This window comes from Python bivittatus, unplaced genomic scaffold (assembly GCF_059951505.1).
Source record: "Python bivittatus isolate LINGU-HERP-01145 unplaced genomic scaffold, Pbiv_v1 ctg000330_np1212, whole genome shotgun sequence".
Lineage (NCBI taxonomy): Eukaryota > Metazoa > Chordata > Lepidosauria > Squamata > Pythonidae > Python > Python bivittatus.
The window spans coordinates 49,554,692-49,661,095 of NW_028277058.1; the positions used below are offsets into that span (position 1 = coordinate 49,554,692).

The 106,404-nt window shown below is 40.8% G+C and overlaps 2 protein-coding genes across 4 annotated transcripts; one reads left to right on the forward strand and one right to left on the reverse strand.

The window, feature by feature from the left end:
* The first annotated feature begins 2,077 nt into the window (after positions 1–2,077).
* WNT5B (Wnt family member 5B) lies at positions 2,078–105,069 on the forward strand. Of its 3 annotated transcripts, XM_088141242.1 has the most exons (6): positions 2,078–2,489; positions 62,496–62,599; positions 85,089–85,228; positions 86,270–86,517; positions 96,063–96,355; positions 102,897–105,069. In XM_088141242.1, exons 3-6 carry the CDS (start codon positions 85,149–85,151, stop codon positions 103,353–103,355), a joined length of 1,080 nt encoding a protein of 359 aa, XP_087997368.1. In that variant the 5' UTR covers positions 2,078–2,489; positions 62,496–62,599; positions 85,089–85,148; the 3' UTR covers positions 103,356–105,069. The 3 variants fall into 3 exon arrangements, with proteins under 3 accessions (XP_087997368.1, XP_087997367.1, XP_087997369.1); XM_088141241.1 differs by lacking the exon at positions 62,496–62,599 and having other exon boundaries at positions 102,897–105,068; XM_088141243.1 differs by lacking the exons at positions 2,078–2,489; positions 62,496–62,599 and adding an exon at positions 84,713–84,727.
* On the reverse strand, positions 49,738–53,660 carry FBXL14 (F-box and leucine rich repeat protein 14). The gene has a single exon (XM_007435025.3). The coding sequence runs from the start codon at positions 53,452–53,454 to the stop codon at positions 52,252–52,254; it is 1,203 nt and encodes a 400-aa protein (XP_007435087.3). The 5' UTR covers positions 53,455–53,660; the 3' UTR covers positions 49,738–52,251.
* Positions 105,070–106,404: the final 1,335 nt, after the last annotated feature.

Genomic DNA, 106,404 nt, shown 5'->3' on the forward strand with positions numbered 1-106,404 from the left:
TGAGATACAACCATACATATTCTGTTGTTGCTTATGCTTCCATAAAATTACATAAAATACTATCTATTATTTTTCCTCCCCAAACTAGTATAAAAAGTAAAACATACCCCATGTATGAAATTCAACTGGAAAAAAAATATCTGAAATTTCAACTGAACCCCCCCCCCGAAAGCTGATGTCATAAGTTGCTATGTGCAAATAGTTACTAGCACAGCACATTAGTTCTACACTGTAAAAATACCAGTTGATAGTCATGTTGTCATGGTGGAGAATATACCTCCATTCCATTCAGAACAGGATAATTTTTGCTTTATACATTTGAATGTTTATCTGGCGATGAGCACATTTCAAAATAACAAATCACATTATTACACCCAGCTCTCTTTCACACATATACATCCCTCCACGCTGTCCTGAGCAGATCGCAGGAGAAATGTAGGCCCAAGGGGACTCTCCCTTCTCAATGAGCTGTTTGGAAACCACCAGCATCCTGCAAAATCAGTAATGCTTACTTTTGCAACAAGTAAACTGAATTGTCTCATCTGTTACCAAGCTAAGGTGAAGTACCTGGGTGTAAAAGCAATGTTCTCAACCTTGGCAACTTGAAGAAGCGTGGACTTCAACTCCCAGAATTCTCCAGCCAGCCTGAGGAATTCTGGGAGTTGAAGTCCACACTTCTTCAAGTGGCCAAGGTTGAGAAACAGTGGGGTAAAGTGATACAGTGCTACCAAAGTTGATGGACTTTGCAGCTCATGTTCCTGCAGCAATATAATAGGGAACACATGGGCATGAACGGAAGAAGACATTTGCTTTACATACATGTGGCAAGAAGATGTGCTCTGTTTATACTTTGTATGCTTATCTTACAACAGTAATGGATTCTGGATTTTAAAAGTTACGTAACGTTGGCAAGTGAAATCAGAACAGACTTAGATCTTCACTGTCAAGCATGCTAACCTGCCTATGAAAAAGTATCTCCAATTAAAGTTAGAGATGCTTATTTTGGGTAACTCCAATGTTGAACGTGGTATAGTATTGCCAGGATAGTCTCAAGTCTGTATTTTAGGACCCTGGGAGTTATATCTGGCCTTGTCACTTGTTCTAACTGCACACAGTAGCAGTACAATTCTAGTTTCCAAATAAACTCTTTATTCCCCAGAGACCGCTATTTTACAAATCATCAGCTTTTATTTCTACTGTTACTGGCAGGAGAATGGCTGCTGACCCATCACCGTGCTCTGTCCCACTCCTTTTAAAGTGCCACATGATCCTTTGCCCTCACTGTCACCACCCAACATTTAAGCATGTTGTCTTCCCCAATGCAGATCACAGGTTTCTACGACCAGGGAAGTAGCCAAATTTGGAGGAGGAGGAAGAGGAAGAAGATGATCACCTTCTTTTGTTAAGCTACAGTATGCGCAGCTCTCATCATTAAGCTGAGATTGGGAAAAAATGTGGTCCCAAGCAGCTGAGCAGCTGTGCAGAGAGCGGGAGGTGTCAGAGGCAAAGCATGGAGGGGAGACCCTGGGTGCTGTCTCTGCATTCCTGGATCCACTCAGGACAGGGATCAGCTGAGACCCAGGGTGGCCTCTGAAAGTCAAAGGAGCTGGAAATGGGCTAATAAAGTAAACTGGGGGAATTAGCTGGGTGTGTGTGTGCATGAAAATGATATCGAACACGGGAATTAGGCAGGAAGAGCAGAGGTGGTCCAGCAAGTTTTCCTCCGGGTGGTGCAGAGGAGAGGAAAGCCAGGGATTGGGGGAGAGCGGGGAGACTAACGCGGGCAGCTTTCCAAGAGTTGGAGAGAAATCGTGTCCAGTGCTAGAGGTGAAGGAGTGCCAAGGAGGAGGGGGTCCTGGGGGCGTTGTAGGTTGCTCCCCGGCAACAGGATCCCTATGGGAACTGGCAGAGGCGGGGTTGCGCTTGCAGGACCGCTGGATCGGGAGCGAGAGCGGCAGGGCGACGGTGCCGGTGGAAGGACTGCCCGGGCGGTGCCCATCGCCGGCGCTGCTGAGGGGCGGGCAGCCTCTGGGTGGGGGCGCGGGGGGTGCCTGAAGCAGGGAAGGGAGGAGAGGCGGGCGGGCGCGGGGCGTGGGGGAGGCGGGGCAGAGCACCGCTTTCTGAGCCCCCGACCTCGCCGCGCCTGCCTGCCTGCGACGCGAGCCACAACTCAGCGCGCTCCGTCGCGGCTGCAGCAGCAGCAGCAGCAGCAGCAGCAGCGGAAGACCAAACTTCAGCCGCCCGCCTGAGCCGCCGGGTGGAGGGATCCCTGCGGCAGCCCGGGAGAAGCCAGCCAGGCGCCGAGGCGCGCTCCGCCAGCGGCGACCCCGCGGCCTCCCGCCTTGACCTTGCCTCGCCTGGCCGGACGCCCGCCTTGCCGCCCAGGAGCGACTCACCTGCCGCCCGCGCGGCACCGCCGGGACTAATCGAGAGGGCGGCGGAAGCGGGCAGCTGCCGTCGCCTCGCCGGCTGGCGTCGCGGAGATGCAGGTAGGGCGCCCCTTCCGAACAGCCGCAGCACCCAGCGGCCGCCTGGCTGCCGCGGCCGGGGTCCTGGAGCGCGCCTCGGGCGGCGGCGGCTGGGCTTTCCGCCGCCGTTTCTGGAGGCGAACTTGGCCGAGACGAGGCTCCTTCCCCCTCCCCGTGTTCACGCGTGGCGCTCTCTCCCGGGAAGGCAACACGTGTTGGCGTCCCCTTGGGCGCCGCGCAGCAGGCCGGGCAGCGTGGGTGTGGGCGGCCAGCTTGGAAGACGCCTCTCGCCGACTAGCGCTGGGGTGTCCTCCCTGGGCCGGGGTTTCCTCCGGGGTATCGCCCGGCTTTCTTTGGCGTGCGCCTTTGTAGGAATGCGCGAGGAGGGAGCTCTGGAAGGCGCGCCGAGTGGAGCGCCTTCCCGTTGCGGACGAGTTGCCGCCAGTAACTGTTGCGTCGGTGGAAGTCGCTCCCCAAGCAGAAAACTTCGGGCGTTTGAAAATCCCGCAGTAGTTCTCCCGTTCGCCGGCAAGGCTGCAATCGCTGCACCTTTGTTTGAACGTCGTAAGCCCTCCTGAATTAAACGGGAGGAAATAAGCATGCTGTGCTTGGAACCAACCCCCTTGCAAGTCCCGACTTTAGTACGGTCCTGGAGGTGGTTTTAGGAGCTGAGGCTGGGGCGGGGAGTTCAGCCCGTAGAAAGTGGCTGGGAAGTTGGACGTTCAGGATGCAAGAGGCAGGCTGGATGGAGGTTAGGGGATGGGGCAACGGGACTCCCCTGATAACCACTGGACCACCGCGGAAAAACAGCCTCAGCCAGCACCGAAAGCCATTTTCATGTATCGGCTTTAAGTTCTTACAGGTTTGTCTTTGAAGGGGATCCGGACGAGGACCCCTGGGAGAACAGGTGCAGGATTGGTCCGAAACAGAGGCAGAGTAGCAAATACAGCGCTGTCATTTACCGCCCCTACCCCGCCTCCCAAGACACCTAGTCTGCAGCCAAGCCAGGTTTTTTTTAGACTTAAAGTAACTGGTTCCTTATTCACACAACATATGGAAATAGGACAGTATTCTGGGTATAGAGGAGTAGAATATCAGGTCTTCAGGGCTTAATTTTAGGTGCAGGATTTTAATAAGCTTGAGGTCCTTGTTTGGCTTCCTGACTGAGCTCTGTTTCAAACTTCAGGGACTGGGAAGGAGTAGGCTGCTGGGTCATAATGTTCAAATGAGGTGCCGGAGACAGCTGGGAAGGCCGGGCTGCTGCTTGGGGCTTCCCTTCTGTCTGGGAGATGGAAGCAGTCTCCAGCGTGGCCTCTTTTCATTTTGGGTGGTCCCTTCCTATCCCATTTTGGGTGCCGTCCAGAACTTTTAACAGGGTGGCAACTTGACAGATGAATAAAAGCAGTACACAACCTTCGATACAATGCAGCTGCTTTCGAACAATGTTGGAAAGATGCTTCTGGCTCTGGTCATATCAAGGTATAGCAAAGGAGATGGCTGTTTGGTCTCTGGGGCTATTCCCCCAACTCCAGCCTCCAGGCTTCCAGTAGAATCACAGAGGCCCCTGCAACAAGTTTATGGGTTTCTAGACATCCCATCTGGCCTCTGGCGAAGGAAGGAAGCTAGCCTAGAATGAACCATTGCTTGGACTGAGCACAGCAAGTTATTAAGCCCTTAGGGGACTAGTCCTTTCTCCTTTTGCCAGTGAGAACCAGGTTAGCAGGGTGGAGACCTCTGGGTTAGTTTAATTATTGGAAGAGCCCTGTGTTAAAAACAATGGAAGGGAGGAATCTCTGTTATACAAATAAGATCTCAGGGTCAGGACTAGGGAACACTCTGCCTGTAGGCCTGGGGAGAACACTATTCAGATAGCATAAATCAAGCCATATCTGGTGCCGTCCTGGACTTTAATCACATAATTCCCTAGCCAGCATGACAAAAATAGAGTCATGTAGCCTGGTTTTTTTGGCCACTTGGATTCCAACTTTCTGTAGTTGTAAATAGTTGACTGTTTTCCTTGTGCCATTTTCTTAATCAGTGTCCAGAGGTAAAAAGCCTTTATTTCTCTGCTAGTAGCAGATCGTGTGTAAGCCTTGAAATGGTATTTGGGGGAAAGGGTTAAGTACCCCTTAAACTTGAGAATTATTCCCAAAACCCCAACTAGGCTGGCATATGAGAGCTCAGATCGGATTGTCCTTGATAATGGGTTGAGCTGAAGACCTAAGTCAACAGGCCAGTCCCCAGTGCTGTTGTTCCCCAACCTGCCTCTTGTGGTTGCTTTAAAATATATATGTTTAGAGATTCAGCCATAGTTCTTGTATGCATATACTTAAATTTTTGTCGGATTTATATCCTACTTTTCTTAAATCATATACGCCGGCAAACTCAAGTGTTCAAAAGGGTTGCCCTTCCATTTCTATAATTTCCACATAATGTGGATAGCAGTTACGTGAGCTGTACTTCTAGAGAGCATCAGTGGCGGATGGCCATTGTGCTGAAAAAATCAAAAGTAGTTGTGTGTAGTGCTGCTGGTCAAGCATAAAATAGGCCCCAGTACCCAACCATATTTGGTTAAATGAATTTGGGGTGGATTTTAAATATACAGCAGAGCTGGGCTTGATCTATGCCATATTATTGTCCTGTATGTACAGCAGTGTGTATACACATTATGACAGGCATTTGGCTACTAGACTTAAATACAACTTCTGCTTTTCCCCCTTATCTGTACTTGTACAGATAGTACTTCTTCTCATATATATGCAATAAGCAGCTGTATTTGCGTTCTTGGCTTGGTTGACCCAGTTGTAAACAATATGATTGATGCTGCTTGCGATAGTGCCTCAACAGATGGCACTTGTGGTGTGTTGCAGGCATAACCAACTTTCCCCTTGCATTGAAATGGAATATACTCCTTGTTTCAGATGAAGTTTTTGGAGAATGGTAGTCTAGATTGCAGTCGTCTTTGAAGCTGCGTATGGCCTCTTACTGGTATCACAATGAGTTAGGGCAGTAAAACTGTTACTGTTTGGGTTATCATCTGTTGGTCTGGGAGGCTTCTCTGTACAAGAAACATTCCCTGCACAGGAAAATCCAGAATGTAAGAAGAAGGTTTAGGGTTGATCTCTTTCTCTTGAGCTCTTGTTTTCTTTATGAAGGGATGTTTTTACGTGGAGGAGCATTTTGTTATATCAGCCCAGACCTGCAATCTGAACAGCTCAAGTTTTTGGAGAGAACCAAATCATCTTCTTCTTTTTTTTTTTTTTACAGAGCTGCAGGATTATTTGGGCTGATTTATAGAAGTCTTTGTTTCCACTCAGTGTTGTGTCTTCAGTGTTCTTGGCAAGCAACTTTTTAAAACGGCCACACTATAACTGATTTGAGTGTCTGGTTTTGAGAGAATGTTCAACGCCTCTTGAGTTAAATGAGGCTAAATGTTCAGAAAGAACGAAAGAGGAGTAGGTTGGAAAGCAAAGCATGGTAAGCATTGGAAATCAAACCCAGAATATGACTTCTTTGAGGGAAAATCTGGGATGATTGGGTCAAGAGAAGAGAGATACCGCTTGAGGGGATCTTTATTGGGTGGTAATATATTACCAACACCCTCCAAGTCACACCCCAAACACTGTACATTAAGATATTGCAGAGGCTCTGAAACTCTTCTCTGTAGGAATATTTTGAGCAAGGTGACTCTAAGCCATCTACGAGAACAACTGCCACAGTCAATGCAGCAGTAACAATAATGTACAATAAAGGAATTACAGTTGTGAAGATGACAGAACTTGCTAAATTGACTTGTTTGATTAGAGAAAAAATAATACGTACCTTTATTGGTGACTGGAAACCCCTTATGGACATTTGGTAGAAAGAAAGAAAATAAATGTGTGATTTATGGTTTTGATGATTAGTCAGGATAGATTATAAAAAGAAGAGAGTCATGATGTAACTTTAGAGAGAGAGGTTAAAATATAATTGTACTTATAACTGCTGTGAAGAAGAGTGAAAGCCACTTCTTTATATCTTTATTTTTTTCTACTTTTTTGCTTTTCGCACTTTTAGCTTTTTCTTTCATCTCTCTCTTTTTCTTTCTTCTCTTTTGTTCTCTTTTGGTTTGTATTAGTTCTTATTAATTAGTTAAAACTTTCAATAAAATTATATATATAAAATTCCTCTCTCACCCTATGGGTGGTCTGTGTCTTCCTCAATCTCGGGTCCTCTACCAGAGGCCTGGGAGTTTGAGGGTTCTGCACAGTATCTGAGCTGCTCATAGCACTGCACTCTTCTGGACAGAGAGCTCTGAGGTTGCTCCTGGGATCTGTTGGAGCCACTCTCCCAACTTAGGGGTCACAGCTCTGAGTGCTCCTACCACCACTGGGACCACTTTGGCGTCTGCTTTCCACATCCTCTCTAGTTCCTCCTTCAGACCCTGGTACTTCTCCAGCTTCTCATACTCCTTCTTCCTGATGTTGCTGTCACTTGGCACTGATACATCTATCACCACTGCTGTCTTCTGGTCCTTGTGGGTATGTGTGTGTGTGTGTATGTGTAAAAGAATTACAGTTAAAAAAATCACAGTGAATTAATTTGATCAGTTCAGGCTAAAAGTGATCATTCAAAGTATAAAAAGAAGCTCATCCTTAGTAAGGTGAGCCTCCTCATCTACACCCTAGGTTTTGAGAAGCCAATTACATATTTACACAGTGGCTTTTATCCCTGAGGACTATTTCTGATGTGCTGAGAATGTGTTTTTTGGTGAGGTCATATAGCTCCCTTTTCTGTATTGGACAAGACAAACCCTTTCAACAAATACATAGGCTGGACACAATTTGTGCAGAATTGTCATCTTTTTGGTTAACATAGTCTTGATTATCTTCTGTTAGCTTTGGCTTATGTGCGGTAGAAAAACCTCAACTCTTCTAAATATTTTTTTCACCACTGATAATATATATCTACACTTGCCAAAACTGACCTAAGACAACTTGAGCTTTGTTATGGAATAAAATGTAAATTGCTGTCCTATCATTTTTATGGACATGTGTTCGAGGATACTCAGAAGAACTCTGAAAATAAAAATGTGATAATCGGATTTCTTCCATTGCCCTGGCTCTGGAGAGGTTGAAGAACTTTACTGTTTTCCACTTTCTTTTGCAAAGATGTCATTGATTAGATACTATTCCTGGCTGCATGTCTAATTGTGCACTACATAGTTCTTCAAAAATCAGACAGGAAAGGGAAGTTAGATTACTTCTATCCAAATAATTAAATAAACCAGTATTAGATAAATATTCTGGAGCTACAGTAATACACCTGAGAACCTCACAGTGCCTGGCAATCTTTTAAAATAAAGAAAGAGACTCACAAAATATTGAGAACAGACTAGCATAAATTGTATCACGGCATGGCGTGCAAGTAAATATGATGTTTGCACAGTTGCATTGCATGTAATAATGTCAGTTGGAATTGGTAGTGAAGAAGAAGGTTTAGTGCAATCACTGAGGAAAAATATTTTGATTATATTCCACCAGTTAGTTGTGTTAAATCAGGTTGTTTGAAATATATTGAAGTTCGTTTCCATTTTTGTTTTGGATACAAGGGTCTGATCTAGCCATTGCTTCTTTGTGGAGTGGCAAAGCTAAAAGGGGGGGGGGAAAGAAGCTGAGATAATAATAATCAGCCATTCAGTGGCCACAGGGGAACCCATTCTAGTCCCTATGCTCTAGTCTAAACAGCTAATTTTTTTCATCACCTTCATGGATAGTAAAGGGGAATAAACTTAGGAGCGGGAGATCCATGTGAAGAATAGGATCCTTGAGTGACTTAGAGCCCTGTTGGTTCAGAATGATAAGTTTTGACCCACTTTAGAAATTTACTCTTGTTAATAGCTCACAGAGGGAGGGAAGAAAATGTTTTGGATGATCTGAACTTTCTAATGTACCATGTTCTTCCTCGTGCACTGATAATGAGGACACTTGAAGAAGCTACTCTGTTATAATTTTGGGGGACTAGCTCAAACTTCAGCATGAGCCAAATCAAGTTCACAGGGTGTCAATTGCTATTGCCCTTTTGAATATCACGCAAACTTCTTATCCAGATTTCATATTCACTTTTTTCCTGTTTGTTTATATTACTCGTAGCCTCTGTAGTGCAGTAACTGCTAAGTAACTCTAGTATATGTGGCTCTCCTGGTTAGGTGCAGAATTCTTACCTAACCCAGCCATATGGAAGCACCCGATGGATATATCTAATAGTTGATGTGAGATGTTATAGAGGTACTTATGGAAGTAAAGCTGTGCATGCAGAAATCTAAGCTTTTGGTACCGAAAAAATCAATGCATGCATGCAATCCATATTTCACACATGAAACATGGCTATAAATGGGCCAGTAATTAATCAAAGCAGGTTTCCATTTCTTCTGTAGCAAAAATGAAAAAATACTATCTGAAGAGATTCAAGTGCCAGTTCAGAAGAGGAAGCATAATTGGACAGGCAAACTGGCCTTATTCCAGCCCTAGATTTCCTGAGTTTCCAGGTATCTCATGTTTCTGTGCCCAAGGGGGTCAAAAAGAAATCTTCCTTCTGTTAGAAAGGAGTACCTTCCAGTTCATCTAATTCATGTAATACTATATAGCACATTCCTTTGGTTGTCTTTATACTTGCTCAATTCATATATTTTATTTTTATATTAACTCTTAACTGCAGTGTATGCAGTTGTAAACGTTTTGTGTAATGCTTCTCATTCCCATTTTTTATATTCTTTGCATTTTAATCCCTTTCCTTTGAATATACAGTACAGTCTAGAAGTACTTCTCATCTTGCATTAGGCCAAACCAAGTCCTTTCTTCGTGGACATTTTTCTGTTGCATTTGCATGCACTTCTGTTTCACATTTAGCACGTGTCTTGCCAGCATGCTCTTTCAATGCATTGTTTTGATGGCAGGGCTGTTGCACATTTCCTACAATCATGCAAAAAGATTCAGAGGTCAGGTCTCGACTGCTAATTTCCATCCATACATTGAGAATCCTATGGAAGATGCATACCCTACCCCATCCAAATTGCAGCTCCAAGATTTCCTAAGTTGACAGTTCCAACTGAGACCATGCTGGTCATAAGTAAAGATGTGATTTTTTGCTTTACTGGGTGGCTGCTATTTACTGAACACAAAACTGGGCAAATTCCAGCTGTGTCAATCTGGTTCTTCTAAATCTGTTCTGAAGATATGGTTAGGAAAATAAAGCAGCGGCTTCTAGGGATGGCATCAGATTGGTTGGTTTTGTATTTTCAGTATAATTTTGTATCCTATCTTGCATTTTTTAAGTCAGCTTGAATGGCATTTGTAGGTGAAAAGCTGGGATTTAAATATAAATAAACAATTTTTAATTTTAAAAATTGTGTGATGTGAGATTAAGATGTCCTGTCTCCAGGCTTTGGATGCTGCTTGCTGTAGATGGGGAAACCCAGAATGAATAGTTGTCACGTCCACATTTCTATGTGTCTGCACTTTGAGAAGAAAGTTAGGTCCTTGATCTTAATGTTCTTTCCCTTTGAACCCTGAGGTGGGAGGCTGGATGTGTTTTTCCTGTAAATAGCCTAATTGTTTCTGCTTAACAGCTTACCTGAGTAAACTTGAATAAGTGCCAATTCTTCCTCCTTGCATGTTTACCTACCTAAATTTAAACTATCCAGGCAGTTTTCTGCATCCCTGGTTGACATATGATGAGGTTTGAATTGTGGTTCTGGCTGCTACTGAAGCGTTTTCTGGTCTGTTTTTGGCTGACCATGTTTGGCTGTTGCTCCAATTTTTCTCTAGGAGATCTTAGGTTTTGGTTCCATTGTGGGCTTTGGGATGCCAGTTCTCCCACTTTTCATTGAGTTTGATTTTCCTTTAAAGAAAAACAGGCTAGGCAAAAGGCTAGTTAAATCACCCCTCTGCCTCCAATTTGCTAACTCCTGCTGAATAAATTTATCACAGTGGGACCTGGAATCCTCCCACATACCATATGAGGTCTATAGCAACTTGGGATTCAAGTCTAATGGTTCCACAATAGGAGCAATATCCTCTCTCATGATCCACAACCAGGACTTAACTGATGAGATTTGCAACTGCCAGATTTCATGCCTATTAATTTATAACTCGATATTTACTTTCTATGTGGCAATTGTAGCTTTGGAGTTTCATGGAGAAATATTTACCATGCCAGCAAGGAAAATATCCTGGTTTAGATTTGTCATTCTGCATGGTTAATACTGTGGTGTGCCATATGGGATAAATCGTTTGATGCTTGTTGTGCTCCATGATTCTGTTTTGACATCGTGGTGAATGCTGTCAATTCAGTGCAATGAAACCAGTGTTCAGTTTTGAAAAGTACTTGTATTTATGCTAAATTTCCGAAGGTGACTATTCATCATTTAAAAAAGAAAATTAAATGAAGAAGAAAATCCTTTTGAGGACATTTTGGCAATTCCTAATTAAGAACAGGATAATCTTTCTGGATCAAGCCAAAAGCCTGTTGCAGCTTTTCCATACCACTATCCTACAAAAACGTAAGATCTCAACTCCCACTGAGGTCTAGGCAACTGGTGTTTGGGAGGGTTGGCCTGTATCATCCACATTCTATGTCTCATATTGAACTGACATATCAATAGTCTGGCAATAGGCTGATTTAACTGTTCTTTTGTAGCCAGAACTTTGCTTAAAATTGCAAGCACGTTATTTGAAAATAAGCTCCATGAAGACAAGAGGGTTTAGAATCAGTTTATAAATGGGACTCCTTTTCCAAAATGTTTCAACCAAATAGGCTATTAAAAGAACAGCTAAATTAATCTAGACAACCAAGAGAACCAGAGCAATCTCCCTGGAATAGCAAAGCTAATAATTACGTGGCTGTAGCCTGTGGATGCATTAATCCGGAATTAGAAATAAAACTGCTAATAATTAGTGTCTTTATTGAAATCTGTAGGATAACTGCTTGTAGTTTTGGAGGCCAGCTTGCAAAGGGGACCTTATGCAGGCTTTGTCTGTATGTATAACCTTATGTACGGTATATGAGTATCACAATGTCCTAGAACAGTGTTTCTCAAGTTTGACAACTTTAAGATGTGTGGACTTCAACTTCCAGAATTCCCCACCCAGCATGCAAACTTTGCTTCCAAACTTTTGTGTAAAATCCTCTCCAGAAACCTTCTGTCTTCTCTTTAAGTGCATTTAAAAACCCCTGCTTTTAAAATTTAGGAAACGTGATTGCTTTGGGGACTCCTGAATTGTTTCTATAGGTATTTTAAATATTTGATTACTGTACACAAATAGATTTAATCAACTTTTTCTTCAAGGAGATGAAGATGGTATATGTGGTTCTTCTCCTCCAGAAGTATTTCTTAAAGAATTTCTGTCAATGTTGACTCTCCTTTCAGAAGGCATTAGACATTTGGCTGAGAGCATTTCTTAAGCAGCCTAGCTTTTGAAGTCTTCTGAATATCACAGTTTTTTTGGTTTTTGGTGGTGCTGCTGCTGCTAAAATGTGGTAGCTATATATCAGCAGTGACAAGAATCTCTATTAATGCAGAGCAAATTTTTCAAGGCTCATCTGCAAAAAAGTTTGACAGTAATTTGAGTTGCTCTAAACTGATTCAGGAAACAGAAAAGTGTGGCTCCTGTGTGTTCAACAAGAGCAAAGCAAACTGGGCAAATACTTGCAAAATGAGGCTTGCATGATGATGTATGGATCAGGAATTATTTGACTAAAACAGAAAGAATGGATGTATGATAGAACATGAAACAGAATAGAAAATTATATAGTTAAATGGAGAATGTTGCAGATGAGCGATCACCACCTCGAAGAAGTCCACTGGAGTTGGGCAGCCAATGAATTTGAACAAATAAATAAATTCTAAATAATAATAAATATTTACAGTAGAGGTTTTACTTGCCTCTATAATGAATGGGGGCGTTATGTGTGATTAAGGCACTTGATTTTGTGAGTTTGAAAGTCTCGCTTTGAATCTGGATCGAAAACGTACTTGGTTTGCAAACAACAGCTTAGGATGGTGTGTATTGGTTACATCCCCAAATATGGTATTAGACCCTCTCTAAAAAGGTGCAATTTGGAATCAGCTGCAGTTAGTGATGTTGTTCAAGCAGGTGTCCTTGATGCACCTTCTCCTTTGCCTGGCATATTCAGTTCATTGCAAATTGCCTTGTTCTGTCTATTGGCCAACAGAGATGGCTTTTAGAGGCCCTTTCAAAGTTGTTGCTGAATTATAATGTTTGATTACTCCATTATTTAATAATCACACTATATTAATTTAATTTTGATAAAATGTAATTTTACATGACATGAAATCAGTTGAGTTTTTATATGAGACCCACCAGCTCCTTTGTTCTGATCCTGCCTTCCTTTGGGAGTGAACTGCTCAGCAGAATCTGTCAAGGCCGTGAGTGGGCCTTCAGCTGAAAAAAGTTGAACCATCTTCCTTGACAGCATCATCTCCCATCCTTCTAATGCCCATGGGCTTTCTGCATTGCCATTTGTTGTATTTTGGCATGGCTACACACAGAGTTAATACTACAGTATTATCTAGCTTGCAGAATTGGCCAAACGATCAGCTTTTATTTTCAGCCTGTGCCACTAAGCCTGCTCTTCTAAAATGTCAAATTTAAATCAGTAGGTTTGCCTTTAAGGGGGAACATCCGAGTCCTCTATGTATATTGTCACGGAAAAAATAATTTCCAAATATTTGTTCGTTGCCCAGCGGCTGTCCTAATTAGCAGATGATGGTAGGAAAACAACCAGTATTTCTTTTGCAGTTGCAAATCATAAACATTGGATGAAATGTGGTACCTCACCAGCAAACAGGCTGACTGAAGGATCCCCAGTACAAAAGAACCTAAACTTTTATGCCAGAGAGTGTGCGGATACAATTGTGTCATGATTACTAAGGTGAAATCAGGCTATAACCAGAAGGAATAGATTTTACTACTGACCTTTAGATTTCAAGGCTCCTCCTAACTGTCAAGAACTTACTTTTATCTTATTTAATATTCTTCTATTTAGAGTTAGCCTAACTAACACCATCTTTAAATTCTCTAACAATACACAGACAATATTTACTATTGCTGACTTCAAAAATACAAAGTTTGGACTTCTTTTTCCCTTTTGTCATTAATGTTTGGAAACCAAACACAATATGGCATGGATAAAAGTTGGCTTTGTGTCATTTGCCCAGCTAGGTGATAGCATTTACTCAATGTTAATTAATTTTGCAAAACTAAGCAAAGTAGGATCAGGCTAATATCTGGATGGGAAATCACCAGAAAATCCTGGGCTAGACTAGAAGGTTGAAAAAAAGGCAAACTACTTCAGTTTTATTTCAGACAAAACATGGATGTGTCCATGGAGTTACCAGGAATTTTTATTTTATTCTGTGGTGACATTGATCTATAAAAACAAGGGGCAGGCCTTGTGCTCAGGTAGCAAAAGTTGACTCTCTACCTTGAACAGGTATATTATGCATGGTTCAGAACTCACACTATGCCAAGCTTTGTTTTAAACATAGTTTGCCAGATAAGCCTCAATGGCTTAGAAGAGACATCATGCTAAGCCATTCACTTGATCTTCAGGATCATATGTGGCCTCTGAGAGCCTTGAATGCAACTCCTAAGAGACTTTCAAAAATAGTTACTTGTATTTTTTCAGTGGGACACAAGAGGAAAATTATTCAGTACGTGACTGGAGAGTAATTGTATCAAGTTTTTAATTGCAACTAAAGTTAAAAGTAAATGAACTAAAATAATATTAGGGTTTTTTCCCAGATCATTATCACAGTCTATTGGGATGCAGTCCCTGATTTGCCACTTAAAAGACTCCAGATTAAAAAAAGTTGAGCATCCTGCCATTAAGTTACGTTGGACTAAGAGAAACTGGCTCAGTGTCACCGAATGCGCTTCTGTGGCTGGGAATCATAAATGTTTGTGGCGGGAGGTGGAACAAAAGTGACAAAATATGTGTTGTGACAAAAACCTGACCCCCTATGGATTTGCATTGTGATGTTGTGATGCAAGTATGAAAGGGTGGAGCTTGTGTCATGACATCAGAGCATTTTGTCATTTGGGTGTCATTGTGATGAGGAGTGGATGTCTATACTGAGGATGAACTAAGATCTAGGTCTACTAAATAACTTTTGCTGATTAAATACATCCATCTGTTACCAAAAATCAGGAGTCTATTATCCCCTTTTCAAATTTTATTCAAAGGCGTAAGCTTTTGTGAACTGTAGCTCACTTCCTTAGATGCACGGAGTGGTTATACTGATGTAGGATTTAAATTGGGATGAGGCTGGGGTGGGTGAGAAAGGGCGGTTATACAGATGCAGCTTGTATGAGAGGCAGATGACACTGACCTTATCAATTAGCAATTGTAATGTAATTACAATAAACTCATTTATTTTTTAATTTTGATTTTTTATTAAAGATTTTAAATACCATAGTAAAAGCAAATACAAATTAAACTCAGAAAAAGAAAAAGAGAGAGAGAGAGAACAAATAGAAACTACAAAGTACAAATAGAAACTACAAAGAAAGAAAAAGAAAAAAAAATTTTTTTTCTTAAACTCATTGTGTTTATTACGACCTTCTGACATACAGTACGTGAGTGGTACAGTCTCTCACTCTGGTGTAGCTTCATTGTTCCAAAACAACTACCTGGGGATCTGTAATTGAGTGTCCTGAGAGGTTACAAGGCTCTAATACTTCTTTGTGTGATATTACTTCAAATGCTCTGTCAGCTGAGTCACTCCGTGCATCTGATAAAGTGAGCTGCAGCTCATGAACTTTATGCCTTTTAATAATATTTGTTCATCTGAAAAGGTGCTATTAGACTCCTTCTGGCTTTTGGCTCCTGTAGACTAATATGGCTCTCCTACTATTATCAAAAAGGGTGAGATAACTTGCAACTTATAACCTGCAACTTAGTTATAAGTTAAATGTAAAATGAACCATAGAAGAATATGATTGATTAAAAATAGAAGAACAGTCCTCCCTCCCTCCCTCCCTCCCTCCCTCTTTCCCACCCACCCACCCATTATATAGCACTGGCTCTGGACAGTGTGCAAGGATTGATACCAACAATAAAAATCAACAGTCCAAATAACAAAATGGCTGAGGTCGCAGAAATCATACTGATTGCAATAGAGAAAAGAACAATAAAAACCAGCCAGCAAATCTTGCCCAACCTTGGGGAACAGCCAGATCTTTAAAATTTTACGAAAGGCTAGCAGGGCCAGGGCCATCTGGACCTCCGAGGGGATGTTGTTCCACAGAGCAGGAGCTGCGATAGAGAAGACCCAACTCCTGATGCAGGTCATCATCTATAAAGCCCTGCGGTGGCATATGGCCAGGCTAGTTGTGGGACTGCCTGTCTCCAATTGTCTCTGCTAGCCCCAGCTGAATTAATGGGAGGGGACATGCTCCAGATCCCATCCATGAAGCAATGTTATCTGATGGGACCCCAGAAGTGTACCTTCTCTGTTGCAGTGTGTGCCCTTTGGAACAGCATCTCCCCAGAGATTCGAATGAGCCCTACCCTTCTCTCCTTCAGGCAAGTTTTGAAGACCTGGCTCTTCCCACCAGACTTTGGGCTAAGGTGAACATAAGGCTCTTTTGGGATGCTGTGTCATGGTGGTTAGGAATGGATGCCTATGCCGAGTATGAACTGGCTAACCTCTGTGAACAATTGTTTAATACTTGGCTTTTATTCTTGTTTGTCATCTGGAGTCATCTGGAGCTCAGCAGCCTGATAAATAGGATTTATAAATAAATAAATACATAAATAAAAACTCCTCCTACGTTCCGAAGTTGTACAAGCAAGAGGAACAGAATCTGTTTCCCTTTTCTGAATGGTAGATTGATTGGCTGGTCTGAAATAGTGGATTATTTCAATTTCAATTGATTGCTCACCATCAGTTTCTGAAGGGTAAATTGATTATATATCTCTGCATCGCAGCAGCAGCACTAGCAGGACTGAAGAAGCCTGGACTCTCAGTGACTACTAGTGTTTATGACTGTCCACTGTCTCCTCCATCATAGGCAGTATACCTTGAGTATCAGCTGCTGACGATCAGTAAGGGAGGAGAACTATCACCTTGTGACTTTGTTTGAGCTCCCTGGACACATTGGCAAGTTTGTATGTTTGTGTTAGGAGTCTCAGGTGATTGATTTGATTTGATTTGATTAAGTGCCATCAAGTCAGTGTTGACTCTTAGGGACACGTGGATAGATTCACTCCAGAACAATCTGCCTTCAACTTGGCCTTTTTGATCTTTCAGTAGAGTATTTGTTGCTGTCGTCAGTAATTGAATCTATCCATTTTGTTGCTGGCTGTCCTCTTCCTCTTCTTCCAAGAATTATGGACTTTTCAAGGGAACTGGATCTCTGCATGATATATCCAAAATATGATAGTTGGAGCCTGGTCATTAGTGCTTTGAGATTCAGTGCATTGCACTTATATTTATACATTTTTATCCCATCTTTTTGCTCAGATGTGCATTCAGAGTGGCTATCAATAATTTAATAAACAAAATGTTTAAACAATTAGCCTGGTAAAACAGATGAGTAGTTTCAGATTTTTATAAATGCTGAAAAAATAAGGACTAAATACTACTTTCAAGATAATGCATTGGGTAGCCTGGGAAGCAATGCAAGAGAAGGGCCTTTGTGCCAGTTTTGGCCTTTTAGGGGATTTGCAAACAAGGGGGAATTTCTATCATTTCCACTTGTTCAATTTCCTATGTTCTTTTACGTATTCTTATTTTCATGAAGACAGGTTCACAAAGGACGAATTTGTCTGTGTTCTCTTACCCACAAAATCAGTATATCTCTGAACATTAGTTCCTGGGGGGAATCCATATGGAATAGCAATTCCTTTCAGACTTAGCTTCCAGTGGCAGCGGCTATATTAAGCAGAATTGTAATCTCATCCAGTGAAGCCAATCTTACATCAGATCTTCCTTCACAACCTGTTGTCATTCAGATGTGTTAGACTTTATCTCCCAACATATGTGAAAAATATTAGGCTGGGATAGGCTGTCTTTCATCATGAGTCTTGCCCCACTGCAACCTATTTGCCTGCCAACTATTCCCAATATACCATGTACATGATCCATCTTTCCTCCACATTGTCTCACCAGTTGTGAACTGAATGGGTTGTTTGGCAGATGGGACTGGAAGTATCTACAGGGGAGGTTTCAGGCAGGCCACTAAGACTTACTTTCCACCTTGCTGCAAGCCAGATGTGCAAACCCTAGTGCCATCTGTGGTAAGGTAGCAGTCTAATTTGTCATTCTGACATTTCTCCCCAGGCCGGGCTGAGAAATAGGCAGGGGGTGGGGACGTAGCCAATAGACTTAAATGCCCTGTGATAGCACAGCAGAAGGACACAGCCTTTCCCAGTGGAAGGTAAACCCAGCCTGCTACTCTTACGTGTGGCTCTCACCTGTTGCAGTCTGTAGGCTGGGAGGCAGGGTGCATAGCCATGATCCCGTCTCCCCAGTTAAATACTAAAGGATGGGAAGGACATATGGACGCCTACGTTCCTCCTGAAGCAGAGGGACCGAAACATCTCCTTTGCAAAGAGTAGGAATGAAGCTGTGGAAGCAGGGTATTCCCTGTTTGTGGTAGACCTCAGTTTCCTGTGCTTGTGATGCGCAGCAGCTGGCCCGCTTGCTAACAATGTCTTGTAATTGGTGGGATTTGCGCAGCAGTAGTTGCAGTAATTTCATCATGTGGTATTTTAAAATGTGTAGTTGTAACCAATGAGTTACTCACCAATTAACTTGACAGAGTATCAGAAATAAGTCTCTGTACAGACCATATTTGCCTTTGCTTCTTCAGAACTGCTAGCACAAATATTTATCTTCTTAAAAAATCCTTTTCTCTGTGATTCATGGGTTACTGAAAGATGCCTTCAGCCCTCATATGGATGTCTCTCCCTCTCTCTCTCTGCCTGTGAGTGCAGCTAACTGTAAAGGTTGGGAATCATAGTTGGTACTGATCTTTCTCAAAAGTTCTTTCTCTCCCCCTCCCCAAATTCTAGATGTGTCCTGTTTGAGTCATCTTATTTGTATAGTTACGTCAGAGTGAATAATGTTGCTTAGTCTGTCAAAGACATTTCAAAGGATTGCTCATGCAAAGTTGTAGGAACTGGTTTGGGTGGGTGATTTTTATTCCCTCTCCCCCATATTAATACTGACTCAGCCTCCTTTTTTAGCAGTGTACAGTCCTGTCCTGTTGGAACACCCTCCTCTTTCAAACAGTAAATAAAATGGAAACCTGTGCAATAAAAATTCCAAGGGTGTTTTGTGACCTTGCTAGATTTCAAGATGAATTATAGCTCTTAATGCATTTTAAAGCTTTTAACGAGAGGATTGTTCAGGGGTAGGAATTTTTTTTGCATTGCATTGTGTTGTAGCACAGCTGCTTTTTGACGCTGTAGCAAAGGAGTCATGAATAAAAGTGTTCTCTGTGTTATGAAAGCAGTTTGACCTTGGTTGATTGCAGGCTTCAACATGGAACGTGCTAGCAAGAGATCAAGGTATATTTATGTTTTGGTTTTTAGTATTCTTTAAGTTTCACTTTAGCAATCAGAATGCATGATGTAATTAATCTAGGTCACAGACTAATTTCTTTTTTATTAACTCTCTGGAAAGACTTGGAAAAATGAGTTTATAAGTAATGAAGTTCTTTATTAAAGTAATGAATAATACAGATATTCTCTACTTCGTATATTTCAGGAGGATATTCTACAAAGCAGAGTGCAGCTTACCATTTGTTAGTAAGCTTTTAAAAAAATATTTGTAATTAGTTTACATTCTATCTGGATAATATATCTGTGCTTGGACTATTAATTGCTTACAGTCAGAATTTATCTCAGAACCATGGCCAAGATCACAAATGCTACTTAAAGCATTTTTGTCTCTCTCCCAAACTTTGAACTGTAACTTTAAATGAAGCTGTATATTTAAATATTCTAAAAATTTTAATGGATGGACAATCAGGCAACAAGATGAATCTCCATAGGGGAGATGGGTGGCATACAGATTTAATTCATTAATTAATTAATGATAAATTTTAAACGGTTATTTTTATGTTGTCCATAAAAAAAGTTTGATCTGTCTGAACTGTCCACCATTAACAGCTCTGCAATGCTTACAAAGTGACAATAAACATAAATATACAACATGAAATGAACACACATTAAAAGGCTTGGGCAAATAAATATTTTGAATCCCCTCTTAAACTTTAATGAGGTGTCAATTTCAGGGGCAGTTTGGGCTCTGCCAAGGAAAAGCTGAATTGCAGATTGATGCCAAATGTATCGGTGGTAGGACCTCCATGAGGTTCTTGGGCACTGGAGATGAGTTGACCTCTTCTAGGTAGAAGGCACGGCCGTCTTCCTGTTCTGGGGAAGAAAATCCTTCCCTTTAGTCTTATGCACTGCCTTCCATCAGCTCTACCTTGGGATCCAAGGAGAAAAAGGAGACCAGCACACACCCCTGTACCAAAGCACCTCTCAATAGCCACACACTAACTGACTGATGCACCAGCAGGAGCCATAACTGAGAGGGCCGCATAGCTAGGCTGAGAGCTGCGTAGGACACAGGGGAAAGAACACCAGAAGAAGAGGCTGATTGGGCCTCTGAGGCACCAGAACATGGAGGAGGCAAGATGCAGTGTTTTCAGGCCAGCTTGTGATGTGACTATTCTGAAGGCTCTCAGAACCTTTTCCCCACACTTCAACAGCGTAAGCACCATCTGCAGTGACTGTCTGACAGCCTGAAAGACCCACCCATTCAATTGGAAAGAAAGAGCCCTGAAGGAGAGCTCAATCAGCTAACCAATTGTGTGGCGACTGCTGCCAGAGCAGACCAGCACAATGGCAGGAGGAGATAACAGGGCTGAAGACCTCCAGAAGCTCCCTTCCTTGCAGTGGATGAGGCATTGGACAATGCCCAACAGTGGCAAATCCTCCAGAAGCCAGCTCCAGCATAGAGGTCAGGAGGAGCAGCGTGGCAGAATCCAACCTCTCATGGCCACAAGGAGAGCAAACCTACCAGATCTCTCTTTATTCCTCCAGCAGGATGACAACATGAGAACTGGAAGATGTTGATGTGGTAGGGAGGGGGTACAACCTAAGAAAAAGACAAGGGAGGGGTGAACTAACCTAGTGATGTCCAGAATGGTTGCTGGGGAGCTAGACAAAGGGTTTAAGTTTTGATCAGGCCCTGGTTACCCTTGTAAGGCAAGGAGGAGCTCCAAGCACTTACCCCTTCCCTATTCTGCTTTTTGGAGCAGAATTATACATGCTTGTAAACCATGGTGGGAGGAGACCCTCATATTTTGTTCAGACACTCAGCTACTTCACTTACAGATGCCTATCCACTGAACTCTGTTCTTCTCCATCATCTGCCTACTTGCAGGCAGAGAGAAGAATAAGAAAAATATCCTATTTCTAAGACTGCATATGGCTCTCAAGGCACTTTTGTGCAACTTTCAGGCTCCTGTTATTTTGTCTTTTTTGAAAAAAAGGTAAATGTAGGGAGATACTGGAAAATGTGATTAAGATCAAATGCTCTTTTCCATTTTCACGATTTTGTGCATTAGCAGAAGGCTGCTGTCCTAAACATACCATATATGTTTTTATATACACACACATGTGCACACACAGCAATCATAGCTGAATATTCACCATGCTACTTAGACCCACAATTAGTCCTTCTGGCTAATTATATCATTTGTGAAGCATTCTCCATAGTGATGACATCTTTGCAGAACTATTTGGGATCACATCCCTGGTTTTCGTACATTTCCTAGACATAGACTTGGAAATACTGTAAAAAACTAGGAAATGAAGGTGCAGTAATTTAACTGAAAATAATTTGGTGAAAAAGTAATACTATTTACATCCAAATATCCAAAATGTTGAACAGTGAATTAAGATGCATTCTCAAGTGTTTGGAAATCTCTTAAGAATTGCATATGACTCCTAATTCAGCTTAAAGCCAAACAAAGAACTAGGATTTCATATAAATGTTCTTCCTTAGTTAAGTTAAAAAAAAAACTGAATTAATTGAATTTTAAAAGTTTGAAAATATTGAGACTATGACATGAAGGAAAGGATTTTCAGTATTTCATTCCATTATGAATAGAAGGTACATGGTGATGTAAGCTTCTGAAAGGAACCGTAATTGGAGCAAAAGCTAGAAATCTGTTTTTTCCATACCAAAGTTTCAATCAGATTTATCCTTTGCTCACAAATTATAACTTAGAAAAGAAGAACTTTACCTGCACAGGAGCAAATGTACATAAGAAACCTTACTACTGTGGCTCTGAAATGAAATTTTGTGCTATTACATTTCTGGCATAGTGATAAAAAAATAATTCATAAGCATTTCTGAACTATCCTTGCCAGTTTTGATCTGCTTAACCCTCAAATTCCCATCAAGTTACATCACTGGCCTTCATGTTTCTAATGCTCTTGTGGACAATTGAAAAATGAAATTATATAGAAAAGTAATATCCTATACAGTACATATCCCTTTATTTAATGACCCTTAGCCTAGGGCAGTGTTTTTCAACCTTAGCTGGCTGGGGAATTCTGGGACTTGAAGTCCACGTATCTTAAAGTTGCTAAGGTTGAAAAACACTGGCCTAGGGGACTCCAGAATGTTTTACCAAAATATATTCAGTAGAGGCTATTAAACTTCTCAGATGTCTGAAGTTATAATAATAATTGTAATCTTATTTTTATCAATTTTCTGTAGAAAATTGTCTTAAATTGCATCAATCCTACTCTCCAGTAAGTTGGAAACATACTACCAGCTGAGACCATAATCCAGACTCCAGCTCAAGTAATTTTTCATAGAACTGATTTCTCAAAATGGTCCCAACTCCAGGATGGGGCCACCATTTGGATTTTTCAAGTCACCCCCCAAATACTTTATTATGGTCAAATTGCAGTAAATTTATCCATGCAGATAATGCTGATGCTGATTTGATAACAGATCTCTATTGTATTGATGGTTCCAGGCAAACATAAATTGAAGCTACCTCAACTTGTTACTAAACCATAGCAAATACCAGTGCTCTGGAAAGTAAGTGAAGTATAATTCCCTCCACAATGCAGGGTTAGGAAAAAATTTGCAAGGAAATATAATTATCGCTGCAGGCATTTGGCTTCATTAATGATCACTCCTCTCTACTCTTCCCTGCTATGAAAACTGACTCTCGTTCTTATGACCACAAGTGGCCAAATATCCTCATTTCTCTTATAGAAAAGAAAGACCACTTCCTAGAGTCACACCATGGCACTAATTCAGGTCTGACTCAGAAAGGAAGCCGAGGCACTAGTTAAGTCACCTACATCATCACTTCCTATTGCCCCCCTAAGTTTACCTTGGCCCACAAGCAAGATCTTGACTTGAGACAACCACTTAAATAAAACCTGGTATCCAAGAACAGCATACAACCGTGGTGAAGTTGGTCAACTTTTCTTGTCATTCATTTATTCATTCATTCATTCATTCATTCATTCATTCATTCATTCATTCATTCAGTGATTCGGTCTCAGATTGCTCATCTGTCAGATATAAAATCATCATCATCATCACAAAATTGGCAGTGATGGCACAGTTTAAAAGACCTTGTTGGCCTGAGTTGACTACATGCTTACACAATTATCCCTGGCCTGGAAAAAGATCTAAACCACAATGGCTAAGTATAGAGGCTTCTAAAATATCTTCACATATACAGTGCCTGAATACACAAACATATCCAGTCTCTTTTCTAGCTACAACAGCAATATTTTCCATAGGACTCATGTTGACACAGGTTTTCTCCCTGAAGTCCTGCTTATCTACAGAAATAAACCCTTCGGCCTGGATCTGCTGAATCTCACTTCACCTCTATCTGAAACCCAATATTAGCAGTGGCAATCTTGTCTTAAGATGTAAGAAAGAAAAGTATTTTCCTCCCAGCAGTATAAGAAGTGTTCAGTTAAACATAACATGTATTAACTTCAAAATATCCTGGGAATAAATCAGTAATAATAATGCCCATTCAGATTTCAGGTGAATTAAAAAATTGCAAAGTTACAGATTTAGGCAAAACAACTCAAATTGTGGCAATAGAGCATATCAAGTTAGATGTAAAATTGTACTTGGTCACAAGCTGTACATGATTTCACAATAACTTGGTCCATATACCTTACTAAGACATGGTTTACTTAACACTGATTGTTGAATGTTATAATTTGCTAAATTCTAAGGCTGTGCAAAGCATTCAAAATTGGGTTTTTGCAAAGTATGTTAGCACAAGCAAAGCATCTCTCGAAGTGTTAAAGTGCCAGTGTCCTTTGGAAAACTCAAACTATGGCTAACTATAGTTGTCTATACAAGGGTGTATCCACAGACAATGCTTCTCCTCGAATGGCCAACAGAGTAGCATAATTATATATTAAATGGAGAAAATATTTAATTTATGGAGCCTAGATGCAAGCTAGAATCAACTCTGCCAGTTCCAGTTCTGTATCCTCCACCATGCATGCTTCCATGTGAAGTGGGTGTGATGTTTGATGAAACAGGAGGAGAAAATATTTATGTTTGTGATACAAAATATCTGTAATGAAAATCTGAGAGGAACTATGGAATCAAATACCTAATCAAGTAAATGACACACATAATTTACTCAGATTGTATTAACTGAGTGGTTTGTGTGAAAAAATTAACTAAAGCAAACCAAAATGCAACCTTGTTAATACCTTAAATTTTATAATGAAAACTGAGTTCCGTTAGAAATCTGCTATTTTTGGAATGCTTAATGGTTTTCCAAAAGTATAGGTAGAATTCTATACTACGGTAAGGAGAGAGGCAAGTGATTCAAGGTAATTTGGTTGGATCTTGGCCCACTAAAAGTTTAGATTTCTGGATAACTCTTGGAGACTGGAATTAGCCTGAATCTTTACCTGAAGCCAGTTCCAGACCTCTGTTGCCTTTGCAGATGCCGTGCTGATCATGTATAGCCTGAATGCATCATATATATCTTTTGTGCAATAGTTGCCTAACTTCTTCCAAGACCTGTGCTTTGTGAACACCCTACCAAGTATCATCAAAGGAGCCCTTTGTTTAATGTGTCTGGGAGCTTGAAGGAGGTGTAAGTCTAACACTCCATTCTAGCACTGAGAATAACGTGTTGGCCCATCGGCAGTTCCTGTATTTTGGGAGTGGTACTCTAAATACAAGCCTAGGTTGTGTGCCTCAAGGAGCAACACCTGGGATTGTGCCTGGGCTGTGAGCTTTCCCACATATGGAGGTGGTATTGGATTCTTCTCCTCTCTATGCTATTACGGTGTTTCCCTCAGGAATGTCTGTTATGGCCATGGGTTTTTAAAACTGGCATAAAGTCAGGACAAGAGAAATCCACCCAGGTTAGGATAATGAAGCCTTCTTCTCCCTTCTTGTAGAGCCAAAACCTATATGTGTTTTTGCTGTTAATAGAGATCTGGGAACATTTTGTACTCAGTTCTCAGTAAGGAATAAACCTGTTACCCACAGAGTTGATGACAAAGGCCATGGAACAAACGACAATGAACTGGGTAACTGAAATTAACTTATTTCTACAATAGTATTAATCAGAATGATTAATTAACATGAGCATGTTGAGTATTTGCATTAAGATTTTTGCTGACTTGCATTGCTTTTTTCCCACCTCAACAGCAGCATTGACTACAGGTAAAATCACTTTTAGCAATATTTCTAGTGATCCTTGCTGATAAATCAAAAGGTTTGCGGCAACTCCACCATATATTAATTCCTCCTTCCTTTTCATGTTTTAGTGTTGCCTGAGGATGTCAAAATAAAGAAAAGAAGTTTTCTGCAGACTTTATAGATATGACTGAGTAATGTCTGCTGAAATCTGAAAATCCAGAGAAGTGTCTGAATTAGATTTTGAAGAGGCAAATGTACATTTTGTCACAAAGTCAGTCTTATGACTAGTAAACCCCAAATAATACATGGAAAATCAGGGAGACAGTATGCAAAATTTCATAAATCCTTTATTGAGTGCCTAAAATTCTGTGTTTGTTGGTGGAGACTTTGGATTTCCAGGGAAAAGAAATTTATATTATTTTTAACATGTCTCCAGCTCCTTGTGTTTTTCCAGTCACAGGAATGCTGCCTTAGGGAGCCTGGGACTTGAGCAAGGTTGCATATTACCTGCAATACAACTTCTGTGTCTGTTTACTTAAAACATTTATATCCTGTCTTTCCATCATTATAGGCAAAGGTTAAACACACACATGTACAAAATCCAACCTGATACAATGAGAACACTGCAGCTGCATTCTTGGGCTGGTTGCCCCTGATGCAAATGAAATAGGAATGTATCATATCTACAGTTTTCCTTTAACTGAGAGTGTTCCAGATGGTGTTGGTCTACAACTTGCAGGACCTGCCCTCTGAAACAGCATTCCTCCAGAGATTCATATGCTTCCCACCCTCCCCGCTTTCAAGTGAGCCCTAAAAAATTAGCTCTTTCCCCAAGCCTTGGGTTAGAGGGTTTGGCATGTCCTTTTAGGCTGGGAGTGATATGGGAGAGTATTTTTTTATTGGTTTCCTCAGGGTGACTCTGTTCTTTTCTTATATAATGTAGTTTTGTTGCTTTTTAATCTTGTGAAGCAACCCAAAGTCTTTCTCAAGATGGGCAGCCTAGACATTGGACAAATAAACTTCCAGAATTCCTGGACAGCAGCTGAGAATTTGGGGAGTCGTAGTGCCAGTGGACTTGAAGCACATCAGGTTGGAGAAAGTTTCCTTAAAGACAGGGATCAAGTATGGCTGAAATAGTGTTTGATATGCAGTAAGAACTACAGAACTTCAGTGAGATGATCAGTGGAAAATGTCCAAAGTGGTACAGTTGGGAAGGGGCCCTGCAAAAACTGTTCCAACAATATGAGGTACACTTAACAAGGAAAATATCATTTTGACAGTATTTTGAATCAGTATGCAAATGATTGGATTTTGATTATAGCTCCTGAGTCCCTACCCCCTAGATCCAAAACTTTGGACCAAAAGTAATTTTAACTTCACATTTTTCTTTTTACATATCCAAGCATTTAGCAAGTCTTTCAAAACTATCTAAAAGGGTAACATTTCATTTCTTACTGATTCATCCAGACCTGAGGATTATCTGTTGCTTTGATAAATGTGATCCAAACTACATCTAACACTAGGCCCAATTTGCAATTAGCTTTTCCTTTTCTCTTTTCCTTCCTCTTCCTCTTTGTTTTTAGGAAAAACAGCTGCAGGGAATCAAATCTGAACTAGATTGGACTAGATTAAGGAACTAATCTAGTCCAACCTAGTCAAATGGAACTAAATTGTAAGAGGAGTATTTGTCACCAACTTGTTTTGATGCCCAAGTCACTTCTCCACCCATGTTGCTGCCCCTCCCCTCTCCAGATACGATTTGCTGCAAACATCTCCATATATCACTTTCTGGAGTAGCCCTGTGACTAAAGACGCCAACTTGAGAATTAAAAAGTCCCTGATTCAAATATTATCTCTGCCTTGCATTTTTTAGGCAGCCTTAGGCAAGCCTCACTTGTTCTCTTGTATTTGAAACCCTTCATCTGTAATGTTGGGGATAGTAATATTAATTAATTTATAATATTGTTGTAAGGATTAGAAGTATATCATTCAGGTGCAACATTTTGAGCAACTAAAATTACTATACAAAATTAAATTGTTAACGTCTGTTGTATTTTTTGAGTGTGTCAATGAATATACTTCCTAGTTGGTGGGATACAGACAACAGTACATTGGCTTTCAAAATTGTCTCTAGATTAGAGATCTGTCAGCCATATCAGGTAGCCCAGACTAAGAAGCCGACACTGTGTAGACCTAAGGCTACTTTTATTAGAATAACTATAGTAACAGAATCTTACAAGTCTGAATGTACTTCCCTTCCTCCCTCATTTATCTACATGAGAATTTGGGGAGGAGGCCTGTCTGAGGCACTTTCATGAACCAATTTCTTGGATTGGGCTCAAGCCTTGTTTATCTGAGTGTTGCCTTGTTAATGGATCTTCCCTCTGTCCTTAAAGACCATTTTCTATATTCACTACAAGATCCTAGCTTGTACTCAATAGCATTAGCATTTTGGGGGTAAAATTGGGGTTTGGTTGCACTTGTAGCATACCAGCTCATATGTATCAAAATTGACCAATGCTATCCTTACCAATAGCAAGAAATGCTGCATATGACAGGTGTACAACTAAGGCAATAATCTAGCCTACTTTTTCCTTCTGTTATTAAAAAATGGATGAAAAAAATACATATAAGAAAATGAATGAAGCAAAAAAGGAAGACAAGAGAAACATGATATAATTCTCTAGTGAGAAAAGATAATTGCTACAAATGTAGTTAGAGAGCAAGGAATGCTTAAGATGAAAAAAGGCAGAGAAAATACAGAGATTTTGATGGAAATAAGTGTTTTGCAAGTAAGTGGCTGAAAAAGAACTTGCAGCAAAGTGAATGGAATTAAAACATGAAACTGATGAAAATAATTTAGGACAAAACTGAAGTGAGTGAATACTGGAAAGGGTATTTTAGACATTTATTTTTGAATTATTGTGAGATGTTGAAGAGCAGAATTGAAATGGATGTTATAAATAGCATCCAAGGAAAAGTGATGAAAAGGAAGTCATACTTGCTGGGAGAATGTTGAAAAATGTAAGACTGCAGAGGTAGATGGATGTAGTTTGCTTATGGAGTGCCAATTCTCGTTTAACTTGTGCGTGATGATTGCATCCCTGTGTGATGATTGAAACAATGCTGTTATTGTTCCTTTATACAAAAGGGAAGTTTACAATACCAAATGTAAAAACTGCAATTCATTAATTTATTAAGCATGCCTGCAGAACAGTTTGGTACAATTCTGATTGAATGAAGGTAAATAATTACAGTGGGTAAGATTTAGGTAGTGCTGGGTTCCCAAAAGAAAGATCCGAGAAATTAAAAAACAAGGTATGAATTAGTCTATCAACATAGTGGAAGCAAGGATGGCTTACAAGGGCAGAAAAGTATTGATAGATGTACTGGACGCTGTAAACTAAATTCCCTTAGATGTCCTTTTTTCTTCTGTTTTTAATGTCTTTTTTCCCATTACTTATCAGTCATTTTCTGTATATTGCATAATATTGCTTATCCCAAAAAATAGCTTTATCCCAAAAGATCTCTGTATGTATTTCTATACGTGTATTCTTTACGTCAGTGTACATTTAATTGTTTCTTCCTGTTCAGATTACAAAGGGCTGTTACTTCATTAGACAGACCAGTACAAGGGTAATTGGCTAAGTAAGCAGTATCAGGGTTTGAAAAGGTAGAGACCTTAATACCAATTTGATTAACATTGTTTGCCTCGCACTCTCAGCCTTGAACCACATAAGTTCCGAACCCATTTTCTGTGCCTAATTACTTTATCTCCATGCCCGAAACAGATTTACCTGAGAAGTATTGATATGCTAGAATGCTGCTAAAGCCTAGGAACAGATCACTTACCAATCTGGCAGCTGTCTTTTCAGCTAGTACCCTATTCAAACTGGAGTTTATGATTTCTGTTCTTCGGTGAAAGAGAAGTGAAATAATTACAGTACTAGGACACTTGGTCCTTCAGCTGCAGCCGTGGAAGGTTCTTGCTGAATCGGTCTAAAGCCGCATCGAGCAAAACGCAAAGAGAGACAGAAAATGAGATAAATGCTATGCGCTTCCAATTCTCTTCAACTAATCCCTTAAAATAATTGCAGCCCAAAACTTCTGGTCTCCAGCAAATTTTCCACTTGACTAGAGGCTTTTGTGAGACTGGCAAAAGACACCCACAGAGTTTCACATTGTGGTGTTCCCTGAAATTTCCAACTGGGATTCTTTCCCTTCAAAACAGGATTTTAGTAAAACCATTATAATGGGCTTAGCCACAGAAAAGCATCTCAGTTGTGAGACAGGGTTAGATTAGCATCAGCAACCTTGTTCTTGGCATATATCTATACCCATCACACTATTCTGTTGCAAGTCATCCTTGTTTCCATCATTCGTATACTGTACTACTCACTTAACTTTTATATTCAACCCACATTTATTAAGCATCCATTAATTCTTGACCTTATCTCTTTTTTTTAACTACAGACACTTAAGTCCCCTATTCCCACTGAACTCAACTTACTTTTATGTTTACTTACCTAACTATCCAGATCTCACTTCCTTGTAACAAAGTGTAACAGAAGCTCTTATATACAGCTGGTTTTGTTTCTTTCAACAAACATTAATTTCTCACAACAGACCACATACAGTACTACCCATTACCTTTTTAACCAGCATTTACATATCTTAAAACGTCTCCATCTATTTTTCCATTTTTAGTAAACATTCTATCAAGGAACACACATTCATTTGCTCTAGGTTTTTTCCATTGATGCTTAATTTACAATTGTTCATTTTCCTTTCAGAAACAAATACCATGGTCCCCATTTTTAGTAAACAGTCTATTAAGGTGCACAAATTCATCTACTTGCTTCCGTTTTTGGCACTGTAGATGAGAAGAGTAGTTGCACATATGAATATCCCTGCCTCGGTTGTAGCAATTTTCCTTCATGGCGGACGAGTGGCAAGAACTATTATGATGTATTAACATCCAGATCCTCCCTGGACGTGTTGTTTGGTTTCAAGAGGCGTCTGGCAATTTCTAATACATTACTATTCAGTCATTAAACTGAAGTCCTCACCCTCTGGACACTCTTTTACTGTCCTAAATAAAAATAAAAATAAAAAAAATAGCACTCACATGTATATTTTGCTGGCAGTTTGAGCACTTACCCAAATCATGGAGAGAAAAGTTAATTGATAGTTCAGTTTAAACCATCCACAGTAACACTAGGTTTTCACTGGAAACACCCAATGCCCTTTCTCAAGTTACCTTCACAGCGTGGGAGCCACTCAAATACAGCACCTTCACAGGAAGTTGTCAGAAGCTTCTGAGACTCAAGAGTGTAGTGCACGCTGCAAAGATCACACTTAGAGGAGTTTCTTTGCATTGTGTGGCTTTTTAAATATCATTATTGTCATATGCTTGCATAGGATTCAGATATCCATGTTTATGGCAGTTTTTCCTAACAGCCTTTCCCAACTTAGCACTCTTTAGATGTGTTGAGAATGCAACTTCCAGATTTCCCAGCCAACATAATCCTCTGGAAGTTGGAGATGCAACACATCTGGGTCTGCCAAGTTGGGGAAGACTGCAGTAAGAGTCCTATTTCTTACGTTTCTCTGCGCAGGTAAATAAAAAGAAGACCGTCAGAACGCGCTCTGCAGGAAAAATGAAGCAGGGAGGACTCCATGTGTGAGGACGTTATACGTTTGTTAAGCTTGTTTCACAGCTAATTTGCCCACAATACTAAGATCTTTACCCACAGAAGTCAGAGTTAAACTGTTCTCTGCCTTTATTTATTTATTTATTTTATTTATTTATTTAATAGACTTGTCCCCGCCCATCTCTCCACAACGGGGGACTCTGGGCGGCTTACAACAAACTAAAATCAGAAATACAATTAAAAGTTATAAAAACCAGACATTACAAAGATAAAAAGGCTAAAAAATCCAAGAGGCCAATAGCGGCCACACCAGGCTGCTAAGGGGTTAGCCAACCCCATTTCTGACATCCTCCCTCCCCGCCTCAGGCCAGATGGCAGAGCCAAGTCTTCATATCCCTCCGAAAGGCCTGGAGTGAGGGGGCCTGTCTCACCTCCGGGGGCAAGATGTTCCAAAGGGCGGGGGCTACAGCAGAGAAGGCCCGCCTTCTGGACCCCGCTAATTGGAGTTCTTTTACTGAGGGGGCCCAGAGCATGCCCTCTCTGTGAGATTGGGTGGGACGGGTTGAAATCGTGGGGGCGAGGCGGTCCTTTAATACGTATACCAGACAAGGGACTGGACTGTTGGTTAGAATAGTTAAAACTATTACTGATGCATACTCATCCAGTGACATTTAAGTATCACAGCACGTGGAAATGAGGAATAGCTACGCCCTTTGTTTGCATTTGGAAAATGACTTTTTCTGTTCCTCAAGTAACTTTATAGTGTGTGGCAATTTGTTTTAACTGATTTTATCTACCCATAGCAACAGTTAGTTGCAACCAATGGCTCCCTTCCTAAACTATACGCTATTTATTTATTTTATTTTATTCAATTTCTATAGCCGCCCATCTCAGACAAGTGACTCTGGGCAGAGAACAATCATAAAAACAGTTAAAACCAATACAAACATAATACGGAGAGAGAGAGAGAGAGAGAGAAACCAAGAAAATTATAACCTTAGGTATCAATATAGCCATGGAACAGGGCCCTTAACACACTCAGGGCCCCAGGCCCAGGCCCATAACCAAGTCTTCAAGGCCTTACGAAAGGCCAACAGAGTCAGGAACATCCTAATCTCTGGAGGGAGAATGTTCCAGAGGGCAGGAGCAACAGCAGAGACAGCACATCTCTTAGTCCCCGCCAGCCAGCATTCCTTAGCTGACGGGACCCATAGCGTGCCCAACCTGACGGATCAAATTGGATGGGTAGAAACAATTGGGAGGAGATGGTCCTTCAGGTAACCCGGTCCCAAGCCATGAAGCTCTTCTTGACCTCAGCAGCCTTCAATACCATTGGTCATGGTATCCTTCTGGACTGGCTTTGGGGTGGGCAGCACTATGTTGCACTGGTTCTCTTCCTTCCTCCAGGGTTGGTTCCAGTTGGTGTTGATGGGGGGAGAGGTCTAGCCAGGGGCCACTACTTTGTGGGGTGCCCCAGGGCTCAGTCCTCTCTCTTCTCTTATTTAACATCAATATGAGGCCACTGGATGAGGCCAGAGAACTGGAGGTTCACCAGGAAGTGATCTGACCATGATGGGAGAAACCAATATCTCCCCCAAATCTAGAGCACCCTGCCACTGCTCTGACAGAAAAACCAGGTCAGGTGAATGACCACTATTATGTGTTGGGGCCTGGATGACTTAGGACAGGCCCATGGCTGTCATGGCCATGAACTTCCAAGCTATCTCAGACCCCACACCCAGAGAATGTAAGTTTCCCCCAAGACCATAAGCCTGGGGAACTCCACCACCAACCCAGCCACGGAGTCAAGAAGCTCAGGCAGGGAGGTTGCTGCGCAGCAGGGAGGCTGGTACAATAGCAAAGTCCCAACAGACCCCTCTTAGTGCCCAAGATCCCTGTTTTCATACCCAGAAATCTGCAGGGCAATGCCCCTGAATGCCTCCCAAGTATCTTGGATGTCCACTGCCACCCCACTGCTCCTACCCTGGGGCTTGGCTGGTGCCACACCCAGAACCCAGCTAGCCACATCTCAGAGAGGGGAACCCCTCCCTCCTGTCCCAGCCAGGTCTCGGTAATGCATGCCAGCCTTTTCATCGACAAGTCGTGAATAAGGGTAGCCTTACTGCAGACTGACCTAGCATTCAGCAGCAGCAACCGACAACCCAGGGCTTTGAAGGTCTGCCATCTGGGGCCCAGGAGCGAGATCGAAGGGCTGGAATATGCCACAGGAACAATATACCTGTGGTACGGTCCCCGTGAGCAGCCTGCCCTTTGTCTCCCCGCACCCATCACTACTTGGATGTTACAACCTGCCCCCATCCCTTCAGAGCCTTCCTCCCTCCCCGTCCATAAAGGTCCATGCCCAAGCCCACACACCCCTCCTTACTCACACAAACAAAACCCAACCAACTAGGGGACCTCTAATACCAGAGGCACTTCTACTGCACAATCAGTGCCTCCAGCTAATCAGGGATCTACTTCATCCCCCTATACCAGCCACACAATGCCTTCAACCAGTCCCTTCTCACCAGACTAGTTGGGCATCCAAGCGTTCACAATCCTAATGATCCAGCAGCCCCCCTCCCCCGGCTCTCACCTCTGGGAAGGTCGGCAGAATCCCAAATCACAACCCATAAGCTTTCCTGCATGATGACCAATCCAGTCCCTTAATTTATTTTATTTATTTATTAAATTTCTCCCCCACCCATCTCCCCCCCCCATGGGGGAACTCTGGGTGACTCACACAAACATTAAAACCATAAAATATATATAAATACATAAAACATCAATTTAAAAACATTACTAAAAAGAAAAGAAGAGTCCAAGAGATGAAGAATCTGGGGCTGAAGACAGCAGGCCTCTATGGGGCTACCCATCCCTTAATTCATTAATTAATTTCTCCTTGAGCCGTTTCAACAAGATGGCCAGTAACAAATTTGATAAATAAATAAAAATAAAAAAATCCTCCTAGTTACAGTCCTCTTGGTTCGCAATGACATCCCCTTGAAAGCAGCCCACATGAAGATGGCTGTTACAAGATAGCCAGGGAGGCTATATTGGCATGTGAATGATGAAGTAGGAAAGATGCATTTTTACCAAGGATATTCAAAACAGCTGTAGATGTTCAGAAGAACTCAGAAACTCTCTGGAGGTTTCCTTTCATTCTGATAATTGTGCGGTATAGATCTATTGCTGGGTTTGTCAGTGGAAGAAACTAAATTAGATTTAAAATTCAGCTACTACCAGGAAAACATCATCACTGCAGTTAGTTCCAGCAATTAAGTGTTGTTGAGATTCCACAGGGTTGCTTTAAAAATACAGTTTAAACACATTTAATATTACAGGGACAAAAGATTAATCTGCCAGATGTTCAGCCCCAATATGTGCATTTGGTCATGTAGGCCCATAAACACTTGGGTTCTCCTGAGCATATTAAACACGAAGACTCCGTAGTATTGTTGTTGCAACGAAGACTGGCTTGTTGGAAGTAGATTTAATGCCTGAAATCCTTTTATAACTTTGTTCTTTTAAATTATAAAAAACTTACCAGACGGACTGATAGTGCAGATAGCATTATTTTCCTCTGTTGCATGAAATGAAAAATATTCTGTCGGAATGCCCAAGAACATTCTTGTTTTTGGGAAAAGCAGTTTTCAATGCCTTTATCCCTGATTATAATGACTTCTGGCAGAGTCTGAGTCTGAAAGAGCCAAAGGTTTTCCTCTTTAGCACTTAATCTCTTGCAGGTGTGGTTTACAATATGGAAGGATAACGTGTAATCTTGGGGTTAAGGAAGGTGATTTTAGAGCAGGAAAACACTCCAGTCATGGATTCTGTTACAGGCACTGCTGGAAACCTCCATGGTGATCATAAGTGTGCCCCACTCTATGGGATGTTGCTATCATTCTGCTAGTGCTCTTAAAAAACTAGCAAGAAAGGAGTAGGCGGGTCATTATATTGCGTTACTAAAGGCTGTTTTATTCTGCCTCAAACTAGTCAGTGGAATAAGCCACAGATACCTTAGGAACAATCTGGTTCATAGGTCTATGTAGCACTTTGGATCTGAAGGCATTGTGCACGTAGCCCCAATCTGGGACTCCTTAAACAGTGTTTCTCAACCTTAGCAACTTTAAGATGTGTGGACTTCAACTCCCAGAATTCCCCAGCCAGCAATCTGTCCTGTAAGTGAGGGAATTTAATAGCGTCAAACTCCTCTGAATTTTATTGGAACAAAATTTTTTAAACCTATTTATAAATCTTGAGGTACAGTCAGCTGTTCATGGAGAAAATCTATGTCAGGGTTCTCCAAAGTGGTCAGTATTAACCCGCAAGGGTTGATGGGACTATGTAAGGGGTCAATGTTGTTATTGCTGGTATTATTATTACTACTGCTAGAGTAGTATTTATTAAATTATTTTCATATAATAAATGTTTGAGGGTCAATGAGTAATCTGAAACTTCATGAAGGGGTCGAAGAGCTGAAGAATTTGGGGACCCCTGAGGCAGCACTAGCTTGATGAGAGAGAGCGAGCGAGCAAAAACAGTTAAAAATATAACACAGAGCCATCACAGATCTTTGTTTTTAATAGTTTTACTGCTTTTTAATCAATAACAAAAGCAAAAAGGAAAAACAAAATACAAAAATAATGCACTATCAAGAAGAAAAAATATAACAGAGCCATCACAGATCTTTGTTTTTAATACAGTTTTACTGCTTTTTAATCAATAACAAAAACAAAAAGGAAAAACAAAATACAAAAATAATAATGCACTATCAAGAAGAAGAAAAAACTTTTAAAAAGCACTGTTACAGGAAAGTGACAAAAATAGAATAAAAATGATTTTAAAAACATAAGATACCATTATAACAGTAAATAGTTACAAATCTATATATATATTTATCTAATGCAAGTATCAGAGCCCTTACAGTATCTTAGGAGCCTAAGTAATTTCTACAGTTGTCAGCACTCTAGTAACTTCAGCACGGCTTCAGTTATGTCCTTTCCTGGCTGGGAGTAATCTAGTGATACATCGGTAGGGTCACTCTTAGATGATCTGTGTTTTCCATCGGGCTAACCTTGCCCTTGGTTCAGAAGGGCAGCTGGGGCCATAGGTGAAGCAAGTGCCATAGCTTTTAATCAGGTCAAGACTCTGCTTCCAATACACAAGGCTCTAAAAGCAGTGTTTTTCAAAGTTGGCAACTTTGAAGATGTGTGGACTTCAACTCCCAGAATTCCGCAGCCAGCCATGGGTTGCCAAGTTTGAAAAAACACTGCTCTAAAGAGCTAGGGATCAGGACACACCACAGGCCACTTTTATTGTTAAGACCTCGTCAGTCGCTGAAGCTGTGGGATGGGCCCTGCTAATGCCTAGAATTACAGAGTGCCAGCTTATAGTTGCACTCATTTATCATGACAGTGCCTAAATTTAGCATGTCCTCTTCCCTGAAATTCTGTCAACATCTCTTTACCCAGATCATCTTATGTGATTCCTGAATAATTTCACTTTTGCTTTTGTTTTCTTTTCTTTTCCCTTCCTTTCCACTGTATATAATTGTTATTGCTTTTATATTTTAATAGTGTATTTTATGTTATGCAAAAGCATCTCAAAGGAGCTTACAAAAGATGTAATAATAATTATATTAGAACCCAGACCACCTTATGAAGTTTAATGGAGGGCAATTAGGGCAAGTAATAACATTTAATCATATAGAATTCATAAAAATTTAAGCCCTGATCAGAATAACTTGGTTTCTAAGGAATTCTGGATATCATTTTTGACAATTGCTTCTAAAGACTTTAAAATTAGATGGAAAGGAAGGTGTTTGATATGATTTTGGCTTAATGCCGTATTTGAAGTTCCAGCATTATGATGTGTAAACTAACTCATAGTAGAGGAATTCCCAAACTTTTCAGTGTCTGTCTCTCTGGGTTTTCAGAAACATCATGCTTCCCCACCAAAAAGTCTGTTAAATCTGTCTATCATTTGGGGCACATATAAATGTATACATCTAGCTTTTTCCACCCCCCTCTTCCCAGCCTAGGGTTATCAGATGTCTTGCAAAAGGAGGACTCATGTCCTCTGTCCAGCAGGCATAGCCTTAAAATCAAATACTGTCTGGCTTTTTGAGTGTCTTGGGGTTTTATTTGGTGGGGTGGGGTGGGGTGGGGTGGGGGGGACTGTTTTCACAACAGTAGTCATTCAAACTTTTGTGTATTCTGACCTTGTAAATTGTCTGCTTCTCTCTTTCCCTCATCATCAATGGACTCAACAACCTAGATTTATATTATATAATTTATTTTCAGAATCCAGCCGTTGGCTTCAATCCAGCCCCTTCAAATCTATGATAACTGTGGTCTGTAGATAACATGACTCCTCATATGTTTCTATGGTGAATTTTGGAAAGTGTGTCGTCATCAATTCTATATTATTGCTTGCATATGTTCTTGAAAATAAAGATTTGTTAGAACAATATTGCAATTGAAAAACCAGTCTTTTTGATGCTAGAAAAAGTAATTCCATATACATGTAGGTTTAAGTACTTTTTTTTTTTTTTTTGCAGTTTTTCACTGTATTTGTTGTCATGGTGAGGGCCTGGAGGCTGTGAATGGCATTTTTTACTAAGTGCTGACACGTAGGGACTTCTTAAGGAAAAGGTAAAGGGGTTTTTCTAAGAAAAAGGTAAGTTAGAGTCGCGTGATGACTAAAGGGGGGGATAGACAACACAGGTTGACCTAAGATAGAGCTTTAGCATGATTAGCATACTAAAAAACACACCCAGAGGCGGCAAGCTTAGCTAAGGAAGTGCACCCCCCCATGTAGAAGTAGGTAAAACTGCCTAGCAATGTGATGTAAGGATAACCTAGTTTTTTATAACCAATGAAATAAGACTTTGTTGTGATAAACTGTAAAAAAATATGCCCCGAACTGCATCTCAGCACGCTTGATTTGGACTTTAGTCCTGAGCGTACCTCTTTGCTTTTGGGCAGAAATAAAGTGTTTAAATTCCATTTTCCTCAACTCTGCGTGATTGATTGGCCTTTCGCGCTGGGTGACACGAACCCAGTGTTGGACTGAGCCAACAGTGGAAGCCAAGAAAGTTAAACAGAGTGTCCTCCTTTGCCTGTTCAAATATCTGGTAACCCTAACCCAGCCCCCATCTTTCTGCTCTGCACCCACCAGCTGCTTCCCCGTCTCCCTCCCATCGGCCCACCCGCCCTCCTGATCTCCCCAGTCAGTTACACCATCTCGAAATTACTGCTTTTTACACTGGTAATTTGTGTAAAAAATTCAAATCCACATGGCCCCCCTGAAATTTCTGTTCCCTCCCCCCAAAAGATTAGGAAACCCTGGCTTAGTAAGTTTTGTGACTGCAGCATTGTGGCTTGTTCAACTAAGAATGACTTAGTGCAATGCTCAGTTTATTTTGGTTTGTAAACTGATGATTTAGCATATTGTATGATTCCAGGTATTGTGGCTTATTCAGTTTATCATGCTTAAAATAAGCTATGAGTCAGTGCAGTGTATGAAATCATTGTGATCTGCAAGAAGTGGTTGATAGCTGAGCGTGTTGCGCAAGTCCAGTCAACTGTGGCTTATTCAGCAAACCATAGTTTAGCATATGAATCCCCGTGCATCTGCAGGGGACAAAGGGGAGCAAATGAGCATATATGAGACATAATACAAACAATACAAGCTTGCATGCTTGTTTCAGATGCTCTGATGCAAGTGGTAAATTGCATCCTTTGCTTGATCCCATCTTGGCACAAGGTCATTTTCACATCCCTGTAGTTTGCTACGGAGACCGTATGGAAGCCCAGCCTGTGGTGCCAATGGTGGGAAATGCTGCTCTCCAGCAGGCCTTGCAAATGGTTGCTCCTTATGAGTTGAACTCACAGCCTGGAGAAGGCTGCCTCCCACAAGGCTGGTGCTGATTTCCTGAAAGCTACCATCACCTGGAACGTGATGATGGCTCATTTGCTTTTCAAACCAGGATAGTCTTTTTGCCTAGTTTCTTTAAAAAACATGTGGCAACTATCCAACGGCTGTAGAATATAAATCCTCAAGAACCTGGATTTCTTGGACTTCTGGATTGTTTTTACCAGCAGCGCTCCCTGCGTGCTTTCGGGTGGGCTTCATTCTTCCCAGCGATTGTCGCTGCGACCTCAGAAACGTGACCTTGGAGAGAGAAAACGAAGCAAGCCTGCTTGTGAAATATCTTGGCGCCCGCGAGCCTCCCTCTGAAGAAGAGAATCCGGATCGAAGGGTCTCTTCTGCAAACAGCCCTCGAACATCACCGCGCCACCAGTGCGCCCCCTCCCCTCAAACTGGAAGGCAATGCTGCCGCCTGCCGCCTGAGCCGGGCGCTTGCGCTGGCGAGTTCAGCCCGGAAAGCGCGAGAGAGGCTGATTAAAGGCTCCTCCTCCGGTCGCTTTTCGGTGCCAGCCATGAGGCTCGGACAGAAAGCGAAGCAGTCGCATCTCGCTGCCGGGGGTGCGCGGCGGCTGCCGAGAAACGGCCCTCGCCTGTGCAGGAGGCGGCTTCGGAGCGCCACGGGGACGGCCGCCCCGAAGCCTTCCGCGTCCGCGCGCTTCTCTCTTCTGCGTCCTGCGATCTCTCTTGTGTTTAATTCAAAGTCAGTCCTGTTGTAGCCGCCGCAGGGTGCTCGGTGCGTAGTTGCGGCTGTGAAATGCCGCTTCTCCCTTTGGCCAAGCGGGCAGAGACGTTCAGGGTGTTGCTTTTGCCTTTGCTGGGAGGGAAAGGGCGCGCCTAGAGATCATTGTCCCAGAGCGCAATTAAATGTACGTTCCGCCTTCTCTAAGCGGGAGCGTCCTGGACGCGTTTGGGTCCGCGATCCCAAGATTTCTCGGCCAGCCTGGGAGGCAGGCACCAGGTCTTGGGAAAGGCGTCCCCTTCTTTGCTTGCTCTCGTGAGGGCGCGCAGAAAGAACAGGCGTGTTTCCCTTTTTTTTGCCAGATCAGCTTCGCAAAAAAATTAAACATTTCAGGGAGCGAATAAATCCAAAACCAACGTGGTGCTTTGGTGGCCTCTCATTCCTTGCACTATATGGAGGAATGTATAAGAAGTGGAATGCAAAAAATGTATGTATTGCTGAAAAATCACCTTTCAGATGCAGCTATAATAAAAAGAGTCTATAATAAAATAAAAAGTCATATTAATAAATATTGGCAATCACTGATCGAACTGATTAAATCACAATACTGTAGCTTTTGTTGTTTAATCTACTTACTGAACAAATAAAAGTTCTTGGTTCCTTTTACTATTTGCAACATGGAAAGATGCCTTAGACTTTTCAACTTTAGCATCAGTTTGTGACAGAATAAATCAAGGTCATTAGTTTAGTTTAGTTTAGTTTAGTTTATGATTATGGATTAGCCATTAGGCCATATCAGGATAATCAAGGGCATTTGAAGCTGATGGAGCTTTTGATGATTTACCCCCTTGAGTCTATATCCAGTGTGAGCAGCTAGCTTTGGTACTGCTGTACCCAAAAATGAGAATATTTTTGAAGGCCTATCTGAAACATTACACCACTGGAGAGACATGGCATTGCCACAGGGCATTTTAGAAGTGCAAACTTCTGGCACTTGGAGAAGTGGAAGTTGTGATACTGCAAGCAGTTTAGAAGTAGGATCCTAAAATGGTGTAAGTAGGACAGATATTTGGGGCTGTGGTACTTGGAAATGCTTGGAAAGAATATCTTTGTTATAGAAATGATTTGAAGCTTATGGCATATGGCATCTAAGTCATACATACTATCCAGGGTATACAAGTGGAAGAGAGATACAGAAGGCAGAAGAAAGACATCCTTTTTCTTGTTTTTCAAAAATATTCAGAAGGAGAGATGGGTACTCCTACACTATAGAAATAGATAAAAGTCCTTGACTTTTGATAGTGCCCCATCAATGGCTGCAGGTCCTTAAACACGTTAAAATGGTATTAATGAACTTGAGATTAAAGTTGATTCATCAAAAAACTGTATTTAGAGTGTATTGGACTCCCCAAAGAATGGACTTGAAAGGATGGACATCAGATTAACTCTGTTGGAGATGCAAAAAAATTGAGAGTTCGTTGACCCGTATGATATGGCCTTGTGAACTTTTGGTGCTTTTCTGCAATAGTATTTTAATGTACATAACTAGATTCATGGGGAAATCCCTAAATATTAAAGATGTTAATGTGATGTTGAATTACAAGCCAAAACTCTACAATCTGACTATGAGAAATTATATTGTACCAGACATGAAGGGAGGGGGGTGGCCAAAAGAATTATACGGAGAAATTAGAAAAGTGATATAATTTCAGGCACTAAGGATTGGCTTTTGGAAATGTGTAACTTATCCATTCTGTAGAAGGCAATATTATCAACAAATCAAAGAATGAAGCAATATGTTCTCCTTTGGCATAGATTTTATGATATTTTACATAATACAGTGGTATCGTTAGTTAATTTTTTTTTGTATTTGATTACAATATAGTATTGTATAAAATAAGGTATTTTTTGTAAACCAGTGACTGAGTCTAACATATATGCTAGATCTTTAGTTTCAGCCCTAACTCTTTAGTATTGTAATTTGTTAATTATTATTAGGGTCTTTAAGGATTGGGTTTTTTTTTTTTTAAATCTTGGATTGTTTAGTTTGAATTTTGGTATTGTTGGGTATTCTGGTACTTTGTTTATATTTTGTAATAATTTAAAATAAGGAATAAAAAAATAATAAGGAAGTCCTTGTCTTTTAATTGGAGGGAGGGGATACAGCCACCTGGCATCACTATGTGCCTGTGTGTCCCACCAGAATCTCAAGCAGAAAAGTTGCATATCATTTCCAGCAGAGATTCTGGAACTGCTCACCTACAGCAGAAGGAACAGACACCTTGTGGAGTACTCTCCACAGCCTTAAGTTCTTGAATTTTAGAAGATGGATGAAGGGGAGAGAGGTGCTCTACAGCCATCCTTGGATAATAATAACTCCAAGGGGTGACAAGTGTAGTGGATGTTGCCTCCAAATGCTTCACCTTCTCCCTTTTATCTGATTGGGGTTTGAGTAAAAATGTCAAAGCAATCCTACATAAATGATTGGCAGGTCCTTTCATCCAACAAGGATATCACACAAAATAATTGTCAGGACCTGTTCATCTGAAGGAAGTTATGGGCAGATAACAACTGGCATAGTCAGCTCCATGAACAAAGTAAATCAACTAATAACGTTAATTGCACGTATAAGTATTTACTGTGTAACAAAACCCTCCCTTTTTGTAGTAATACTCTTTTCCACCCCTTCGCTCCCCTAGAGTCATTGTTCTAGAATCTTTGACCCTTTGGAAATGCTCAGTTGGTCAAAAGGTTAATCTCTTTTAGGTCAAAAAGCAGGATGTTTCTGCATTTCTGCCAGAGGAAAACGACTGGGACAAAGGTTCCCATCTGCCTTGCTGGCAGGCTGGCCTCGTGTGCCGCTAATTGTAGAAATAATAGAGAATGAAGAGATGTCAACCCAGAGTCTGGGCTGCAGCGCCTGGAAATACTTTCTTTCCATTTATCATGGGAGGCCAGCTGATACTCGGTGCGCATGTGCAATTATAAGACTAGCACCACAATTAGGCTCCAGCTTTTGAATGGGTGGCTCAGGGACTACAGCCATAAATCACTCAGCCCGTTTCTCAGCTGCGTCCTTCTTGTCAGTATCCATTACTAGTGAGTGCCACCTGCTATCCTTCATGTGCTTTGCCTTCTGTTGTTATCCTGCCTCTGTGCCCTGCCTTCCTAGGCTAGCTAGGCCTTTTAGCTGCTAGAGACAATCTCGGTTTGCTTTAGGGCCCGTAGGCTTGCAGGAGGGCTTCTCTCTCTAACACAGGCGCCTTTAGGTGCCCTTGTATCCTACACCTGTTTTGGTTTTTTCTGTTTTCATATTTGGAATTAATATCCTTGGACAACAACGTGTGTTGTTTTCCTTTCGTGCTGCCACCCAGAGAATGAGATCCAAAATATTAATTGCAGAATGGGGCCTGCGCTTCAGTCAGCAAAGTGTCCTTTCTTCAGATGGCAGCTCCTGGGAATGATTAAAGAGCACGTAGGGTCAGTTACTGAGTTTGGGGTTCTTTTTTTTTTAGTATTCTGGGAGGGACGCTATTGAATCTTGGCCCAGGGAAACCACTCTGTGGTAGGTTAACTCTTGGATCAGGACTACATCAAAATATTTGGCTTAGGACAATGGAAACTAAAGGTGGGAGCTTCTTTAATTAGACTAACTTCCAGAATCCTCAGGCCTATGATATGTAGGCTACATCCCTAATGAGGTTTATTCAGCTTTTAGGACAGACCCAGCAGTCATGCCTAAGATCTTGAAAATGCATTAAATGCTTGTATTGGAAAACGATAACAATACATCTTCAATTCATCTCTTTTAGGAAACTAGGCTTTCCACCAAGTCAGACTAATATTCCTCTAGATCAATATTGTCTGCACTCCGTAAACAGCACTTTAGGGTTTCGGCCAGGAATCCTTTTTTGCCCAGGCACTGAATCTCGAGCCTTTTGTATGTGATAAATGCTGTTTTAAGGCAACCATGATTAAAACATGCTTTTCTTTTCTTACTCTTCTTCGGGGGTGGGGTGGGGTGGTGGGGAGATAGAATTTGCTCTAAATTTGTGTGAAAGCTTAACGCTAGTTTAAGTTCAGTTTGCATCAGGGTCTGTTTTCGCCAGTTAGATTAGATTTCATCGAGGAGGAGGGGAAATGGGGGAGGAAATGCATTAGCTACATTGCAGGAGAAATGGTGGAGGAGTCTTTCTTCTGCCAGAAACGCTGGAACTCCACTTCTGCCTCCTCTTCTCTCTCTCCCCCTCCTGTCCCCCCCTCCATTCTCCATGCAGCTTTAAGACAAGAGATTCTGACAGAAAGACTCTTGTTGGATACCGCAAGAAAGTATTACGCAATCGTGCCAGCAGGCTTGGCACTCTGCCTGGAAGACATCCTTAGGGGTCTTCAAACATAGCATCAGCTCTTCCAGTAGAGTTTATTGATTATCTTTTCCTAGCAGACAGCAGTATGAAAGAGCAGCTGCCTATAGAAGTGGGCTTTGCGGGAGGGAGGGGAAACACAAAGCCTTTGCTTTGCTGGAACTAGGCCGCGCCTGTTCTCTAGCCCAGCAGATTTTGCAGAACGTACTTCTTTGAAACGCTAGCACTGAGGTGCAGAGGTTTCTCTTTTCAATTCGTCGTACACCTCCTCTCCCAACCGCCTTCAAGTTGAGGCAAACACATGCCGCTTTAACTCCTCGCTGCCAGGCTGGTTCGTTCCGAAATGGGGTGAAACTGCATGTTAGGGTTACAGTGCTTGTAGGATCGCAGAGAAATGACGTTTGTATAACCGATGGGCCTCTTAATTTCACTGTACATCCTGATGTCAAAATTTTGCTGTCAACAGTCTGAAAAAAGGGAATAGTAACATCTACCTTAATCATATAGCATTTGAGCATTGCTGAAATTAACTAAATTCTCTTAACGATGTAGCATATAAAGTTGATTGACTTATTCTCAGTGTTGCAGTAGAGAGTACTGTTGGCTGCGAAAAGATTTTAACTGAGGATTTCTCAGCTTAGCGGGTACTTCGCACTGCCTCCTACCAGATTCAGTAACATCACACATTCTGGTTTCCAGGCCATCAAACGCTACATCTACCCCTTGGTTTATTTCACTATTATATCTTGCCTTTTCAAGGTGATATTTCAACGCCAAATTCAGATTCCAAGCAGCAATCTTGCCTGTTCTCCCATTTCCCAGCCCCACTTTGCAACATTTTGTTTTATAACTCTGTGTGTTTTATAATTTGCACATAGGCATGCAGCAAAGAATAGCTGGGGCATTTTTGCATGGCATATGTTATAAAAGAACAATTTATGAGCAATTTTTTATATATACTGTATATTCGTATAGATAATATAGCTTGTAGTGCCAAACACTCGAGGATTCTGTCTTGTTGCACTTGCCTGTTTTCATAGAAGCTGTTGGAGGGTAAATTCGTTTCCTTCTTCAGTTCGGAGAAAATAGTGAAAGAGCTTCATGTCATTCTGGAAGGGCCAAAGCAAAATATAGTATTTATCAAATCAGATATTAATATCATCATCACTCTTTTGATATATTTTAAGAGGATGGGTTCATATAGAGGCATTAGAACTATTGTATAAGGTTTCAAAATATTCTTACAGAAGTATTTGCTATGTGCAAATATCTAAAATTCAAGAGCAACCCTGCCCCCGAAAGAAGTAGTGTATAAGATGTGCACAATGGTTTTGCCTAAAGGTAATAAATTTCAAAATCTGGCAGAATTCTTCAAAACCATTTGTCTACTGGGTTCATCGCAGGAATGACACAATAATGAATTAAAGCTGCAATCATAGTGTGCCCCCTCCCTCATGGCCTTCAGGAAAGAGATCAAATCCTGGCTCTGCCAGAAGGCCTGGGGACCAGAGGGGGGCCCGCACCTGTGGAGATGGCTGGTGGGGTGAGGGGTTGTCCCCCCCCCCAGCATCTTACAGGTTTTTTAGGGCCAAATTATAGGAGGTTTTTAGGCCATTTTTATATATGTTTTTAAACTATTTATAGGTTATGTCCATGTCTGGAGAGTCCTGTGTTTTTTTCTTTTTTATTATTGTGAGCTGCCCAGAGTCACCCATTGGGGGAGATGGGCGGCATACAAATTTGAAAATAAATAAATAAAATAAATAAATAATCTTACCTTGCATATGATAATTAATAATTACTGACTCTGTAAAGTTGTAAGTTGTTTCATTACAAAATATTCCAAAAATTCTAGCAGAGTTTGCATTACTTTTTAGTTTTCTGACAGGTATTGTCTTTAATTTATAGAAACTTAGTGTCATTTATTAGCCTGCATGACAGCACATTATTAAGTTTCCTGTGCCAGTCAACAACCATGTCAAACAATGTTCAATTTTGCATAGACCTTTTAACATTTAAAAAAAAAACTTATTCTCTAACATTGCACTTGATTGATTATGTGCCAAGTCATTGTTGACTCTTAGCAACCACACAGATTTTCTCCATGATGATCTGTCCCTAACCTATTCTATCAGGTCTCCCAACAGTGCATTCACCACCACTATAACTGAGTCTATCCACCTTGCTGCTGGTTGTCCTCTTCATCTCTTCCTTTCACCTTTCCCAGCATTAGAGTCTTTTTCAGAAAGCTGGATCTTCACATAATGTGTCCAAAGTAGGATCATTTGAGCCTGGTCATTTATGCCTCGAGTGAGAACTCTGGGTTGATTTGTTTGAAGATCCATTGCACTTAAGAACATTTAGTAAGATTGATTCCAAAGGTCCTTAGATTTGCTTCTAACAACAGAAACACATGATTTTCCATGTTTATTAGAAACAGCCTGTTCTTCAGGATGCACATTATCACTTCCCCATGCTGTCCTATGGCTTTATTCTTTTTTTTCTTGAGCTTCCAATGCTGAGGAATACAGTATGATTTTATCATATGAATATGATCCTGAGGAGGAAACTTTATTGTAGTTGCTGAGGCAACTTATTATCATCTGTTTCCTGGGTGAATACAGATGACCACATATCATGTGTCAACTTATCATGCATGCATGTAAACACTTATGTCTCTGCAAGATTTATGTGTAGTAATATTTTTCCCTTTTTTGGCTAGATGGTACAGAAATGGTACATAAAGGATAATAACTATGTTTATGGTTGTACTTTAACTCACATTTTAGGACAACTCTACATACTTATCCAGATGTTTGATTTTCACTTTGTCTTTAACACCAAGAACGTTAAACATGTCTATAGGATTGCAGAATTAAAATTCCAGGCAGCAATACTGTATAGATTTAGCTAGAAATAAGTTCTAGCCAACAAAGCTTACTTCTGAATAGACTTCTCTAGAATTACATTCATAGTAAATACATGTCCTAATTATATTGTGTGTTTATTCAAAGTCTGAAAATAGAACTAATTTCCAAGTAAATATGTATAGGACACAATTTAAACACTGTGCTGACCTATTAAATTCATTTTTTGAAAGAAAGGGTAAACCATCTACTTCTAATATTTTATAATAAAAATACAGTAAGCTGTTTAATCTGATTTTCTTTTTCTGTTAGAAGAAAGTTCAGTGAAAGTGGTTCTAGCTCTAATAGTCTTACTTTCAGTTTCTTAAAAAAACAAATTAGAGGAACTTTCCCCAATTAAATGCTCTCTGGGTAAAACTGAATCCAATTCCCACCATTCTTTCAGCAGTGGTCAACTATGAAAAACACAGGTTGTGGAAAGCTGAAACCGAATACGGAGGATGCACAGATAGTATATTGGTTTACTGCTATGAATTTTACTTCTCCCACCTTGCCCCAAAAACCATCTAACTAGCACTCTTGCTTTATCTAACATTTATTTTGCACTTTTAAGTTCATGAGTGGCTGAATCTCTTTGTTAGTCAGCACTGTGCCCTGCCAGCTTTTTATGAAATCAGGAAGAACTGGTAGCTGCTACATGTGAAAACTGGATCATCTAACTCCAAAGTTTTTTTCACTTCAGTTTTTCAGAACGGTTAGCATAGCCTTGTGCCTGTATTATTTATGGCATGTACTTCCCACCTTTTCTGCGAGAGCTCAAAGCCCTCATGTTGAACTACAGTTCCCATTGCTTCTTTACAAACGTCGGTGGGAGTATGTGGTTGAGCAGATAACTTGGTGTCAAGTCACCTAGGGCTTTTTAGGTCAGCACCAGCACTTTGAATTGCACCTAGAAGCCTACTGGGAACCAGTGCAGGATCCACAGCACTGGTTAGTGTGTTCCCATCGGTGAACGCTAAACATATGGGCTGCTGCACCTTCTAAGTGGTCTTTAAAGGCAGCCCCATGTAGAGCCCTCTTTGGGAGGGCAATTGAGCCATGATACCATCTTGGGTGGATTAGAGATTAGTTTTGTGATAGATAGATAGATAGATAGATAGATAGATAGATAGATAGATAGATAGATAGATAGATAGATAGATAGATATTTTCTGTGTTTTATTTTAATCGGATTGTAGATGCTTTGTGTATTTTTAACTTGGTGAACTGTCAAGAGCAGTTTGGGATTGCAGTGGTCTATAAATGTAATTAATAAACTGTGGTTAATTTAATGTTCTGATAAACAAACCATAGTTGGCTGAGTTCACATATGCTAATTCATAAATGATACTTTACATACAATGGCTGGGACACACAAACACACTGAGCTACAAAACAAACAAACAACCACATTATGGCTAAGTGCAATGTCTGGACCAGTCACTTACAAAAATTTGCTACTGAGAAAAACCATTGTTTAAGTTAGAACTGCTGGTGCAAATAGTGACTATTTCACAGAATGAAAGGGGGATTGAAGTGCTTCATGAAAAGCGCTGTATGTATAATTAACTTCCTACAACTTCCTAGCTTACCGAGTCCAAATAACTTTAAGATTCAGCACAATTTATTTTAAAATATAACCAATCTGCCAAGCTAAACATACTTTATACAAAAGCCTGAACTGTTTCTGTTGACTGTTTTAAAGATACTCAGTCCTGCATTGTCTGCCATTGACAGACTGTGGCTAAGGTCAAGCCTTCTTATTTTAACAAGCTTCATATTTTCTTCAGTCACAAATGTATTATAAATTTAAAAACTCCCACCCAGAGGCCAAGGGGGAGGGGGCGGGATAGAAGCAGGCCTTGCACTTCCCTCCAAGTAAAAGAAGATGGATGTAGTGTCAGGCTCAATTAGATCCAATTGTGCTGGCTTTTGCCAATGAGAACAATGCAGCTTTTGTGACCAGCTCCCAACAGAAAGCATGGAAGTTTAAATGAAAGCAGCAGTCTAGGCCAGCCTTCCTCAACCTGGCACCCTGTAAGTGTTGGACTTCAACTCCCATAATCCCTACCCAGCACCACCCCTGGTGTCCTTTTTAAGTTGAAGTACAACTTCCACATTTGGGAAGTACTGGATTGGAGGAAGATTTTGGAAAAGGCTGCCTCAGTTCTCTCCTAAGGCAACAGCAGAAGTCCAAGCAAACCGTATTCTGGACAAATGGTTCCTCCCTCCACCCACCGTCTTGTTTTAAAGCTGAAAAATGGTCTTATTCTTTTTCCAGTATTGAAACACAAGAAGTTATCATTAATTGAGGTATTAAGGAGATGTTGTCTATTGATGGTTGTATTGCAGCTGAAGAAGTGTTGGTTTTTTCCCCCCTACCTGTGACACAGAGAGTTGACTTACCTGGAGTGAGTTAGGGAAGATGCCAATTTTAGAGAACTGCTTCAGTGGAGCACCAAACAGAACAGCCGGTGACAGCCCTGGAAGTGCTTGAAATGCAAATGTGCAGGAACTCCAGGGCCTCCCCCTCCCCCAGAGGAAAAGCCGCTTAAAGACAGCCAGGCCTGGAGAGGAATGTTAAAAAAAGGGAAATAGCCACCCCTCCTCCCTTCCATAGGGACCCTCGCACAGCAAGATTCAGTCTGCATGACTGAACAAGCAAGCAAGCAAGCAAGGACAGCTCCTTTTTAAACTTTACCGAACAATGGATTTGCCTCTTTCCACCATTTCAGATTCTCTCCTCCCCCCCCCCCGGCCATCCCTACTTTATTAATAAGGGGGAGAGAAAAACATATTGCGAGGGGGAAAAAAGTTTGTATTTTGCATTATACTCTGGAAGTACTGCTTAACCTCCCTCCCAATTTTTTTTTTAAACCCTCAGTAGAGAAGTTTAGAAAAAGATCGCTATCAGAGGAAAAGTCAGAGATGAGTACAAAAGCACCTCCCCAATCCAATTTAGGCTATTTTAACATCCAAATTTGGTATTTATTTTTATTTGAAAGCCTGGATTACAAATATTTCAACCTTCCCCCAGTTTCTCCAAATTCACTCAACTTATTGTGCAACAAACTAAAAGGAAAAACTACATATTCTTAGCATCTGAAAAAGTTTGTTTCATTTTTATGCCAGGAGGCATTTGCCCAACAGTGCACTAAAAACCATTAGTTGGCAGGCTCAGGTACAAACTGTACAGGTAAGATAACCTAGAAGTTCTAAAGATCCTTCTAAACGGAACCATTTGCTGTACTGTGAACTTCTAATTTGGAAGTTACTTAACCTTTTATGCTCAAAGGACAAAGCATTCCAGTTTGATTCACTAGACCAAATTGCTCATTAACCAAGGAAGGACTGGACATCAACTCTCCTCACAACTTTAGGATATATCTGCCTTTTAAAAGATGAAGACACACATGCAACTTTTTTTAGAAACATACTTCATATTTCTTCTTTTATTATATAAATATCAGTTTAGCCTTTTACTGTAAGAATATAAAATGTTTTAAGAGGATCTTTAATTTTATACAAATTCACAAACAGTACATTTATTCCATGATGGGGGCTGTGTGTCTGGGCTTGTCCAAATTTCGTGACCTAGAACTGTGGAGGATTGGAAGAATCTACATAACTGGGCCTTCCTCCCCCATAAATTTTGCTTTCTTCAAAATTGTCTTGATCCTCCTTTAAAGACAAGCATCAAGAAGTGGCTTTATTTTAAAGACAGAATAAAAGTTGACTTGAAATTGACTTTTTCCCATTCATGTTGCAACGGCAAGTCAGTCTGTTCTGCTTGCTCCTCTTTGGGCACTTCCTTACAGGAACTTACCTATTTGATCTAAGTAATTTGAGAAGGGAAGGTAGGAATTTGCATATATTTAAAGAAACGAGTTCCTACTTTCACATTTCTTTAATCATTGCCCAATCACTAATTTGGACATCCCGGTGTTTGTGCTAGAAGAGTGAGAACACAAAAGAACTGGTGGGTCTCCAAAACTTCAGTCAAAAAGGAAGAGGCATTAAGATTATAGGTGACAGGCAGGGAGCAAAAATCCCCAGTCACTTTTCCTTCTCCTCTTCCTATTTCCCCCTCCAAATCATAAACCCCAGGGAAAATCTTTCCAGTCTAGGCACAACATATTTCAGTCTCAACTTTCTCATAAAAATTCCAACATTGGAGGAGAAAAAAACAAAACAAAACAAAAAACAAACAAAAAAAACCCAAACCAAACCCGAGGTAGCCAAATGTTATGTTGTGATAATATACTGAGCAAGGAAAAAAGTACTTAAAATCCACAAAATAGCCACTTCAGCTGTCTTCAAACTTATTCCATGTATGAAGAGGATAAGAGAACAAATAAAACAGCTAAGGTATAAAGGGCGAGAGAAGGTAGTAGAAGGCATTTTGTTGCATTTCTAATGTTAATTCCGTCACTCTGCCTCCAATCCTCCAAAAAATGAAATTGTGGCATATATATATATTTATTTATATTTTTAAATCCCCGCTCCCCAAAAGATGAAATAAGTAGGAGGGGAAAAAGCCACAGAAACATAAAAAGTAAAAAGATGATTCAACTTTGTAATGGTTCCAGCAGCAAAGGAAAGATGGTGATGATGTGGGTTGGATACAGCATAAAATGAGTTTGTGGAGAAAATGTGGTGGCCCTCTAACCAACAATGAGCAAAGCGAACACACATTCTAGTTAACACTCCAATTACAGTGGCATTTCAAAAAAGCGTCACTTCTCAGTAAAAGACTTGATGTTTCTAACAAACTGGGAAAAAGCAGAAATGTGGGGGCGGGGGGCAAAAAACCAAGGGTCCTAGGGTTTAGAAGAGGTAGAACAATAGGGCCAGGAAAGACTGTCCTTTTGAGACTGGAGGATTTCTGCCAGTCAGTATGAGCTAGAGAGACGAATGGCCTGACTTGGTGTTAAGGCAGTGTCCAAGTCAATTTGTTATCTACAGGTTGCCCACGTTACAAAAGGGATGGCTCACTACAAAAAGCATTGTGGGAGTTGATGGACGAGCGTAGGAGAAAGGGACTAGGACAGGAAGAGACTTTATTTGCCCAGTAAAGGGCAGGTCTTCATGAAAATAAACAAGGATAGGATTCTTCTTTTATCCCTAGTGCAGAAATAAGTGAAATCAGGTTTGAAGAAAGGGGCTGCATCCGTCCCCAGTGCATAAACGATTGAGAAGCTGCATTCCCAATAAAAGTGATACTGTATCCACCCACAGGGACGGCTGCTGTAGAGTGCAGTTGTCTCCCTCTGATTCAGAGGAAGGAAGGAAGGACTTATGAAAAAAATATGGTCCCCCCTTCTCCCACCTCCATTGCTAGGGCACAGAGGTAGGGCAGGCGGGCAAGTAGCAAAGATACTTTCCCTTCCCTCCCTCCCCCCCTTGGAGGACTACCCTCCCCCTCCACTTTTCTCTACCGCAGCAGTCAGTTGGTGAATCCCTCCAGAGGGATGGGGCGCTCCGGGTGTCCCCTCCTCTCACCTTACTTTTTCACTCTCAGTCATTTGCCAGAGTCCCAGATTGAGCACCTTGAGGCAGGGCAGCTGGGTGATGCGCTCCAGACCTTTTTTAGTGATGCGGGTACAGCCATAGAGGTCAATGCCCGTGAGCTGACTAAGGTGCTCAGCGATAAGCTCCAGGCCTTTGTCAGTGATGCGGACACACTGGCCAATGTTGAGGGTGCGCAGTCCGTGCATCTGGCGCACCATGCGGTTGATGCCCTCGTCGCTGATGTGGCAAGAGCAAAGGGAGAGAGAGCGCAACCCATCAAGGCCCTGTGCAATGTAGGCCAGGCTTTGGTCTCCGACTTTGTCACAGAAGGAGACGTCCAAGCCTGAAAGGCGCAAGCTGCCCATGGCCAGGTGCATGATTCCTGTGTCACTAATGTTGTCGCAGGAGCGTAGGTTCAGCGTGCGCAAGCTGCTCATGTGTGACAGGTGCAGCAGCCCTGCATCTGAGATCCCCCCACAAAAGCTGAGGTTGAGCTGGCGCAGGCGAGTGAGACCCCGGGCCAGATGCTTGAGGGAGAGGTCACTGAGCTTCTGGCAGTCCTGCAGGGTCAGCTGCTCCAGCCCCAGGCAGCCCTCTGCCGCGCTCCGGGTCATGCCCGCCAAGTGCCCAATGCCCACGTCGGAGAGGTGGCGGCAGGATCGCAGGTTGAGGCTCTTGAGGCGCTGCAGGCCCCAGGCGATGAGCAAGAGGCCGGTGTTGGTGATGTTGCTGCAGCCCCCCAGCTCCAGCACCTCCAGCCCCTTGAGGTACTGGGCGATGCGACCCAGGCTGCTGTCGGTGATCTGCTTACAGAGGCTGAGGTTCAGCGCGCGCAGGGAGCTGATCTCCGCCACGAAGGCATGGCCCAGCCCGTTGTCGGTGAGGTTGTAGCAGCCGCTCAGGTTGAGGCTCTCGATCTCCGCCATGCCCTGGATCACGTAGCTCAAGCTGCGCCGCAGCGATAGGATCTGCACCCGGCGGATGCCCCGCGCGGCCAGGCTGGGGAAGAGGGAGGGGTTGGCGCGGCGCAGGTGCAGCTTCGCCTCCACGCCCCGCCACACCGAGCGGTGATACGCGGCGTCCCGCCAGGCCGTGCACACCTGCGCCACCCGGCCCTTGTCGCGCACCTCCAGGTAGCCGAAGATCATGGCCAGCAGCTCGGGGAACAGGCACGAGACGTGCGTCTCCATCGCCCGGGCCCGGATCGCCTCCGCCGCGCGGCTCCTCGGGCCCGGCGTCCCCGCCGCCGCCGCGGGTGGCGCCTCTCCACCCAGCCTCGCCGCGCCGGCCCGCGCTCGCCCTCCGGCCCTCTCCTGGCCCGGCCCTCACATCGCCGCCGCCCGGGCGGGCTGGGCCGAAGAGACGTCCGCCGGGCCCCGGCCGCGCAGCCGCCGCCGCCGCCGCCGCCCTCCCGCCGCCTGCTTCAGCCGCGCCACGCCAGGCAGGCCGCGCAGCCGCCGCGATCCCGGCCTCGGGCGGCCCTGCGCCGCATCGTGCTCAGCCCGCGGCCGAGTCCGTCCTCGGAGCTCCGCTGCCGCCTCTTCCCTCCTTTGTCTCGCAGCCGGGGCGGACGAGAGGAGCGCGACCCGCTGCCGAGTTGCGGCTCCTGCCGCCGCCGCCGCTCTCGAGACCCGCCTCCCCCCTCCTCCGGTCGGCAGGTTCCGACTCGCTCGCTGCCTGCCGGGCCCCGGCGCCGCGGTCGAGCCGGGCGGGGGAGGGGAAGGAGGAGGCGGCGGCTGGGCCGGGCCTGGTCGGGCTGCGCCACACCTCCCCGCGCCGCCTGCGCAATGGTACGATCGCTCCGAGCCGTCGCCTCACAACAGCGCCCCCTCCCCCCGCTCCTCTCCCTTTCGGCTGCCCGGAAGGATTAAGGCGACGCCGCGCGGAGCCTGGAGGGGGCGGGCTCCCGCGCGGGACGCATGGCAGGAAGGCGCCGAGTGCCCTGTCCCCGCGGTTGGTCGGGGGTTGTCCCGCCCGCTCTCGAGACGCGTTTTAACCGTCCCCACACGCTGTGACGTGTCAGGTTAGGATGAGCATCGGCGTTGCTGAGGAGACTTCCAAGGAAGGAAGGAAGATGCCAAAAGCACCCCAGAATGGAGGGGGATCTGAGCCCCCGTTCGTCCCCCCTCGGCAAGAATCCTCAGTGGATTTGCCTGGAGGGGAGAAGTTATTTTTAGTCGGGCTAAAAAGGATCTGTCGACAATTGGTGGTGCTGGTGGTGGAAGGATGCGTCTTGATTAAATAAGTTGAAGGACGTTGGCCAGTTGCATTTTAGGTGAGGGTATTTGTAATAGAGTAAAACAGTGTTTTTCAAACGTGGCAACTTTAAGATGTGTGGACTTCAATTCCCAGAATGCTGGCTGGGGAATTCTGGGAGTTGAAGTCCACACATCTTAAAGTTGCCACGTTTGAAGAACACTGAAGTAAAAGGATGGCCGGTGTTCACTTGAAACAGACAAAACTCTGCAAAAGCAGCTGAATAGAAACAGTGGCGAGCATGGACTGGCCTTCCATTAAATGAACCAAAACGTGGGATATCAAAAATGGAGGTGGTACTGAAAATGGATAGGGACCAGCTTGAATAAAACACTCAGCCTTAATGTAAATAAATATAGGGTGGGTCCAAGCAAATGCAGTGTGCGTAGCTGTTGGGCACAGGGTCATCTTGAAAATTGAGTGGCTTTGGGGACTGTAGCTTTCCCCAAACTAGTATCATGCAGATGTGCTGCCTCTGGCCACACCAACTGGCCCCAGGGAGAATTGGAGTCCAACACATTTACAGGGCACTCTGTTGGCAAGGGCTGCTCTGATTATTGATTTTCTACACTCTAATACAGTGTTTCTGGGGGATTGGCTGGGGAATTCTGGGATTTGAAATCCAGACATCTTGAAGTTGCCAAGGTTGAGAAACACTGCCCTAGAACCAACTCATCTGGATGTTGTAGTCAGCCCGAGAAGGGTTAGGAACACATGAATGGGTCAAATTCAAATTTATGGTCAAATCCATTTGTTTGGGGCGTGCTGGTGAATGAGGATGTTATCGCCCTGGACCCTGTGCATGAGTGTTTCACTGGCTGCTCCCCACTTTCCAACTACTTTGCAAATAGTTACACCCCTTGGCAGCTGAAACTGGATGAAGGTCTGTTTTGAAAATCGTTTCAGAAACATGTTTCCGTTTCCAGTAAGTGATACTGAAAGCAAAGTGTTAATAATGTTAGCTATTCCATACCATTTCAAGAAAAGGGGGGGGCATGGGAATTTGCATTGTTTTTCCTGCTACTTCCTGATAAAGTATTAGAAAATACAGGAGAAACTGGTAACAAAATATGATCATATCTTTTTATCTTCTCAAAGGAACAGTCCTGTTCAAGAGTCCAGCCAGATAGCATGCCATTTCCATCTCCAGAATATCCATTCCATTGTTCTGATCCACAAACTGTTCACATCACTTGTTTCCCATGGTTAACTGAACCATTCTGTATTAAACACCATTGCCTGACATCACACAACATAAACCATACTATCTGGAGTCACACAACCTCAAATAAACCAGCCACATACAGACTGCGGTGCCATTATATTTTGCAGCTATGGAGTACTGTACACACAAACCTCATTAAACTATGGGGTAGTGTTTCTTTTAACACCATTTTTTCCTAAACCATAGTTTACTGAATAAGCACTAAGCTGTAAACAGTTATACATGAACTACATTGGTTTTGTTCATGCAACAAACTTAAACCAAAACAATTCGTATTACGGTTCAGCATGGTGTATGAATCCAAACACCAAGAACAACTTCAGAAGTTCAAGTACTTTAGCATAGTTTCACTAGCTGAATAGTTTCAAAACAACTTGCACAGCAGAACTTCCTGCTGGATTGAGATCAGAGTTTGGCATGCATTATGCTTTTTCTACTTGGTGACTTGTCTTCAGAAATAATACATATACCCACTTACTTCCCTTTTTCTTTTCTTTTTTTAATTTTAAGGTATTTTAACTCTTGTTAAACATGTTTCAGTGATCCTCTATGCTTTTTGTCAACACACACACACACACACACACACACACACACAAATATAAAGTAACTACAATACTTTATAAAACTATGTAATGGATAAGTAATTAGCTTAACATGGAAACTAGCATCATGTAACTAATACTTTGATGTGAGCTTTCTTTCTTTATATTTAACTTTGGATAGAAAGATAAAGAACTTTATGCTTGAAATATTGATGTCCTAAATGGTAATTATTGACAGAATTTTTACTTTTCTTTTTCTATTTTCAATACCTTAAGCTTTTTAAACTAGAATATTAATAACTTTTAATCATTTTATATAAATTTCATTGTATTGAAACAATATGATGTATCAAGACTTATAACAATATAATAAAAGGGAAAATAATGCACATGCATAATCCTTGAGTCTCATGGTATCAATATCTGCATACATGATATATATTTATGTATGACTTGCCAGTGTTCCCATGAATTGTTTAACCTGGTTACTGAATTAACTCATTTCTGGGCGTGCACTGTATATTAATTCATAAACTAATCAAATAGGCTGGGTACATTAAGTAATTTAAGGCACAAAAAACTAGCCAAGATTGACACTAACCAAACTCAGTATGTTGTACTAGTGCGTGTACTATATTTTTAACTGACATGACTAAGAATTTTGTGTGAATATCATCTGTATGTACAGACCAACCTTTCTTTTTGCATTGTAAGAAACTCATGAGAGAAATTATCCCCAATTCCCCCAGTTTGTCCAAAACTGGAGAATAATGTAGGCAGTGATTAGGTTTTACAAGCTGAAATCATATATTGCACTAAGCCATGTTGTTCTTTGTTTGGGTTTGACTTATGGCTTGTGTTGATTCAGCCATTATAGCTTGTAAACTATGGTTTATGTCTCAGTATAATAAGCAGTATAAATAAATCATACATCTTTTTGGAATCACACTTAATGTGGTGTTTTAAATATTAGCTTATGAATGAAAAAGCCCTGTGAAAATTGATTAGTGAAGTTATTGTTTGATCTTTGAAGAAGAGGCCTCAGGAAATAGAAGAAATCCACACAAAATTTTTGCACAATTGGCTTCAGTGAATCTTTCCACTCATTTCCTTGTAATCTTGGGAAGGAATTCAATATTCAACCTCCTTGAATGGTTTAATCCTAAATGCATTAGCAGTCCTTTCTAATACTTTCACTTTAGCAAATCTTTCTGTATGCAAGATCAATATTCCCATTGCCTATATCTGTAGCCAGAGGGGTTGGGCTACCATTATAACTTATAACATTGATTTTCATTGGGGTTAAACTACTGCACTAATAGTGGTTTGTTTGTTTTGAATGAAAGGGATCTTTGTAAACTAAGCCAATTGCATGTTAGTGGTTTTGATATGAAATCAGTAGGATTAAACTGATTTAAACGCTAGCAGACTGTTATAAAGCTGGATTGCCTTGGGCTGCGATTTTACCACTTGGGTTTGGAGTAGCGCTGTTGATGTTAGGAGGGTAGACAATTTGTGTAAAGGGTTTACAGAATGAGGATTTATAGAATAAATGCTTTAGAGAGATCTGATCAATTTGATTGTACACAATCTAGAACAAAATGCTACAGTTTAGTACAAAACGCCACAGTTTAATACAAAAAAGGTAGTGATGGGCTAGCTTTATGCTAGGATTGACGTTGCATTAACATTACTCATAACTGGCAAAAGATCAAGGAAATTAGGCAAGTGAGGCTGAACAAGGGCCAGCCAAAAACCTTTATAGCATGCGCTACTTCCTTACAAATGATGTGTATGCATTTCCTGCTATACTCTGGATTTTTCATGTCCAACTGATAAGCTTGCTTGCTGAAAATAATTGGACTGATATTAAGAATCTTTAAAGTGCCTTAAAATAGCCTTTATTTGTTTTTTTTAAAAAAACGCTCTTGTGGGTATCTTTTCAACATGAAGAGAGCTTATAAGGATATTTTCTCCATAGATCTCCAAAATGCTTAACCTAGCGAAAACTTAGTTGGAGGAAGGGTCTTTCAAGAGACAACCATCTGCCAAGTGATTACTTGGTGCAAATGTAAGCTACTTGGCAAGCTACTTAGCAGCATTATGAGGCCAGGGGACAGGATTTTACCACATTTCCTGGGCTTAGGTTGATCCATGAGTTGTAGACATAACTTTTTGTAATACGAAGGAACTGTTTATGAAAGTTGACCACTGTGTGAATGGCTGTTTTATACAACATGCTTAGCCATGATGTGGCTTATTTGGTTTAGACTTCATGTGTTTTTTTAATGCAGCCATTCTGGTTTGTAAAGCATGGTTTATTGCTTAGCATGTTATGTGAACCCAGTCAATTTCACTTCCCCAAATCAGTAACATTAGCTCCAAGTAAAGGAATTTTGTTTTCTAGGAGCCAAGGGCACTGAGCACATATTGCTTGACCAGCAGACAGATTATATTGTATGTTCTTTGTGGGTTCATGTATTTTTTTCTACCAGTATTTATTTCTTTGATGAAAGCATACAGAATTTTAAAAATGTGAGTTTTGAGCAAAATGTATGCATTTGTGCTTTGTAAGCTGATGTATGTCTTAATGCATTATGTAGATTTCACAAATTATAGTTCCTGAATAAAGCATGTTTAAGAAAGCCAGGAACTAGCACAATGTATGAATTCACCTGCACACTTAAGTCTTTGCTCTTTGAATGTTTTCCTGCTCAAAATGCCTTTTGGGTTGCGGAGTTTTTATCAGAAAATAGCCTTGTAGAAAAAAGCTTAGAAATCACCCCCATTTGCCCCTTCTTCATTAAAATTCGGTGTCCATAAAGACAGCTATTAATTAACAAATACACAAATAAGATGGGGAAAAAGATACATTAATTTATTTATAACAACTTTTATGACTCAGAAATCAAATTCTAGTATATAGATTAATATATTTTTGTCTTCTGCTTACCATATGTTTGATAAGAATAAGAAAAAATTATCTGCAATAGAATTTTGTTTTATCCAAATAGCAGCTGTTTGCAATTTTTCTGAGCTTCCAGAAAGTCATTAAGACAGATGGGGCAATCAAAACATACATTATCAGTGCAATTTATCAGGGAGATGTTCATTTTGACTGCCTTGTTCACCATGACCTTTGCAAATGCCCCCATCTCTTTAGTTCTGACATGATAGGATTTGATAGGCTCACATAGACACCACTATGTTTTAGCTTGCTCTCTGAGGTCTTGGACATCAAACACCCTTGTAGAGATCCATATGTTCCTCTTGGTATCAGCCAATCATTGATTGGGTTCACAAAGCAGCATAAGTCACAAAATCATAGAAAGGGCTATTAAGTCCAGACTGCAAAAAGTAAAGCATCTTTGAGCTATGGCTGGCTAAGCTCTGTGTGAAGGCTTCCAGTACAGAAGCACCCATCTCCTCTGTGGGTAAGTGGTCCCACTATCAAATTGCTGTTACTGTTTTTTCTGACATTTAGTCAGAATCTGCTGTCCTTTGGTTATATCCACTATTCCATGGCCTGGCCTTGTTCCATGTGACATTTTTTCAGGCACTTGAAGAGTGCTGTCATACCCTATCTCAGTCTTCTCTTCTCAAGTCTAAATAGAACTTGTTGTCTAGTCACTTGATCATCCTTGCTGACATTCTCTGAACCAGTTCCAATTTTTTTGAATCTTTCTCAAAGGGTGGTGGCCAGAACTGGAAACAGTTCTCAAGCTGGAGTGTAACCAAAGCAGCATAAAGTGCAATTATTATTTCCCAGGATTTGGAAACAATAGTTCTGTTGATGCAACCTAAAATTGCATTTGCCTTTTTTACACTCAGATCACACTACTAATTCATACTCCATTTGAAGACAATTACTATTCCAAGATTTTTTTTCACAAATACCATTATCAAGCCAGGCATCCCCATTTGGTATCCATGCATTTGATTTTGTTGTTTTCAGTTTACTTTTCTTCAAGGCAGTTTTGAAATTTATTTTTATCTTTTGGATTATTAACTCTTGTTATCTCTAAATTTGATATGCATTCCCTCCAATACGTTATTAAAATCAATAAAATATTAATATAAAAGACCCAGGATTGAACCTCATGGCACCCATTCACTAACACTATCCAACATGATGAGAAACTACTGAGGATCATTCTTTGATTACTGTTTTCAAGCCAGGCCATCCAGCTACCCTTAACTAGCTTGCTAATGAGAATAACTCTTTCCAGAGTAATTTTGACAAACCCACACTGACCCAGTAATTACCAAATTGTTTTAAAGGTGATAAAAATGTATTCTTTTATGACTTGCTCTAAAATCTTCCCACTTATCGGTGTCAGAATGACTGGTCTGTGGTTCTCGAGATCTTCCTTTTTCCTTTTTTGAAAGATAGGGGCAATATTTTCCTTCCTCCATTTACCCAGCACATTACTAGAATTCTCAAATTTCAGCTGGACCATCAGTTAGTTCCTTCAGTAGCCTAGAGTGCAATACATATGACTCTGGAAATTAAAACTCATTCAGAATACATAATAACTCTTGAGCATGTTTCTCTCTACCTCAAGCTTCAGTCCATTTTCCTGGTGGAACACATACTTCCTTGTTGGAGAAGACTGAACCTTTTCTTTGTTACCTGTTAGTATTTTGCTGATATACTCATTCTTTTCTTTTTCTTTAACTTTGAGCATGTGGCAGAAGCCATTTTTGTTGATATTCTTCCTTTGTGACTTTTCTCTCTTGTCACCTTCAATACATCCTTTTTTATTTTTGGATTTTCACAAAGCTTTTTGAGCAGTCATGTTGCTTTCTTGGGCTGACTTCCATTTTTTATTTCTTTGGAACCGTTTGCAATTGTGCCTTTGTTGTTTCATGTTTTAGGAATTCCCAGCAATATTGGTCTTGTTTTCCCATTAACTTCTCCTGTGGAATTCTATTTACCATTGATGTACATTTGTTAAAATCTAGGTTTTTTTAAATCCAAGTTATGCACTGGACTACACTCAGATTTATTTTTACTTGATACCAAGAATTCCAGTCTTATAAGGTCACTTTCTGTGTCCCTTCTACTTCTACTTCCCAGGTAAGGCCCTATTGGTTAATATCAGGTCAAGAGAGGCTTATTATCTTGAGTCTTTCTCTGTCCTCCAAACAGAACATTTTCAGCAAGATAGCAAACAAATTTCTGGAAAAACCATGTTTGGCAGAGCTGGTCTTCCAATAGATGTTGGGGTAATTAAAGTCCCCATCACTATTCATGGCTGCTCTTTGGTTTTGAAAAGCAGTGTATAGGTCTTCCCTTTGTTTAGAAAGTGATAACCAATGTCAGCAATATGCAGCTGTTATTTATTTCTCCACTTACACTTAGATGTTCTCTGCAGTACTGCCAAATTCACTTACATTAATTTCTGAGCAGATATGGATATTTTTAACATCCTCCCTTTCCATTGCTTCATCACGTTAGGTTTATGTTATATCAGTTAAAATCACATTTGCCTTCCTGCACTAAGAGTTCAAGCTCATCTTATTTCCCATACTTTGAGCATTACTATATAGACAATGAAGGCCATGAATTTTATGAATCAATGTTCTTCCTGCTTGTTTATTAAATACCGTAGTTTAATAAGTCCCATTACACTAATATTCCTATTTCCTTTTACAGTGCCAAGACTTTAACTGAGGTTTTTATAATTTTGGCTCCAAATTCCACAGGATTCTGTTTAAAGCTGTCCTGGTGAAGTTCATCATTCTTCAGCCAAACATTTTTTGTTAAACATTATAAAGTGCAACCCACACTATGCCAGCTGTCCATCATCCAGATAATGCAGACCATCTTCCAAGTAATCTAATCCCTCTTGTGGACACCATATATGTAGCCATTCACCTGCAGTATTCTTCATCTTTCCAGTCCTCTTCCATGGACTCAAAAGACAGATGAGAACAACAGCTGAACCCTCAGGTTCCTTTCTAGATTTTTCAATGTCCACAGTGCATAGAAGTGCTCTTGCAGTATCATTTGTCCCCCTTTTGATTAGCAGGAAGGAATAATTGATAAGTCTAGGAAGTTGTTTTTTCACATCCCTGATCTGTGCCCTCAGCAAACAATACCCTTCACTGGCTGATAGACCTCTTCAGTGCACATTTCTTCAGAGTAATTTTGATAGTGAGTTACCAACTACCATGACTCTTTTTCTTGTCTTTTGACTTTCAGGGATCCACCATCTTGTCTCCTATTCGACAGTGTCTCTTCTTTCCCAGAAAACTCATAGCTTATTGATTTTGCAAGATTCTCAAAGCTGTTTCTAAGTTCAAGAGGTACAGAATATATTCTGTGTTTCTTACTTTTGGCTGTCAGTGTTGTTCACTGAGCTTGCTCCTTTGTTTCCTTTTCCTCATAATGAGCTCCTCTGTCAGTTTCTGCAGTAGCACTTGCTTTGTTTTATCTGATAAATTTTTAATGTATCTTACAAGCTGAAGCATGGCTGCTTGCTGCTCCACCCCTCTTTTTCTCTGAGCATCACTGCAGATTTCTGTGTTCATTTTATTTGCCACTTCCCCCCCTGAACTTAGCTACCAAATTCCTGTTAACTCTTCTTATGTCCATCCTTGGTTTGCTCGCTCCCTTGGTTTGCTCGCTCCCTGGCAACTCAGTGTGGTTGGCTTCATTTTGGCTTATCAAGTTGTATGAAATAAAACTTTGTGATTTAGGAATAATAATTTATGGCTTGGTGTATTGTGTGATCCTAGGAGTATTTAACAAACCATAGTTGAAACCTGGCCTACCACAATGCATGAATTCAGCTTATATGAGTTGATATCTTCCCTTTCTCTCCTTGTATGTCATGCACATTACTGTACGAAACACAGTGTGGGACTATGTTTTTGAAAAGTTGTCTGTGTTATTGATGGCTTTCAGTTTGTTATTTCTGTGATGAATATAATTTAAGCTTTTGCTGCATGTTACCCTAATTATATTTCTAGTCACCAAATACCGTACTTGTAGATTTCTTTCAAAGGCTGGTTTTGTTCTAATATTAGCTCTTTGAGTTGGCTGGGTTCTAAAACACCTAACAAACTATATTAGCTAAGCCAGAATCAAACAAACCAAAAAATGTTTCAGGCAGACGGGCAACTTCAGTGGCTCCAGGGCTGTATATAAACTCCAAATCCCTTTTCTATAGCCTTTGGACCCCTCTTTGATCATGATTACTAAAGACTGACAACAGTTTCCTGCAATGAAAACTGTAGCTTAAACCCTAAAATAAGGATATCACAAAATTTAAAAAGTCAAAACTTTATTCCAAATTGGTCCCACTTGACCACTTGAAGATGTGACCATTTTATTCCAAATTGGTCCCACTTGGCCACTTGAAGATGTGTGGACTTCAGCTCCCAGAACCTTTGGGTGTGGTGGGATTAATCACTGTGGCTTATAGACATGATGTATGGATTACCACACTGCATGAACACAACTCTTTTAAGATCCCACCTTGTCTGAACAGAGTCGTACTAGAAACATCTTCACTGAAATTACATGAAAATATGTGAATATTCAAATCTTGTAATTTGGGGAATTTTTCCAACCCTAGCCCATGAGAGGCACAGTCCTTTTTAATATTGAATCCTGCATACAAACATTTTATTCTTGGCCCCCTTTTAGAGCATGACTTCATTTAATAATAATATTTATGGCATATAAGTCTGGGTTGCAACAGCCATGTGCAGTCTGAAGATCTTAGATGTCAAATTGCATTTATCACAAATACACTGTTTTCACCTTTCAAGAGCCAAGCTTCCAAATATGACCACACACATTCCAGTCTAACTACTTTGAATGCTTTCCAAAAGATAAAGTTATTTTAAAAAGTTTATAATTTACATCTTAACCCCAATCCAAACTATGCTAATCTTCAAAGGGAGCTGGACTTTATTTATTAGCAGTTACTTGAGGGGATAGATTATTTGACGTGTAATTCAAATTGACTAAACAGTGCTTTCACTCATACTCTACATTATACTATTTGTGTGGCCATAATGAGGTAACAAGATATATATTTCATTTCAGTTCATCATTAGAAATCAACTATTGGTATTAGTGGGACCACTCTTGAACAGATTACTTAAAAATACAGCTTTTATATCTACTTACTCTCTATAGCAATGTTTCTCAACCTTGGCCACTTGAAGATGTGTGGACTTCAACTCCCATACTGGCTGGGGAATTCTGGGAGTTGAAGTCCACACATCTTCAAGTGGCCAAGGTTGAGAAATACTGCTCTACAGTACTCTTGAGGTACTCTCTGTGGCCCTACCCAAGGAAGAAAAATTACAATAAGGAGAAAGAAGAGGATGCCCCATTTTGTCTTGGAGAGGAAGTAGAAATATCCACATTATCAAACACCAATCAGTTGTAGTCATCCTTTCTCAGCTGGAGTTGATTTATTCACTTTAATTTGTTATTCACCTTGGCTTTTGTCAATGTAGTTTAAATCAGTGTTTTTCAAACTTGGCAACTTTTAAGATGTGTGGACTTCAACTCCCAGAATTTCCTTGCCCCCATGCTGGCTGGGGAATTCTGGGAGTTGAAAGCCACACATCTTAGAGTGACCAAGTTTGAAAAACCCTGGTTTAAATTGTTCCATGGCAACTCACTGTATCTGCATACTTTTATAGCCCAGCACCACCACCCCGCCACAAGAGCAACCCAGGAACACTTGGTCTGCTTTTTCCTGATACAAGCACCCTGGTATCTTCCTATTCAATGAACCTATACATAAGAGTTGTGAGAAAGCTGAGAAAGAAATGGGAGGAACTCTAAATATAAGCAGTCACCAATGGGAGAGGATTTCATTAGTTGCTTATCTCATAAACAGCAGCTCAGTCCGGGCTGCAAAACATCTAAGGAGAAGAGATTCCCCCTTAATGAACTCATTAATAATAGAGGGCTGGAGGTTCTAATAATAGTGTCCAGGTGATGTGCCTTAATGTGAATTTTTGCATTAAAATTCCTTCTTGAAGTCTGTGATTCTTGCTTCCTTGACTGGGTTCTACAGGATAGAGCTTGACAAGAGTGCTGGTTGCACACACGCTGGCTTTGTTCAGGCATCATAGTAAATCACAGTTTATGGGAAAGATACTGCTTGAGTTTCTGAATTAAGTATCCCTTCACCTGTTTACTTCTCTAATGCAGTTGCAAGAAGTAGCATTCATTTCCTGGTTTAAACTACTGTAATCAGTGGGTCACTGCTGTGCTAAATCATGATTTAGTGCATGATGCAAAAGCTGCAGTTAACATAAGCGGAGCCCATCTCCTCCCACACAACTGGGAGGAGATTTTCTGTTAAATTTATAGACTAAAACTTAACACGAAGGATCCCTTAGTTTGTTAAACTATTCATAATGGCCTCATTCACTTATTCCCCTAAGTGAAAATCAAATGAATCCATTATGCCTTGGCCCAATGTGTGAAAGTAGTCATTGTGGTTTAAAGCAGTATTTGGTTGGTTAAACCAGCAAAACATCTCAAGCTTGAAATCTTTTAAAACTGACCAGAGATTATTTTAAATCAAAGTCCCCGATTCAAACATAATGACAAATCAGTTCTTATGTAAAGTAAAACAAAATTTGGCAGGAGTCTTTATGATTATGTGGGAGGGGGAAAATAAAGATGAAAATAGGCAAGATTGATGCTTTTCTTATGCACATTCCAGCTTCTATATGTAGTGTTAAATACTGGCTTAATAATGTTTGACCAAACTCTGATTACTTTAAACTGTAGTTTACTAAATTTATTAATGATCAGTTAAGGTTTCTGCACTTTACCATTGCTTCTGCACTTTACCATTGCTTCTGGTTCAGCTGTATTGACAAATTGTGGTTAAGTTAAGCCAGGAAACAGGTACCTGTGATTTCCTTGCAACTGTACTAGAAAAGGGAGAGAGTTTGTTAAGGACCAATGTTTGAGCAGATTCAGTCCTGAATTTATGGAACAGCCTCCCCCCGAAGTTCAGATGGTCCCAACCCCATTAGTCTTTTGGGACAGGATGTCAGTGAAACCTGGTTTGTGTATTTTGTTCTATGTTGGTTGGCTGAAGGGTTGATTATTTTTACATGGAATCTTGATTGTCCTTTTTACTGTTTTTATATCTATATTTTTTTAATGCTTGTTAGCCGCCAAGAGTTATTTCACTAAGATGGGCAACCATATACCTTTGCCAAATAAATAAATAAATGGCTTATGATCACATTGGGCAATTGATAGATGATCCCAATCATTCAGGCTTGTAGACTGACTAATGGTTTAGTGTTTTGTGTGAATCAAGCCACTGTGTCTTTCTCATGGTTAAATAAGTTATGGCTTGGTGTGGTGTGCGATCCATGTTTTTCTTTTTTTTTTTAATATATGATTTTTATTTAAACTTTAAAAAAAGAAGATACAAACTAATATAAAGTAAGGAAGAAAAAAGAAAAAGAAAGCAAAGAAAGCAAAAAGTGCAAGAAAAGAAAAATAATGAAGAAAAACAGAAAAGAAAGAAAAAACAAAGGAGTGGCTTCCAATATTATTCACAGCAGTTATAAGTATATTTTAACCTCTCTCTCTAAAGTTACATCATGATATTCTTCTTTCATAATCTATCCTGTCTAATCATCGAAGCTGTAAATCACAACTTCATTTTTTTCATTTTTATGCAAAAAAGTCCATAAGAGGTTTCCAGTCACCAATAAATGTAGAAATGTACTAAATTCTAATCAAAGAAGTTAATTTATCTATCTCAGCAAGATCTGTCAATTTCACCAACCATTCCTCCATAGTGCGTAGTGTCGAATCTTTCCATCTCTGTGGATAAGATGCGATCCGTGTCTTCCTGTTACAAAATACGATACAAAAGAAATGGCGACATACCCGTTATATTCAGCTTTCAAAACACATTTTGTTCATTTTATTAATCTCATATTATGCAATCTTAGGTAAAAAATATATTTTAAGGAATCCATTATTGCCTTTAATGCTGCTCCTTTTTCTTATTACTGTAAATTAAAAGTTAACCTTTTCACATGTAAGGGGTGTGTGTGTGTGTGTATGTGTGTGTACTTCAAATTATCTGTTGTCAATCTAGGCATTGGGTTAGATACCCTATTCTATGTACATGAACATATTAAAATCAGAACCAAACCTGGTTCTAGTAAAGGTGCCATATCTTTCTGAATAAAAATGCCTTAGTTTCTTTATAAAAATAGAATGTTTTTAAAAAATGGACATTGCATGTTTTTGCTTTTTCTGAGTACTAAGAGAGCTGCTTCTAACGTATTGTAGCATCCCTGGGAACAGATGGCGCATGTTTTTATATGCCATTCTCTCAGTGGGAGAGTCAAGTATGTGTGGTGTTGCGCAACCCATTTTTTTCCCTCAGAACCAAGTCCCACAATATTCTATGGATATTATGACTAACATGCCGAACTTCGGAGCCATTAAAATCAATGGGGCATAGGATTACTTATGCGAGAGTCATCCTCTTTCTCTTTCAAAAAATTTTGAGTGGTTGGATGTGGGGAGAAGGGGAAGTTACCAAAAGTTAATTTTCCAGCAATTGTTAATATATGTCAGGAAAGCTACAAGTTCTTGATTTCAGGCAATGATAGTGTACTTTCTCTGCCCTTCCTCTAAATAAGGGGTTGGCAACTTATGACTCACATGGCTGAACCTCTCTTTTTATGGACCCCAGAGTCCTTACTTCTTCAGTAAAGTTGGATGGCAAAGTGCCAAATTGGAGAGGCATGATTTCCTGCAGATACGAGTTTTCAGCTTTAATGAAAGACAAAACAGTCTCCTAAACACAAAAACAAAACCCTCCCCCCTCACCCTTACACTCTGGACCAGTTTATCCTGCCTGAACCATGCTGATTGTAATCCAAGTCAGATGATCCATATAGAATTGCATGAATTTGCTCAACTACAAGGTGGCAGCAAAGAGATAGCGAAAAACCCTTTAACTCTGCTGCCATCTAGTGGCTGCATCAGACTCTAATGTTAATGAAATTTGTCAACTCAGCCTTTGAACTAGTCCTTTATTACTGGAAAGAATGGACAATATGATTCTGTGTGGTCTACATTCAGTTTGTCCTAATAATTTGCACAAAAATATCAGGATAATTTTGTTGAATGTTGTTGATTCTTTTTCCCACCATGATGTTTACTGATTTTTTTTACACATAACTTATTACCATTTGGTCTTTTTTATACATAATCTCGTTTGCATTGTTTAAATTGTATTTTCAACTTTTTATTATTTTTGTGGTTTTTAAGAAAATCAAGGAAAATTATTAAATAATGCAGTACAGATCTGGTACCCTATATAGAGAAATGCTTATTTCTTTATCTCCCACCATTTGATTTGGGATCAGTTTACATAATCATCTATTCATATTGCAAAATTGTTTTGTTAGCTGGCTATATATTAAGTTGTAATTAAAGAACTTAGTGTATTATTTGAATTTTGCCTTTCCATGTAGTCTTCATAAAGAATACAGCACCTCTTGGAGAAAGCTATAATACATCTTTCATGCTAAACTGCTACTTTTCTATATGGAGAGAGGTACTTGTGGGAGACCATTCAGTCATACATCAACCTACCTCTGGCTTCAAATGGCACAATACAAAGATAAGTTTTACCACTTGATCTTGCTGATTTGGTTTGTTCAATGCTATTCTTACTCATTGCTTCTGATGACTTCTCATTCAAGGGACTGGCCTAGTCTATGCCTCTTTCACACATGGTTCAGGTTGCCCTTTAAACTCATGACCTCAAGGATTATAGAAGGATGCCAGGAGCATACGAAAATGGTTAACATTCCTTCTGTAAAGTTAATATTTTAGGAATTACTGTTTCTGTGAATTCCATCTAGGATCTACTACATCTGTTGTACTTTTGGCTATCCTGACATACGAAGTCATGCCTCCCATAGTGTTCATATCTCATCAACAGAGTTTCTTGCAGCTACTGCTGATATACTTGTGAAGGTAACAGAGTTTTGTTTGGGAATAATTCATTTGAAAGTTTGCTCAAGTGTGGAAAAATTCATGTCCCAGAATATGAGTTTTTCTTTGAGAAAATTTAGTTAGATAAATTATTTGCATATAGCCTGGATTCATTAAGCTGTTATATGATTTGTCTGATTTTGGCTTAGTATGTTATGCAAATCCAGCCACCATTCTTTCTAAGTCATGCTTAGGATTTAACATTGTGCAACCCAGCCAATTGTCTGTTTAGTAAAATATGATTAAACAACTACAGTATTGCTTAGTGTGATGTGGTGTACCATTAAATGGTACTATCATGCTAAGACACATGGATACTATCATCAGAAATATGGTACTTATACTACTGTGGGGGACCAGAAACTAGATGGGAGTGCAATCCTAGTTCTCCCTGTCATCTTAGCTTTCAGTGTCAACCACAGTATATTTCTGGACCACCTGGGCAAATTGTGGGTGCTGCTTTATTGTGGTTCCAGTCATGTTATTGTGGTTCCAGTCAATAGTTCTCCATGCCTTTGTTGTAACCTGTCTTGGCTATTCTAATGCATTGTTATAAGGGGCTACTCTTGAAAAAGCATCAAGAAATTGCAGTTGGAGGCAAACATGGGGCTAGGCTCCTGACCAATACAAGGTACAGAATCACATGATTTCTGTACAGAAAGATCTGCACGGGCTACAAATTGCCTACTGGCAACAATTAAAGGTGACTTATAAAACTCTAAACATCTTAAAGCCTGACTATCTGCAGAACTGCCTCTCTCACTATCAACTTGGCTGGCTACTGAATCATCCAGAAAGGCCTTTCTTCCCCTGCCAGAAGTTCAGCTATTGAGCACATGGGAAAAGGTCTTCTCCTTTTGGCTCCCAGGCTGAGGAATAAACTCCCTAGGCAGAGATGCTTGACTGCCCCTTTCCCATTAAATAGGAAGTTGGTAATCAGAAGCCTCTTCTATTGAGTTTTTGTTATTCAGTTGATTTTGATGTATTATTTTAATTGTATTCTATTTTGTTTACATTTTGATTTTTAAAAAATAATGGCAAGGCTCCTGGATTATTAAATGGGTAGCAAGGCAGAGTAAAAATTCGATAATAAATAAAAATATGTAGCTGGAACAAATTACACATGTGTCTTGCTAAAGAAAAGGAAGTTGCTTTAGCATACCTTTAGTTATTGTGCCCAGTCATTCCTGATGAGGTTCATTAAATCTGACACAGGCAGTATTCTGTTTCTACCATAAACACTGCACCACAAGGAAAATTTAAAATTGGCCATGTTGGCTGTGACTGATGGTAATTGTAATCCAACACAGCTGGAGGGTGCCAGGGTGAGGAAGGCCGGTTTATGTTGCTGCCATGTCTGTTTGGACTACAGACTTCTCCGAGATGGCAAGAATGGTAAAGGTCATACTGAAATATATTTTTGAGGTTAATTCTAAATGATTGCTTTATTCAGTAGTAATGCAACTTTCAGTCCAGCATCACATCTTCAATGGTATGAAATAACAGCGGGGCAAACACAAAGATAACATCCCTGTCTGATAACAGAACAGGGCCTGGGGGCCAGAATGTTCAGTAAAATATCTCTCCACCTTTCTTCTTGCTGCTTCTTACATCAGTAGAAGATGTAAGAGGAAACCTTTTTGGTTCATTGATGTCAATAGCCCAGGAAATGGGAGCTCATGTGGAGACCTGAAATACAGAAATAACTCTTGCCATTGTATTTTAATTGATTTGTTTTGTTACCTGGCATAAAAGATACGGATCTGTTGGATCATTTCAAACTCTAAATTAAATTCTAACTTTGGATAGCATTCCTTCCTTTGTAGAGAGTCTGGGACAATTGTCCTCATTTCTCCCCCTGTAAAAAGCCCTACCCAAAAGAAATAGCAGGCTATTTATCAGTTTGCTGCTCTGTATCTTATATATCTATAGGTGTATAGGTGTAAGTTTTTGTAGCAAATACAGTTGGAATCTTTGGGGGACAGAGTCATCAGTATAATTTCAGCTGTGCAGACAAGAGCCCCAAGTGAAAGAAGAACTTGTGAACGTTTCAGAGAAATAGAATTGTTGATGGACTTCTGGGGAGGTATGGCGAACCGAAGATGGCTCTGCAAAAGCGGAGCTGACAACTGCAGCAAAGGCCAAGGAACCAGTGAGTAGACTGGTTCCTTGGAACCTCTCTGGATAAGGAGAGGATGGAAGATCACCCACATGTGCTCCAGACGCTCCTCATGAGGAGACATCAGGACAGTGATTTTCCATGGGTTTGAGTGCCAAAAGACCACAGGATTAGCCATCTTGCTTGCAACCATGGCAAAGACTTTTAAAGGACACTAAATTTGCAAACCTCACTTTCTAATCACGTTTGGAAATTGCTCATTAACTACTTCTAAGCTATTAGAGAACTTCAGACTGACAAGTCTGAAAACGCTGGGTGAGTCTGCCTTCCATCCTGAACGAAAGAAAATTTTAATCATAAGCTTAAGAATTTGAAGAATCTGAAATATACAGCAAAAAGCTAAATAAGATTTTGATCTTAGAAAATTATAAACAGACTAAGGGTCCAGATAAAATTGGAATGTTGAAACTTCTGCAATAAGATTTTGGTATTAATTATAAAGAACAAATAGCTTCTCATGGGAAAGAGATTCTGTTTGGTTTTTACAAGACAGAACAAAGAGAAGCAATTTCATGATTTCAAAAACACTACTGGGCACTAAAGTTTGTAGGTAGAGGAAAAATTTACAAGCCTGCAAAATGTTGCAAAACATTCTAATAGTGAAAATACTGAAGGAGACTTCTGAAGAATGGAATCAGAAAATAATAGCCACAATATCAACAATGTCAGTAATGATGGATAAACCATGTCCAAAAGATGTTATTGAAGAAATGACAGATGTAGAACAAATTTTAGCTGACAAGATAGAGATGGTATCAAAAGTGGATTTACAACTAATGAGGCAAGAGAATGATTTAGAAAAGGATTTTTCATGGGATCTACAAAAGAAATTGTCTGGGGTGTTAAAATTTAAAAGGGGAATACAAATGACAAACCGAGACAGTGACCTGGATAATTTTTTCCTTCTGGGTTTACAAAAGAGGCTTGTTAAACCTTGAAGAAGTCTGTGTGATGAGACAAAGAAGAAATGAAGAGAATCATGCAACAATATTTGAATGAACTAAAGATTAAGACTGTTAGAAGTAAAAGGAAGGAATATAAAGTTGGTTTATTTGATCAAGTTTGTTTGTTTGTTTGTTTGTTTGTTTAATTTATATGCCACCCATCTCCCCCAGCAGGTTAAAGCAAGGTATGTTGTTACCTCTGGCAACCCTTTACAGACTTTTCTGCTGACACCAGGACTGAAAGGAGGATGTTTTATGGATTTGTTTATAGATAAGTGATGGGATATGGGATGAAGGGATACATGTTTGTAACCTTAGAGGGGGTGAGTCACTAAATTTGTTTACATATGTTGTAATGAAGGTTGGAAGTCACTTTTTTATATATTTCTTTTCTCTTTCCTTATTCCTACTTTTTCTTCTCTTTTTTCTTTTTCTTTTTCTTTGCACTTTTTACTCCTTTCTATTCTGTTTTCTTTCTTTAAGTTTAGTTTGTATTAGATTTTACTATTATAATAAAAATTCTTAAATATATATTACAGTGTTGTCCAAACTTGGCCACTGTAAGATGAGTGGACTTCAACTCCCAGAATTCCCCAGCAGCACCTGGCTGGGGAATTCTGGGAGTTGAAGTCCACTCATCTTAAAGTGGCCAAGTTTGGACAACACTGATATATTAGAATTGTTGATAAGCTAGAGATACTGCACAGGGGAAGCAGCTTTTAATAGTAATACAGAAGGTCTAATTTTTAAAAATGTTTCTGGCATCTATGAAAATATTTTGATGGGACAACCTAGCCCTGTGGCCTTCAGGTGTGGGAAAAGTTGAGCAGATGGATGCCAAGAGAGTATCAAAAATGTCACATTGTCTGTAAGCATTTATTTAGTGAACGTGGCAGACACGGTGGAATGGATTATGTTTACGCAAGGAGGAATGTTTCTATGCCTCAGCGGCCTGGATCAAAGAACATGCAGAGCCTTTCTATGATTTGGCTGTTTTTGGGGTAAAGTGTTCTGAGACTCCCATCTGTTACGATTTATACATTATGGTTTCTGGCTTAGGGTAATAGGTAATCCTAGCCAAATATATTCTGTTAAACAAATAACATTAAATCAGCCATTAGTGAACCCAGCACTAAGTTATGGTTTAACTATGGTGTGCTGGCTAAGCCACAACTGCTTGTTTTAATTTAACAGTGGTTTGTGGACTAAGTTACAGTTGCCTAGTTTCAAACAACACACTAAGCCAAGATGAATCAAACCACATTAAAACTAAGTCCACTGTGTGAATCCAGCCACTGTGTTTTGATAGCCATGGGTTATAGTGTAACCTGTTGTATGAATGCAGCCAATTGGAGTTCAACAGATAAAACCTGGCTCAGTGTTAATATGTGTGAACACAGTGGTTAGGTCAATAAATTACAGTAAGTGATATTACGTTGTGAGCTTACCATCCTGCCCAAATCCAGTCATTATGCTTTATAATCCTTAATTTATGACTGAGAGAGATATGAAAATCAGATCACACTCATTGCTATTTGATCTGTGCAGGAAAATTGACAACCATAACCCTTAGCTTCATGAAGTTTTGCCCAATTGTCCTGACACCAGCCTTCCCCAGTCCAGTGTCTTCCAAGTCTATTTAGGTCTGTGAAATTCTGTTCACAACATCCAGAATTTCTAATGAGTGTAGCCTGGGAAGTCTGGGAGTTGCAATTTCAACACATCTGGAAGGCACTAAATTGGGAAAAGCTGTTCTGTATTTCTGATGGTATTCAGTCCTATTACATAACTGATACGAAGTTTTCTCCCACCATCCATGGTGGTCTTTCAGACATTTTAAACAACTTGCCCTGAATTCTTAACTTTTATGTTTCGTTTTTAAAGCACTCTTTGCTCATCCTTTGTAAAATATTGCTCACTCATGTACGCAAGGTCTTATATAAGTGGTAAGTATTTTTATGGCTGGCGTCTGCAGCCTATTTTCTCTGGACCCAGGACATCTGACACTGCTGGCTGCCTCAGATGTTTCCTTTCCCATTGATTGATTCACACCCATTTTTTTCTCCTGCTGTTTTTTAACTGATCTAAACCATCCTGATTTTCATACTGCTTGTATTGCTTTCTGGACTTTGAGCTATATAGTATAAAACTGGTGGAGATCTTCAGGTGTATTTAGTGACATTTTTGATAGCTAGAGGAAGCCTGGAAAAGTGACACCGTAGCTGGTTTACAAATTGCCCTAAGCCATAATGTGTCTGGTTTATTCTTGGCTTAGTATGTTATAAACAAACAACCATTGTAGACTATCAGCTGTGGTTTGTGGCTTGATGGTTGCAAAACAGCTGTGGTTTATGTGAATCCCAGGCAGTAACAAGGGCCTGAGATAACTGGGAAAGATTGCCATGAGAAAGCAGCTGGCAGGTGGATGAGAGAAGGTGGATTCAAGCCTTTTCAGGAAAGCTGTTATGTGCTTAAGATTTTAATCCTAGGCACACTAATAGATTGAACTCCATTGCATACACTAGCTTGGGTCAAATGTGTTAAGCATTGGTTTGTGTTAATCACAGTTTGTCACACAATCCAAAAATAGTTTGGGTCATACCACATTATAATATAAACGATGGCTTCTAGATCACAATGGATGAGTTCACAAATTCTGGTGCTGGTGCAGTGATGTCACCTTTTGGGACAGGGTTGAAATCTCTGCCCCCCCCTTTTTTTTCTGGGTTTGAGAGTTAAATAAAATAGTTTTGTTAAATCTATTGGAGGCTTTTATGGGATTATCATTATCGTTATTATATCATTTTATGTGATATTTCTTTTCTTAAAAAAAACCTAGAGAATTGTGCTATAATGATTTGTGGTCTTCACTGAATTAAAGTAGGAACCATGCATCACTTGGAATCCTGTTTGAAAACAGAAGGTATCAATGTAGAAATTAACTTAAGCTATTTATTCTACTAATTTCCCAACAGTTAAGGTTTCATACTGAAACAGTACTTTAAGAAATAGGTAGGAGTGTTATGCATGTCTGCTGAATGTTGATATAGCCATAGGACACATGTCATAGGAGTTCAGGTTAGTTTACTGAAATGAAGTTACAGTTACGAATATGGGCATTCTTATCAAATAAGAACTTACTCTATAAAACAATCTCTAAAGCCAAGCATCAGCATTATTAAATTATACTTACGCTCCATAAGAAAGAAACAAAGACAACATCACACTTTTTGAGTAGGATCCCATCATCCACTATACCAAGGTCCTGGAAACAAAAGGGTTAGGGTTATCTCAAAGGGTGCTTATCCCCCACCCCCCCAGTCCTCCAAATATACCCCTGCAACGCATGTCCATAGAACATGTACTGATAAGGGATCTGAATTGCAGCCCCCTCCCCTCCCCTCCCCTCCCCTCCCCAAATTGCATGACCGTGCTTTTGTAGTGCTTTCAATTAAAAATGGTAAGTTATCATCAGCATCCTCAAAAAAAGTGTTTTTTTCTGAAGTACACACCTATTGATCAAATAAGATAATAGAAGGTTCTGCTTCACCACCTAGGTAACTGCTAATATTTTATTAGAAAGGTACAAGTTAGTAAGAAGACTTAATAAAGAATGAAAATAAATATTGAATAAACTCTGCTATCTTTAAAAGAGTAAAAATTGTGCTAACCTACCTACTTTTGATAAAACCAATCTGAACTAAAAGGTTAGGTCTAATGGACAAGTGGAAGGAGAATGGGAGGAAGGAGGTGTCAAAGTTGGCACCAAAGCCCAACCAGATTGTGCTCAAGATATGAGTCTTCACCTGAAGAACATGTGGACATTGATCTCAAGGACTTTATACCTTAACAGTCAGGCCAGTAGACTCAAGGGGCCAAAGAAACAAACATTTTATAGACCACTAAATCTAAATCAAAACTCCCAAAGGAACAGAGAAAGCAGTTAGAGTAATACCACAATGAACAAAAGGCCACAACCTTCAACAGGAGCTCAAAAGGCAGAGAGCAAGGAAAAGAAGAACACATGTGTAGAGGCACTTAATGGCAGGACATTAAGCTGGCCATGAAGGAAAAGAAGAACACATGTGTAGAGGCACTTAATGGCAGGACATTAAGCTGGAAATAGGGGCCAAATACAAAGCAAGGTCGCAGAATTTTATCAATCTGACCTGCAATAGGGTCAGCAGAAGAATGGATTAGTATAGATTCATCAGGAGAGGCTGAAGTTCACCAGGCAAGCAAACACAGTTTTGCCCATCAGACAGTGAATTATAAATCAGGCCTTCTAGCTAGGGTTTCTAACATCAGGAAGGGACATCAGCAGCTCTTTCCAGACTATCATCAAATGCTCCCCAGTTTATGAGTTTGGGATGGGTTGTACTCATTTAATTGACCTGGATTTCTCAATAAAACTCCACATATCCCTACTCCTTTATCTAAGGTTATAGCTACAATCAGGAAAATATCGATTTTAACTGGGTTGCTTCAGTACAAACAGCTGTCTGTAGCAAGCAAAATTCTGGTGCTAGTCTCTTACTAACAGCTTTCATGCACTTTGTGAGTCACCCCCATTAGCTTTTGATAGAAAAGAAAATATGGAATGGGGTGCAACACTTCAATCTGCTGTAGTAATTTCTGTGTCCCTAAGCTTGTGGCATCTAATCCTAAACAATTGCATTGACATATCTTCCTGGCATTCTTTTATGCTCTCTAATATAAAAAAATAGTTTTTTGTTCTGTTGTTATTGTTGAACATCTTGCTATTTTAGTAAAGCACAAATCTGTTGCTGGTTTTCTTGATCTATGAACCTTTGCTTAAATCCTTTGGCTTCATCATCAGTTACAGTGAAGTCTTTATTTGCTAGCATTTATTAATTAATATTCTTCATTGTTTTTCTCTCTCCCCCTAACATTTCTGCTTACTCTTAAGCTGGCTAGGAAATGTTGCCATCCCAAAATATCTAAAACAGGCCACATTGGAAAAGTGCTTTAGACTATAAGCTACTTCAGGGCAGAGGCCCAATTATCTCTGTTTACCCTATGTAAATTGCTCATACATAAATGATGTTGTATATTCTACACCAGCGTTTTTCAAACTTGGCAACTTTAAGATGTATGGACTTCAACTCCCAGAATTCCCCAGCCAGCATGTAAAACACTGTTCTATACCCTCAGTCCTCTTCTGTAGAATAGTCTCTCTGCTATGTCATGGTTTCAATAACTTGATTTGAGATTAATTGGGAACAAAATACTCATTACTGTATGTGAAGCTTGCATTAATATCTTCCATCCATTGTTTTAATGCTAATCGTTGAAAAACTATAGTATCGTACTTTAAGGGGCAAAGTCTAACACAGATTCACCTAAGTTTTTTCCCCCCTGTGAAAGTGTATGAGAGTGTCCTGCTTTTTAGAATGTGTCTCAAAGGACCTGCTTTGGAAATCTTAACTAGATACATTATTTTAAAAACCAGGATGTTAATTATGCCAATTAAAATGCAGTAACAACAGGACACAGCAATCTTTTACATGAGTAATGCATGTGAAAAATAATTTGCCTAACAAACAGAATAAGAGATACAGAATAAGGAACAAGATGATACTAGATTAAACTTTTGCTCCAGAAAAGTTCTGCCAGTAACTACTGTATCCATGTTATCAAAGGGATAGAAGATGGAATGAAAGACTCCATTCTCACATGCTGGTTACTGCAGTGCTTGAAATAAAAAAATACTAAGTCACAAATAGAGCTCATTTGGATCTAAAAACATTCTGCTAGAGGCAGAAATGAACAACACATTCTCCCTGCAGACCTATTGTGCAATTCATTTATTGCTTCATCCATGTTGTCATTGGTATCATCTCCAAAATCTTCACTGATGTCAAAATAGGATACCGCTATGTAATCTATCTTGCCTGGTAGAAGTTTGAGGAACAATAATGAGACTTTGAAGACAAACAAGTAGGAATGAAAGTCCTGTTAAAAACAAGGATTCAAATAACAGCTTCCAGGGAAATTCCTTTGCACACACAATCCATGCAAGAAAACAGCATGGGGTGTAGAGTATGGTGAAAACTTCCTTTGTGCCATATTCCACTTCTGATCAGGGTCCACTTTGACTGGAGGAGGAGAAAAGAAAAAGAAGGGTGGCTGTGGATAATGGGGAGAAGCAGATAGGGAAGAATAAGGATTGCTGCCTTTAAATCAGGATGGATGTTGTGTTCAGTTCTGCATATTGTATCAGGCATAATTAATTCTACCAGTCCAGGTTAGATATCTTGAGGTGGCCTGCTAAGAGTCCCAAGATTCTTGGGGGGGGTGGCATATCTTCTCTGTAGTAGTCCCCATATTACGGAATGTGTTCCCCTGGAGGCTTGGAAGGCCCCTTCTCTTCTTCAGGAAGATTGTGAAAACTTTCCTTTTCCGAGGGGCTTTTGACTCCGGCTGATAGGAAACATGGGGTTCCTCTATACCTGAATATGTTTCTTATATCATTAATTCATTAATTATTATTTTACGGTGTCTATGTCTTTGGTTGGTTTTTACTCTGTTGTCTGTTGTCCAAAGTCACAAGTTTTGAGTGGTTAAGAAATAGAGTACATAGATAAATTATTTTCCCCATGTTCAGTCTTTCTCAGTCTGATGCCTCCAACATGGCCAAAGTAATGGTTCAGCACATCTGAGAATGCTGGGAACTGTAGTCTCTATACATCTGGAGGACACCCGATTGGGGAAGATCTCTTTCAACTCATGAACTGGAGTTTGGTGTGCCAAGATAGTGTTGAGCAGTTCCATGAACTTCAGTGGCTTGAGAGCTAAAGGATCTCACAGCCTCCCTTTGAATAATAGCCAGTCTCAGCTGCTACGTCTGTGAATAGATGTAAGCATGTAAATACTTGTACCTGGAACGACTAGCAATCTTTTTCAGTGGCATTATACCATCTCTGCGCAAGCTCAGCATTTATCATGGAAAAACCATCCATCCGTACACAGCTTCCTTCATCCTGCGACAGGCAGACAGATTTTTCCATTCTACCCATCGCTTTTTTTTTAAAGAAAAAAATCCAACAGCAAAAAAAAAAAAAAATCATGGTTCTCTTCCAGCACACCCACCTAACAAATGAGAGAAAAGCCTGAAGTGCTACAGTATTTAGAAGATGTGAATAATATGGGCCTGTTTTCTTATTTCATGTGTGGATCCTGCTGGGTCTCGGTAGTCTGCCTTGCCTTGCCTTGCCTTGCCTTCCTTTGGGGAGCTGGGCCATACAAGGCATTTTTTGTCCCAAGGCTCATTCTGGGGCTGGAAAGTTTCACATCTGCTTGCCAGGTGGAGCAGGCCACCAGGAGCAGCAGGTACAGCCCATCTGAAGCAACCAGGAAGCAAAGCCCGGGTGCAAACAAACAACAGCTTTACTGTAGCAGAAGGCAGTAGGTTGAAAAAGGGATTGGTTCAGCGGCCTCTGAACTGCTGAGCTCGGTGATTGATGATCACTACTGCTGTTTAGGAGGTTGCATACCTTGAGCGTAAACATGCGGGTTGCAGACCAAGAATTATTGAAGGGGAAAGTGGGGGGGGTGAAAGGGGAAGGCAACAGGTTTGAACCTGCTGGCCAAGGCTCAGGTCGCTTCCACAGACCCTTGGCCAGAGGGCTGGTCTGGGAATATGTCAGACTGGAAAAAAACTGGTGCTGAGGAAAGAAAAATGGTTAGACGCAGGGCCAATTTAGGAGGCTGGATATCCCAGTGCATGTGCATGTGTTGCTATGGTGGCTGGGCCTCTGTTTGATTCAAGGGGAGCAGGAAGGACACACAGGGAAATTAGGAGCAACCATCGGGTCTGTTCTTCTGAGCGTCTGACCACGTACCGCTGTTGTGCAGGAGCACAGACACTTTTAGCCCACATTGACTAATGTACTAGATGTCAGCCTTTTGAGGTAGCCCAGGTCAAGAAACAGGACAACAAGGATTCCAGGAACACTCTTGATTGTGGTAGAGTAGGATAGACTCTTGAAAGCCCGTCAGAGTTTTTCGTTGCCCCATCTTATACCAAAGAAATTCAAGGTGGGATATTCTGAGTGTTTTTCTCACACTTTCTTCTTTATCAGAACTGGGTAATCTTTTCTGAGACCCCCCCCCCTTTAATGGTTTGCTCATTCCTTCCCCATTCCCAAGGCCAGGTCTATATTCCTTCCCACCAGCCTTCTTGGGAATTAGGGGAGTTTGCACTGCAACATATCTAGAAGGCATCAGGTTGGAGAACGGTGAGCTTTATAGATAAATGGTAAGTTTGATGTGAACAATCCCTGAATATGATATCCTGCAGTTTTAAACAAGGTTAGGTAGCAGCCTCTGATATGTGTGTGTGTGTGTGCGTGTATTAAAGAGAGATTGATTTCAATTTTGAGCAAAGGGTTGTGCTAGTTTTCAGTTGACTCTTACCCTGCCCCAAAGCAGGTATGGTATCTGTGATTGTATTAAACATGTCGTGTTAAGCTATGATATGGTTTAACTTTGTTTAAACAAAGCATGATTTAGCACAGGGATTGGCAACTTGTGACACTCCAGATGTTGCTAAACTACACCCCCCAGTATTATCGGGGAATCATAGTTCTCCCTCCTCATTGGCCATGGTTCCTAGAAATGCTGGGAACTCTAACTCAACAATAATCTGAAATGCCACTAGTTGTTATTTCTGATGTAGCATGAACCCAGTTTATATGTTTTAATCAGCAAGGTTAGTGGTATGCTGGGGGAAGGTGAGGAAAATTGCCCCAAGCACTTTTGGAGTTGGGGAAGGCTGTTTTAGAAATGCAAGGAAAGTTTTCAGCCAACATAGAGAGTGGAGATGACATTAGGAAGTGGTGTGCAACAATCTCTAGCCAAGCTTGCTTGATCTGCTGTTTGGACGAGAGAAGCCTTTGAAGTTTTCCTCTTTCCCAGCCAGCAAACCCTCCCAGAAAGCCATTAAATTCTGCTCTGCTGGTGCCAGTCCTATCTGTCCCATCTTGGTTGCTTTTCTCCAGCACTACTTACGTTCATGGACCTCCTGCCCTAAGGGGCTGGGGTGGGTGTGTATGTGGGGGGTGGAATTGAGTGTGTGAGGGTGTATTGTAAGGAGTCCTTTTGAAGAGAAGGTTTATTTTGGGGAGGAGTTGCAGGAGAGCCTTTATTCCCATGCCATAGAGACCAGGTCATTTCTAGGAAGGCTCTGCATGACAAAGGTTTCTCTGTTTGATCTGCCTTCCCTGGATCCTAGGCTACACATTTACAGTAGTATAACCCCTAACCCCACCAGGAACAGGAAGAGGAACAGAAGCATCTCAGGGGTGCCCCCTGATGGGCAATGCCATGGCTAGGAATCTTTGGGCTGAGTTTGAATTAAGGTTCTCTTTTTTCAACACCTGTCCCCCCAAAAGGCTAAAAATTACTTTGACATGGATTAAGTAGTCCATAAATGTCTTTAACCACTGATTATAAGTGCATGAGGTCCCATTTGGAGTTAGGCCATTGCTCTCTACTCAGTTTTACTGGTCTTTTCCTGGCAGTGATTTTCACAAGTTCCATTGCTAGAGATACTTCTGACTGAAGATGCTGAAACTGTATGCAAAAGTTCAATCACTTCCCTGCCCAAGCTCTTACCTAGGATTTTCATGAGTGATTTTTTTTTTAAGTGGTCATATTAAAGAAGGCGTAACAGGTGTAGAATAGATACTTTGTCTTTGTGAAGCCAGCATGGTATATGGATTAAAGTGTCAGAGAATATTCAAGTTCAAATCCTTATTCAACCATGAAGCCCAATGGGTGATTTGAAATCAATTTATGTCAATGCTTGAACAACATGCTAAAGTATAAACCATGGTTCATAAACCAAATAAACTATGCCTTGAGCCATGTTTTGTTTATTTTGGATTAACATATTATGCAAAACACAGTCACTATTTCTTAGGCCCAATCTACTTCACAGAGTGGTTGAGAGGATACAGTGGAGACAGGGCAGGGGGGAGGAGGAATCATGTCCCTCCCATAAAAACAGGATATGAACCTTAGTGTCAAAAACAGCAGGTATCATGATTTGAGTGCCAGAAATTCATCCTTCATGGACTTCATGATGACTTGCAAGCCAAATATATGAACTGGTTATCAGATAGAGACTAGAATTATTGATATCTAACAGGAAAATGAAAAAAATATCTTTTTCACTTTTTTTTATGGTGATTGCATAACATCACAAAGGGTCCAGAACAATTTGCTTTACTTGATGGAAGGGCTGATTAATCTGTCATTGTGATTTGTAAACTACTGTTTATGGTTTAGCATGCTATGGAAAGCTAGACACTGAGGCTTATTCAGTAAGCCATAGTTAGAACCAACCATGGTTCTCAGTATAAAATCAGCCACAGCAAAGCAACATGGAAGTTTGTACCGTCTTCAAGAGTGATAAGTTATTGTATAAATCTGATTAATGGCAAACTGAACTTTTGGTCCATGAAATTATAAATCCAAGCTTAAGTTGCAAGAAATCTGTTTTTCAGATGCCATTAAACTCTTCCATTAGTCAAAGGATCCTAGTTCACTAAACTTTCAAAGTAGATCCTTTGTCAAGATGGTCAGATAACCTGTTTTTAGCATGAAATGGTATTATCTTCAATACAGATAATAAGGGCTAACAGCTTCATAATCAAATTGTTCTTTAGCATTCTTCTTGACAAAGGGATGTTCTTTGGTATGGAACCAAACAAAAATAAATCATGAAAGCCACGTTGTTCTCACTTCCTGGTTAATTTTTAAACAGGGCAAGGGTTCACGCTTTCCTAGAAATCTTGCCTTTGAATTGAGAATTCCTCCCCCTACTTTCAGCTGATCTGGTGGTATATAGTTATCTGAATAACTGCTGGTTATTCAGATAAGATACCCTCTAGTCTATATTGTGGATTCATGTTTATGATTGGGGGACCTGACATTAACATAGCTTCCTGGGGTGGAATGCAAATGAAGCCTTGGCAGTATGAATGGAAGTGAGTAACCTGTAGAAATGTGGTGTGGAAAGATTATCTCTTTCTAGCTTCCCGCTCAGTAAGTGTTTTGGGGATGGAGTTGATGATTAGCTACAAAAGGAATAAGAGAAGTTTTCCTGCTCCCTCCCCTGCTAAAGTTGGTCTCTTCCTCCTCCTTCACCTTTGTGGTCAGGGCTGATCTAAAGAGATACCGGTCTTTAGAATATCTGGCTACACACAAATGCAATATGATAATTGGGTATCTCCAAAGGAAGGCTGAAGCTCACTTTCTAGATTGCTACCATAAATATATCTCCATGCCAAGCAACTGTTCGTACAATCAGGCCAGCAGCTTTTGCAGAACTTAAGTCAGGACTAGCCTCAGGTATCTAGCTGATTCTGATGCAAGTGCCCTCTAATCCACAAAGCTCAACAGGATGTTTGCGGCTTTCGCTATTACCTGTGCTCTAGTTAAGGACACGCACTGTAATAATAACAATTACTAAAATGCCCAGGTAGAGACAGGATTTTGAACGGTCAGGTGGCAGTATATCTGCCTGACTTTCCTTCTCTCCAGTTTCTGGGAGTAGTAGCCAGTAGTCAGTTTCTAGAAGGATCCGTGCTGGTTGTACAGCACCTGGTGGGTCAAAACAAGGACTTCCCCAAACCTCCCCCTCTTTCTTCTTAGGGGTAATTGTGGAGGGCGAAGAAGAGCCAGAAGTGTCTTGAGCTTCAGAGAAGGAAAATGCAGAGCAAAGTGCAGAGAAAATTAGAACTTCGCTTGCTACAGTTTCGTTTCGTTTTGTTTTAAGCCTGGCTTACTAGATGTTTCCAGTCTCTCCACATTTTGATGTCACTCAGTTTTAACGCTGTGTTCATTTGCATGCTATTGTATATGGATGTTTATATGCCAGCAAGAGCCTGAAAATGGGAGTGGGTGACATAAGCTTTTTAAAATTGTTTAAAACAGTATCCGTTGATGGGTTAACTCAAAAGCTAGCATCCAGCTTCCCTGAAAGAGGGTCGTGCACCTTGAAAATGGGTTCCAAAATCATCAGAACATCTATCATACTGGAAAGGGCCCCCTTTACCTTTCTTTTTGCTGGCTTTAACTCAGACCAGATCCCTCTCTCCCCTGTCAGCGCTTATCCCCCCCCATCCCCTTTGATCTATCCCATGTCATACTTTATGAATGATCTCACCAGCCCTGGATCCAGATGTTGGGAGCTCCCTCACTGACTCTGCATCTTCTCTAGCCCTCGTGGCCGGGGAGCCACTGCCCCTGAGCATGTGCGGTGTGCGGCCGAGTGCTTGACCGGTTCTGGGCAGAAAGCTTCCCGCCGCGAAGCGCGACTTGTGGCCCCGGCCTCTCACCCCTCCCTCCCCTCCCTCCCCAAGCGTCCGCGCTGTGCGGGAAAGCCACGGATTTTCGCCCAACCTAGCCGGGCTTGGGTGTGGGGGAGATGAGAGGGGGGCGGGGGGGGCGCAGAGTCCTTGGCCGGACGAAGGCCAGGGAGGAGGGGGCGCGCGCCACGAGCTTCCTCACTGAGATACCTCCCCCTAGCCGGACTCGCCCCCCCCCCCCGTCCGCCCCGCGCTCCTCTTCTCTCCGGCTGACTCTCCCCTCCCTCCTCTCTTCCTTGTCCTGCAGGGATCCCAGCTGAGTCTCAGCCTAACCCGGCAAAGGCGCGGGAGCCGCGGGAAGCGCACCATGCCAGGGACGCGGCTGCTCCTCCGCCTGGCTCTGCTCTGCGGCTACACGCAGCTCCTGGCCGAGGCCAGCTCTTGGTGGTGAGTGGGTCGGACGTCGCTTTTCTTTCTTTCTTTCTTTCTTTCTTTCTTTCTTTCTTTCTTTCTTTCTTTCTTTCTTTCTTTCTTTCTTTCTTTCTTTCTTTCTTTCTTTCTTTCTTTCCCTCTCTCTCTCTCTCTCTCTCTCTCTCTTTCTCTCTTTCTCTCTTTCTCTCTTTCTCTCTTTCTCTCTCTCCCCCTCTCCCTCTCCCTCTCCCTCTCCCTCTCCCTCTCCGCGGGCGGTGGCGGCGGCGGGAAGAGCCAAGCCCCGAAAAGGGACGCCGACTTCCCCGGGAAAGAGGGAAAACGAGGCTCTCCTTGGAGGGCTTTCTAAAAAGTGCTTTTCCCTTCTTTGCTCAGCTGCAAGAAACCCGAGCAGTGCGCTGGGGGTCCAATCAGGGCCTCCTCCTTTTGAAGTATTGCCGTTTATAAAATGAAATAGGGTTGCGCGTTTCTTCCCCTCTAGAGAATGAGACGCTCCAAAGCCTCCCCCCCCCCCCGCTTCTCCTCCTTGGCAGGCACTTTCTGTCCATCCTAGCCCTGCCATCACCTCCTCTATTTCATATTGATCAAGGGAATCTCTTACTCTCCTCCAGTATAAAGGCAGCACGTGTGCAGGTAACTTGCTCTGGAGCAGATTCAGTGGCTGCTGGACTGAAGTCTGGGAAGAAGGTCCTCTCCTTCTGAGGAGCGCTTGTCCCAGAGCCGTCCACGTGGAAACCGGTTTCTCAAAGCTCAGAGTCAAAGCAGGCTTTGCCTGAATAGCATGATAGTTAATTCAGTTACTTGATTCCTGGACAACAGCTCTATTTAATTATCCGTCTCCTGGTGAAGCTGATGCCTTGCAATAAAGGTGAACCAGTTACTGAAGTCACTTATTTGGTTGTGCTTAAATAAGGAAGTCTTGGCTTCTTCACTCCCAACAATTCTCTTTATGTTTGGAAAGGTGTATGTCTTTATGTCCTGGTTCTGCTGAGAGACAAAGCCTTACCACCCAAAAATGACTGCTAAAGGCATTTCTTTACAATGTTTTCCTCATTCCAGGTCATTGGCTATGAATCCAATCCAGAGACCTGAGATGTACATCATTGGAGCCCAACCAGTGTGTAGCCAACTACCAGGGCTATCCCCAGGCCAGAGAAAGTTGTGCCAACTGTACCAAGAACACATGATGTACATTGGTGAGGGGGCTAAGAACGCCATCAAAGAGTGCCAGTTCCAGTTCAGGCAGAGGCGATGGAACTGCAGCACAGTGGACAACACGTCTGTCTTTGGCAGGGTCATGAGCATCGGTAAGTGAAGGAAAAGATGGGGAGGCGAAGGGCAGTGACGGTCGTTCATTCAGAGGATCATGGAAGGTCTGCCTGAAGGCAGAGGGGATGGGATGGCTTGGGAGGCATAGAGGACAAAGCCAGAAGGACGTAGAACTGTAAAGACAAAAAGGATCAGAACAAGTCCTGGTTGGGAAACATTTTAGAGGGAAGCAGCAAAGATAGATGGAGGGCACCCAGATCAGCGGCAGTTTGGGGATACTTGGCCATGATGAAAAGAGAGTCAGGAGAATAAACTGTACACAGATAAGAAGTGGATTGCAAGTGGCATGAATGTTGCATAAGAGCATGAAGATTCAAAAATCAAGGGAAAGCCAGTTTGGATGAAAGAGGTTTCTGGAGAAGGGACTAGGGAAATAGACAGTGCCAGGATGAAGTGGGTAATTTGGGTGGCATTGGTGTGAAAAAAGAGCAGCTGTCAAGGGAGAGGTGGTATAAATAGTGGTAGAGACAGAAAACCTGCATAGGAGTAAGGGACTAGATTTTCATGCAGAGCTTGAATGTATGAGACGTATCAAAGAGAACAATCATGGGGATAGATAAATTAATCCCTAATTAAATTCTGCAGTGCCAAATTGAACTGTTGTTTCATCAGAGTCTCAGACTTTGCTTGCTGTTCTCCAGATGTGTTGGATGGCAACCCCCAAGCAGGGAGTGTGTGTGTCTATGGTGCCATTGTAGTCAACACAGCTGTAAAATATGTATAAAAGATACAGTTTTAAAAAATTACTGCTTAACCACCTTGTTAGATGCAAGAATGAATGAACTATTTGTTATCTCCTGCTGGCCAGCATGCTATGTACTATGAGTGTTGAAGGGTTGGTTTTTTTTTTTTTTTGATAAGTAACTATTTTGTTTGAAATGACTTAAAAACTTGCATTCTCAGTTCTTTCAGTTGTGTAGAACAGCTACTTTTGCTTTCTGTCAAATAAAGAGTCTTGTTCCAATAGAAGTGAACCAAGCTCAGAGAGCACCAAGGACTCCAAAGAGTCTTGTGAAACTCAAAGGATGGTAGGAAAAGCTCTAGTAAGAATGAAGTCTGCTAACCTGGGACTTCTAATGATAGCATACATATTGCTGGAAAAAATGCACGGTTGTATCTTGAGAGCAACTTGAGGGCACCTTTTTATCTTTATCAGCATGATGCATTTATTTGCTTATACAGTATCTGTGTCACTTTTCATGACTGCAGTCTTCCCATTCTGAGAAATGTCCTTATCAGACATCCCTATATTGTTTGTTATCTTGAAGAGTTCTTAGAATATATTAATCACTGAGTAATTAAAAGTTTATTACTGCTTTTTAAAATGAGATGTGTTTGAGAGCATACTGATGGAGGCATATTGATTCTTTTTGATTTCTAGATGTGTAGCGAAAGTGCACTTTGCACTTGTTCAGATGTACACTGTTGCTGGAGTATTCCAACGCTTAGCCGTGGTATTAAAATTTGCTTCCACAGTTAGGATCTGACTCTAAGACATTTTTATTCAGCATAAATTTAAAAAACTCACAGAAAGGGAGCTTCAGAAATTCCTTAGGCTTCTTCTTCTGTGATTCTGCCTGAAGGATAAACACCTGGAGGCAACAGGTTGAACGAAAGAAAAAGAAGGAAGTTGCAATGGGAAAGCAGCATGTGGAGTAAAAGCATTAAGCTAACATATATGGGCATACTACTCCATTTTTCCATAATAAAAACTGGCATTAAGGAATCTCCTTGTTCCCAGCATTATCTCTGGTGTGCAGGTAAAGTGAAGTATGGGGTCGTCAGACTTTGAAAGAAAGGTTGGCATCAGAGTGTCATGGAAGAGTGTACTTTGAGTGGCTAAGTCATTTTCTCCAACCTGTAAGCCCTTCAGACAAGTGGACCTCAATTAGCAGAATTTCCAGCCAGCAGGGCCATTGCTGAGCGTCCTGGGAGTTGTCTGTGTATCAGGAGGAGAAGGCTCAGCTCTGAGAAGTCCTGCTCTGGCAAATTAGGAACTAGGAAAAAAAAAGAGTGACAAAGTGCAATGCCCAGGAATGAAGTTGGTAACCCTAACCCTTTTCTGGACTCTCTTCTTTAATTTTCTTCCCCTCTACTGCTAGGGTGGTTAATCTAGCCAAGAAGCCAATCACAATCTCAACTGGGAATCTGCCTTGTTGAGAAATACCACTTTGAAAAGCCTTCTGCTTAACCCACCTTTTCCTCTTCCCTTTCCAACCTGGAACATACCCTGGTTTGCCGCACTTGGCAGGAAGGAGAGGAGCCCCAATAACCACTTTGCTATTTGCTTTCTCCCTGTTGGTGCACCTCCAGGAAAGACAGCAGGAAGCCTAGCCCTATCCACCACCTTGAGACTTCCCTGGGGTGCCATCTGCTAAGTGGCAAAAGACCCTCATTGACAGGTCATTGCAGTATTTGAATTGAGGTGTGAGCTGGATATATTGTTCCCTGTCCTTTTGAAATGCAGCTCTCCACTGGTCAGAAATGGAGGAATCCGGGCTGAGGTTTGATGTGTAAGGATAATAAAAACAAGGTGTTAAAAATGCAGTTCCCTCCCTTCCACAGCTTCTCAAAGTAGAAGCTCCTTCATGGATTCCCTCAGAAATTCACTTCATTATTCAGGAAGTATCTCAATATACAATTGTTATTGTATCTCCGTTTGATTAATGGTAACTCGTTACTCGATCCAGAGCCAGCCCTAATGTTAGGCAGGAAAAGGTAGCTACCCAAAGCAGCAGATATGGAGCATGATTAAAGATCAGCAAATAGATATACTTTTACATTTATTATTTTTGCATTGTTATCCCAAGGATATACATTGTTATTATAAGGATATAAAGGATATAAAGAATACAACTTTGGATATTCAGTATGCACTTTGGCTTTGTGTTTGGGGTGTATGTGTGTGTGTGGTGTGTTGTGTGTGTAGGAGGACATCTTAAGACAATTGCAATGTTGTTTATATTGTGAGTTGTAAATGATTAGAGCTGTTGTAGAATGGATTAAGTTACAATGCTAAGTATAGCTACTAAGAAGTAAACTTAAGTAAATGCAGTGGGATTCGCATTTGATTAGACAAGTTTAGGACTTAACAAGGGACATTAAATGTATCCTTCCCATATGGGTAATTTGAATTCAAAACTTCCTATGTGTAGAATGTAGATAACACTGAAAAATGACCCTTTTCCATGGCCTATCCTGCCATAAAAACATTCACAAGTGAATGTTATGTATGTTTTATTTGGAAGTAAATTCCACTGCACTTAGTCAGTGCAACCTAAAAGATGGAGTGGTAAAAGGGTGGCATTTCCTTAGGGTCTATTAGGGGCTGTAGGCTGATGGTGGGCAGAGTTAACACCAGTAGCAGGTGAAACCAGAGCTAAAAGAAGATGAGCCCACCATATGTTTTTTTTTCTTTCCTGCTCATCACGCTGCCAAGTAGGGATCAGATTGTTCCTGGTGGAGGGCTGAACTCAGTGTACCACGTGGTTTAGCAGGGATCCCCAAACTCTTCAGCTCATCGACCCCTTCATGAAGTTTCAGATTGTTCATCGACCACCAAACATTTATTATATGAATATAATTTAATAAATATTACTTTAACTAAAAGTACTGCGAATAACCACACAACAACAATGAATAGTCCCATCGACCCTTGGGGGTCAATATTGACCACTTTGTAGAACCCTGGTTTAGAGCTTGGGCTGAAGGCCACAGAAAATTAGGCTGAGGTGTACAGTGCAGTGTGTTGGATAAAACAGGCGGACATAGGTTCAAATCTCTCCTATCTTAGGTTGAAAATGGAAATCGGAAGTTACGTATATTGACAATTACTGTTAAAAGTAAAATCTCCTTCCACCAATTCCTGGTGCTTTCATTGGGTTATATTTACCAGATTTCTATTCAACCCATCCTGCTTAGCTTCTTAGCCCAGACAAAGTTAGCAGAATATACTGGAGCAAAATATACTGGGAAGTTAGAAAAAAATCCAGAAAATGGCAAATCTCTTCCATATTATTTCTAGGAAGACTATACAGTAATGCCCATAGTTACCAAGAGTTGAGGCAGACTTGAAGGAGACAGCTCTTATGCAATAATATTGTATTTTCCTTTAATGAACAATTATAAATAATGGGAAAAACATGATTTTATAATTTTATTTGTATACTGCTTTTTGGTTAAAATGTGCATTTCCCCCCCTTTTTGTCACAGTTGGTATAAGTGTGCATATGCCAGGCTAAGGCTGTTTTTGCTCCCTTATTTACTTCTGGCTCTGATGGTTGTTTGAGGGGCGCAATTTGGACTGTACTTTAGGGCCCAAATCTGCCCTTTATAGTGCAAATGCTTCAAACTGTGTCTACAGCCTAATGTTAGTTAGTCAGAGTTCGTGGGGGAAAAGATTGTCAAGACCATGATTTTTTCCCAGTTTTTTTTTTTAAATCAATGTTTGTCCCCAAGGATCAATTCAGAAGTAACACCTCTTGTGGACAGGACATATAAAGTCCATCCAACGGAAGCTTGCCTCAAATCCTGTACATGCTCCCCCTTTCATAAAGGACCACAGATTTACTCTAGAAGTGTTACATGCATGAAATAAGGTACTGTTGGTCTCTATCATTAACAGTTTTCTTCAAAAGCTTTCTCAGAATTGCATATTCTCTACTGTAAAGGATGCAAGCTTTAATTTTGCGGAGTAGCATATTTCTTTCGGGGAGATCTTTTGGGAGCTTCATGCCATTGGAGGGTGTGACCAAAGCCGAAAGTTGGCAGGAGCACCCATTTCCTCTCTTTCTTCTTTACACTCACTGCCATTCTTTCTCTCTGAACCAGTGTGCACATCACACTAAGCTTTATTGTGGTTGGCTTCGTTTTGGTGTACAGCATTGTGTAAACCCAGCTGTTATGGTTTATAAACTATACATTGAAACAATCCATGCCCTGGTGTGATGTGTGAACTCAGCCTTTCTCTTTTGGACATCCCATTCCCCCCACCCCACCCCCATTGTTCTTTTTTACTTCCTTCCCACCCAGCACGCTGCTGGAGAAGAGACTAATAGCTCTTGCCAGAGATCTGTACTAATTGTTTGCAGAGGACTTTTGAAATTAGTTTGAGGATGAAATTAGACTGGTTGCCCACTCTTGCTCTGTTTGGCTGTCCTACCTGCTTAATTGCTATAACATAAATCTTGAGGAGAACTTTGCTGCATCAGACTGTTGGTCTGATTCCTTTTGTCTGCATTCTCTTCCTAGCAGTGGCCTTCTGGGAAACTGACAGTTCTTTTCCTTCCCTGTTGATGATCCCTCAGAGTCAGCTATTTGGAGGCTTCCTGCCACTTCATGAGCAATAGCTCAATAGGAATCTCTGAACAGACGTTTCAGGGATCGCCACTTCTGAATGTCCTTTGAAATAGATTTCTTTTCTTTTTTACTTGACACTGCTAAGAATTAAGCGAAGTAATAGCAGTCACAATAAAATTGCTAGATGGAGGCATGTAGTTTTATGTGTTTTAGCTGTCACAGGAGTTCTCTTTTGACCAGACTTGTATAATGATGCCAGTAGCTGGAGGGATCTACACACCCATTGGCTTAAATAGTGCCTGTCCCATTCTTTGTAAAGCAGAAAGTCAGTAAGAATTCCCACAAGAAGTCAGCTCAAATGAACAAAAGATGGGAGGATAAGGGAGTGGCTGATGCACTAATGCAGGGTTCTGGCTGGGGAATTCTGGGAGTGGAAGTCCACCCGTCTTAAAGTTGCCAAGGTTGAAGAACCCTGCCCTAATGGAATCAAGAAGCTGCCAGTCTCCTTATTGCCAATTCCACCCATAGGTTTCAAAATCTTGACTTGTTAGGAGGCAAATTTGAGAGGCTGCTTTGTTATGGTTCTATAAATCATCAAGTTTTAATAAAAGGCTAGATTTGGATTACACGGTAGGAATGGGGAGAGAGGAAGGATCCTATAGTGGGCATCCACAAGTCCAGAGCACATAATGGAAATCTTCACTAATTATGGCTCTTTCATTACATTATTGTAGAGGTGCCTCCATGCAAGGAAGGAACATGTTCTGAGATGTATTAAGAATAGCTCCTGATCAGCTGGATGTGCTGATTCAAAGTGCTTGGAAGATGCTTGCTAACTGCAGTTACTGGGAGTGAAATGTGGCTCACTGGATCAGGTGCAGGATGGGAGACACTAGGATTTAGTATCAGACTGAGCATGTTGATATCAGATAGGTTACAAATCATGTAGAAAACTGAAGTGAGGTATCTGATTTAAGAAATGTATTTCTGTAAACTGGGGAGAGAAGCTGGGGAGAGATGAGCTACTGTAGAATTGAATAATTGATTTTTTTTTCATCCAAGTACACTGTCAGAGACAGACAGGTTCAGTTCCTCAGCCTGAAACTTAGAGGGTTTCTCTCGGCCAGTCATTGTCTTTCTCTCCAACAGCGAACCTCTCAGGGTTGCTGTGAGGATAGAATAGGAAGGAGAGAACACTGCACATAATTTTGAATAAAAGATATCATTAAAATGTACTAAATATTAAAAAAAAATATTCGTTCCAAGTTGGATTCCCCCTCCTTCTGCTGCTTTTTTGTGATCATGGCAAATTCGGCTTTAAGTAGATCTAGTTGTGGTTGGCCCATCTAGCTTAGTGTCAAGGGAATCTGAGTAGTCACCAAAGAATAAGAATATATTTGTTCTATGTAAAGGATTGTCTGTAAAATTATCCAGAAAGGCCAAGAAAAGGCTCCTAATAAAGGCTTTGTAAGTTGTTTCAGTCACTTTTTGGGCAATCTGTCAAGTGAGTAGAAGTTTCTTCTACTATAGCTTTCTTTTTGTCTTCATAGGGCAGGTTTGGACTCTGTTAGTCTTGCTTTAATAACTGAACCCTATCTATGTTTGTATAGGCAATGTATAGTTTTCTGATGCCTATCCATCCTAACCAGCACGGCTAATGCGAAGTTTGATAGGATCTCCAGCAGCACCTCCAAATAAGCACACCCTTGCAGTGCATCTGGAACTTAGTTGAGATATGAAAATGCCAATTTGTTATACTTCTGTTAAAAATAATTATGTATCAGTTATTTTGTCCACACTGTTGCAACCTGATCCCAATGCAATAACATAAACCCAGTGACTGGAATTCATATATTATGAATGGTTTGCCTAATCACAGTTTATTGAATAAACCACAATTGGATGGATGTATTTTAAAATACAGTTGGCTGAGCTCACACAGGATAGTAAACCAAAGCCAAGCAAATTAGAATGATGTGTAAACCAAGTGGAGTAACTTTCCACAATTATCTACAAGGGACAGGCAGATATTGAGATCCTTCTTCTGTATGGCTTCAGCAGGTTACAGTGCTAGCTAACCTTGGGTGATCTCAGAAACTAAGCAGTTCTACCATGATATAGTACTTGAATGGGGGACTGTACAGGAATCCCAAAGCTGCACATCAGACCAGGAAGTTAAAAAAAAAAAAAAAAAAGGATATATCTGTATCTGTAATACTGCCAAGAAGACTGAATTGTTGCAGTCACTAAGAGTCAAGAACAACTTGAGGGCATCTTTTCCATTTTAAACAAAAAATATCATTCATCACTTGGAGCTTCCGACCTGGACTAGGCATGACATTTGCTCTAGCTTCTAGCAGTTTCCAATTCCTGCCTATTTCATCTGTATTATATAACAAAACCCTAAACATAAAATTGTGTCCCTGTTCTAACATCCTCCTCCCTTGTTTGTTTGTTTGTTTGTTTGTTCGGTCATTCATTCATTCATTCATTCATTCATTCATTCATTCATTCATTCATTCATTCATTCATATTTATATGGCCTCCCATCTCACAAACAAGTGACTCTGGGCAGTGTACAACAAAGCTAAAAACAATATATAAACAAGTATTAATGTTATTATTAAAACTTCAAAATCATAAAAGGGACAAAATTAAAAAATATTAGGTGAAGAGCTAATAATCTAGCTAATAGATTATTGTACAACCTATAAGCAAAATCAAATGGCATGAGGAACCCCACTGGTAATACCCATTATTCCTGAGAACAGTCTCTCAGAGCTTTCTTGGATGCCAGAGAGGGTGTTTCACTATTCCTTTTTGCCATCTTGGAAACCTCGTGGTTCACTCAGACCTATTGATAACTCCTTCATGTCCATAGTTGGTTCAACTTTGACTTCCCAGCAAGAGGCATTTAGAATCAAAGGACCTACGTTCTCCTAGAACTGGACACCTGTTTTCTCTTCTAATTCATTCCAAACTTTCCCTTGTATCCAGCCCAAACCTATAATCCTAAAGAAATCTTAAAATAGAAAGCAACCTTTAAATAGTTCAGTTGTTAACATAAAATAGTAGAGATTTTGTAGATTTGTATTAGTTATGCACTCACACCCATAACGATACAAAAGTGTGTCTGTATCTTCTAATATCTGCTTCTTATTTTCATATATGTGTGTGTGTGTGTGTGTGTGTAATCCCCAACACATATGCATATACACACACACACACACAGGTTTCAAAAAGATTTTTTTATCCATACAGCATTCCTGCAAGGCAGGTTAAATTGTGAATGATTTGCCCATGATTATCGATGAACGTTGCTGCTTAGCAGGGTTTTTTTCATCTAGTGCTTCCCAATTAGTTGTAAACTTTTCACTGCTGTATCATACTGATTTCATTACTGCAATCCTACACGCTATTGTTTGGGAGGAACTTCCATTGAAAGTATTGGGCCTGTTCCTACATCAGTGTGAACAGGATGGCGGTTGGTCCCATTCCAGTGTACAAAATTGCATTGCTTTGGTTGGAATGTGTCCATCATCAGTCTTGTTTCCCACTCATGTGTCTTCTTCCTTTCTAATCTCCTTAAAGGTAGTTTTCACAATTCCAATGAAAAGGTTTTTTTCTTATACAGTTGTATGGTTTTATCATTATTCTGTTAGATATATGTATTAAAATGTATTAAAAGTGGTGTATTTAACCCCAATTCAATCATTAGTTTTATTCATGGGAGAGGTCACCCAAATTCATTTATCATTTTAGTGGTCATAGCACCAAAAAGTCTGAGCATGGATGTCTCCTCAGAGAGGAATGGTGCCATGGTGATACTCTGAGAGCTGGTCTGTGTGAATGTAACAGATGGTGCCTTTCTTTCTAGAATACCACTATATCTATTGTTAGCTGCTTGTTTACCCAGTGAGGAATGCAAACCAAGGAGAACTGAAGGATGTTCTTGTATTGGAAAAAACTGAAGAAATTATGGGAGAAGTGATGAAATATGTTTGAGCCATAACAGAGATGTGGAATTTGGTAGAACAGTCTTCCCCAATCTAGCACCTTCCAGTTGTTTTGAATCTGGAACTCCCAGAATCTCAGGTGATTTGTAATTTCTTCAGTCCTGGAAGGGCCCACATTGAGTGAGTCTGTGTTTCAGTAGAGACCAAAGAACTTCTGGGTCCCTATCAACTAACTGTTGTGATTTGATAATTTCTTCACTTTCTCTCAGGTAGCCGAGAGACCGCCTTCACTTATGCTGTCAGTGCTGCGGGAGTTGTGAATGCCATCAGCCGTGCCTGCCGTGAAGGAGAGCTCTCCACATGTGGTTGCAGCCGGACAGCCCGACCCAAGGACCTGCCCCGGGACTGGCTATGGGGTGGGTGCGGGGACAATGTGGAATATGGCTACCGGTTTGCCAAAGAGTTTGTTGATGCCAGAGAGAGGGAGAGGAACTATGCCAAGGGATCAGAAGAGCAGGCCCGTATACTCATGAACTTACAGAACAACGAGGCAGGGCGCAGGGTAAGATAATTTTAATTCTTTCCTATTTCCCTATAGAGTAACTTTCCTAGCCCTGTGCTCCTAGATGTGTCTGACTGGAATTCCCTTTGCCCCAGCCAATATGGCCACTGAATGCTATCACTTGTTCCATGGCTACCTTTTTATTTATTATTTTAGGAGAGAAAAGAAGAATATTTAGGAAGCTGTTTGTTCCAGTTTCCCTCATCCCAGCCCTGTAGAGAAGTTCATCTTATTTGAGAATGCTAGGCTACGATTTGCTAATGCCAGCATCTTTAACCCTTTAGCAGCATTTTGATCCACAACATGATCTCCCTTCTTGGTTTCTCCATGCTGTAGAAACTATATTCTGGAAGGATGGACAACAAGACATACTGTCCCACTCTGGTTTTCAAGGAAGGTCATCCATCAAGGATTGGAAAAGAATGAAGTTTGTTTCAGTTATAGACACAGTCCTGACCCCATTCCTGCTCCACTACACTCAGCGCTTCAACTTTTAGCTTTATTGCCCTGTTTGTTTATCTTTGACGGTTATCTCAGCTTGCCCTTTCCTCCCATCTGTCTGTTTCTCCACTTGATTTCCGTTTTTGCCTTCTTTCCCATTAGCCTGTACCTTATTGTTCCAAGGGGCTCTTAGGCTTTGGCAGACGTGCTGCATTATTTATCTACACAACATGTAACAGGCCTCCAGCATCAGTCACTCCATCCAATACCAGTGAAGCTGAGGAGAAGCTTGCTTGATAAACTGTATAGTAATTCTCTACAAATTTGCTTGAGATTACATCTCTTATGAGAGAAGAACCAAAAAGGAATTTGAGGTGGAGAGTAACAGAAGGGCTGACATAAGCAAATCCCTTTGCCAGATCCTTGCAACTTGATACAATGGGTTGGCTTTTCAAGTGCAAATGTCTTAGCTTCCTCTGGCGCCTCGGTTCTTGATCTATAGCTCAAATATCTCAACTCCCATTTTTGGAAAGAAAATGTTATAAAGGGGGAAGTCATTTAGCTATTAATTCACTGACATCTCTTTTAAGATAGACACATAGAGTTGAGCATCTAATAAACATACTATTTTGAAGTAAGCCCTGTTGATTTCATTGATCCGAAATGAATTTAGGATTGTGGTGTAATCCCTTTATTTTTGCAAATAGCAATGGTGTTTCTGGAAGGATAGCTGCCACTGAAATTTCAGTGGCTTCCATAGCAAATCCAGGTCTTAACCAATGTTTCCATTGCACATACTAACGTGCACCTCTTAAGGCTGCAAAAAAATACATGCAGTTGTAAACAGCATCAATTGATGTATAATTTCCAAATCATGGGAAGTACTAGTTCCACTTTAGTCTGCGTTGGTCAGACTCCCACCTTGAGTCTTGTGTCTAAACCTGGACAGTTTAAAAAGGATTCAGATAAATTGGAACAGGTTTAGAGAAAGGCTATAAGGACAATTGGAGGACTAGAAACAAAGTCCAATGGAGAGAAATTGAAAGAATTGGATTTTTTTTAGCTTTGAGAAGAAAAGATTGAGGGGGAAGGCAGATTTCAGTTGGATGTCAAGCTTTTTGTAAAAGTAAGAGCAAGTTTAACTGTGGAACCAATTACCCAAAGAGGTGTTGGGTTCCCACTATATATGTTCACGTAAAGGTTAGACAGCCATCTACCAGAGATGCTTTAATTTAGATTCTTGGACAGATCAAGGGGTTGATCTTGGTGGCTTAAATGGCCTCATCTATACACAGTGAATTCAGTTGACACCTCTTTGAACTGATAGCATATCCATTTTTCCCCAACCTGCACTTAAAAAGGGGGTAGGATTCATGTCAATCTTCAAGGTAGACCAGACTAGGAAACCAAAGTCATGCAGGCTAACACTACTTTTATTATAAAGTTATAATAACAGAATCTTGCAAGACTGAATGCTCTTCCCCCTCCCTTTATTTTTGTGAGAATTAGGGAGGGTCTTGTCTGAGCATTTTCTCAGGGTAAAGTTCTGCCCCAGACACAGGGTTTTTTTATCTGACTGTTGTCTTGATAGTGACTCTTCCTCCTGTTCCTCAAGGTCATTCCTTCCTCCCATTACAATGGTCTTTAGTCTTAACATGGGACGTACTGGCTCTCCTTTATTCAAGACTGGGGCATTTAAAGAGATGATCTGCCACCATAACATCTAGTTTGGCCTCCACCTTCAATTATCAGATGATCCAGTGGAAGTGAGAATAAATCTCCATGCATCTTACTTCTAGTTTCTGTTTGATGCTAAGTTATTCATTTGTTCTGTGGACACTCCCAGAGCATAATAGTTGCGATATGTAAAATTGCTTTTCCTGCCTAAAAGCTTTATGTATCTTGTGTTCACCTCAGTGTAATAAGAAATTAATAATTTGCTGGACCTTAACAGGAAAAGCAGGGGAAAGTAATTAATTAATAGATGGATCATTCCAGTTTTTTTAATCTATATAGCAAGACTTTTGAAGAAATTCAGAATGCTGGCTGGGGAATTTTGGGAGTTTAAGTCCACACATCTTAAAGTTGACAAGGTTGAGAAACACTGCCCTGTACTAATATTATCATATGTACAAGAGTTGCTGATTGTAAAACGCCAAGGGTGTGATGTTTTGCACATGCTTAAAGGCCTGAAAGCAAGCAAGCAAGGTTAAAAGATCAAGGCTGCAAACAATACTGAATTAAAATCAATATATAAATACAAGAAGGAAATGCAGCAGTTCAGAGGTCAGAAAATAATAATCCCTAATAATTATCAGCCTCTTACAGTCCCCTAAAACCATCTAAAAAGAGGCATCTGGGTTAAGGAAAGAATAGTGGGGGAATCATGTGAATTTCCCTGGAGAGCACATTAAAGAGTTAAACTGCTGCAGCTGAAAATGCCTGGTTTTTACCTACACCTGCTAAACCTGGGGGTGACAGGTACCCTTGGTGTAATGAGACTTTTCCCCTGGCTAGGAATTTTGGCTGATGTAGGCCTAATATATCTGGAAAAGCATCAAGTCAGAAAAGACTGCTTTTTGTATCAGTAACCCGATTCCTAGCAACTGAGGATTTTGAAAGGGAGAATGAGGTTCTTGAATTAATCCTGTTCACAGTATTTTAAATCTTTTCTGGCATTTTTCTGCTACTCTTCTGTGTGGGACCCACAGCAAAGGCCTGATGGAAATTTTATTCAAAAGATACACAGAGAAAACACAATTATTTTTCCTAATACTGATATAGCTGCTGGTTTGAAATCAAACGAAGAAAAATATAAATGCAGCAGATTCTAGACAGCAAAAGAAAAGACAAATGTCCAGTGTTTCTGAAAATCTTCAGGCACACCTATATTTCTTTATGTAAAGAACTAACAGCGTCCCAGACTTAAAAAGTCGGAACGGCCTCCATGTTCTGCAGCCTTGGTGGTATGTCTCTTTTTGAGTGGATTCTTGGTTCCAGACCATTTCTTATGTTGGACTGGGCCCAAGAGTTTTATTTGCATCGTTCAGTTATCATTACAAATGGCTTTGAAGACATTTTTGGTTATTACCATTTTGTTTGTGATGGACCTAAGCCACACCTCCCACTGCAGCTAAATAGAGCAGACCATAATTTTGCCAGGCAGAAGAAGCAAGATTGGTTCAGTATGTCCGTGACTACAGCCAAGTCAGTTTTCTCTCTTGAAGTGGATTTAAAAAGATACCACTGCATTTGCTCAGATTTGGACTGATGTCAGTTTTTTGATATAAAAATCAAACGTAAGGACTAAAAGTTAAAGCACAGATTTTTTTTTTTTTTTAAATGCATGGCTCCCACGAGGCTTACAGATTTTCTTAAGCATCCAACTTTCTAAGACAGCCAACAATTCACCAGAACCGTTCCTTTCAGATTTGAATATTACCTAATAGAAGCAGGGAACTAATTTGGGTAATGTTTTTTTTTTATTCAAATGATGTGATCTGGGTAGTAAACATGTGATTAAAGTGTTGTGTTTCTTGGAGGTACTGCAGCATATATCAGCTTAGTAAATAAATCTAAAATCATTACCAGTGTAATGATTTACGTCCTGTCTTTCCTGATAGACTTAGGACAGTGTATATATAAAAGATTCCCAGGGAATTTTCCGCACAGACCTTAATCAGATCCATTCCTGCTTAGCTACATAAGATTTCTGTACCACATTCCTTCAGACAATTAACTTGTCTATGCATTCATCATCTCATCTTCTATGCTGAAGTGATTATTTCATTTTAATAATTAATGGCACTTTCAGTCTTAGTATAATTTTTAATTTGCCATGCAGAACAAAGGAAGAGGACATTTCAAGGCTGTGCGTATAATTAGGGTTATTATGCATTTATATTTACATACAAAATGTAAAGAAAACTTTCAAACTTTGATCAGTCTGAGTTTTTTTCCAGATGTTGAATTGCTTATTGTCAGGTTAACTTTCAAGATACATATAAGTCACAACCATCCCACACATGTTATAAGCCCAAGCATTTAAATGATTGTGGCAATAAATAAAAGAAAAAAATTTATAGCTACAAACCTAGTATTTGATAATAAGCTGTAGGCAACTTCAGTTCTTTGATGACATGTCTGCGAAATGTATATATTTCCAAATAGGTATTTATCTGATTCACAAATAACATTTTTAGGTGCAAGTTTTCTTAGAAATATGTAATAAAGTAATAATGGAAAAGGGAATTGATTGGCCACTAGGTGGCGAACAAGATGCAAATTGCCTTCTCTACAGTAATGTTGATTACAATTGTACATTTCAAACTCAGAATTAGAACTTGACATGAAGGCAGGATCATTCAACCTGAATTCTGCCTATTTCCTATAAAATGCATGTAGAAGGGTGAACATGAAGTGGAAGAGCAGTGTTGAAACTCCTCATAGAGTTTCATGTTCCATTGCTGATCAGTTTGGGGTGAGGATTGGGCCTAGAATCAAAGAGCATGGAAACAGATTGTCAAAACAGTCAGAAAAGCCTTACATGAGTGGGTTGTACTGCAAACATCTTGATCAAGAGTCTCTAAGACTGTCAACCCCCTGAAGTAGACCAGGTCAGGAACAGACACCACAAGAAACTGTCAGCCCTTCGAGGTAGGCCAGACAAGAAGCACAAACCATGAATACTAATACTATCTTTACTGTAAGGTTAGAGTAACAGAACCTTGAAGTCTGAAAGCATTTCTCCCTTCCTTTACTTTTACTTTCCAGAAAAATAGGGAGGGTTCCTTCTGAGATGCTTCCCACGTCCCTTTTCCTTCTGTGGGCTGAGATACCTTTTGCATGATGGTTGTCTAGGCTGCAGCTCTTCCTCCTGTCTCCCAAGGTCATTCCCACATCCCACTACAGAAACATTAGAACTCTACGTTATTGATATAGGCCATAATGAGAAAATCTTGAAAACCTGACAGAATTTCCCATTTCCTCCCTCTTATATCAAAGAGAGTCAAGGTGGGGCAATCTTAAGTTTATTTCTCATGCGTTCTTGTTTTCCGGGGCTGAACTGTTTTACTAATATTATCGGTGTATCTTTTCCGAGGTCATTTCAGTACTCCTCTACCAAAACTCTGTACCTGACATTTTTTGCTAGAGGAACACTGAATTCTTAAGAACAAAGGGGCAAAAAGGACCTCTTCCTTGATAAGGCTGTCTGTTTCTAAAACAATTCTGTTCTAGAAGTGATTACCTCCAAATTACTGTGAACAGAAGGACTCCCCAAAAAGAGATGCTCAGCACCCTCTTCACTGGAACATGGATACTGAAAGACAATGCCAGGGGCTTTGCCACAAAGGGTTGAGTCTGTACAGTGGACACAATGTCTTCCATAATTATCAAGTGGCCTGAATGTCACAGAGAAATTTATGAAGATAAAATTGATTTCCAAGATGAAATCTACCAGAATACAGAAGTTGGGTAGAGATTCAGCATACAGTGAAATACTCAGACGAGAACTGAAAAATGCAGGTTTAGATCTTCATTTGGCTACACATTTCAGAGGGCGATCCTGGACCAGGTACTCCCTCTCAACATAACTACCCAGAGAATATACTGCACTGTATATCAAATCAAGCAATTTGCAGCTCTAGGAACACATGTGGTCTTTGGCTTCTTTGGGCTTTTAGTGGCCAAATTTCAAAAATCCTGTATAACCACGTAACTGGTGAAAATGGTCTGCCCCTTCCCTAGCAGTTTACTGCATGGGGAAGAAGAAGGAAGAGACAGAAAGGTGGGGGGGAGGAGAAAGAGAAAAGGAGAGTACCCCAGCCTACACTCTGTTAAAACATGGCCCCCTAAAATCAAGTAGAGAAATGCATAAAATAAGCAGGAGAAACTGCACATACTGCTCTGAGCAGCTTAGTGGGAAATAAAGGATACGCTCTAAATATAATAAAAAAAATATTTTGGAAAGTCTTCAGTATTATCCACACTTATCAACTCAGCACAGTGGAATTGACTCCTGCGTCAGCAAGCGTATTACCTGGTTAGATCATCCTGCTTCTTGATGTTGAGTTGACAAAATGGGTTTTCTCTTCTGCAGGCAGTGTACAAGCTGGCTGATGTGGCTTGCAAGTGTCACGGAGTCTCAGGGTCCTGCAGCCTCAAGACCTGCTGGCTGCAGCTGGCTGACTTCCGCAAAGTGGGGGACCTCCTGAAAGAGAAATACGACAGTGCTGCCGCCATGAGAATCGGCCGCAAAGGCAAGCTTGAACTAGTGAACAACCGCTTCAATTCGCCTACCCCCGAGGACCTGGTCTACATTGACCCCAGTCCGGACTACTGCCTGCGTAATGAGACCACTGGCTCCCTGGGCACCCAGGGGAGGCTGTGTAATAAGACTTCAGAGGGCATGGATGGATGCGAGCTGATGTGTTGCGGCCGGGGCTATGATCAGTTCAAGAGCGTGCAAGTAGAGCGTTGCCACTGCAAGTTTCACTGGTGCTGTTACGTCAAGTGTAAAAAGTGCACAGAGATTGTCGACCAGTACGTCTGTAAATGAAAGGCCAGCCAGAGCTACAAATCTATATGATATAAATCTATATAAATCTATTTTATATATTTGTATAAATAAATAGATGAAGATGTTGATGTTGATGATGTAATAATAATAATAATTATTAAAGAAGCTTATTTAAGAGACTAAAATGCTTCTATTAGAACGACTGAGGGGTTGGGCGGCTCCTTTTTAAATTATTTAGTCATGGAGCAAGGCAAAAAAGAGGAGGGATGGGATTTCTGTACTTGTTCCCTGCAACCCTTGAAACAACTCAGCCAGAATAAACGGGAAACTTGAGGTACGTTGCTGGCTCTGGACGCTTTGCCACAGAAGCAGTGAGAATGGTGGTGGTGGCGGCGGTGGTGAGGTTCCTTCTGCTACTTGATAGCCGAAATTCAAAGAAGTTACGTGTGTTTTGGGGGTACAGCCAAAGAAAGCGCTTTAGAAGCTCAGATGAATTTCCAAAAGGACTTGAAGCAGTTCTCTCTTCTTAACAAAACACTATGGGATGCCAGACTGCCAAAAAGGAAAAAAAAAATGTCCATTTTAATCCCAAAGACCGATTTCCAAGACACAATCCATGCAAGACTGCAGCACGAGGGCCATGATTCCCCTGCGTCGAGGGCTTGAAGGAAACATTTACCTTTGACTTTAGAAGTGTTGCTCCGTCCTTGTCTCATGAAAGACAGCCTGCATCTGGTTCTCCTACCTTTTGTGGAATCGGGTGGGTGGGGTAGTGGGGTGAGGACAGAATTCTCTAAAGCCCTGAAAAACGCAAAGCTGTCAAAGGGATGATTTTCTTCAGTTGGTTGATCTGGTTTTTGCTTGTGGAAAAAGAACTGGCAGGGGGCCTGTTGTGCCTATGTGAACTGGTTGGGGAAGAGACTGTATTCTGCAGAAGTGCCTTTGAACTTGAAAAAGACAGATGTGTGTGAGATTTTACAAACTTGCCAGTCTCTACATGGACTTGAATTTGAAGAGCCATAGGGGCAGTTCTTTCCTTGTCCACTTGCCACTATACAAGATGTACAGTTACTTTTTAATATTAAATATCCCTTGTTCTTGCCCTCTCCCTTGCTTTTGTGAATACATTTATTATCTGTTGCTGCTAATGCATTTCATAGCATAGGACAGTGTTGTCCAAACTTGGCCACTTTAAGATGAGTGGACTTCAACTCCCAGAATTCCCCAGCCAACCTTCCTAATCTCCAACCTGATTGTCGTGTTCTGTTTTGAGATGGTAAAGTCACCAGAAATTATTTTTTAAAAAGTGAATGTTTCCTTACATGGCAAGAATGGGTTCCTCATCCTGAAATACATTCAAAACGGGGAGAGATGCCAATGAAATACTCTCACCCAGCTTTCCAATTAATTCCAGAACAGGGAATCCCTTATTTTTTCAGTACCACCAACTTTGATAGTTCCTATTAATGAACAATAATGCCATTAAGCCTTTCTGTGCTTCCTGGTCCCCTGGGTAGAATATTACAATAACTAGTATTGCAGTCATCCCCTATTTGCTAAGCCTGGTCATACGAAACTATTCAAATCATTTTAACAATGCAAATCATGGGTGTTGGCTGATGGCACAAGGCTGTGACTTATCCGTTGACACAGAGTGAAATTTGTTTCACTTGAAATATTCACGCCTGTAGAAATAATCTGGCAAACAAAAAAAGAATCCTATCTCACAGCATTGGTGTGAGGAAAAATAAGAAGGAGAAATATACTCTACCTTGACCTTTTAAATGATATGAAATGGTAAATAAATAAAATAATAAAATAATCATTACTTGTTCTGTGACACAGAAATCGGAATTTCAGAGAAAAGTCTGAAGATTACTCCATTTTCTCAGGCCCACAAATTGGCTAGAAAGTCAGGTAAAAGGATCAGTTGATGCAGAAAACCTGCTGCCAGCCAGAGTAAACAATACAAGGCTTGATGGACAAATAGTCTCCTCTATAAGATAGCTTTCTATGGTCCATGTAGGTGATGATATTATACATGAAGTTGTCCTGGACTTTCCTTGAGATTTCAATAGTAGAGGCCACAGAACTCCTCAGAGAGAGCTCTGAAGTGGGAGGCGGGAATCCAGCCTTGGAAACCCCATTGACAATCCCCTCCCACCATCAGGTACAAAGTGTTCTTCCCAGTGCCATAATCTCCACTCTCAAGAAAGGGTCAAAGGAGATGTGGTTGAACTGGACCAAAAGTGAGTTAAGAAATCCCTCACCAAAGCAGAAACAGGAGGAACAGCAAACCTTGAATTTTATCTTGTTGGCCTGCAAGGCACTGGGATGATCTGACGTGTCCTGTCATCATTATTGTGTAATGCACAAATATGTCTATAAATACAGATAAAAGATATAGAGATACAGATACGAACACGCACGCTTTTTCTGAAAATCACCATGTACTGAGTGCAAGTTCATGAATAAGGACAATTTTCTTGCTTTCTTTCCAGTGAATTATGGATGGATTTTTTTTTCAGTACCGACAAATCTAATTTCTAATTGGGCAAGAATAAATAAGGCAAAAAATTATAAATATTTACTGACCATATTCTTATTATTTGGAACACTTAAAAAATAATCACCTTCATATGAATTTAAAAAATGGCATTATAAGGAAGTAAGATCTTATTTGAATGCTGGATTTTTACAAGTTATTTTTGTGTCTAACTGCTTTTTATAATTTCTTAGAATTTCTGCTATCAAAGATGTCATTAATGTTTTCTGGAAGTTTTTGGGGGTATAGAATAATATATAACAGAAAGAACATATAGTATGGGAATTTGCTTTATAATTTAGTTTTTTTCCCAATATTTTAAATACATTATTGGTGCATTTCTTGGCACTTAAGAAACTTATTGGAATACACCACATGAACTAAATTTATGATCCTTTAGATAAAATCCCAAGCCAATGATACTATAATTCAGAGCAATGAAAACTGTTTTCCACCCATGGAAAGAATGAGAAGATGATGAGATCCAGCTCCCTGAAAAACTCAACAGGAATTTGAATAATCCCCAAATCCCATAAAGTATAT

What these genes read in the sequence shown, in the direction of transcription:
- WNT5B (XM_088141241.1), top strand. An exon ending in TGGCAGGGTCATGAGCATCG is followed by an intron (nt 86,518 to 96,062) that starts GTAAGTGAAGGA and finishes ACTTTCTCTCAG; the next exon opens with GTAGCCGAGAGACCGCCTTC. An exon ending in ACAACGAGGCAGGGCGCAGG is followed by an intron (nt 96,356 to 102,896) that starts GTAAGATAATTT and finishes TCTCTTCTGCAG; the next exon opens with GCAGTGTACAAGCTGGCTGA.
- FBXL14 (XM_007435025.3), bottom strand. Translation starts at nt 53,454, where the DNA reads ATGGAGACGCACGTCTCGTGCCTGTTCCCCGAGCTGCTGGCCATGATC.